Here is a 144,179-nt window from a genome sequence, read left to right as displayed (position 1 = left end):
ACGATTTACCACGAGTGAGAATTTTAATTGACAGTAATTTTCCTGAAGCACTTTGAAAATAGTATTCCATTATTTCTGGTGTCTACTGTGTGTTTTTCCTTTGTAGAAATTGTCTTTTCTTCCCCAGACATTTTTATAATTTGTTTCCCCTCTCATGTTCTGCAGTCTCATTAGCAGTGGATTTAGAAATGTGTTTCTTTTAAGTTATACTGCTTGAGACACTTTGGGGTTCTTTGGATATGCGGATTTATGTCTTTCATCAATTCAGGAACCCTCTCAACATACTCTCTTAAAATATTGTTATTACTCCATCTCTCCTTCCGCTTTCTGTACATATCTTGGACCTTTTCATTTTATCCATTGTATTTCTGAGCCTCTTCTTCACATTTCTTCTTTGTGTTTCTGGATTCATTCTGATCAATTTTCTTAACACTATCTTATGGCTCTCTAGTAGTCTCTTCATTGAAACTTTATGTAATCCATCTGTTGAACTTTTTTTTTTTTCTGATGTGAGATTTTATTTACCCTGTTTTTTTTTTTTTTTTGAGAGGGCATCTCTCATATTTATTGATCAAATGGTTGTTAACAACAATAAAATTCAGTATAGGGGGGTCAATGCTCAATGTACAATCATTAATCCATCTCAAGCCTAATTCTCGTCAGTCTCCAATCTTCTGAAGCATAATGAACAAGTTCTTACATGGTGAACTAATTCTTACATAGTGAATAAATCTTTACATGGTGAACAGTACAAGGGCATTCATCACAGAAACTTTCGGTTTTGATCACGCATTATGACCCATAAACAATCAGGTCAAATATGAATATTCGTTTGATTTTTGTACTTGATTTATATGTTGATCCCACATTTCTCCCTCTATTATTATTATTATTATTTTTATTTTTAATAAAATGCTGAAGTGGTAGGTAGATGCAAGATAAAGGTAGAAAACATAGTTTAGTGCTGTAAGAGGGCAAATGTAGATGATCAGATGATCAGGTGTGTGCCTATGGACTAAGTATTAATCCAGGCTAGACAAGGGCAGCAAGACATCCACGGATGCAGAAGATTTCTCTCAAAGCAGGGGGGGTGAGGTTCTGAGCCTCACCTCTGTTGATCCCCAAATTCTCACCTGATGGCCCCCATGCGACTGTGCCTGTCTTAGGTTGTTCCTCCCTTGAGGAATCTTACCCGTCTCTGGCTAACCAGTCATCTTCCGGGGCCATACAGGGAAATGTAAAGTTGGTATGTGAGAGAGAAGCCATATTGCTTGAAAAGGTTAGCTTTTTACTTCTTTGCAGATTTATGCCCTGTGGCTTCTATGCCCAGCACTTGTCTCGAGGTATCTTTACCACCTGGAGGAATTATGATACTCAGTAAATTCGATATGAGGCACGAATTCTATTTAAGGGTTGTAATTAGGAAGGAAGAAGAAAAGCTATAGAGGTAGCATATGGAAGGAGACATGGGAGGATTGATTATTTCTTTGACATATCTTCTTGTAGAGTACCTTAAGTATGTATAGGTTTTAAACTACTAATTTGCACACACATATTAACATAATAGGAATACAGTGACATAAACAAAGCAAATCTATAATTACCATACATCTCCAGTGAAGCCAAGAAAACCATTTAGGCACCCTAGGCATTTGCAAAAATTTATCTATGATATGATGGATATTGTCCAACTGTACTTGAACAATCAGACAAATTTAAACAGCCCATTTCTGGGATCTGTTCACATCCCATATGTTCTTTTAACCGTAGATAGTCTATAGTCATGAGATTTTGGAGTGCTACAACTTGCACCCCTCCCAACTCCTGGTTGAGTTCCAACAGTAGAGATCCGGTCAAATTCGTTGTCTCACTGTATGCACATGCCAGCCTAGACATCTCCCTCCTCATTCCAATGGCAAGTCCAGGAGATGGTGGGCTGGATGCAGCCACAACTGCAGCATCGTCCGGATCCCTGTGGAGGCTTTTTGATTATCATCCCCCTGGCACAAGTCCTCCAGAGAGTACTGATGCTGGAAGCTCCTCCTCATATCGTATCTTAGTTCATTTTCTGGGTATCCAAGATCTTCTGTATAGAAACAAACAGACCCTTTGCCCACACTTTGACATGCCCTCTATACCACTGTGCAGAACTCATTGGAGGTCAGCACACAGTAACTGCTTTTTTTTTTTTATTAAGAGAAAGGAATATTATCAGAAAAGAGTACCTCCATAGCTGATCATCTGACACCCTTTAAGTGATCAACATTATGGATATTTAAAGCATGCGTTGATCTTTGATTTACCAATAGTTTTATCCTATCAAGGAGTAATACCCCTTTCTTTCTTCCTTTCTTTCTTTCTTTCTTTCTTTCTTTCTTTCTTTCTTTCTTTCTTTCTTTCTTTCTTTCTTTCTTTCTTTCTTTCTTTTTTTCTTTCTTTCTTTTTTTCTTTCTTTCTTTCTTTCTTTCCTTTCTTTCCTTTCTTTCTTTCTTTCTTTCTTTCTTTCTTTCTTTCTTTCTTTTTTTTTAATTTTTAATCTACACTTACATGAAGAATACTATGTTTACTATGCTCTCCCCTATATCAGGTCCCCCTAACAACCACATTACAGTTACTGTCCATCAGCTTAGCAAAATGTTGTAGAATCCTTACTTGTCCTCTCTGTGTTGTGCAACCCACCCTCCCCTTTCTCCCTCCCCCCCATGCATGCTAATCTTAATACAACCCTTCTTCTTCCCCCCCTTATCCCTCCCTGCCCACCCATACTCCCCGGTTCCTTTCCCTTTGGTACCTGTTAGCCCATTTTTGGGTTCTGTAATTCCACTGCTGTTTTGTTCCTTCAGCTCTTCCTTTGTTCCTATACTCCTCAGATGAGTGAATCATTTGGTATTTCTCTTTCTCCGCTTGGCTTATTTCACTGAGCATAATACTCTCAAGCTCCATCCATGTTGCTGCAAATGGTTGGATTTTTCCACTTCTTACGGCTGAGTAGTATTCCATTGTGTATATGTACCACATCTTCTTTATCCATTCATCTACCGATGGACATTTAGGTTGCTTCCAATTCTTGGCTATTGTAAATAGTGCTGCGATAAACATAGGGGTGCATCTGTCTTTCTCAAACTTGATTGCTGTGTTCTTAGGGTAAATTCCTAGGAGTGGAATTCCTGGGTCAAATGGTAGGTCTGTTTTGAGCATTTTGACGAACCTCCATACTGCTTTCCACAATGGTTGAACTAATTTACATTCCCACCAGCAGTGTAGGAGGGTTCCCCTTTCTCCACAGCCTCGCCAACATTTGTTGCTGTTTGTCTTTTGGATGGCAGCCATCCTTACTGGTGTGAGGTGATACCTCATTGTAGTTTTAATTTGCATTTCTCTGATAATTAGCGATGTGGAGCATCTTTTCATGTGTCTCTTGGCCATCTGTATTTCTTTTTTGGAGAACTGTCTGTTCAGTTCCTCTGCCCATTTTTTAATTGGGTTATTTGTTTTTTGTTTGTTGAGGCCTGTGAGCTCTTTATATATTCTGGACGTCAAGCCTTTATCAGATCTGTCATTTTCAAATATATTCTCCCATACTGTAGGGTTCCTTTTTGTTCTATTGATGGTGTCTTTCGCTGTACAGAAGCTTTTCAGCTCAATGTAGTCCCACTTGCTCATATTTGCTGTTGTTTTCCTTGTCCCGGGAGATATGTTCAAGAAGAGTTCACTCATGTTTATGTCTAAGAGGTTTTTGCCTCTCTTTTTTCCCATGAGTTTAATGGTTTCATGACGTACATTCAGGTCTTTGGTCCATTTTGAGTTTACCTTTGTATATGGGGTTAGACAATGGTCCAGTTTCATTCTCCTACATATAGCTGTACAGTTTTGCCAGCACCATCTGTTGAAGACACTGTCATTTTGCCATTGTATGTCCATGGCTCCTTTATCAAATATTAATTGACCATATATGTTTGGGTTAATTTCTGGAGTCTCTAATCTGTTCCACTGGTCTGTGGCTCTGTTCTTGTGCCAGTACCAAATTGTCTTAATTACTATGGCTTTGTAGTAGAGTTTGAAGTTGGGGAGTGAGATCCCCGCCACTTTATTCTTCTTTCTCAGGATTGCTTTGGCTATTCGGAGTCTTTGGTGTTTCCATATGAATTTTTGAATTATTTGTTCCAATTCATTGAGGAATGTTGCTGGTAATTTGATAGGGATTGCATCAAATCTGTATATTGCTTTGGGCAGGATGGCCATTTTGACAATATTAATTCTTCCTAGCCAAGAATATGGGATGAGTTTCCATTTGTAAGTGTCCCCTTTAGTTTCTCTTAAGAGTGACTTGAAATTTTCCGGGTATAGGTCTTTCACTTCTTTGGTTAGGTCTATTCCTAGGTATTTTAATCTTTTTGATTCAATGGTGAATGGAATTGTTTTCCTGATTTCTCTTTCTATTGGTTCATTGTTACTGTATAGGAAAGGTACAGATTTCTGTCTGTTAATTTTGTATCCTGCAACTTTGCTGTATTCTGATATCAGTTCTAGTAGTTTTGGAGTGGAGTCTTTAGGATTTTTTTATGTACAGTATCATATCATCTGCAAATAGTGACAGTTTAACTTCTTCTTTACCAATCTAGATTCCTTGTATTTCTTTGATTTGTCTGATTGCCGTGGCTAGGACCTCCAGTACTATGTTAAATAACAGTGGGGAGAGTGGGCATCCCTGTCTGGTTCCCGATGTCAGAGGAAATGCTTTCAGCTTCTCGCTGTTCAGTATAATGCTGGCTGTAGGTTTATCATATATGGCCTTTATTATGTTGAGGTACTTGCCCTCTATTCCCATTTTGCTGAGAGTTTTTATCATGAATGGATGTTGAATTTTGTCAAATGCTTTTTCAGCATCTATGGAGATGATCATGTGGTTTTTGTCTTTCTTTTTGTTGATGTGGTGGATGATGTTGATGGATTTTCGAATGTTGTACCATCCTTGCATCCCTGGGATGAACCCCAGTTGGTCATGGTGTATGATCCTTTTGATATACTGTTGAATTCTGTTTGCTAATATTTTATTGAATATTTTTGCATCTACATTTATCAGGGATATTGGTCTGTAATTTTCTTTTTTGGTGACGTCTTTGCCTGGTTTTGGTATTAGGGTGATGTTGGCTTCATAGAATGAGTTTGGGAGTATTCCCTCTTCTTCTATTTTGTGGAACACTTTAAGGAGAATGGGTATTATGTCTTCTCTGTGTGTCTGATAAAATTCCGAGGTAAATCCGTCCGGCCCCGTGGTTTTGTTCTTGGGTAGTTTTTTGATTACCGTTTCAATTTCTTTGCTCGTAATTGGTTTGTTTAACTTTTGTGTTTCTTCCTTGGTCAGTCTTGGGAGGTTGTATTTTTCTAGGAAGTTGTCCATTTCTTCTAGGTTTTCCAGCTTGTTGGCATATAGGTTTTCATAGTAGTCTTTAATAATTCTTTGTATTTCTGTGGAGTCTGTCGTGATTTTTCCATTCTCATTTCTGATTATGTTGATTTGTGTTGATTCTCTTTTTCTCTTAATAAGTTGGGGTAGAGGCTTATCTATTTTGTTTATTTTCTCGAAGAACTAGCTCTTGGTTTCGTTGATTTTTTCTATTGTTTTATTCTTCTCAATTTTGTTTATTTCTTCTCTGATCTTTATTATATCCCTCCTTCTGCTGACTTTAGACATCATTTGTTCTTCTTTTTCCAGTTTTGATAATTGTGAATCTAGACCATTCATTTGGGATTGTTCTTCCTTCTTCAAGTGTGCCTAGATTGCTATATACTTTCCTTTTAAGTCTGCTTTCGCTGCGTCCCACAGAAGTTTGGGCTTAGTGTTGTTGTTGTCATTTGTTTCTATATATTCCTTGATCTCTATTTTGATTTGTTCATTGATCCATTGATTATTTAGTAGCATGTTGTTAAGCCTCCATGTGTTTGTGAGCCTTTTTGTTTTCTTTGTAGAATTTATTTCTAGTTTTATACCTTTGTGGTCTGAAAAATTGGTTGGTAGAATTTCAATATTTTGGAATTTACTGAGGCTCTTTTTGTGAGCTAGTATGTGGTCTATTCTGGAGAATGTTCCATGTGCACTCGAGAAGAATGTATATCCTGTTGCTTTTGGATGTAGAGTTCTATAGATGTCTATTAGGTCCATCTGTTCTAGTGTGTTGTTCAGTGCCTGTGTGTCCTTACTTATTTTCTGCCCGGTGGATCTATCCTTTGGGGTGAGTGGTGTGTTGAAGTCTCCTAAAATGAATGCACTGCAGTCTATTTCCCTCTTTAGTTCTGTTTGTATTTGCTTCACATATGCTGGTGCTCCTGTATTGGGTGCATATATATTTAGAATGGTTATATCCTCTTGTTGGACTGAGCCCTTTATCATTATGTAGTATCCTTCTTTATCTCTTGTTACTTTCTGTGTTTTGAAGTCTATTTTGTCTGATATTAGTACTGCAACCCCTGCTTTCTTCTCACTGTTGTTTGCCTGAAATATGTTTTTCCATCCCTTGACTTTTAGTCTATGCTTATCTTTGGGTTTAAGGTGAGTTTCTTGTAAGCGGCATATAGATGGGTCTTGCTTTTTTATCCATTCTATTACTCTATGTCTTTTGATTGGTGCATTAAGTCCATTTACATTTAGGGTGACTATTGAGAGATATGTACTTATTGCCATTGCAGGCTTTAGATTCGTGGTTACCAAACGTTCAAGGTTAGCTTCTTTAGTATCTTACTGCCTAACTTAGCTCGCTTATTGAGCTGTTATATATGCTGTCTGGAGATTCTTTTCTTCTCTCCCTTCTTATTCCTCCTCCTCCCTTCTTCATATGTTGGGTGTTTTGTTCTGTGCTCTTTTTAGGGTTGCTCCCATCTAGAGCAGTCCCTGTAGGATGCCCTGTAGAGGTGGTTTGTGGGAAGCAAATTCCCTCAGCTTTTGCTTGTCTGGGAATTGTTTAATCCTGCCATCATATTTAAATGATAGTCGTGCTGGATACAGTATCCTTGGTTCAAGGCCCTTCTGTTTCATTGCATTAAGTATATCATGCCATTCTCTTCTGGCCTGTAGGTTTTCTGTTGAGAAGTCTGATGTTAGCCTGATGGGTTTTCCTTTATAGGTGACCTTTTTCTCTCTAGCTGCCTTTAAAACTCTTTCCTTGTCCTTGATCCTTGCCATTTTAATTACTATGTGTCTTGGTGTTGTCCTCCTTGGATCCTTTCTGTTTGGGGTTCTGTGTATTTCCGTGGTCTGTTCGATTATTTCCTCCCCCAGTTTGGGGAAGTTTTCAGCAATTATTTCTTCAAAGAGACTTTCTATCCCTTTTCCTCTTTCTTCTTCTTCTGGCATCCCTATAATACGAATATTATTCCTTTTGGCTTGGTCACATAGTTCTCTTAGTGTTGTTTCATTCCTGGAGATCCTTTTATCTCTCTCTATGTCAGCTTTTATACGTTCCTGTTCTCTGGCTTCTATTCCTTCAATGGCCTCTTGCATCTTATCCATTCTGCTTATAAATCCTTCCAGGGATTGTTTCACTTCTGTGATCTCCTTCCGGACTTCATCCCACTGCTCTTGCATTTTTCTCTGCATCTCATCCCATTGCTCTTGCATTTTTCTCTGCATCTCTGTCAGCATGTTCATGATTTTTATTTTGAATTCTTTTTCAGGAGGACTGGTTAGGTCTGTCTCCTTCTCAGGTGTTGTCTCTGTGATCTTTGTCGGCCTGTAGTTTTGCCTTTTCATGGTGATAGAGATAGTTTGCAGAGCTGGTACAAGTGACAGCTGGGAGAGCTTTCCTTCTTGTTGGTTTGTGGCCTTCCTGTCCTGGGAGAATACCGACCTCTAGTGGCTTGTGCTGCGCAGGTGTGTGCAGACAGGGCTTCTGCTTCCTGCCCAGTTGCTATGGGGTTATCTCTGCTGTTTGCTGTGGGCGTCGCCTGGCTGGGGCTGGTCCTCCAAAATGGTGGAGCCCCGTTGGTGGGGGAGTGGCCGGGAGGCTATTTATCTCTGTAAGGGCCTGTGTGCTTCCTGCTGCCCAGGGGGTTTGAGTGCCCAGAGATCCCCAGATTCCCTGCCTGTGGTCTAATTGACCTGTCCTGCCCCTTTAAGACTTCCAAAAAGCACTCTCCAAACCAAAACAACAACAGCAACAATGAGAGAGTGAAGAGAAAAAAAAAAAAAAAAAAAAGGAAAAAACACACGATTTTTTTTTTGTCCTCAGATGCCAGTCCCAGGCATCCACTCACTGGTCCTGCTGCCCTGTCTCCCTAGCACCAGGGTCCCTGTCCCTTCAAGGCTTCCAAAAAGCACCCACCCACCGGTCCCGCAGGGAAAAACGCTTGATATTCTTTGTCCTCAGGCGCCAGTCCCAGGCACCCGCTCACCAGTCCCGCCACCCTGCCTCCCTAGCAACGGGGGCCCTGTCCCTTTAAGGTTTCCAAAAAGTGCTTGCCAAAAAGAGAAAAAAAAAGGGGAAAAACGCACGATTTCCTCCGTCCTCAGGCACCGGTCTCAGGCACCCGCCCACCGGTCCCGCAGGGAAAAATGCGGGATATTCTTTGTCCTCAGGCACTGGTCCCAGGCACCCGCTCACCGGTCCCACCACCCTGCCTCCCTAGCAACGGGGGCCCTGTCCCTTTAAGGCTTCCAAAAAGCACTCGCCAAAAAAAAAACCGCTGCGGTTTCTTTTCACCCGCTGGGAGCCGGGGGGAGGGGTGCTCGGGTCTCGCCGGGCCGGGGCTTGTATCTTACCCCCTTTGCAAGGCGCTGGGTTCTTGCAGTTGTGCATGTGGTCTGGATGTTGTCCTGTGTCCTGTGGTCTCTATTTTAGGAAGATTTTTCTTTGTTATATTTTCATAGCTCTATGTGTTTTTGGGAGGAGATTTCCACTGCTCTACTCATGCTGCCATCCTGGCTCCGCCTCCCATCTGTTAAACTTTTAACTGTATTTTTCAAATCCTGCTCTTATTTTTTCAAATGTCTTATTCTTTCCTCATCAGTTTTATTCTTTTCTTTGAAAAATCCCTTTGATGGTTTAAACATACTTATTTCATGATCTCTTTCAGACTGTTCTGTTACCAATATTCTGGAAGGCTAATCCTGCTGCATGAATGGGGTTCATTTGTTCAGGGATTTATTTTTATTTTGTATTTACCATCTATCCTAAAGTTTCATTCCTTTCCTTGTGTGACATTAAAACCCAAGCTCCTGGTGTTTAGTGCCTGTTGCTTGGTCTCATCTCTACTGTGCCCTTAACCATGAGTATCATTAACTCATGTGCACCTGAGTCTGGACTTCAGATCCCCCATGTTTCTGAGGGATTTGCTCTATTTTCTATTTTCTTTTTATGTGTATTTCTCTGGGTTTTTGTTGCATTCTACTTTAAATCAGCCTTCTATGTTGTCAGATCAGGTTGTTGAATATTTAAAAGAAAAAAGTTCTTTGCTATATGTACATTGTAGAAAAATCTAGAGACACAAATCTTATATTATACTTAAAGAGGTAATTACTGTTAGCATTATGCTAACTCCTTATCTTTATAATCATGTTTCTTTGTGCTTGCATATGTGTATGTGCAGGTATATATACACATATATAAATCTAAAGAGGAATTATGCTTTTTTTTTTTTGGTTAAAAATTTTTTTTTTGGTATCATTAATCTGCAATTACATGAGTGACATTATGGTTACTAGACTCCCCACATCATCAAGCCCCTCCACATACCCCATTACAGTCACTGTCAATCAGCATAGTAAGATGCTGTAAAATCACTACTTGTCTTCTCTGTGTTGTGCAGCTCACCCCGTGCCCCCCACCCCCTACATTATATCTGCTAATTGTAATGCCCCTTTGCCCCCCTTGTCCCTCCCTTCCCACCCATCCTCCCCAGTCCCTTTCCCTTTGGTAACTGTTAGTCCTTTCTTGGGTTCTGTGAGTCTGCTGCTATTTTGTTCCTTCAGTTTTTTTATTTGTTCTTATACTCCACAGATGAGTGAAATCATTTAGTACTTGTCTTTCTCTGCCTGGCTTATTTCACAGAGCATAATACCCTCTAGCTCCAGCCATGTTGCAAATGGTAGGATTTGTTTTCTTCTGATGGCTGAAAAATATTCCATTGTGTATATGTACCATATCTTCTTTATCCATTCATTTACTGATGGACACTAGATTGCTTCCATTTCTTGGCTATTGCAGATAGGCTGTGATAAACATAGGGGTGCATCTGTATTTTTCAAACTGGGCTGCTGCATTCTTAGGGTAAATTCCTAGGAGTGGAATTCCTGGGTCAAATGATATTTCTATTTTGAGTTTTTTGAGGAACCTCCATACTGCTTTCCATGATGGTTGAACTAATTTACATTCCCACCGGCAGTGTAGGAGGGTTATCCTTTCTCCACGTCCTCGCCAACATTTGTTGTTGTTTGTCTTTTGGATGGTGGCCATCCTGACTGGTGTGAGGTGATATCTTATTGTGGTTTTAATTTGCATTTCTCTGATGATTAGTGATGTGGAGCATCTTTTCATGTGCCTGTTGGCCATCTGAATTGCTTCTTTGGAGAAGTGTCTGTTCAGATCCTCTGCCCATTTTTTAATCAGCTTATTTGCTTTTTGTTTGTTGAGGTGTGTGAGCTCTTTATCTATTTTGGATGTCAACCCTTTATCGGATATGTCATTTGTGAATATATTCTCTTATACTGTAGGATGTCTTTTTATTTTTTTGATGGTGTCCTTTGCTGTACAGAAGCTTTTCAGCTTGATATACTCCCACTTCTTCATCTTTGCTTTTGTTTCCCTTTCCTGGGGGGATATGTTCATGAAGAAGTTGCTCATGATTATGCCCAAGAGATTTTTGCCTATGTTTTTTTCTAAGAGTTTTATGGTTTCATGACTTACTTTCAGTACTTTGATGCATTTCGAGTTACTTTTGTATACAGGATTAAACAATGATCCAGTTTCATTCCCTTACATTTAGCTATCCAGTTTTGCCAACATCAGCTGTTGAAGAGGCTGCCATTTCCCCATTGTATGTCCATGGCTCCTTTATCGTATATTAATTGACCATATATGTTTGGGTTAATATCTGGACTCTCTATTCTGTTCCACTGGTCTGTGGGGAATTATGCTCTTAGTATTATTGTATAACACTTTTTTTCCACTAAATATAGTATCAAAACATTTACACATTAATCAATGTATTCCTATGAGGAACTTTTTGATGGCTGCCAAGTGTCTCATCATGACACGATAATGCATTTTATTCAACAAAATCTGTTATTGAATATTTAAGGGTTAATTAAAAATGTTTGTGATTACAAACAATACTGACACAAATCACCTTTGAACTGCATGTTGGCCTGCATCTATGTTTGTTTCTTTAGGAAAAATCACTGAAAGTAGAATAGCTAGGTAGTATGACATTTTTGTTATTTACTGACTAATTGGTTTGTTTTCTTCAAGAACAATTGTCACCCATACTCCTTTTTCTAACTTCTTATTCCCCAGATATATAAGACCTAAATGATATAGACATAATTTATATGTGTCTCCTCCCAGAGCTGTGTGTAGGCCTCACACTATAATTTTCTCCCAAGGTAGTCTCTGGCTTGACTTTCCTAGCTGACTCCACCCTATTATTGTTAACAGGAACTCCATGTGTGACAAGTGCTCTGCAGTATCACTACGTGCACTGAAGGAGAAAGGGTTTTCTATGATTGCTTTTCAACATGGAAAAAAAGTGTATATATCGCACATTTATCTGCTCCACTTACCAGTACCCAGCCCCATCCTGCCTCAATGAATGTAATGAGAATAACAGATGCTGTTACTTTAATCTTCATTAGAGTACTGTCAGGTAATCACATTGTTCCAGGGTTACTAGAACTGAAGCATGGACCAGTGATGAGGTGGACTAAGATATAGGGGAAAATAATCCTCAGGTCCTCCACCTTAAAATTACAGTCTATGTATACTTTTCTAATGCCATTTATATAACAGGATGCTATATCAGAAACCTCTGAAATGTAAATGATTTATTATTCAAGCATCATTTTTGTTAAATTGTAAATCATGTAAAATATTGCTATTATTTTTGCTTAAAAATGTTGAATATAAAAAATACATATATTTTAGATGTACATAAAAAGTATGTAAGGGTGAAATGACATGAAGTCTGGGATTTGCTCTAAAATGCAGTGGAAGGGGAGGGAGGGAAAGAAAGAAGGATGGGTGGGTGGTTGAAAGTATGGCAAAACTTGTTGAATTTGTGGGTGGGCTTATGGGGGCCCATTGTATTATCCTCATTTTATGAACATATGACATTTTTCATAATTTAATGAAAAGGTGGTTCATTTAAAGGATGGACGGAGAGAGAAAGAGAGAGAGAGGCAAAGAGGGAGGGCGAGAGAAAGGGAGGGAAAGACTTAGAATCCTGTTGAATCTCTGGGTTAAAGAGAAAAGACCAGAGGAAACCTGTCTGACAAAGGGAGAAACTTGGCTGAAGCACCTTTGTTATGAATTACCTCTTGCTGGCATCTAAATGGCACAAATATGGATATGGGTATGTATGTGTATGTACACTGCTACGAGCTGTGTCTGGGTTTTGGTTACTTTTTAATTTTGGTGGTCAGGACACTAACACTGGGAGGGATATTAGAGATCAGGTAGTCTACCCTCTCACCCTACTGTGAAGAAACTGAGTACAAGACATGTATTTCCCTGCATGGGAATCTTTATCTCATTTACCCTCACCACATTTTTGAGAGCTACAGAAATGGAGATGTTGCTCTATTTTTATATAGGAAACCAAGGCATGGGAGGGGTGGGAGGCAGCAGTTTTGCTACCTTGAAAAATCTGCATTGAAATACCTCTTTCCTTGAATCGGCCCTCTGACATCCATCCCAGAACTGCTTCTGTTGTATTTCCTGGCTTTAGCCTTTAAAACAGAAATAAAAGTTATACTTATCACATTGCTATGTGAGTAGGGAAACCATACTGAAACCATCTTTTTAAAAAATTTAAGGCCTAAATTTTAATTCTGGTACCACAAATTCCCTTTCATAGCTATAAAATCATGAATGTTCAAGTTTGAAATTCAGTAGTAAAATGTTTAAGACTGGGTTTAATTTATTGGCACAAATGTGGTCTTTCATAGTCAAGGTTCAAATAGTAGAAACCATCTGACATATTCTAATCATAAAAGGGAATTGTTAGAATAATGCTGGGGACAGAAAGTGGGACTCCTGGGGGCTGAGAACAGGGAGCAAAAGGCCTCCTGGGACTTACCTTGCTTCATTCTTCCCTTCTGAGATTATATCACCTTAGCTTGGTCACAGACTGAGAGCCACAATTCCATATGTCTGGAGAAAGAACAGGTCAGGGAAGTAGGACCCTTAATACAGGCAAGGCTGCCAGCTCAGCCAGTGGGTGGGTGGGGGTGCACTCTGGAGAAGGTCATTGTGTGCCGGATTGACTCCAAGGGACTGTCTGCTGCATAGCTGCTTGGAAATGAGGCTCCAGATAAAGCATGTCTGCTTATCCAGCAAAATCCCACCAACCCTTACACATGATCTTTGTGAATATACTTCAATAGCAGCAAAAGCAGTCCAGAAAGAAAGGTATTACAATTTCCTTATCTTTCCTGAATTTAGAACAATAGGCTGGAAATTTAGTATGCGGGTGAGTTATGATCTAAACACTTGCATATGTTCAAGAATGTATTGCCTGTGAATGCTCTGTGATGGTTAGAGAAACTACAGAAAGGAGTTATTAAATCTTTTCCCCTGAAGACTGAGGACACTAGTGGAGCAGACCGTATTTAATTTTGGCAGACCTTGTAAATTTTGGAACTCTAGATAGATTCTTATGAGAAGACAGAGAAGTGGACAAAGAAAAATAAAAAAACTCTTTATTCTAGATGACTGACTGCATGGTATACAAGCAAAATTCTATGAGGTACCATATTATCCTCAGAAACAGAAGAAAGCCTAATAAGTTTTTAGAGGGAACAATTATTTGTATAAAAACTTGTAGGTATAGACAATTTAACAGACTTGTCCCATAGTGCCTTTAGTTGCACCTCATTTAAAATTTTGAGTAAGGAAAGTTCTAGAACCTGTAATGAATATATTTATTCAGGCATAACTTCATTTATTCAAGTATATTTCACTGACATTTCTACTCTTCCCTTCTATTCCACAACTCCTTAAGGACCTCTAGTATTTTGGGATCTTGAATCAACTATGGGCCAGGGCTCTTGGTTGGATAGAGATTTTGTGTTCTAATGCATTTTTTTGTTGTCATGTAGTATAACCTTTTTGAGTGGCCAAAGAGAAACATGGGTTCAGGATCCTGGAGAAATTAGAGAGAGGTCCTTAAAAAAATTAGGTCCATCCATGCTTGTCTTTCTGTCTCTCCTTTTGCTGGCTTTCCCTGACATCTCATGGGGAAACTATCACTGTATTTACCTCTTCTTGTATTCTCATGACCAAGCATTGAGTAACCAAAATTCATGATCTGACAGGAAAGAGATGGCATGAGAATATGTATAGGCCCAATGCCAATGTAGAAGACTGATAAAATTTCTATGATCCTTGTGATCTTTGAAAATCTTTACAGAGTGCCCAAAGGCAACTGCAGTGAGAATGTCTAACATAGTAGTGGAACGTATTTCAGCCCAGGAAGAAATCCAGATCTGCTAGACTGTGGTGTCTCACACACTGAGTATCAAATGACAACTGGAGTACGATCCACAAAGTCTATTGCACCTAACACATTTGGACCTTGGCCAAACCACAGCTTTAACAGTGACATATAAATATATTATGTACATGAACAAATAACCAGTAAACTTCAACATCTGTTTTATATCTTAAATGCATTTCTTTGTCTTGTCACTGTGGAAAAAAATCCCGGAAAAGTCTTGAAAGCTAATTAGCTCTAAATTTACTTTAGGAAAGAAGGGCCAAAGAGTTTGATGACAACCTTTTCTTTGTTTCAGCTGCCGAACTGGTCTTTGACCTCTTAATTTAACGTGGGTGATTATTTATTTGCACATAGGTCCTTTGTTTTTTTACAGAAATCGCTTTCCTGGAATGGGCACCTGGCTTCTGATTCCCATTTGTAAATAATTTGCCATCTCAAATATGCTTTAAGGTACAGTACTAAATATTTATTTCAATACACTCTCTCTACATAACATAATATATATTTCAATGCACTATACACATATATATTTCTTCTGTTAGATTTATAGGCATTGTAAGAAGGAAATGTATTGTTTTTCAAGTTTATATTTTCTTCCGAATTAATGCATTTTCTTTAAAAACTCTAATTTCCTGCTCAGTTTACATATTCTTATTACACATACACATACTTTTCTATACTCTTGTCTTTTTTATTGTATTTAAAAATGAGTTATTTTGAAAGTACAGCATAGGGAATATAGTCAACAGTATTGTAATAACTTTGTATGGTGATAGAGGGTAACTACACTTATGGCGAGTATTTCATCATGTGTAGAATTGTCAAATCACTATGTTGCATACCAGAAACCAATATAATATTGTATATCAATTATACTTCAATTTAAAAAATAAAAATGTTATTCTGATACAGATAGAGATGAAAAATTAATAATTTAAAATGAGCTTTTGAGATTGCCAGTGATGGTCCATTATCTTGGAAGACCAAAATTTGACTCAATTCCAGCTCATTTTATTAGCACATCACTTTTTTTTTTTGGTATCATTAATCTACAATTACATGAGGAACATTATGTTTACTAGACTCCCCCCTTCACCAAGTCCCCCTCACATACCCCATTAGTCACTGTCCATCAGCATAGTGAAATGCTGTAAAATCACTACTTGTCTTCTCTGTGTTGCACAGCCCTCCCCATGCCCTCCCCAACATTATACATGCTATTCATAAGGCTCCCTTTCTACTCCCCCACCCCCTTCTCCCTCCCTTCCCACCCATCCTCCCCAGTCCCTTTCCCTTTGGTAACTATTAGTCCTTTCTTGGGTTCTGTGATTCTGATGCTGTTTTGTTCCTTCAGTTTTTCCTTTGTTTTTATACTCCACAGATGAGTGAAATCATTTGGTACTTGTCTTTCTCCGCCTGGCTTATTTCACTGAGCATAATGCCCTCTAGCTCTATTCATGTTGTTGCAAATGGTAGGATTTGTTTTCTTCTTATGACTAAATAATATTCCATTGTGTATATGTACCACATCTTCTTTATCCATTCATCTACTGTTAGACACTTAGATTGCTTCCATTTCTTGGATATTGTAAATAATGCTGCTATAAACATAGGGGTGCTAGCATAATGCTTTTGATGGGCAATCTCATTTCTTTTTTTTTATTTTAATTTTTTACTAAGGTATGGCAATCTCATTTCTTAAATAGTTTTGTATAAACACATTCACACATACACACATGTATCTGAGAACCATATATATATATATATATGTAATTTATATGGTATATATATGAACAAATCCTTGAGCCACACACATTATATACCTTTTTATTTTAGAGCAAAAGGTTTTTAGAGGGGAGCAGACTTAGGTGAAAGTTTGGGGATCTCAGTGGCCCTTTCAAGTTACTGATCTAAGGAAGATCCATGTCAGCCCTCGGCCCTAATGGGAAAGGTACTGAGGACCCTTTAGGACTGTTGGCTGATTTCTTTTGAACAGTGAAACTTGCCTCCTCCTCCTCCTCTCTGCACGTTGTGGGATTTCATAGGGTCAGAACATTCTGTCTGTGAGCCAGCCAGGAAATAGATCTCTTTGCTGGGCTTAGTCAACCTCTGCTGCTCTTGGTGGTTGTGGAGGTCCTGGGATTGCAGGTTCTGGACCCTGTCCAGGGAAGCTCAGTTTCCTTGCCAAAATCCATGGGAATAACTAGAAGACGGTAACTTTCCCTTTTTTTCTTAAAGTATGAATTTGAGTGTTAGTCTTCCACGTGAATATTGACATAAATTGCTCTTTCCTCCTTGGGGGAGCACCCTGTGATTTCCAGAAAGCCCTGGGTCCTTCCCTGGGTTCCTTATTTTGCTCGGGAAGGTCACAGACTGAAAATTTGAAGCAAAATGGGAACATTATGGTAGCATAACTGGGAGTAATTTTATCTTGCTATGGTTTCAAAACAAATCACATACACTTTAATTATTAAGGAAAATTTAATAATTCTACTAAAATAAGTTTTACTGTTATGGTAACTGTAAAACATAAAGACAATAAACCAAAGCAAATCATAGTGCAACCCTGTATCACATTTATAGGTAGTGTGAGACTGGGGCTGAGTGATTGAATTCTTGGTAATTGTTGGGAAACACAGTGTTCTGGTCAACTTTTGGGTCTTACTCTGGGCATGTTTCTATGGAGAAGCATTATCTTACTTAGTCTGCTTTGCCTTTCTGTGAACCTAATTCTATTCATGTCTAGAAAATCTGTAAACTTACAATGCATGACTTTAACACTTTTCATAATCTTCAGAATGATTTTCACTATAATCAGTAAGTTAGTATGTTATAATTAACTATGACTCAATCATTAGATATTTAAGTTTGCATTTCCACTTTTTTCTTCTCCTTTTGTAGTTTTTGTTTTTTTGCCTCTATTGAAGTATTTTCTTAGGATAAATTCCTGGGAGTAAAATTCTTGGATTAAAGGGTTGTTTATATTTATTTGCTTTTCTTACTTGGACATTTCCCCCTTTCCCCCTTTTAACTGCTTGACTCTTTGTTCTCAGTTTTTTAGAATTTGGCCATAGAAGTGTAGAGAATGTTCTCGTTCCATTTTTTATTTTCATCTATGGTTATTTGGGCACTTGTGTTAGCTTATGGAACATTCTGATGAGTGAGAAGTTATTCTTTCAGTGATTTAGGAATGTGCTTTGAGATCACGTCAAAACAATAGGTCTTTATTGAGCATTTACTGTGTGCAATGAACACAGACCAAAGTGCAAAAGAGATTCTGGAAACTTTGGCTTGAACGAACTCACTCTTTCCCCTAGGCAAGAGGCTGTTGTACAGAAGTTTCCTCCTACCTGGGCCAGAGGTGTGCCTACATCATGAGCTAGTCTCTCACCTTGGAAGAGTGGGAGGGTGGAATGCAGTATCTGAAGCAGAGCGCAAGGCCATCACTTACACAGAGGCACTCGTGGAGTGTGACAGAGCACCTGTTTTATCCTTTCCTTTAGGAAGATCTGTCTTCAGAGCCCAGTCCTGCTCTCAGGGAAGGTGAGATGCTCTTACCACTCTCACCTCTGCCTGTGTGCACTCTGAAATGGCCACAGGGCGGCCTGAGCAAGTGGTCTGGATGTGGGGCCATGTTGAATGTATCAAGAGAGGACCCTGGAAAAACCCTATCATTCGCACATAACTTCTCCCTCAGGAAAAAATTACATGAAGCAACTGGATGGTGTGGCCTCATAGCATTTTTTAGTTGACTTCTACCACCTAGTGGCCATTTCTAAGAAGCTCGTTTCCCTTTTATTTTAAACCATATTTTGATAGGCAAAGACATTTGTGTTTATCAATCCATGCTTTCTTTCAAAATGTTCAGACCAAAATAACAGAGTATCACAAAGGGAAGTGTGCCAGAGTCCAGCTCCAACCGAGGTGTGGGTCACGAAGGAAAGGATAGCGTTGGCAAGTGAGGAGATGAGGAGACGAAACACCCGATCAAGGTTGAAACCTTTCTTCATTCATCTCCTCACTCGCCGACGCTGTCCTTTCCTTCGTGACCCACACCTCGGCTGGAGCTGGACTCGGGCAAGTGGTGCCCAACATGGGGCATGAAGGTAAAGCTCTTTATACTGTGGCATTTGCAGGGACAGATAAGATTCTGCTCAGGGTGCTTGAAGGGAGATAAGGTGAGAAAGGGCAGATAGAACAGAACTTTGAAGAAGCCATGGACCATACTGAGTCTAAAGAAAGAAGACTCTTTATTGAAGTTTTAATGTATATGCTTGTAGGTAGAAGTATAAAAGTCACCAATGGACAATTAGCAAAATTCTTACATTTTGTCCAGGAATGTTGTCCTTGGTTTCCTGACCGAGGCACAGTGAGTCTCGCAACCCGGGAGAAAGTTGGAGAAGATATAAGGGAACATTATGCCAGCCACGGACCTGAGAAGGTCCTTACAGATGCCTTTGCATTGTGGAATTTAATCAAAGAGGTTTTAGAACCTAAACAGCAGGTAAAGACCCTCCCACAAAAACCATCCAACTGTGGGTCTCAAGAGGAAGGCAATAGGCAGAAAACAAAAGGTAACAGGAAAGGATATGGCCCTAATGAAGTAAGAGACGAAAAGGAGGATCTCCTTGGGAAAGTTGATGAAGATACTCCTTTAGTTACCAAAAAGGAGAAACAAACAACACCTGAAGTCATGCTGGCATCAGCTCCTCCAGATGATAACATTCTTGACCCCACAGATCAGGCAGATTTAGAGGAGGAAGCTGCTAAATGTAATAATAAGAATTATCCGCCTAAATTAGTTGTCCCTGCTTTAAAGAAAAATCCTTCCTCCAAGAATTCCTTTGTAGGATCTTCTGCGTTTAGTCCTATTAGTAAAACTCAGAGACCTCCTCCAACTGATCCGTGTCCTGTCACTACATATGCCGACTCCGTCCTGCGCCTTCGGGCATCCCACCCCTTGGCTGGAGCTGGACAATGACAGAAGTGCCCACTGCAAGCACTGCAACTCAGAGGAGCTCAAAGCGGGTTTTGGGGCAAGTGCAAACATTTTAGTTTGTTCCCTTCTATACTATTTATCTTTTTATTGTCATGTGTGTATGATACTTTTATAATAAGGATTTTAAGTTTTTAGGTTGAAAAAGTTTCGATAAAATATAAACAGGAAAAATCATTGACAAGAAAGTGAACAACACAATTAAAAAAATGGACCAAAGACCTTCACAGACACTTCACCAAGGAAGATATGTGGTAAATGAGCATATAAAAGATTCTCCTTGTAATATGTCATCAGTGAAATGCAGATTAAAACAACAGTAAGATACCATATGTCTGGCCAATGGGTTTCAGCCCCAGGCAAGTTCACCAGGGATCCAATGTGACCAAAGAAATGACAGTAAAATGTTCTTGGGGTGAAAGGGTTATACCCAACTTTATTTCCATGGTGACAGGTCAATCACTAGAATCCCATCCACACAGACCGAGTCTGAATGCAGCAAGCTGGTCTCTGCCTCTGGGCCTCTCTGCGCACCAAGCCATCTCAATCTCTGTCCTTGGCGCTGCCACCACTCCAGCCTCTGCTTTGCTCTCCTGCAGCCTTGCAGCAATACCACCATGTCACCCAGAGCACTGGGCAGAGCTCTTTATATAGAGTCAATAGCAATGTATTGCCCACATGTGTGTAGTGAGCAAGCCGATCAGGGCCAGGTGAGAATCCTGGACATAGGACCCGTCACTTTCTCCACACATGTGAAAATAGTTTTCAGCTACTTTTAGTAAATTGCAAGGAACCCGATTGCTGGCTCAAATGGTAAGAGTGTGTTATTTAGTTTTCTAAGAAAGTACCAAACTGTCTTCCAAAAAGGCTGTACCATTTTGCATTTCCCACCAGCAATGATGAGAATTCCTGTTGCTCACTATCCTCAATAGCGTTTGTTTAAACTGTTCTGAATTTTTACCCCTCTAATATGTATACACAGGTCTCCCCTCCTTTTTGCACTATGCCCCTTTGCTTTTACTAAAGACCCACATTAGTACCTATTTTTAGTAACCAAAAGAAATCTGAAGAGAATTTTCACTTTTGTGATAAAAAGACAAATATCAAAAGGAGCTTTCAGCTTGTGTTTGGCAGTGAACCCCTATAGAGGCAGTGTGTCTGGAAGAGGCAGTGAGTGGAGCCAGCAGACTCCTTCCCCGGGAACCTACACTTGACGCAGTTCAGCCTCAAGCCACCAGAGCCAAGATTGTGTCAGGGATCATCTGTACCTTACTTTGATGTATTATGTACTTCTGTTAGCAAGATGTGTCCTAAGATAGCAGAATAGCCTAAGAGAGGTTATTCTTCAAATCTGGGAATACTAAAAAATGTTCCCATATAAATTAAACAGCAATTACTTCTCTTCATGACATTTGGGCTCATGACAGTTTTCATAGGAACACTCCACTTTTGGATAGTGGGGGAAACCTGTTATGGTATGGATACAATGAAAGTTCCTGTGGCCAGGATTCTCACCTGCTTGGCTAACTCACTGCACATGTGTGGGCAATACATTGCTATTGACTCTATATAAAGAGCTCTGCCCAGTGCTCTGGGCAACGTGGTGGCAGGGCGGCAAGGCTGCAGGAGAGCAGAGCAGAGACTGGAGTGGTGGCAGTGCCGAGGACAGAGGCCCAGAGGATGGCTGTGCAGGTAGAGGGGCCCAGAGGCAGAGACTGTCTTGCTGCATGCAGACTTGCTCTGAGTGAATGGGATGTTAGTAATTGACCTGCCACTGTGGGAATAAAGTTGGTATTTATACCCAATAAAGGGCCTGCCCCCAAACCTGCTTTGAGCACCTCTGAGTTGCAATGCTTGCAGTGGGCACTTCTGTCATAGTCCAGCTCCAGCCGGTTTTTGTGGTACTGTGTTATTTTGATCTGAACATTTTGAAAGCATGCATTGATAAACACAAATGTCTTTGCCTATCAAAATACGTTTTAAAATAAAGGGAAAATGACCTCCTTAGAAAATAAAGTTATTTTTTCGGTCTCACTGATCCATCCTGAACTTGTCCAGGGCTGAAACCCACTGGCAAGACAACATGAAATCCTGTACATAGGTGTTTATAGCAGCCTTTTAACTATTTTTAATTACACAAACGTGGAAGCAACTAAGATGCCCTTCAGTAGGTGGATGGATTAGCAAACTGTGGCTGGTACATCCAGACAAATGGAATATTATTCAGTGCTAAAAAGAAATATGAGCTATCAAGCCATGAGAAAGACATGGAGGAGACTTTAATGCATGTTTCTAAATGAAGAAAGCTAATCTGAAAATGCTACATACTGTACAATACCAGCTATATCGTATTTTGGAAAAGGCAAAACTATGGACACAGTAAGAGATCAGTGGTTGCCAGGGATTGGTGATGGGGCAAGGTAAATAGGCAGAGCACATAGGATTTTTAAGGCAGTGAAACTATTCTGTGTGATACCTATAGAATGTATAATACTAAGAGTGAATCCTAATGTAAATAATGGATCCTGCGTGATTATGATGTGTCAGTATAAATTCATTAGTTGCAACAAATGTAATAGTATGGTGAGGGATGTTAATAATGGGGGAGGCTGTTTGCATGTGTGGGGTCAGGGGGAATTGGGAACTCTATATCTTTCTCTTAATTTTTCTGTGATCCTAAGAGTGCTCTTTAAAAAGTAAAGTTAAAGAATATATGAGTAGGGAACATTTTGAGGGGCAATAATTTTTGGCAATTAAGGCAAAAAGGATGTTAAATGTGATTGTGAAAAAAGGGTTAAGGAAAACATTATTATTTTTCAGATAACCTTATATAATATGGAAAGTAAATATTACTTAAAAATTCAGTTCCTTTCCCCCACCACAACAAATCAAATTGATTACATTTTTTAGCTGTTTTTCATTAGTTTTCATTAGTTTATGGTTTTTATCTAATTGATACAAGAATCAATCCATATTTTCTGATGTGGGGTCCTAATCACAGAACTCATCATTATGGAAACATCACCATCTACAAAGGGAACGTGAGTGAAATCAGTAGAATTTTCTTTGCTTGAATATCTGTTGCCAAAGGGTAAGTTGCTTTTGTAAAATGAATCGAATCTTCATCAGACAGCTGATCCTCTGAAGCCAGGAGCAGACCTGAAGCCAGGAGCTGCTGCAGAGGATGTTCTGTCAGCCGCGCTCTGCTGTCTCGTGGGATGAGTTCTTGTTTTGACTCTAACTCAATCTTTGTGATTTTGGACAAGAACCAGGCTCTCCAGGCTTGGCTCCTTGGTGTGGGTCTGCTGGGGCTGCCATAACAAGTACCATAGACTAAGTGACTTAAAACATAGCAATGTGTTTCTTCACAGTTGTGCAGGCTCCGAAGTCCATGATCAAGGGGTTGGCAGGGTTAGCTTTTCCTGGCTCGTAGGTGGCTGTTCCTCTGTGTTTGTCTGCATTCTGATCTACCCATAAGGACACCAGTCATAATGGGTTAGGGTCACCCTAATGACCTCATTTTACCTTAATTACCTCTTTGAAGGTCTGTTATCCAAATACAGCCACATTCTGTGGTACTGGGTATTCGGATTTCAGCATACAGATTGAGGGACACAATACAGCCCATGACACCTGGTTTGGGAACATAGCTAGTAATCTTTGCCCTGCATAACTGTGTGGTTTTGAGGACATGTTAGAAAGCACCTTGTCAATGCCAGGCACACAGTTGACACTCAGTGAGTAAGTTGCTATTTCTACTTCTTATGTTTGGATTCTGAATGTCAGATTTTCTTAAAGTGAAGGCACCTGTAACAGAATCTAAGGGGTTTCTACATTGGATCAAAATGCCATTTAGCTGGCTAGGATATTGCATGCTCACATTGCGTCTTCTCTGGCCTCAAGTCTATTGGACATTAACTTGCCTTTAATAAATACCCTCCCATAGCCTCTTCTCTGAAATCCATCCTTCTTCACGTTTTGCATCAAAACACTACTTGTACTAAATGCACTATCTTCAGGAATTCTTCCAGACAGACCTGTCTGGCCCCCATCCCTGGAGCCCCCACTCCCCTGGAGGCAGCAAGCCACCAGCTGTGCTGCAGTGAGGAGAACGGCTCTGTGGTCCTGTGCTGTCTACCTCCATTGCCTGCATCCTGTGTGTGGGCGTGGTATTCGGTCTCAGTTTCCACATTTGTAAAATATGTAACAGGTCTTGTGAAGACTGAATAAAAAGGCCCATGTAAGCCCTTGGCATAATGGCAAGAAACCACAGGTAAGTTCTTCAATTCTGCCAGGTTTTCTTGTTCTTCTTATTTACCACCCCAGTACTTGTTACACTCCAGGTATCTAGTTATAGGAGCAGTGTCCCTCAAGGTGCCCATCCAGACTACCTCAGTTAATTGGGCTGCCCCTGCTGTATTCCTGAGAAAGTTGGGTGGCAGTTGTCACCTCCCTGCTCCCCACCCCTGTTGTGTAAGGAGGAACCCAGTAGGGGCACACCTTTCCCTGCCTCCTCTGCTTGCTGGTCTTTCTTACCTCAGGCCCCCCTCTCCCTGGACCTCACGTCAGTCCTTTATCATCTTCCCTGTCCTTCTCTGACTGCTCTTGCCCTCTTTCCTCTCTGCCTAGTTACTACCATGTCTACCCTAGTCTGAAAGAACCTTCTGTTTATCTGCTTCCCATTGAAGATCCCATCCCTAAATGCTCCCTCCCTTCTCTGCAAACTTCTGGAAGAGGAGGCTGCTGCCATGCCATCCCTCTTGAGCTCCTGGCAGGTGCAAGCTGCCCAGGGCTGTTCACCAGATGCCCCCTTAAGCCATGCTTCCCTGCTGTCTGCAGTTGTTCCTACAGCCTGCTCTCCCCTTTCTGAGGCTCTGCTTTTCTGGTTTTTATGACCTTGCTGTGGGTACCCCTGGCCTGGTGCACTTGGGCCTCAGCTTCTGACCCTGCCCAGGTAGCGGGGTGGCAGCAGCTGTGGGCAGGGTGGGAAGCTTCCTGGGAGCATCTTGCTCTTTCCACCTCATCTATCTGTTTTTGCTCTGCTTCCTGATCTGCCTCCTCAGAATGGAGGACCCCGAGTTTTTATATTCTGGTCTCCTCGGTCTCCTCCTGGCTCCTGATGATTCAGCAGTCAGGTCTGTGCAGAGAGCTCTCCTTGACCTTCCTCCTGAGTGGCTGCCCTTCCTCTTGGAGCACTTGCTGGGGCTCCAGCCTGTCTGCCTGGGTCAGAACCTCAGCTCTTCAAGCCAGCTTGGCTTGGGCCCTTTACCCCCACTTCTCCCATCCTGCCATCTCCACGACTTTGGCCTCCCCCTGCCCGTGCTCCTTGCCCTGATGCCTCTCTTTTCCCTCAGGTTTATCCCTCTCCAGACATCTGCTTTGTACATGTCACTGTCTACCCCCAAATCTTTAAAAGTTCCTTCTTGGTGATGGGAATAAAAAAAAAAAAACCAAAAGCCCTTGGCCTAGCACCCAAGGCCCTTCACAATCCGCGTTGACCTCCAAAGCCTCATCAAGATGAGCTCCAGCTCCAGACAGGTGGCTCTATTCCACCAGCTTCCAGCTTACTGCCCACTCTTCCTGTGCTTGGAAGCTCCCCTGCTCTTCTCCCCTCTTTTAGGAAGACTTCCTTGGCTGCCTGGGCCCACAGTGTGCCTGGGCCACAGAAGCTCCCCTGAATTTCTACCTCACTTTTTTTTTTTTTTTTTTTTGAGAGGGCATCTCTCATATTTATTGATCAAATGGTTGTTAACAACAATAAAATTCAGTATAGGGGGGTCAACGCTCAATGTACAATCATTAATCCATCTCAAGCCTAATTCTCGTCAGTCTCCAATCTTCTGAAGCATAATGAACAAGTTCTTACATGGTGAACGAATTCTTACATAGTGAATAAATTCTTACATGGTGAACAGTACAAGGGCAGTCATCACAGAAACTTTCGGTTTTGATCATGCAATATGACCTATAAACAATCAGGTCAAATATGAATATTCGTTTGATTTTTGTACTTGATTTATATGTTGATCCCACATTTCTCCTATTATTATTATTATTTTTATTTTTAATAAAATGCTGAAGTGGTAAGTAGATGCAAGATAAAGGTAGAAAACATAGTTTAGTGCTGTAAGAAGGCAAATGTAAATGATCAGATGATCAGGTGTGTGCCTATGGACTAAGTATTAATCCAGGCTAGACAAGGGCAGCAAGACATCCACGGATGCAGAAGATTTCTCTCAAAGCGGGGGGGGGTGAGGTTCTGAGCCTCACCTCTGTTGATCCCCAAATTCTCACCTGATGGCCCCCCTGCGACTGTGCCTGTCTTAGGTTGTTCCTCCCTTGAGGAATCTTACCCGTCTCTGGCTAACCAGTCATCTTCCGGGGCCATGCAGGGAAATGTAAAGTTGGTAAGTGAGAGAGAAGCCATATTGTTTGCAAAGGTTAGCTTTTTACTTCTTTGCAGATTTATGCCCTGTGGCTTCTATGCCCAGCACTTGTCTCGATGTATCTTTACCACCTGGTACCTCACTTTTGAAAAATGTGTTTCTGTATATTCACCAAGACCCTAAGGCCCCTGCAGGCAGACACTCGGTCTGAGCTGCTGCAGAAAGTGTTCTGGGCAACACAAGGCCTGAATGCACTGCCATTTACTAACCACAGTGTTGGACACTTTCTGCACTAAGTTTCTTTCTTTCTTTTATTTTAAAAATACAATTGGGTGATCCTTTCCACTCTCATGTAGTGGTTGTAATCGCTGAAAGAGCTAAAGTGTGAGAAAATGCTTTGAACCCCCAGGGGTATACACATGTCAGCTCATTGGCAATCACTTCAAATCACTCCACAGCACCCTATTTGTCTGTCTAACCATGTTTCTGGCTATAAACAGTCTTAATCCAGTGGCTCAGCTTTAAGCTTTGCTTGGAAAGAACAGTTGCAAAGGGCTATCACTCCTTAAGTCCCAGAACATAAAAGGATTACCAGCTGGGCAGAGGGAGCCAGGCTCCATCTGCCACACTGCTCAGATGACTGGAAGCCCAGGAGGAGCAGGTTCTTGCCATCTGCCCAGGCATCTGTTTCACACTCAAGGACATAGCTCAGTTTCTCAGCTGACAGCACACAGACCCAGGGCATCAACCTGAGGATCTTGGGCATGTGCGGCACAGAGTGGTTTTCTTTGCTCTGTGGTCCTGTGACCCAGCCTGCACCTCACACATTGTCACTACCAGAGGCATCAGTGGAATGCCAGTATTCTGTGCATTTGCACCACAGCCAAAGGGTTGCTGTTGTTGAGGGCTTTTCTCAGACTGGCAGATGTTTCCTTGCTTCCCTCTATGGCTCTCATTTCCTCCTCTTCATTTTCCCCAAGTTAGGGTTGAAAATGACATAGTGATTTAACTTTATGCAGATATGTGCCATGTATGACAGCTCTCCAGCCAATTGTATAGGCTCATTCTTAGTTGGTCCTCACTGCTGTGAAGCTCATGGTCCTAGAGGTTAGAATGCACAGAACTGCAAAGAGTGGAAGAAATAATTGCATTTGGTGCTGGAACCGTGGCACTCTGCACCTAATTACCAACTTTCTTATCACATGTCCTGTTTTGCATGGGCTAATCTTGTCTATTGAAGCAATTTATTTATTTATTTTTATTTTATTTATTTTTTCAGAGTGAGGATTTTTTAAAATTTTGGTATCATTAATCTACAATTACATGAAGAACATTATGTTTAATAGGCTCCCCCCTTCACCAAGTCCCCCCCACATACCCCTTCACAGTCACTGTCCATCTGCGTAGTAAAATGCTGTAAAATCACACTTGTCTTCTCTGTGTTGCACAGCCCTCCCTGTGCCCCCCATGCACTATACCTGCTAATCATAATGCCCTCTTTCTTTTTCCCCACCCTTATCCCTCCCTTCCCACCCATCCTCCCCAGTCCCTTTCCCTTTGGTAACTGTTAGTCCATTCTTGGGTTCTGTGATTCTGCTGCTGTTTTGTTCCTTCAGTTTTCTTTTGTTCTTATACTCCACATATGAGTGAAATAATTTGGTACTTGTCTTTCTCTGCCTGGCTTATTTCACTGAGCATAATACTCTCTAGCTAGCTCCATCCATGTTTTTGAGAATGGTAGGATCTGTTTTTTTCTTATGGCTGAGTAATATTCCATTGTGTATATGTACCACCCACATCTTCTTTATCCATTCATCTACTGATGGACATTTAGGTTGCTTCCATATCTTGGCTAATGTAAATAGTGCAGCGATAAACATAGGGGTGCATCTGTCTTTTTCAAGCTGGAGTGCTGCATTTTTAGGGTAAATTCCTAGAAGTGGAATTCCTGGGTCAAATGGTATTTCTATTTTGAGCATTCTGAGTAACCTCCATACTGCTTTCCACAATGGTTGAACTAATTTACATTCCCACCAGCAGTGTAGGAGGGTTCCCCTTTCTCCACAACCTTGCCAACATTTGTTGTTGTTTGTCTTTTCGATGATGGCGATTCTTACTGGTGTGAGGTGATATCTCATTGTGGTTTTAATTTGCGTTTCTCTGATTATTAGCAATGTGGAGCATCTTTTCATGTGTCTGCTGGCCATCTGGATTTCTTCTTTAGAGAACTGTCTATTCAGCTCCTCTGCCCATTTTTTAATTGGATTATTTGCTTTTTGTTCTATAACAATTTTTAAAATTAATGAATGTTTTTTTTGAGAAGTTTAGGTTTGCAGAAAAATTGAAAAGAAACTATGGAGTTCCTGTATTTTGCCCCCAAAATAACATACTTCCCTAGTATTTACATCTTGCATTGGTGTGGCACAGATGTTATAATTGGTGAGCCATTATTAACACATTATTATTAACTAAAGCCCACAGATTACTTTAGGGTTCAGTCTTCATTCTGTACATTTTATGGGTTTTGGCACATGCACAATGACATGTATTCATCATTACTATATTGTACAGAGAAGCTCCCCTGTGTTCCATCTATCTATCCTAGTTTCCTTCTCCTATCCCTTGGCAGCTTGTTAATTTTTCTGTCCTACACAGTGCCTAGCACTGGGCTGTGTATCCAGGAGATGCTAATTACATGCATGTTGGCTGGCTGATGACAACAGTAACTAAAGAGATGGAACCATGGATTTAATGTCAATGTGGATATCAACACAGATTCCTGGTGCGCTCAGGCATTGCTTCTGGAAACACAATCTTTAGCAAATCCTGTGATATTCTCAGTCAGCTTTTTAAGAGCAGGAAGGCAGAACACCTGCCTCCTGGGTTACAATGACATCTTCTTGATGGGAAAGGGCTTTAGTCAGCATCTCCTGGAAGTGTCTGTGGCCTGGTTGTGGTGTCCTGCTTTGCTGTTTCAAGGGTTCAGTGGGGAAACCAGTCAGATGGCCTCTTGGCATTGCCTGTGGGCCAGAGGAGCAGATGGCACATCAATGAGCATGCACTTTGCTCAGAAAGGGGTTTTGCAGGTGCACAAGACCCTCAAGCTTCTCCTGGCAGATGCTGCAGGAGTGAAGCAAAGTATCTTCTTAAAGCAGCAGTAAAATCTAGTGACAGTCCCCCACTGGTGTCAGCTCACTCATTCAGTGTCATTTCCTGGTCAGTCAGTCCAAAAAAAAAAAATGATAGTTTTGATTTTTAGGGATGGCTTCCTTTGAACAATGAATGGATTGGAACATCTTGCTGATAAGATGGTAAAGTCACTTTGTAATACTTCATGTGCATTACATGTGTAATACTTCATGTCCTGGACCATCTGATTTCTTGATAGGGTAGTGAAATGAAAAACAGGAGAATTGGCAAAGGAAAGATAGAAACTAGCAATGACTGACAGTTACTACATGCCAAGCACTTCAGATAAATGTCATTAGAGTCAGTTCTTGCATATATGCATTTATGGAAGGAAAGTTTTATTCACATAAATGTTTACAATGTCTACTTGTCTGTAGAATTCATACTCAGTTGTTTTTGCAGAGAGTGGACAGCTGCAGATGTACCAATTCCATGTGAACTAGGCTGGTAATGAAGTTGACTGTCATTCTCTAAGCAAGCCCTAGCAGATGGGTGTACAAGGGGACCCTGGAGCAGGGAAAACCTTCAGTGAAATTGGAAGCTCTTCCCATGTGATCATTCCTAGTCTCCAGTCTTCCTCCTCCTCCTGGAGACCTTGTGTATACTGCATATTCCTAGGACTCTCACTCTGTAACACAACCCCTGAGCTCCTTCCTCTTTTCATCCTTTCCACTAGGGAAATCCTTGCTGGAGCCTCCTCACCTCAGCAGTCCTGGGAAGGTATAATTGACAATCAAATTGTATCTCTAAGGGTTTAGAGCCTAGAGGCTAAAACAGTGCTAAAACAGGAAGTTGCTTAATATTGCCTCAAGGTTTTATTAATTTAACATGGGATGTTTTCAGACCTTTGTTTTCTTATGTGCTTCATATAGATATACATACACATATACATAGACATGCCATACACAATTCAGTTAAAGCGGTGAATGTATAGAAGGCTGATTGTACTCTAATGACTAACTGGTCTTTGAGAAAGCACACAAAGCTAATTGGAGTTAGAGCAAGAGAAGCAGAGGTTGCTTCTTCTCTTACTGCCCTGGGGGAAGGGAATGGGAATCTAACTTCAGAAGTTTCCTCAGGCCAGAGACTTTGAGATGCCAACTCATTGAGCAGAGAGGATTGGGTCACAAAACTCCTCAAAACCCTACCAGGATGATCAAAGCAAATGTTTCTTAGTCACCCTCCCACAACTCTATGCACAAGAGAGCAGAGCCTCAGACATCTGAAGAACAGTCTCAAAGCTAGGGGGCTCCTTAGCTCTGTTTCCCACATCAGTGGGCTCCAAGCTCTGATTGTGTACTCATTAATAAAAAGAATATGTATCCTTAATTAATTTGCATTTCTTTGAAAATAAATTACGTACACTTCTAAATTATAAAATCCTAAAAATAGAAATTTATAAAGAATAGGATGCATAATATTTTTCAAATAATTAAAAAACTTATGGTATATAATAGATTTAGATTTGAGTTCATATAAAAGCAAACTAATAGTAGCATAAACAAGATCACAGTTTTTCCTCTATCACATAAGGGAAATCTGAAGGAAGACAATCTAGGGGTGATGTGGCGACTCCATAATTCCACTTCCCTGCTTTGCCACTTCTAGGCTGTTGCTCTTGTCTTCATGGCCCCAAATGGCTTCTAGAGCTCCAGCCATCATATCTGTAATCCAGAATGCAGGATGGATGAGAGAAACATTTGAAGTCTCACAAAACCCTGTGATTCCAGACTAGAAATTCTTTTCAATTCATCCCAAACTAGAACAAGGAGGCCCTCCATGAGAGGCTCTATGCTGTGAAACCTCTAATCCCAGTGTTATCATGAGACTGTTCTTGTGTGTTCTTCCTTTGGCAAGACTTAGCTTTCATTTCTGGAGGAATGCCTTTCTAACTATTAGAATGAGTTTAGTTAGAACTGGGGGAATTCACACAATTGAAGAATATGACTGTTTTGCAAATGGGTTTCAGCCCCGGGCAAGTTTGCTATGGATTCAATGTGGCCAAAGAAATTGACAGCAAAACCTTCTTTGGGGGTGAAAGGGTTTATTACCTGGCTTGTTCTCCCGGTGGTAGGTCAAGCACTAGCATCTCTGCCTCTGCCCAGAGCACTGGGCGGAGCTCTCTATATAGCTGCAATAATAGTATTGCCTGAAGGTGTGGAAGCAGTAGCCTAGCAACTGGTCAGTTACATCATGAGGTGGTTTAAGTTTAGTGAGGATCCTGGCCATAGGTACCACAAATTCCCCACACTCCACCTCTCCAGGACTCTTGCCTTACAATCTATACGCTTTCAATCTTCTGTAATGGTCCCTGTGCGAGAAAGCTGGAGCACTGTAACCAGATACCACAATAGCAAAAGAGGATAACAACAACTTAGAGATAATAAAAATTAAGATACAGCAAGATTTTGATATAGGTAACAAAAATTACAATAATCCTCAAGCCAGAATAACAACAACAAAAAATTTATAATAATTCTCAAGCTAGTGGAAGTTCCCAATCCTCAAAGACTTTTGGGGCAATAAGACACATGTTTTAATGCCACCAACATAGGCAAATCTTGTCCATCAGGTAGGATGCATGCAAAAGAGTGGTCCTGTGATAGGAATGTAGCAGGAAGGGGGTCCCTTCCAGGTCTAGTATACCATACTTTTAGCCTTTCCCCATGGGGGTTACTGAAGGGTCCATATATAGTGCTACTGGAGGTACATGCACTGGCCATAATGATAAAACAAAACTACCTGGTAAGGTGCTCCTACCTTTTGGCTGTCCAGGATATACTACTGTGACCTTTGGTGGCCACCCTGCTGTTATTCCAGGCACCCCAAGGTGCCAGGAGAGCCAGTCATCATTGGTCCATGTGTTGAAAGGTCCAAGGCCACATCCACTCAATGGAGTCTCCAGGGTTCAGTGCAGTTGGTGCTGGCAGCAAGATGTTATTCTGGTGGCTGAAACTTGGCTTCAGTGACTCTTCTTTGGTTTGTACTTGCAGTCGTATAGGGGAGGCAGCCATATGTGTTAACATGTCTACTGGGCTCAGAGCTTCCTTTCAGGGTCTCTCATCCAAATGCCTAGCATGGTCCATAAGCGGACTAACCATCCCCGCAGACTATTGGTATCTGACTTCAGTCCAGATTTTAACAAGCCATTGTGCCTCTCTATCATGCCTGCTGTGGTAGGATTGTATGGCACATGAAACTTCCATTTTATTCCCAGCTCTCGCACCCATTCTTGCAGTGTATGTCCAGTAAATTGGACATTTTCAATTTACTGATCACTATCAATTACCTGTGGTCGGCCATAGGCAGCAAAGAGATGCTCCAGGCCTCTTTTGGTCATCTGCTGGTCTACACAATGGGTAGGAAGGAAAAGCAACTAGAAGTCCAGTAGCTGTGTCTACACAAGTCATCTCATACCGATATCCTTCTGACACAGGTAGAGGCCGAATATAGTCTATCTGCCACCTGACGAGGGGTATAGGCCCCTTAGCTATTGTCCCATGTTGCTGTGGAACTTGGTGTAAGTCCCTTTTAAAGCACATGACACACTCCTGCTGGGCTCTACTAACTTCCTCGAAGGTCAAAGGAAAGTCCCACTGATGGGATACAGCCCACATTGTCTTTTGCCCCACATGCAACAAATGCTGATGTAACCATTGGGCTACATCAGAGGCAGGCTTTCCTTCTAACCAACATATTGGGCCAATTTATCTGCTTCATTATTTCATGGGGATGCCAGTGGCAAATGAGCTGTTACATGGTATGCTGTACTTATTTTAGTCTGACCACAGGCCCATAAGTCTTGCCACAATTCTTGCCCCCAAAGGGGTCAGAGACCAACCAACCAGTTGGCATGGTACCAGGTTGGAAGACACAGGGTCAAGCCCTGATAGACAGCCCAGCTGTCAGTGCAGACAACTATAGGGGAGGGCTCCTGGCTGATCACAAGCCACATAGCTCGCAACTCTTCCCATTGACTGCTCTTCCCCTCACCATCTTCCATCCACATTGTCTCAGTCTTAGGATGGAAAGCTATAGCCCTCCATTTTGGGGGCTGCCCATGGCTGGAGCCATCTGTGTACCATGCATCTTCGGGTATACAGGCTCTTCCCTCCTGATAGGGACTCTCTGTTACTAATGGTTCAAAAGCACATTCTTCCTGCTTTTCACTAGTATATGCCACCGACCCCAACAAGCATTGGAGTTCTTCATTCAAGGGGCTACTAGAGAATGCACTACACTGCTGTAGGTAAGCACCCCACTTGGCAAGTGTGGGTGTTTGTGCCACACCACTCCTTGGCTTTTGGGTCCAGTCTCGTACTGACCCCAAGATGGGACAGGTGGTTATCACCTTTATCGAGGCCATTCCATCGACGGGTTCTGTAGACAGCAAGGCATGATACTCGGCAGCCAGTTGTTTTTCTATCAAAGTGTATCATACCTCTGCCCCTTTCCAGAGTTGTGACCAGAATGCAACAGGTTGGCGAGTTCATTCAACCTGATGCCAGAGACCCCAGCCATAACCGTCTTAAGTCACATGAACATCCAGCTCACAGGGCCTTGATGGGTCTATCACACTGAAGGCCTGCATGGCCTTGACTGCCCCTTTCGCTGCAGTAAAGGCAGATGCACAGGTCTCATCCCAGTCCCACCTGACACCCTTTTGTACCAACTGGTTTAAGGGCTTCAGGATTTGCGCCAAGTGCAGGATAAACACTCTCCAGAAGCCTAGTAGACCCAGAAACTCCTGTAGCGATGCGACAGTTGTAGGGGTAGGAAAGGCCTGGACTTTATAACTGCTTCTGGTATAACTTTGGTCTTCCCTGATGAGATGACACCCAAACTGTTTGCCTATTTGTCAGATACACTCTGTTCATAAAGTTTTGAGCTTTGGATTTGGACTTTGAGAGGACAAAAATGGCACATAGTTTAGAAGAGAGCCAAACCACTGGTAAGTATAGAGGCATTCACCAAATACTCAGTCACTGCCTTCCAGGCACACAGTGTTGAAGGCCCTCCCAACTTCTGTGAAGGTGGGCATGCCTGCAGGACTTGCTTTGGTCAACAAACTGTGAGCAGAGGTGATATGTGTTGCATCTGAGTGAAACCTTTTAGAAGCCCATATCTGATTTGTGGCTCAAGTCTATGCCATTTCTCTGGGACAGGGGAAGTTTGCCTTAAGATGGGGCTTCTGTCAGCCCAAATGACCATGACACAGAGTCCACCCTGTGAACTTACAGAACATATAACATGAGCAAAAAAAACAACATTGAATTAAGCTATTGAGATCTGGATGTCATTTGTTGCACAGGATAACTTATCTAACTGTGATTGGTACACCAAAGAGCTCCCACTTCTGAAATCCTGTTACCTGATTGGCAACATGATGTCCCAGCTCATGAGTTTTACAACTGGGAGGCACCTTCAGACTATCACCAACAATACTCATTGTGGAGAAGTTAGAGTTCCTAAGGCCAGGATCCTCAATGAATTTAAACCACCTGATGATGTAACTGGCCTGTTGCTAGGCTACTGCTTCCACACCTTTAGGCAATAAGTTATTATTGTGCTATATAGAGAGCTCGGCCCAGTGCTCTGGGCAGAGGTAGAGGTGCTAGTGCTTGACCTACCACTGGGAGAAGAAGTCAGGTAATAAACCCTTTCACCCCCCCACCAAGAACGTTTTGCTGTGAATTTATTTGGTCACACTGAATCCATAGTGAACTTGCAGAGGGCTGAAACCCATTGGCAAGACAATTGGCAAAAGTCGGTAGGGTTCAGTGTTGACGAAGGAAAAAGGCAGGTTGCCCTTATGGGAGGGGTGCTTCAGCAGGCTGCCCCTGTGAATGGGAAAACAGTGGATCGACCCCAATGGGTATGTGGTCTGAGGTTGCTTGCCCCTAGAGGACTGGGCCCCACCCCAGGACTGTAGGCAAGTGGAGGTGACACCTGAGGCACTAGGTGTGGCCCTTGGTATAGTAAGCAGATCCTTTGAGAAACAGAGTACCCGTGAGGCAGTGGAGACTGTGGGTTGGATGCTTCTCACAGTATTAAAAATGTCTACAGAGGAGACCCAAGAAGTGGCAGCACAAGAAGGTGAGCTGCAAACTTCTGTGGATTCCCTGAAGAAGGAAATGGCATTGATGCAAGAGGAGGTGTCACGATAATGCAGGCAGCAATGTGCCATTTGAGGGGTAAACAATTCCTTACCAGATGAGATGGCAGCACTGACAGGTGCTCTGAAGGAGGAAGAAACCATCAAGGAAAAACACAAACTCCTGAGGGAAGCACAAGCAGAGTTGGCATGAGAACGCAAGCTGCGAAGCATTGAGGTGAAGGTAAGAGACCTTCTGAAGACGGAGGCACCATTGCTGGGAGGCACAGTAGAAAAGGTAAAGGTTGTAGCAGAGGAGGCACTCAGGGGAGGGGAAAGAAAGGTGCCATCAGCCCCAGAAATGGAGGAGCTGGAGAAGGATGAAGGAGTGATGCTGGAGGCACTGGCACCTCCTGTATTGAAAGCATGCCCAATGGTTGTAAAAAAAATAAAGACCCAGCAGCTGAAAGTTCCCCAAGAAGAGGAGCAGTCCCCTCCCCAGGTTGTGGAGCACTCTATGGTCCGCCCCTATACTCAGGCTGAGCTGGTGGATTTGGGCTCCCAGTTGAGACAGAAGCTCAAAACTTTATGAACAGATTGTATCTGACAAATAGGCAAACAGTTTCATGACATAAAGCCTGGTTATATTCATGGGTTTCTTACTGTAAAATTTTGCATCATACATAACAGAAAGGCTTGCTGACTCTCTGGCTAGTTAGTCCATAGAACCCACTCCAGATTGGTCCATGGAAGTTTCACTAGGTTGAGGCAAAATGATAAGAAAAACCCAGAAAAACAGAGTAAAGTAATGAATTTTTCAAAAAGCAAACATGCATTCCATTTTAGGGAGTGCCCTTTATTCTGATATCACATCTTTCTTTCTCTGTTTCTTTCTGTTTTTTGAGGCTAAAAGGGCTTTTCGTTATGAAGTGGTGGTGAAAAATTGGTGGAAATTAAAAAAAATTACTTGGATAAAAAATTTGGTAATATTACATATCTGACCATCTTAGTTTTTCTTTAATTTTTAGTGACCACCTGTAAAATCTGACAGTCTGAAAGCCACTCCTCTGGTTTCCCTTGTTTCCAAACAAGAAAGATAGGAAATAAAACAATTGACGCCCCTGTGGGGAAAATGGAAGTGCCCATGCCAGGATCCTCACCTTCCCTTAATCCACTTGATGATGTAGTTGGCCTGCTGTTAGGTTACTGCTTCCACATCCATACGCAATAAGCCATTATTGCCTGTGTTGCTAAATAAAGAGGTTGGCCCAGTACTTGGAGCAGAGCAGAGGCTAGATAGGCAAAACAATTGGTGAAAGTCATCAGGGTTCACTGATGACCAAGGAAAAAGGCTGCTGCCCTTATGGGAGGGGTGCTTCAGTGGGCTGCCCCTGTGAGTGGGGAAACAATGGATTGTCCCTGTCTTGCCAATGAGTTTCAGCCCCAGGCAAGTTCGCTGTGTGTGGGGGTCCGGTCTACAGCCGAGGCTGAGCCCCACTCCAGCTGGACAATGCCCTAAAGATGGCGCCTGCTTCCCTGTTGGGGATTGGCCCAGCAGACTTCCGTACCCATGCACAGCTCGTGCTGCCCGCTTAGAGTGGCGCGTGACACCTATCCACTTAAAGGTCATGCATGATACTGTCCCGGATTGGTTGGGTGACTGAATATAAGGGAGCCCGCCGGGAGGGAGGGGAGCTTCCCGACAACTGCTGTAACCGCCATGAGAGATTAGACAATAAAGCCTAGAGAAGAATCAAGACCTTGGGCGTGTTGCTTCGGTCCCTGAAGGGTCGCAACAGCTATGGATTCAGTGTGACCAAAGAAAATGACAGCAAAACGTTCTTGGGGTGAAAAGGTTATACCCAACTTCATTTCCAGGTGGCAGGTCAGTCACTAAAATCCCATTCACTCAGAGTGAGTTTGCATGCAGCAAGCCAGTCTCTGCCTCTGGGCCCATCTGTCCATACAGCCATCCTGCACAGCCATCCTCCAGGCCTGTCTGCACAGTCATCCCACCAGCCGTCCTCCGGGCCTCTCTGCACAGATGTCCTGCACAGCCATCTTCTGGGTCTCTGTCCTAGCTGCTGCCAGCACTCCAGCCTCTGCTCTCCTGTGGCCTTGCAGCACTGCCACCCTGTTGCACCCAGAGCACTGGGCGTAGCTCTTTATATAGAGTCAACAGCCATGTATTGCCCACAGGTGTACAGTGAGCTAGTCAACCACAGCCAGGTGAGAATCCTGGCCACAGGAACTCTTATTTTATCCACAGTCCCCCAATGGGAATGTAGTCTGAGGTGGCTTGCCTCCTAGAGGACTGGGCCCCACCCCAGGACTGGAGGCAAGTGGAGGTGACACCTGAGGCAGCAGGGATGGCTCTTGGTAGAGTGAGCAGATCCTCTGAGAAGCAGAGTGCCCATGAGGCAGTGGGGACTGTGGGTTGGCTGCTTCTCACAGACTTAAAAAGGTCTACGGAGGAGACCCAAGAAATAGCAGCATGAGAACGCAAGCTGCAAACTTCAGTAGATTCCCAGAGGAGGGAAGTGGCATTGTTGCAAGAGGCGGCATGAGAACACGAGCTGCAGACTTCTGTGGATGCCCTGAGGAGGGAAATGGTACTGATGTGGGAGGAGGTGGCATGAGAACAAAAGCTGCAAACCTCTGTGGATTCCCTGAGGAAGGAGATGGCCTTGATGTGGGAGGAGACAGTAGGAGAGTGTCAGCAGCAAGGTGTCATTGGAGACGAGACTGCAGCACTGCCAGGTGCTCTGAAGGAGGAAGAGGCCATCATGGAAAAAAACAAACTCCTGAGGGAAGCACAGGTGGAGGTGGCATGAGAATGTCAGCTGCAAAGCATTGAGGTGAAGTTAAAAGACCTTCTGAAGACTGAGGTAGCATTGCTGTGAGGCACAGTAGAAAAGGTAAAGGTTGTAGCAGAGGAGGCACTTGGGGGAGGGGAGAGAAAGGTGCCAGCAGACCCAGAAATGGAGGAGCTGGAGAAGGATGAAGGGGTGGTGCCAGAGGCACTGGTGCCTCCTATATTGAAAGCATGCCCAGTCATTGTAAAGAAAATAAAGACCCAGCAGCTGAAAGTTCCCCAAGGAGAGGAGCAGACTCCTCCCCAGGTCATGGAGCACTCTATGGTCTGCTCCTATATACTCAGGATGAGCTGCTGGATATGGGCTCCTGGTTTAGGCAGAAGCCCTTGGAGTCAGTATCAGCTTGGCTCCTGCATCTGTGGGACTTAGTGGTGGATGAAATTGTTCTGCCGGGATCAGAGATGGGAAAGCTGTCTTCCCTGACAGTGCAGCCTGCCTTGAGCAGCGATTACAAAATGCACATCAGACCCCAGGGAGTCACTCCCTCCTTGATTGGCTTATGGCTGCACTTCATGCTCTGTGGCCCAATCCAGGTGACCTACCATCCTCTCCTGTCAGATGGCAGACATATACTGAACTCCAACAGGCACTACGAGAGCTAGGCATAAGAAATGCCACCCATAGTCCAGAGAATTATAACCCAGATGAAGAGATTTTCACTACTGGGATGAGAAATATTGTACTTCAAATGGCTCCTACATCCCTCTTTGGGTCTCTAGTGGCCATTCTTTCTCCTCACTTAGGGAATCCCATAAGTGAGGTGACACATACAGTAGTCGACTTAGTAGAGTCTGAAGCAATGAGAATCTGGAAAGAAATAAGACCTGTTACTCACAAGAATAATTTACAGGGCTCCATGAAGGTTACGAGGACCCAGATGTGGATTGATATAATACTGGCAGGAGCAGATGGAAGGAAATTAGATGGGAAGTCCAATAGGATCTTAGTAGAGCTATGGCAACAGCTGAAACCAGAGCAGCAGTCCCAGCCATTAAGACCAAAGAGGCAGAGGTCAGAGACAGAGCCACAAGTCCAGCCTGTGTGTTTGCAAGACTTCCTGCTGGAGAGTGAGCCAACCTCACTTGAGCCCACACAGGAAGGTAATTGGGGAACAGGGTTTGACTGAGGGAAAGGTCAAGGTATCTGCCCTGAGGGACCAGGGGGAGACTGGAGGCCACATGTTGAACTAGCTATCCATTGATCCCCAGTGAACATACAATGTGTCCTGGCTTTGGTGGACACAGGGGCTGAATGTTCCCTGATTCATGGTAAACCTGAGCAGTTCCCTGGGAACCCCACTATCATAGATGGATATGGGGGGGGAAGGTTATCAGAGCGAAGAAAGTCCAAATCCCTTTGGGAATAGGGCATCCACCCCCAAAAGAGTATACCATGTATATATCTCCCATCGCTGAGTATATTTTGGGGATTGATATCCTGCAGGGTCTATGGCTGCAGACCACAGCAGGTGAGTTCAGACTGAGGCTACGTGTGGTGAAGGCAGTTCTGAGGGGATATGCTAGGCACCCACCCAAAGCTTTGCCTGTGCCTCGTCAGGTGACTAATACCAAACAATACATACTGCCTGGAGGGCACAAAGAGATTGGAGAAGCTCTCCAGGAGATGGAAAAGGTGGGTATTATAAAGTCCACCCACAGTCTTTTCAATTCCCCAGTGTGACCTGTAAAAATGCAGATGGCTCCTGGCATATGACTGTAGATTACAGAGAACTGAATAAAGTCATACCCCTTACGCATGCTGCCGTCCCCTCTCTTTCAGGCTTGATGGATACCCTCAGCCATGAACTAGGACCGTACCATTATGTGGTAGATCTTACTAATGCCTTCTTTTACACTGACATTGAGGAGGAAATACAGCAACAGTTTGTCTTCACGTGGGAAGGATGGCAATGGACTTTCACCATCCTCCCACAGGGATACCTCCACAGCCCCACCATCTTCATGGACTTATAGCCCAGGACTTGTTTACATGGGAGAAACCACCAACGGTGTGGCTGTACCATTATATTGATGATGTTGTGCTCATGTAATATTCTGTTTCCTATCTAGAGGTTGCAGAACCTTGACTGCTGCAACATTTACAGGAGAAAGGACGGGCTGTGAACAGTACCAAGGTACAGGGACCTGATTTGTCTATCAAATTCTTGGGGGTCTTCTGTTCGGGTAAGACCAAAGTTATACCAGAAGCAGTTATAGACAAAGTCCAGGAATTTCCTACCCCCACAACTGTAGCATTGCTACAGGAGTTTCTGGGTCTACTAGGCTCCTGGAGAGTGTTTATACCACACTTGATGCAAATTTTGAAGCCCTTGTACTGGTTGGTACGAAAGGGTGTCAGGTGGCACTGGGATGAGACCTGTGCATCTGCCTTTACTGCAGCAAAACGGGCAGTCAAGGCCGTGCAGGCCTTCAGTGTGATAGACCCATCAAGGCCCTGTGAGTGGGATGTTCATGTCACTGAAGATGGTTATGGCTGGGGTCTCTGGCTGTGGGTTGAACAAACTTTCCAACCTGTTGGATACTGGTCACAACTCTTTAAAGGGGCAGAGGTACAATACACTTTGATAGAAAAACAACTGGCTGTCCTGTAAGATGCCTTGCTGGCTATAGAACCCATCACTGGAATGGCCCCAATAAAGGTAATAACCACCTGTCCCATCTTGGGGTCAGTACGAGACTGGACCCAAAAGCCAAGGAGTGGTGTGGCACAAACACCCACACTTGCCAAGTGGGGTGCTTACCTACAGCAGCATAGTGCCTTCTCTAGTAGCCCCTTGAGTGAAGAACTCCAATGCTTGTTGGGGTGGGTAATATATACTAATGAAAAGCAGGAAGAACATGCTTTTGAACCATTACTAGCAGAGTGTCCCTATCAGGAAGAGCCCCTATACCCAAAGATGCATGGTACACAGATGGCTCCAGCCATGGGAAGCCCCCAAAATGGAGGGCCATAGCTTTCCATCCTAAGACTGAGACAATGTGGATGGAAGATGGTGAAGGGAAGAGCAGCCAATGGGCAGAGTTGCAGGCTGTGTGTCTTGTGATCAGCCAGGAGCCCTCCCCTATAGTTGTCCGCACTGACAGTTAGGCTGTCTATCGGGGCTTGACCCTGTGTCTTCCAACCTGGTACCATGCCAACTGGCTGGTTGGTCTCCGACCCCTTTGGGAGCAAGAATTTTGGCAAGACTTATGGGTCTGTGGTCAGACTAAAATAATTACAGTATACTATGTAACAGGTCATTTGCCACTGGCATCCCCAGGAAAAGATGAGGCAGATAAACTGGCCCAGATACGTTGGTTAGAAGGAAAGTCTACCTCTGATGTAGCTCAATGGCTACATCAATGTTTGTTGCATGTGGGGCAAAAGATAGTGTGGGCTGTAGCCCGTTGGTGGGGCTTTCCTTTGACCTTCAAGGAAGTTAGTAGAGCCTGGCAGGAGTGTTTCGAGTGCTTCAAAAGGGACTTACACTGAGTTTCACCACAACATGGGACAGTAGCTAAGGGGCTTATACACCTCATCAGGTGGCAGATAGACTATATTGGGCCTCTACCTGTGACAGAAGGATATCGATAAGCAATGACTTGTGTGGACACAGCTACTGGACTTCTGGTTGCTTTTCCTACCTGTTGTGCAGACCAGCAGATGACCAAAAGTGGCCTGGAGTGTCTTTTGCTGCCTATGGCCGACCACAGGTGATTGAGAGTGATCAGGGCACCCATTTTACTGGACATACACTGCCAGAATGGGTATGACAGCTGGGAATCAAGTGGAAGTTTCATGTGCTGTACAGTCCTACCACAGCAGGCATGAGAGGCACAATGGCTTGTTAAAATCCGGACTCAAGTCAGATACCAATAGTCTGAGGGGATGGTTAGTCTGCTTATGGACCATGCTAGGGAATTTGAATGACAGACCCTGAAAGGGAGCCCTGAGCCCAGTAGAAATGTTAACACATATGGTTGCCTCCCCTATACAACTGCAAGTACAAACCAAGGAAGAGTCACTGAAGTCGAGGTTTGGCACCAGAATAACATCTTGCTGCCAGCACCAACTGCACTGAACCCCAGAGACTCCATTGAGTGGACATGGCCTTGGACCTTTTGACACAAGGACCAAAGATGGCTGGCTCTCCTGGCACCTTGGGGACAAGGCCTGGAAGCTGGCCTCCTGTGTATTCCTTTAATAACAGCAGAGTGGCACCCAAAGATCACAGTAGTAGATCATAAATGGCCAGAGGGGTAAGAGCATCTTACCAGGGAGTTTTGTTTTATCACTATGTCCAGTGCAGTATGTCCACTAGCACTGTATATAAACCCTTCAGTAACCCCCATGGGGAAAGGCTAAAAGTATGGTATACTGGACCTGGAAGGGTCCCCCTTCCTGCTACATTCCAATCACAGGACCACTCTCTTGCATGCATCCTACCTGATGGACAAGATTTGCCTACGTTGGTGGCATTAAAACATGTGTCTTATTGCCCCTAAAATCTTTGTGGATTGGGAACTTCCTCTGGCTTGAGGATTATTATAATTGTTGTAGCAAAATGTTGCTGTATCTTAATTTTTATTATCTCTAAGTTGTTGTTATCCTCCATTGCTATTGTGGAATCTGGTTACAGTGCTCCAGCTTTCTCGCACAGGGACCATTGCGGAAGATTGAAAGTGTAGATTATAAGGCGAGAATCCTGGAGGGGTGGAGTGTGGGGAATTTGTGGTACCTATGTCCAGGATCCTCACTGAATTAAACCACCTGATGATGTAACTGGCCGGTTGCTGGGCTGCTGTTTCCACACCTTTAGGCGATACGCTATTATCGCAGTATATAGAGTGCTGGGCCCAGTACTCTGGGTGGAGGCAGAGATGCTAGTGCTCCACCTACAGCCGGAGAACAAGCTGGATAATAAACCCTTTCACTCCAAAGACCTTTTTGTTGCCAATTTCTTTGGTCACACTGAATCCATAGTGAACTTGCCTGGGGCTGAAACCCATTGGCAAGACACTGACCATTAACAATGTTTGTCAGAGAAGCTTAAAGAACATGTTTGCACTATGAAACAAATGGAGAGAAAGGGACTAGTGGGAAAACAATTTGTGAGAAACCTCAATTTGGCCACTTTATTAATGAGACTGCCTCATTACTTTGGACAGTTGTCCACTTGAGTTGTTCACTTAGAAACTGCCTGTGTCGCTTCCTAAAATTTGCCAGGTGCTGTCCTCTGCAGATGTGACTTTGGTGAGCAGGGCATTTACAAGCTCCTGATAGCTGCAGCATGCCTCAGTTGGGGGCTTGTCTTTCTCCCATTAGGAAATAGTGAGCCAGGAATGTATGTTGATCAGACAGTGTGGAAATCAGCTGTGAGAGAATTGGGGCAGCAGTGCTGTGAAGAGGGTTGGTCAAAGTCATCACTGAGGGGGAAGATTGAAAATCAGCAAAGACTGAGGTTGCTGAGCTTTTTCATGACAGCACGCTGCCTCGTATTACTTGGTGATTAATGTTGTCCCTTGTGTGTGAGAACACTAAGAGAAAGTGCCACCTGTCAGGGGTCACACAAGCTGGTCAATGTGAGAGAACAACAAGGGGTTGCTACTTGTGGAAGTGATTGGTGATATGGCCGAGGGGTTAAACTAATAACTAAGGAGAGTCACCAAGAGAGGGACAAGTGTCTCTGTGGTGGCAGCTGGAATAAGTGTGGATACTGCATTTCTAACAGAGAATGAAGTTTAGTTATTCAAAGCAGAGAGTGGCAAAGGGAGGAGCATGCTTTGGCTGTCCCATAATGAATAACTAACTGTGAATGAACCTCCAACTGGAGAGATTCTTGTAAGTGGAATTAGGTATCCCCATAGTGCATGTGGTAAACTGAGGCAAGAACAGGTAAAACCCCATGAGTGGTGGATCTTAATGCAAAATAAAAATAAGGCACTCTTCTGTGGATAAAGTGAAGGTGCCTATGGCCAGTATTCTCACTTGTCCCTGGTCGGCTAGCTCACTACACATGTGGGCAATACGTTGTTATTGACTCTATATAAAGATCTCTGCTCAGTGCTCTCGGAGGCATGGTGGCATGGCTGCAAGGCTGTAGGAGAGCAGAGCAGAGGCTGGAGTGGTGGCAGTGCCGAGGACAGAGACTGAGATGGCTGCGTGGGCAGAGAGGCCCAGAGGCAGAGACCGGCTTGCTGCATGTAGACTCACTCTGAGTGGATGTGATTCTAGTGATTGACCTGCCACTGTGGGAATAAAGTTGGGTATAAACTCTTTCACCCCAAGAACACTCCACTGTATTTCTTTGCTCTCATTGAATTCATAGTTAACTTGTCTGAGGCTGAAACCCATGGCTTTGGCCATTTCATCATATAAACCCATTTTGAATGCCACATCTCTAGTGGAGACTAACCCCTGGGAGATAAAGATGTGCCACAGTTTAGGGGTGTCTCAGGATCACATGTCTAGAATGAGAACCCACACTTTCCCATGTATTATCTTACTATTACAGCTTTTATACAATATTTGCTGCAAAAGGAAGGTTATTTATATTTGCATATTTAGCCTAAAATTATGATAACATCCTTTGGCGTGACCCTTATCTGATGGTATTTGAAACTGAACTGACTTTCTTTTTCCAGGCATTAACAAATCAGTCTTTATGTTGTCTAATGCTATTTCCTGAGTTTAAGACAGATTTCTCTTCTCCAATTCATTCAAGTTTTTTTTTAAAGAAAAGATCTCCTTTAGACAATTAAATTTCCCAGAATTGTTCAAGCATTGTTATTATTCTCAATGAGAATATTTTCTATTTTACTCCACCTATGTAACATGATGGGAATGCTTGTGAATATCTATCATTGCCATATTCACAGAATTTGTGGGAGATGTGAGAGGTTGATCAACTAGCCTGTCAAGTAACAGAATCCCAATTTAGAACATTCATTCAAGTAAGTTTTTGGGCTGGGGCTACAAGGATGAATAAGCCATGACATTTGACCTCAAAGAGCTTACAGTTGAGAAGGGGAGATGAAAAGGTACATTAATTATACAGAGGGCATGATGGTCATATGCTACCTTCACTTGCTTCTGGGAATGAAACTAAGGGAAGATAGTGGAGGATATTATGGATGAAAATGCAATGATATGAATGACTTATTACCTAAGTATGCCTCACCATACATACGGAAGGAGAGTGGTAGCTTGTTCTCAGGCATCAGAAAATGCCTTTTGTCTAGTGAGAGAGAGTATATCATTGTGGTAGGAATGTGGACTCCCCAGCAAGACAGACAAGTTCAATCCCTCCTCTGCCACCTACTATTTGTGGTTTTGGGCAAATTCCAACCTCTCTGTGTCTTCATTATCTAGTCTGAAATTGGGTCTAATAATTGGGTTGCAAAGGTGAAATAAGTTTAGCAAGTTAAAATTGCATAGAACAGTGTCTGGCATGTAGTAAGCACCCAGTAAATATTAGCTGTAATTAGTAAACTTCTAAAAGATCTCCATATTCTTAAACATAATTTTTGAACTTCACTGTCCTGGCAAGAGTCATACATTTTTTCCCTCTGAGCTTCTAGTGTCCTGCTGCAAAATACATCTATGGTATTTAATGTTCATGGGCTATGTGAGTTTATCTGCAGACATTCATAATTTCAATAGAGCAGAATTTCTGCTGATTCTGCTACTGATGCAAGGATTTTGTGCTACCACCTCAAATTGTATTGGCATCTACGACATTCCTCCATTCTTGCTCTCCTGAATCTTTTGGTAGTATTCATGAGGAAAAGCTTTCCAAAAATTTAAATTGAAAGGATATTGATTGAACAATGATCTCTTCATCATTTGTTCTCAGTGATCCTTCCTGTAGACACTCTTTTCACATCTCAGTATCCAGAGCTTAAATTCATGAAGACACTGCTAGGTAATAGGCATGATGAAAACTGTATTAAAAGCAGTTGTTTGCTCATAAACAGAATTCTTGGAGCCTGACACTCACCAAATGGCAGGATGCCTTCCAAACAGTGTGGCAGCGCTGGTTAGATGGATTATAGGGCCCAGAAGGGTGAGGTGGGGAACACAGTTGGAAGTACAGTGTTAAGGGAAAATTGAAGAGAATGGCTTTGGATGTTGTTGGTTTGAATGACAGTTCTGAGAATGGAAAGGGCTCAGTGCCTGAACGTAAAGGACAAGGTGAAGGAGTATGTAGCACTGTCCCCCGGCTTTCCAGCTTAGGGGAGGGGAACAAGGGGAGAATGAACCTAACTTGGGAAAAGCTAATGCAGGGAAAGCAGCAGTTCTGGGAGTGCATGGAGAAGACAGTGAGAATTGTTTTGGTGATACTAAATTTGAGAGATCAGCAGAGCCTTTAGGTTGGAATTATGAATCTGGAGTTTGGGAGAGAAGTTGCAGTTAGAGATGCCTATTAAGGTTGCATCAGAGTAGTTGAAACCTGCAAAGTGGATGAGATAATCAGGTTAAGTATGGGGGGTACTCAGGAAGAGAAGAGGCCAAGGATGCAATTCTGGAAAAGGCTGACATAAGCGATGGATAGAGTAGGGGAAGCCGATGAAGGAGACCCAAAGGAAGGAGTGGACATGGAAGGAGGACACAGATAGACAGACAGACAGATAGATAGGTAGGTAGGTAGGTAGGTAGATAGATAGATAGATAGATAGATAGATAGATAGATAGTAGAAAGATATTTACTTTAAGATATTAGCTGATGCAACTGTCAGGGCTGGTGAGTCTGAAATAAGTAGGCAGGTTGGTAGGCTGGAAGCTCAGGCAGGATTTGAGGCTTCAATTTTGAGGCAGAATTTTTTTCTTCAGGAAACCTCAGTCTTTACTTCTAAGGACTTCAACTGATAGGATGAGTCCCACCAACATTATTGAGGGTAATTATTACTTAAAGTCAACTGACTGTAGATGTTAACTACACCTGCAAACATACCTTCAGAGAAACACTGAGCTTAGTGTTTGATTAAGTGGATGGGCACAATAGCTTAGCCAAGTTAACACACAGTCCATCTTTTATTGCCTTAGCACCTACACACATCTCCTTAAACCATTATTTTATTATTTTATTATTTTTCCTTTTTTTATTGAAGTAACATTGATACACAATCTTATGATGGTTTCACATAAACATGTGGTTTCAACATGCATACTTATTATCCAGTCCTCTCTGCCTTTATTGTGGTCATTGTCTATCAGTGTAAGTAAGATGCTATAGAGTCATTACTGTGTTCTCTATGCTGTCCTGCCTTCCCTGTGACCTACCTATATTGTGATTGAGAACTATAGTGCCCCTTAGTCACCTTCTCCCTCCCTTCCCTTCCTTTATCCCCAACCCCTCCCCTATGGTAAATGCTAGTCCCTTCTCGGTGTTTGTGAGTCTGCTGCTACTTTGTTCCTTTAGTTTTGCTTCTTTGTTATACTCTACAATGAATGAAATCATTTGGTACTTGTCTTTCTGCACCTGCCTTATTTCACTGAGCATAATACCCTCTAGCTCCATCCATATTGTTGCAAATGGTAGGATTTGTTTACTTTAATGGCTGAATAATATTCACATAATAATAGCCATGATAGTGCATATTTTATGTACCACATCTTCTTTATCCATTCATCTGCTGATAGGCACTTAGGTTGCATCCATATCTTGGCTAATGTAAATAGTGCAGTGATAAGCATAGGGGTGCATATGTCTTTTTGAATCAGAGATCTTGTTTTCTTTGAGTAAATTCCTAGGAATGGAACTACTTCCTTAAACCATTCTTAATCTCCAAATAAAGACACTAGCAAAACACTTCTACTTCACATGAAATGAGTATCCTGAGTACAAATGAAAATGCACTACCCTTCCCAATGGAAGCATGCATAGTCCTTGGTTCTCTTTCTCATATCCCATAATTTAAATACTGTGTTGAAAGTTTAATTTTATGCTATAAATATGCTATGGGAGATGCTCTAAGGGATCTCCTATATTCCAGACATACTCTTCTTTACCTCTGTTGTGGAGTAGAGTCCAGTCTCCCCTGGGTAGTCAGAATCAGTCATCCCAGCCAACACCAAAACTCCCTTCTTCTGTTGATTCAGAGACATGAGGAGCCTAGTGGATAAGAAGGGAAGAAAACAAAGATAAAATATAAAATCATATGTCAAGTATCTTTATTTTCTTCCCTTCCTTATCCATATGTAAACAGTCATAACAAAATAAGGAAGAAATTCTCATGACAATTACAGTTCTCAGTTCTGTAACTGGTCATATGGTCATAGCTAGTATTTGTAACTAACTTCTTAAACTACCAGTTCTCTTTGCCCTCAGCAAGCATCTGAGCAGGTCATGGCTGTTTGGCTGGTGGTATGACCCAAGCCTTCATTATTAGAGAGTCTAGGCCTTGCCTGAACTGGGCTGTTGTAGTTTTCCATTGACCTTAATTCTGAGGCATGATAACACTAAGAGATGCTCTAAGGGATCTCCTATATTACAGACATACTCTTCTTTACCTCTGTTGTGGAGTAGAGTCCAGTTTCCCCTGGGTAGTCAGGATCAATCATCCCAGCCAACACCACACTCCCTTCTTCTGTTGATTCAGAGACATGAGGAGACTAGTATTGCCAAATGGCAATCTTCATTTCCAGTTAAATGAAATCACTGTTTTGTCTCTTGGTGGAACCATTCTTTCCCTTTGGAACTAATACCTCTAGTCCTGCAGAGCATTAAGTTGTGGGAACAGGAAGGAAAACTTTGCTAATGGATCACTGGAGCTCATAGTGAGTGGTCACTGCCATCTCCATTCCTTGATTCCTGGACCCATGAATCCTGACAATGGGAGAAACAGTATCATATATTGGGGTGCTGATTCAGAGCATATACAGAGAGCCTCCTGGCAAACCAGCCCTGCAAGGTATTGCTACTCAGCAGGCACCATAACTGAGTCCTCAACAACCCGTTCCATTGTTCTAGCAAACCAACTGCTTCAGGATGATAGGGAACATCACAAAGTTCAGATGAGACTAGGGAACTTTGTGAGCATTGCCACACTTCCTTCACAGTGAATTGAGTTCCTGAATCAGCTGTGTGGACAAGTCATTCTAAAAATCCATGGATGGTAGTTTTGGAAGAAGCACTGTGTACAGGGAAGGTATTAGTATAGGTGTCAATTCCAATAAGAACAAAATGTTGCCCTTCCCATGACGGAAGTGGTCCAATATAATCAACCTGCCACCAAGGCACAAACTGGCTGATTACCCTGGTATAGTGCTGTGTTGTTGGTCTCTGGTGCAAACTGGACATTCAGCAGTGGTCACAGTCAGGGTGGCCTTGGTGAGTGGAAGTCTGTGTTGCTGAGCCCATGAATAACTTCCATCCCTGCCACCATGGCCACTTTGCTCATTAGCCCACTGGGTTGTGTCAGCAGTGCCTGGGGAAAGAGGCTGACTGGTAGATACATAATAGTTCATCCTATCTACCTGGTGATTGAAATCCTCCTCTGCTGAGATCACCTTTTGGTGAATATTCACATGGGATACAAATATCTTCAAGTTTTTTCTTCATTTAGAAAGATCTATTCACATACCTCTTCCTTGGATCCCCTTGTCACCAAGTTTCCAATCATGTTCCCTTCAGACCCCATCCAGTCAAGCCATTGGTGACAGTTCATGAACTGGCATACTCTCTCTTATACCTCTGGCCATTTCTCATTTCTAAACTTTCATTGCTCAAAGTGTCATTGCTCAAAGTTCTGCCTACTGGGAGGATTTTCCTCCACCCTGCCTTTCAGAAAAGTCCCAGAAAGGGGTTGTAGTGCTGCAGCTGTCTACTTTTGGATGGTGCCTGAATATTTGCAGGACTATCTGTAAACCAGGCCTGAATTTTCTTTTCCACAGTTAACTGATCATAGGAAGATGGCCATGAGGCCACTGGTGCAGGCTGGGAGAGAGAAGGCGATGTAGCAGGAGTGGAAACTACAGGCACTTGGGCCACTTTCTCATGTAACGTTCTTGTGCCTTCAGGGTCTGCTTGAGCTGGTCTCCTATATACCAGTTCCATTTGATGACAGAGCATTGCTCTACACACCTAATATCATGGTTTGTAGGACAGACAACACCCAATTCACGATGTATGGTAACACGGTAGCCCATGGCCAAGCAGTCTGTCTCTACTAGGGCAGTAATGAGTCAAAAGCTATTTCTTAAAATGAAAGAAGTTATCCACAGAGAATGGCAGGGCATTACTCCTAAATCAAAGGTTTGTGGTATGAGTCACCTGTAGGGGCCTGACAAAGCCTCCAGCAGTATCTCTGTCACCACTCATGCTCCCAGCCCCACTGCATCTGCTGGGTCACACGGCCCAAGTAGCAGAGCTGCTGGCACAGCAACCCTGGATCTGTTGCAGAGTTCTCTTGTTGGGGCCCTGCTCAAAATCAGCAGCTTTTCAGGTCACTTGGTACTGGGCTTGGGTAGCACACCCAGATAAGGAGCATGTTGCCTCTAAAACCTGAAGAGGACCTTGTGTGTTGTGCCTTTTCTTTTTCTTTTTTGGATTGTAGTGGGGGGCTAAATACAGCAACTTATCCTTCACCATCAAAGGGATCCCCCATGCCCCAGGACCTCCAGAAAATCCACTGAGATGGAAGTCTCCTGAATTTTTGTCAGGTTTATTTTCTACCCCATGACTGCAATGTCTCATCAATAAGCCTAGAGTTACTACTTCCCAGCTCACTAGGTCCAATCAGCATGGTGCCATCAATGTAATGGGCCACTGTGAAGTCTTGTGAATGGGAAAAGGGATGAGGTCCCTGCTTGACTAACTTGTGATGTAGGTCTGGAGAGTTCATATACCCTGGGGTAGGACAACAAAGGTGTATTGTTGGTCTTGCCAGCTGTAAGAAGCTGCTGCTGGTGGGCTTTATAACAGGTATGGAAGAAAACATTTGCCAGATCAATAGCTGCATACCAGTTATAGGGATGTGTTAATTGCTCAAACAATGAAACTAAATCTGGTATAGCAGCCGCAACTGGAATCACCCTCTGGTTAAATTTATGATAATGCACTATCATTCTCCGTGCTCCATCAGTCTTCTGTACCAGCCACATGGGTAAGTTGAATGGGGTAATGGTGGGATTCATCACCCCTGCATCCTTCATGTTCTTGACTGATGGCACCAAATTCTTCAATCCCTCTTGGAATGCACTGTTGCTTTTGGATAACTCTTTTCCCAGGTAGAGGCAGTTCTTGTGGCTTCCACTTGGCCTTTCCTACCATAATAGTCCTTACTCCACAGGTAAGGGAACCAGTGTGGGAACCAACTCTGCCACTTGCTGATATGTCTATTCCAATTATGCATCTTGGAAATGGAGAAATAACCGCAGGGTGGGTGCAAACACCCACCTGAGATAAAATTCTGTGATCACCTGACCTCTAAAAGTCTGTGCTCTGCCTGGTGAGTCACAATGTTTTGGGTCTCACAGATTTAGTGTCAGTTCAGAGTTACTGTCCAGTAATTCCTGAAAAGTCTGATTTTTTCCTTTTCCCAATGCACAGTCACCCTGATAAAAGGCCATATGTCCCTTTGGGGGTAGGCTGGAAGAAAAACTGTATAAAACTTTGGCACTGTTTCGGGGTCTTTCCTCCTTCATTCAAGGAGTACAGGGTCTTCAGGCTGGTGATTGAAGGGTTGAGTCTCTCTGTTTTGGAAAAGCAAGTTAAGCATTTGTTTACTTGATCTAGGAGTTTTCAAGTAAGAGTGTAGTAGAATTTCTGTCTATTTGACTTGTAGAAACATCATGATCAGCCTACCAATCCGAATGAGTTCGGGAGTCACTGTTCTGGTTTCTGCTTTGACTGCTGTTCATTACCGAAACCATACTCACCTTGCCTTTGGTGATCACTGGCACCTTAGGATCCAATCATCCCCACTGTGTTTGGGGATCTCAGTTGAGTGGTCACAGTTCCCACTATGATTTCTGACCTACAGAGAAGAGTGATCTCTGGGCCACAAAGCTGTATGATGAGATGATACATGACCAGAGTCGTGGTGAAAGGTGTGTCCTCCAGGAGGCGAGCAGGTCTTACAAGGTAAACCCACTCTAACATTCCAATCTCCCTAAGCCTCTGGATATTTCCTTTACAGGATAACAAGGCATTTCTGGAATTTCCACTTCATTTACTGTGATCACTTCTCAGTACATGTTTCAGTCAACTAACCAAACAAACTGTGAGAGACCTTTCTAATCTCTCCAACTGCAGCACTGAATTTAGGTCTCTGCTTAGTGGGCTCTGTCATTCCCTTCAGCCCCATCCAATCTTACATCCCTTCCACCATTTCCCACATCTTTACCGTCCACTCTCATACTGGTTCTGTCGCATGACACACTGACTTTAAGCACATCTCTGTGTTTCCACTCACAAAGTTCTTATCTTTTAAAGGACTGTGGCCCTCATCCAGGTCTAGTGACATCCATCTCATTCCCCCAGAAAGTCTTCCTGATCCTTCTGCTTCACAGCACTCCCCATTACCCCCAAATATCTGCAACACTTCCTGTGGCAAGCCTTTGGCTCTTGGCACGTGTAAGTTGCATTTCGTTTTACCTGCATATATTATCTTCCAGACAGGAGGTGAGCTCCTTGAAGCAAAGAATCACTTCTGACAGTGCTACCCAGAGGCTGCTCTGGATCCTTCCTGAATGAGCCAAAGAGAAGGGGCGAAGGAGGTGGGTGGGCTGGCCTAGGAGCGTAGTCTGGGGGTCGGCCCAACCTGGGGTGGGGGCTCCGGGAGCAGCCCCGTGCTGCCAGAAGCTTCAGAAAGTTGGATTCACATTTCACTTTTAAACAATTACTGCACTGCTTCCCTACCTGACCCCCGCCGGCAACTCTTTCCCGGTGGGGTCCGCCACCTCCCTACCTTCTCCCACCTCTCACCCACTCAATCACTTTCATCAACCCTTCGGTCACTTCCCTAATGACGCGTCTAGGAGGTGCCCTCGGAAACCACCCCACAAAAGGTCTCCCATCTATCCCCTGTACACCCGACCCCGCGCGCTTCCCCTCTCTCTTCGCCCAGAAGTGAGCGAAAGTGAAAAGCAGACTCTTAGAGAGGCCAAGGGGACAGGCTGCGGGCGCGGGCGTGTGCGCGTGTGAGCGAGTGTGTGCAGGGGCGCCGCTGGAGAGGAAGCCCCGCCTCCCCGAGGAGAGGAAGCTGCCTCCCCTTCTTCGCCTGGCGCCTCCCCACTTCCCGTCCAGCCGGCGGCTCCTTCCCCGCCCGCTGCTGGGCTCACGCAGCCGGCCCTCGGCGGGAGCTGCAGGCGGCGGAGGCGCAGCGGGACCAGCTGGCGGGGCGCATGCCGGGCGCGGGTCCCCAGGGCGCATGCTGGTGGCGGCGTGGGTCTCCGCGCAGGTAGGGTACTGTCACCGCAGCCCCGCGAGGCCGTGGGACCCGGGCGAGGAGGGCGCGCTCTGTCCCTGGAAATCGTGCAGGTTCAGGGAGAGCCTCTACTAACAACTTGGGTCCCACGCACTCCTTTCGAGGTGTAGGAAATGAGGCAGGGGCGTGGCGTGCGGGTTGGGAGAGGAGCTGGTGCGCGGCTGCCAGCCCACGCGAGCCCGGCCGGGTCCCTGACCCAGGACTGCGCTGCAAGCCCGGAGAGCGGGTTTCCCTGTTCGGAGCCGCCCCGGTAGCGAATCCGGGTGGCCGAGGAAGGGGCGGCGGCGTGGAGGGGATCCGAGCAGCCGGGGCGAACTATCATTTGCGCCCCCACCCTGGACAGGGGACGCCCTGTGGCCAGTCGGGGACCTGGGGGGTGGGATCTGGAACGCGAAGCTGGCACCTCCCCAGGGGCCGCTCTGCAAACAATTTCACCTCCCACTTCCAACTTGGTGACAGTAACGCCCACAGCCGGGCTCAGGGGAGCTCTTTCCATTTCTACCGCCCGGAGCACGAGTCACGGGGTCAACTCGCAGTGTTGACACAGAGGCCATTAAGCGGATGGGTGTTTTCCAAGAATGACGGGGCTTCGACCATCTCACTCTTACAGTATATGCAAAGGAATTTGCGACTCTTCGGAAGAGAGTGCGATTTGGAGTCCGTGAGTGAGGCGTTGTGTCCTTGCTGAGCCAGAAGGGGGCCGGATAACTTTAGACATACCCCTTCACGTCTCGTAGCGTCGGGTTTCCCCAAATGTAAAAGAGAACCCTACTAACCTGCCTTCTCTGTCTCGTAGATTTGTTGTGTGTGAAAGCAGTTTGCAAAGTGTTTGTATGGTCGGTTGGACAAATGTGATTTGAATAATACCAGAGGACTAAGAGCTGGGGTTTGGAGACAGTCTGCTTGCATCTCAATCCTGGGTAAGTCGGACCTCAGTCTCCTCAACTGTAAAATGGGGACAGTACAATGCCTACCTCATAGGATTGTTATGGGGTTTCAATGGGGCAGTGGAATGAAGCTCCTAGACCACTGCTTGAGACATCAATAAGCTCTAAATAACCCAAGTTGCTATTTTTACAAAACAAAACCTAAATAAGTTAGAGTGATGCGGGAACACCAGTTTGATTTGATTAAAGCATTGAAAGTGGAGTTTTTGAAAAGAACGTAATTTTGCTATGATGGTGTCGCGTGCCCTGTCTTCGCCGGCAAGAACAGCATGCAACAACAGCAGGATTCTTCTGCAGAAAGCTTTATTCTTCAGCTCTTTGTGAAACAAATGAGTTGGGCAGGACCCAGAGGGGAAGGAGAGGCTTGCTTATATAGTTCTCATGCTCTGACCTGGTTGGTGCGGCTCCATATGCCTTATTAGCATAACCATTTGGTGGGTCTCATTGGTCCTTATGCCAAGGCACAATTAGCATGTAGTTTAGTGGTGTGGGATGATTTGTCATTAGGAAGTTCGGGGCCTTCCGGCTGCCCTGCATGGGGCGCTATTTTCTGAGCGCGGCTGCCAACATCTCCCCCTTTTTTGTCTAACAGAAGCTCAAGGCGGAACTTGCCAGCAGAGGCGGAGACAGAGGCCTGACCTCCATCATACTTCCTGATGCCCCCTTTTTGGAGAGGGGTTCTGGGCATCTACCCCTATGCAGTCAGGCATGCCTCTCAGAGGGGTCCAAGACCTCTTGCAGTGCTTTGCCTCGCATCCTCTGGCTGGCGTTGGGACCGCTTGGTACAAAGGGTTTGGACCCTTTTTCTCAACCCTCTTGCACCATGAGCTTCTTAAAGAAAGCTGTGATTAAGCATTGAGGTACTCGGGCCTGGTGCAGTGCCACATGGGCTCAGGGTGCAAAAGCTACCTCAAGCTAAAGCCGAGCTTCCTTCTTAAGCATGTTGAGCCACACTTGGGGAGAGGCGCCAACGTCTATCGCCATTAGGGCTTGAGCAAGGATCACCTTGTCCTGCTTATGTTGGTTGCGGAGTCTGCATAACAACCAGAGTAAGAGCATGAGACCTCCAAGCAGGAACACGCCCATCCCAGCTATGCCCGCCCACTCCTTGACGTGGGAGAGAGCTCTGAGGAACTAGGAAGAGAGTCCTTCCGCTACGGAGATATCTAGACGGGTGGAGTTGATGTGGATAATTTCTCGCCGCAGCTCTTCTAGTGTCCCATCGAAGTCTTGGGACTAGTTTCCTGAAAGATACTGGGACAGGTCTCGTGACAGATTAGCTGCCCGTGTAAAATTTTTATATTGAATGCTAGTGATGCAGAGGGCACGATATTTCCGCTCACATCCCAATTGGGCCATTTGCCAGAGCACTTCCATTTGTTCCTCCACGAGATCTATGCGTTGATTGAGGATCATTATTCCTCCTTTCAGTTTGCCATCAAGTGTGGACTGTTGGTCCAGGGCAGAAGCTACTGAGGCTGCAAGGTTATTGAGCTCTGTAGCCGATTTGATGGAGGTGTCTAAAGCTATACCAGCGGCGGTGGCTGCGACCGCGGTCGCGGAGATCAGGAGCACTATGGCGGCTGTAACGCCGAAATCGCGCCTTTCTCGAAACAGAGTCATGGTGTTAGGGGCGTCTACGGGAACAGGGACCCAACGGGGGATGCGGACTACCAAAGCATTGGTAAAGTTACGCGCATCCCAACACTGAGACAGAAAGCAGGTTTCATTGGAGCAGGAGTCAAAGCTACTATTGGATAAGATAAACAGAAATGGGGGGTATACGCATACTGGAGAAGGTGGAAAAAGGGAATTAGGTGACTCTGGACCTGATTTTGCTGAACACGTGTAGTTCTCGTTGTTATGGGTCATGATCATGTTCCAGTGTGCGCGCATGTGGTTATTCTCGCACTAAAAGGTGATATTTTTTACACCGATTCCCCCACCTTGGAGGGCGGAAAAGGGGGAGAGGTCGGTACACGAGCCATTGACTCCACACAGCATCCATTTATGGAAGGGGTTCATGCTCAGCTGCTGACGAAACTCGCCTTCGAGCACTTTTACTGGCCACTAAGCCTCATTGGCTGGCCGTCCCTCCATATCTGGGGAGATGGTAAACTCCTGCCTCTCAGTTGCCCACGTTACTACAGTTGACTGACAGTCAGTCCAGGGCCACAGCTCTCCCTCATAGTCGCCCACACAATGGGAGGCATATTTGGGTTGACGAGGCCTGTCGGTGGAATTGTTCCTGGGAGAGTGTACAAATGTGCCATTGATCCAGAGAACCATCTGGTGGATAGTCATGTTCTTATAGGACGGGCTCCCTTCCTTATTAGGCCCTTCAAATTTAGCTGACATAACGGGGAGGCTACTGGCCTCTAGAATTATGTCACTGAACCATCCGTATTTCCTCCGTTTCAGGGAGATACAGCCAGCTAGATTCTGAGTGGTGAAGCATAATGACCCATTAGTTACGAAGGATCGGTTTTCTCCTAGGGGAGCTACTAGGGTGTCTTTAACTAAGTAGGGCAAGTTCATACTAGTATTGGTAGTGAAAAAGCGCGGAAAAACGGCTGCATTGAAACGGACAGGCATAGGCTTAGGAAAGGCAGACAGGATTCTCCATCTCAATACTCCCTGAGTCGGGGTCTCCAGTGTCAGGAGCAGGGTCAGGAGGTACAGCGAAGTCATCTCCTTTGTTTAGGACTTTCCTCGTTAGGCGCTCCGGGATCCAGAAGGGATTTTCTTCACCCTGGGGGAAAACACACACAGCTCCCCTGGATCTGATTATGATTGGATCCGGGCCCTTCCATTGGTTAGATAACACGTCCTTCCATTTTACTAGTTCTTGTGGGTCTTTTGGCCACTGATTATGGCGATCCGCTGCTGTATGGCTTTGAGCATCCAGATTCAAAAAATTTATAGTGAAAAGTGCTAGGGCTATGGCAGTTTTTGGTGTGGGGGGTATATCTTCAATTCCCCCTTTTTGTTTAAGTAAATAGGATTTGAGCGTGCGGTTCGCGCGTTCCACAATCCCCTGACCCTGTGGGTTGTAGGGAAGGCCAGTGATATGTTTTATCCCCATGTGATGACAAAATTGAGCAAATTTTGTAGAGGTATAGGCTGGGCCATTGTCTGTTTTCAGAATCTGCGGTAACCCCCATGCGCTCCAAGCTTCAAGGCAGTGCTGGATGACATGGGAAGCTTTCTCTCCTGACAATGGGGAGGCAAAGATGACTCCTGAACAAGTATCCACGGATACATGTACATATTTCAGTTTCCCAAAAGACGAAATATGCGTCACATCCATTTGCCAAACTTGTAAAGGCTTAATACCTCTGGGGTTGATCTCCACATGAGGTGCGGGAAGGAAGCTGCAGCAGTGTTGGCAGCTAAGGACAATGTTCTTAGCTTCGGCCCTGGTTATGCTAAACCGCTTGCGCAGTGTTTCGGCAGTGACATGAAATTGTGTATGGAATTTTGAAGCTGTGGTGATAGGGTCTAGCAGGGGAAAAGCTATATTTCTGGTTGCGAGGTCTGCCAGGTGGTTGCCTTGGGTCATAGGCCCGGGAAGGCCTGAATGTGCTCTGATATGAGTTATATACAAAGGAGATTGCCTATGAAGTAGTGCTGATTGTATCTGTTTGAACAAAGTGGCTACTGGGCTGGATGCTTTAATTAGCCCGGCCACTTCTAGAGATTTGACTGCATTAACTACATAACAGGAGTCAGACACAATATTTAAAGGTTCAGGAAAGATTTGTAGGACCTCTAAGACTATGCGACATTCCACTATTTGTGGAGTGTCAGGCGTGTAGCCTTTTGTCACAACTTTGCCATCATGGACATAGGCACCTATGCCTGTCTTAGACCCGTCCGTGTAAACTGTTTTTCCATGAGGCAGCGGGGTTAGGCTAGTGACCCGAGGGAATACTAGGAGATGATTTTTGGCGAAGTTGATGAGGGGATGTTTAGGGAAATGATTATCAAAGGTTCTTGAGAAACTGTAAGCAAGTATGGCCCAATCATCGTTCATAGCACATAATACTTGTATCTGTTCTACGCTGTAAGGGGTTATAATTTTAGTTGGAGCCTCTCCGAAATGTGTCATGGAGGTTTTTACTCCTCTCAAAGCAAGTTTGGCCACGGCTGCTGGATAGTACTCTATTGTCCTAGCCTGAGAGGCTTGGGGATGGATCCAGATCAGTGGGCCGTGCTGCCATAAGACTGCTGTTGGCAGCTCCGGGGTGGGAAGCACACACAACTCAAAGGGTTCATTCGATTGCACTCTATTTAATTGTGCTGTCATCAAAGCCTGTTCTACTTTGCGAATGGCTTGTAATGCCTCAGGTGTGAGGGAGCGCGGTGACGTTAGTTGTGGGTCTCCTTCTAGGGTTTTAAATAGTGGAGTTAATTCAGTGGTGGGTATCTTTAAGTATGGGCGCAACCAATTAATATCCCCTAGGAGTTTTTGGAAGTCATTCAAATTTCGCAATTGATTATGTCTTATCTCAAGCTTTTGGGGGCAAATTACATCTGTGTAAATGGTTGCTCCTAGGAATTTGCTAACATTAGATTTTTGGACCTTCTCGCTTGCTATATTCAGTCTCCAATTTTCTAGGGATCTAGTGAGATCTATATATGCTTCTTCTATTTCCGCTGGTTGTGGGGAGCAAAGAAGGATGTCATCCATGTAATGGATGATCTTTAGCGTGGGATAGGTCTTACGAATTGGGTCTAGCGCTCGCTGAACGTACAGTTGACATATGGTGGGGCTATTTGCTATTCCTTGAGGGAGGACCTTCCACTGAAATCTGGCATCGGGTTGTTCATGGTTAATAGCTGGCAAAGTAAAAGCAAATCTTTCCCTGTCCTTGGAGCTTAGAGGTATAGAAAAGAAACAATCTTTAATATCTATTATGAGCACTTTCCATTCTTTGGGTAAGGCAGAGAGGAGTGGCAGTCCCCGTTGTACGGGTCCAAGCATTCTCATTTGAGCATTTACTGCTCTCAGATCATGAAGCAACTTCTATGATCTTGACTTTTTCCTGATTACAAATATGGGTGTGTTCCATGGGGACACAGAGGGTTCTAGGTGTCCCACTTGGAGCTGCTCTTGCACTAAGCAATGAGCTGCTTCTAATTTTTCAGAGGATAGGGGCCACTGAGGAACCCATACGGCCTCCTCTGTGAGCTAAGGTATGGGCATGGCATCTTCAATGGCCCCTATGAAAAACCCAGGCCGTGACGGTCATTCTTTACTTTGGGCAGGATGGGCTCTATGTGTCCCTGTTGGTGTTTCCCCAGCCCCTTGCCAGGGATGTATCCCATGTCCATCATCATGCCTTGGGCGGGGGTGGAGTATTCATTAATGAGTTTGAGGCCTAAGTCTCTCATGACATCCCTCCCCCATAAATTGACCGGTAGAGGGAGTACATAAGGGGTGACTGTACCCTCTTGTCCTTCAGGGGCTCGCCATTTCAATGGTTTGGCACTAATTGAAGGGCTTGACTCATATCCTAAACCTTGTAATGAATGTGAGGATTGGGTCACAGGCCACTTGGAGGGCCACCAGGTTGCAGAGATAATACTTTTATCTGCTCCAGTGTCTAGGATTCCCTCAAAGCTCTTTCCCTCTATTTGAAGAGTTAATTTTGGTCTGTCTGCTAAATCTAATACTATGAAGGCTGAATCCCAGTCAGAGGAGCCGAAGCCCCTTTCTCCCCTCTCCGTGTTGGTAGCAGGATAATTGGCGTGGAGACTAGGTAAAACTAAGAGCTGGGCTATGCAGTCTCCCGGGGATATAGGATAGATTCCTCTGGGAGCCGAACACATGATTTTTACCTGTCTTTCATAATCTTGATCTATGACTCTGGGATGAACTACCAGGCCTTTCAATGCAGCAGAAGAGCGCCCTAGGAGTAACCCAATGGTATTTGGTGGTAGGGGGCCTTTAAAGTCTGAAGGGATAGGCTGAACTCCCATCTGTGGAGTCAACACTATTCTGGTGGTGGCACGGATGTCCAATCCCGCGGAACCTGAAGTGGCTCTCTTTGGGGGGCCTGGTTGTTCCCGAATGACACTTGCGTGCTGGTTGCCCCATATATTTGCGGGCCCTGGTGACGGGGGCCCCTCTGGGCGTTTTTTGGCAACTCTAAGGGTTTCCCTTCTATATCTTTAATAGACCGGCACTCATTAGCCCAATGCCTGCCTTTCTTACACTTAGGGCACAACTCAGGGGTCTTTTGGGTTGTTTGTTCTGAAGCTGGGCTCCTACACTCTCTCTTTATATGTCCTAATTTCCCGCATTGAAAGCATTTGATACTTCTGTTAGTGATCCTGGCTTGTTTGTGGCTCTGTAATATGGCCGCGGCTAGGCCCGCATTGGTGAGTGGCCCTCCTATTTCTCTACAGGCTTTCAACCAGGCATGTATCCCTTTTTGTTTCCAGGGTGTTATCGCCTGTCTGCATTCCTTGGTACATTGTTCAAACACTAATTGCTCTACTAGGGGCATTGCTTGTTCCTGATCTCCAAATATTCTGCCTGCGGCCTCTATCATACGAGCGACAAAGTCAGAAAATGGCTCGCTCAGCCCCTGAATAATTTTTGTCAAATTGCCTGATACTTCTCCTTTGTTGGTGAGGGCTTTCCATGCCTTGGCGGCGCACGTGTTTATTTGTGCATATACCTGTAAGGGGAAGGCGGTCTGGTCGGCTACCCACTGTCCTTGTCCCGTCAGCATATCATATGACCATGCAGGCTGTCCTTCGGCCGCGTTTGCGCGTGCCTGGGTCATGCTGATATCATGCCACAATGCCTTCCATTCTATGTATTGCCCCATACTAGAAAGGCATGCCTTAGTTACATATTGCCAGTCTGCGGGTGTCATGGCTGTCTCTGTTAATCTCTCAACTTGTGTTATGGTATAGTTAGCACTGACTCCATAAGCCCGAACGGATTCTGCTAACTCCTTAACTTGTTTATGGCTCAGGGGCTGGTGAGAGCGTACGCCATTATCCTCAAATACAGGAAACATTTGTCTAATTGCCTGAAGAGTATCTGGGTGGCAAAAGGAGAGTGCGCCACTCACGTAAGGTGGCGGGGCAACGGGCGTCGGGGGACACCCTGCTTTCATTTTTTCCTTGGTCCGCTTTTCAACTTTGCTGGTTCCCTTACTTCTACACTCTGCGGTTTTATTTTCTTCCCCTTCCTCTGCGGACGTTAATTCTTCCTCAGATTCCCTATTGGAGAGTTGGAGGTCCCTCAACTCTTTCCAGGGGTATTTACTATTTTCTCCGAGGCGATTGTCACTCGCTTCTCGGGGCTCTTTCGCTTTTGCCTTAGGTGGGCTTTCTCCCTCACTCTGAGGTTTCTTTACCTTCGTTTTTGTGGCCTTTTTTCGGCCGCGCGCGCTCTCTGTTTCCCGTTCCGTTTCTGACATGCTCTCTTGGATATCTGTCAATGCTCTCTGACCTTCTTTTATTACCTTTTCACATCTCTCATCTTGCAGACAAGCTCTAATCAGTTTCCAGAGGGGCCTGGTGCCTCCCCTCAGGCTACCCTCCTCCTCCTCTCTATCAAGATCTTTCCCCAGTTTGTCCCAGCTCGGGATTGAGAGGGACCCTGAACAAATGAACCAGGGGGCCACACGGTCTATCTCCTTCACAAAAGATCCTAAGACTTTGCTGGAGACCTTCAAGTTTCGCTCTTTGAGAGCTGTCTGCAGCGCCGTGACTAATGACGGTGCATTCCCCATGGTGCCTCCTTATTTACAGAGAACCATCAACCATTATCCTAAAAAGCAGGGGCCTCTCGGAACTTACCCCTCCGGGCTTTCTTCTGACCTGCAGTTCTGAATCCTCTCCAGATGTCTGAAGGGTCCTCCCTGTGCCGGTGATGTTCTGGTTCCCGGGTTTCGGCACCACTTGTCGCGTGCCCTGTCTTCGCCGGCAAGAACAGCATGCAACAACAGCAGGATTCTTCTGCAGAAAGCTTTATTCTTCAGCTCTTTGTGAAACAAATGAGTTGGGCAGGACCCAGAGGGGAAGGAGAGGCTTGCTTATATAGTTCTCATGCTCTGACCTGGTTGGTGCGGCTCCATATGCCTTATTAGCATAACCATTTGGTGGGTCTCATTGGTCCTTATGCCAAGGCGCAATTAGCATGTAGTTTAGTGGTGTGGGATGATTTGTCATTAGGAAGTTCGGGGCCTTCCGGCTGCCCTGCATGGGGCGCTATTTTCTGAGCGCGGCTGCCAACATGATGGGGCTTGGTGCACGGAGCCTTTTGAAGTTCAGATGAGTATCTGTCACTGAGCAGAGAGGCCTGGATCTGCTCTCTGAGTCCTAAAGCCTTAGTTTCCTCACCTGTTTACAACAAAAGAAAAAAGAAAAATGGGGACAGTAATTACTGCTTTTGTACTGAAAGGGCTGCCTGAATATCAAATGAGGTAAAAGATCTGAAAGCATCTTGAAGAGCTTGAATCAGTAGGCACATATAAGACATTGCTGCTATCAGGAGGGAGTAATAACATCTGTGATGTTTTAGAGCTTACAGTGTGTCAGGCAGTCCTTTGATGAAATCCATTCCAAACCTTCGGGAGATAGATGTTGAGAATTCTTATTTTCCCTGCACAAAGCTGAGATTCAGGGTTATCTGCTGCTTTTCCAAGGTCATTGCTGGTAAGAGTAAAGCCAGGATTAGAATTTAGTGAGAGTGCCTTTCACAGGTGTGTTCTCAACCACTGGCCAACCTGAAGTTATGGAGATGAACCGTGGTTCAGAGTAGGCCCATTTTAGATTATTAGTAATAATGTTATCTTACATATTTTTAGACTCTAAAAATATGAGTGAATTGTTAGCCTTGGCAGAAGAGACTTTGAAATAATCTTAATTATTTTCATCCCTATTTTAAAGCCACATTTTAAATGATTTTCTTGCAAAAATAAATACTGAAAATTTGCACAGGAAAAGGGTACTACAGTCTTGAAAGAACATATCTCAAGAACTCATTGCAAATCTCAGACTGAATGGAATCTGAAATCTGAATTAATGTTTTATTTTATCACTAAAGTTCTCTAGAACCCTTCAGATGGTCTCAGAGGTGTAAACTGGAATTGAGCCTTTGGTGTCATGGTTACCTTGCAGGGCTGGGACCCAGAACATTTCTTCAGGGACCTCACTGCTCACCTGACGTGCCTTCAGAAGGAAATGGACCTTCAGGCAAAGTCTGAGCACCTGAGGGGAGTGAATGCCAGGCGTCTAGGCTGCAGAAACAATTCCTAATTCATTTGTTTCCTAGATGAGGTTTCTTTTATTCTTTTTTCCCCCCCAAAAGCAACGAGTGCTCATTACAGGAAGTACAGAAAACTACAAATTAGAAAAAGAACGTTGAAAACCACCGTAATTCCACCAATGCAGGCAAATAGTGTCTCTGTTCTTGTAACCAATTTCTGTACTATATTCCTAATTTATACCTATTTAAAAAATGGGATGCAACTCTAATTGTTTTGTTAAATGACAAAAATAATACTCATTGCTCAAATATCAAGACATTAATTTTGAACAAGACATTAATTTTGAACAAGACAAGGTAAAATTTATTATATTCATTAAAACTTTCCCTTTAAATATATTTTAAAATCTTGATTGGAGAGGGATTAGAGTTTAAATTGTGGATGTTTGAATTTTATTGTAGTTTTGGTCAAAGTTTGATGAAAGATCATCAAAGCAAAGAGAGGGTGCACAGTGATCTTTAAATAATAAGATCTAAAGACCAGTGCTGAACAAAATTTCTGGGTATAAAAATAGGTAATGTTTTAGATTAGGGTCATTAAAACAGAACTTGAATGATTTTTTTGATTAATGATAATAAATCAGAGTTAAGTGCTGGGTTCTCAGGCAAAGCAAGCAGAGAGCACTGCTTCTAGAGTTGCCTTGGGCAGCCACCCCTGGCACAGTCTCGGTCACCCAAGGCCAGCCATTTTTTAGCCACACCACTTACTAAGCAAAGCTTTTAGCCTTTGGCAAATCTCCTGTGTTTGTTCTTGACTTTAATAACTCTGTGATAAAAAGTTCCTAGCAAATGTCTTTTGTGCAATAATCATGTGATTTTGAAAATACTTGCCACAGAAGCTTTGACCATTCTGAATCCATTTTTCCTTTGGAAATCAGTTTGCCAGCTACTTATTTGAGCACAGATTTTGCAATCAGCTGACCAATGAATATTATTTATATTTGGCTTTGGAAGGTAGTCAGGAGCCCACATGATGAGCTCATCTGCTGACTTGACCGTGAGTTTTGTGTCTCCTTCCTCTATTCCACCCTCCTTCCTTTTGGCTCCTTGTGTCTCAGAAATGCATGGTGGGGCTTCTTCTAATCACAGGGTCGCTCGCTGGCCATCCAGTGCTATAAACAGAATCACAGAACTTATTGTTGGATGAAGCTTCAACAGATCCATTGGTTAAACCTCTTGAGTTCTGGCAAGTGAGGCTTGGACAAGCACATTTATCAAGTGCAGCTGCTGAGAAGAACTATGTATTTGGTCAGTATAATGGTAGCCATAGCTGCAGAAGACTTCATCCCAAATGAAGTAATTGGAATAAATGGCCCTAGATTATGGTTCCCATGTCAACTTCAGGTTAATATCCTAGCCACATATACTCATCCATTTGAAATATGTGGAGAAAATTCCACTTGTTCAATCCCAACATTTGACAGTCACGGTAGGACTTTTACCCTTTATTTACAGATTTTTTTTTTTTGTAGATAATTATTTTTTATTGAAGGGTAGTTGACACACAGTATTACATTAATTTAAGGTGTACAACACAGTGATTCAACATTTATATACATGATAATTCTAGGTACCAGCTATCACCATACCAAGTTGTCACAATATTTTGACTACATTTCTTATGCTATACATTATATCCTGGTTACTTATTTATTTTACAATTGGAAGTGTGTACTTTTTTTTTTTGTTTTTTTGTTTTTTTTTTGTGAGAGCATCTCTCCTATTTCTTGATCAAATGGTTGTTAACAACAATAAAATTCTGTATAGGGGAGTCAATGCTCAATGCACAATCATTAATCCACCCCAAGCCTAATTTTCATCAGTCTCCATCTTCTGAAGCATAACGAACAAGTTCTTACATGGAGAACAAATTCTTACATAGTGAATAAGTTACATGGTGAACAGTACAAGGGCAGTCACCACAGAAACTTTCGGTTTTGATCATGCATTATGAACTATAAACAATCAGTCCAAATATGAATATTCGTTTGATTTTTATGCTTGATTTATATGTGGATACCACATTTCTCTCTTTATTATTATTATTTTTAATGAAATGCTGAAGTGGTAGGTAGATGCAAGATAAAGGTAGAAAACATAGTTTAGTGTTGTAAGAGAGCAAATGTAGATGATCAGGTGTGTGCCTGTAGACTATGTGTTAATCCAAGCTAGACAAGGGCAATAAACATCCACGGATGCAGCAGATTTCTCTCAGAACAGGGGGAAAGAGGTTCTAAGCCTCACCTCTGTTGATCCCCAGTTTCTCACCTGATGGCCCCCCTGCAACTGTGCCTGTCTTAGGTTGTTCCTCCCTTGAGGAATCTTACCCGTCTCTGGCTAACCAGTCATCTTCCGGGGCCATACAGGGAAATGTAAAGTTGGTAAGTGAGAGAGAAGCCTTATTGTTTGAAAAGGTTAGTTTTTTACTTCTTTGCATATTTATGCCCTGTGGCTTCTATGCCCAGCATTTGTCTTGAGGTATCTTTACCACTTGGAAGAATTGTGATACACGGTAAATTCGATATGAGGCATGAATTCTGTTTATGGGTTGTAATTAGGAAGGAAGAAGAAAAGCTATAGAAGTAGCAGGTGGAAGAAAACATGGGAAGATTGATTATTTCTTTGACATATCTTCTTGTATAGTAACTTCAGCATGTATAGGTTTTAAACTACTAATTAAATTGCGCACACACATTAACATAATAGGAATAACAGTTACATAACCAAAGCATACTTATAATTACCAGCCATCTCCAGTGAAACCAAGAAAACCCGTTAGGCACTTTAGGCATTTGTGAAAACTTATCTATGATACGGTGGATATTGTCCAACTGAACTTGAACAGTCTGAGAGAAATCAGACAAATTACAACAACCCATTTCTGTGGACTGTTCACATCCCATATGTTCTTTTAACAGTAAATAGTCTGTAGTTGTAAGATTTTGGAGCGCTATACAATTTGCACTTCTCCTAATTCTTGGTTGAGTTCCAACAGTGTAGATCCAGTCAAATTTGTTGTTTTACTGTATGCACAGGCCAACTTAGATATCTCCTTCTTCATTCCCATGGCAAGTCCAGGAACTGGTGGGATGAGTGCATCTACACCTGTAGCAGCACGTGGATCTTTGTTGGGGTTTTTTGATGATCATCTTCTGGCATGAGTCTTTCAGAGAGTGCTGATGTTGGAAGTTCTTTTTCATATCGTGTCTTAGTTCATTTTCGGGGTAGCCAAATTAGGCTTTGATCCTCTGTATAACCAGGTCCCCCCTATAAACCCCTTTACAGTCACTGTCCATCAGCATAGCAAAATGTTGTAGAATCACTACTTGTCTTCTCTGTGTTGTACAGCCCTCCCCTTTCTCCCACCCCCCCCATGCATACTAATCTTAATACCCCCTTCTTCTTCCCCACCCCTTATCCCTCCCTACCCACCCATCCTCCCCAGTCCCTTTCCCTTTGGTACCTGTTAGTCCATTCTTGAGTTCTGTGATTCTGCTGCTGTTTTGTTCCTTCAGTTTTTCCTTTGTTCTTATACTCCACAGATGTGTGAAATCATTTGGTATTTCTCTTTCTCCACTTGGCTTATTTCGCTGAGCATAATACCCTCCAGCTCCATGTTGCTGCAAATGGTAGGATTTGCCCTTTCCTTATGGCTGAGTAGTATTCCATTATGTATATGTACCACATCTTCTTTATCCATTCATCTATCGATGGACATTTAGGTTGCTTCCAATTCTTGGCTATTGTAAATAGTGCTGCAATAAACATAGGGGTGCATCTGTCTTTCTCAAACTTGTGCTGCATTCTTAGGGTAAATTCCTAGGAGTGGAATTTCTGGGTCAAATGGTAAGTCTGTTTTGAGCATTTTGATGTACCTCCATACTGCTTTCCACAATGGTTGAACTAATTTACATTCCCGTACAGATTTTTTTGAACTCTCAGAGAAGTGCAATTAAGACAGTAAACTCCTTAAAGTGCAAGATAGCAATCTCTGAGGATAAATTATATATCACAGAGTACTGACAGTTGTGACAGTAGAGATCATGGAATTTGGCTGCTTTCTTTACAGGTACAAGATGTAAAGGATGGTAGTAGAGTAAGTATTAGAAGTAGGTTCTTTCCCTTAGAGTTGTTTCCATTAAGACTTGTTTCATTCCAAGAAGCCCATGGGGGACCAAGGTGGAACTCAATCTTAAAGTGTAAGGCAAGATGTTTTCCAGCTGTACAGAGATCTGTTGCACAGAGAAGACACTCAGGGCCAAATCACACACACTATGTTACCCTTACAAGAAAATGCAAAGAAATCTGCATTGATGGGATTTATGAAGGGTTTACTGCATTTGCTATCTGAAATTACCCTGTTTGTTTGTTTGTTTATGGGCTGTTTCCTCCTCTAAAATGTAAAAAAAAAAAAAAAAAAAATCATCCCTGCTTAAGAAATAGTGAGTGAATCAAACAAAATCCTTATTTTTTTGTTTTGAGCCATCATGGCTCTTAAAAACTTAAATTTTTGGGGAGTTACTTCTGTCATACTGTCAACCAATTTTTATGAACCCATTTGTTCATTTATTTATTATTCATTCATTCAACAGTTACAGAGTGCCTATTTGGCCCAGAATTAGAATTAGAGCCACACATTAATAAGGTATCAATTTTGACTTACTTTAGAGAAAAACTTGCTAAAAATAAAAGCTATCCATCAATGAAATAGGCTGCCTTGAAACAGGTGTTTTTTTGTGTGTGCTATTGGAGGCATTTAAGTTAGTGTTGAATGATACTGTGGTGAACTAGTTAGTGGGGGAGCCTGAATGTGGTGAGAGAGGCTGCCATGGGTGATGCGTGGGAACCCCTCCAGCTCCAGGATTCTGTGATTTTGTCCTAGAGGTTTGGGATTGCCTGGGATTTGAGCTACTGTGTAAATTTCCTATTCCCTGCTCACTGGGGTTTCCACTGTGCCTCCTTCCCCTACCAGGTGGTCCCATTACAAGAGGTGTAGCCAGTTCTCTGCAGTCAGCTGCCTGAATACAGTATGTACTTAAATTCCCCAGCATTACACATATCTAGGATTGATATTAATCATTGCATGATCATGTTCACCCAGGCAAACGAATTGTCTAGAAATAGAAACGTGCATTTGACAGGTGGTCCTGCATGGAGACTAATTGCTTTCACAAATTGAAAGGTGAACTATCTCAAGTTTAATGAGTGAATTGTATCCTGAATGTGGTATCTGAGTTTAAATTTAGTTTTGTGACATGCACACAAACCCAACTTTCCTTTTTCATACCTTTTGTCTCTTAATTTGTGAGAGGATTGAGATGATTTGGCATAATTATTAGGCTTTAGTTTTGACGCTGAAGAAGGTATGTGTTTAGTATTTACATATGAGAGCAGGCCTCATTTTACTCAAGTGCTGATAGGAAAAGGATTCTTGTACTGTGGCCAACTGATGAAAAAGTAAATATAGAGATAAGTTGGCATTCTGTTTTTATACATTGGAAAGTTAGAGTTGTGAAAGCTGTTCTGTGATTACAAATCCTCTGATGAGAAAAAGTGTTTCAGTATGATTCTTAATATTTCCCTAATGCTTTTCATTATAGCCATAGGCCTGGCATAGTGAAATGTGGGACAGCTGCTCATGGATGCGACACTCTGCATTTAATCTGAACAGTAGATTTGAGGGCGTTAAATTACCTTGACTCTTTTTTTTAATTGAGGCATAGTTGACATGTTATATTAGTTTCAGATGTGCAATACAATGATTTGATATTTATATACTTTGTGAAATGATCACCTCAATAACTCTAGTTAACATCCACCACCACACATAAACATTTTTTTTTTCTTGTGAGAGGAGAACTTTTAAGACGGTTCAGATCTCCCTTGACTCTTTCTTTATCAATCCTTTTGTCTCCCTTTGTCTGGTTATAGAATTCTTTTAGAGACACTAACTTACCCATTTATTCATTCCATTGTATTTATTCATCCATTCAAGTATATTTACTTAGCATGTGCTCTATACGTTGGCACTGTGGTGCACACACCAGGGTGTTTAAAGATGTATTAGACCTTGACAGCCATTCCTGAAACACTTCTTCAGATGGTACCTCAGGTCTTCGCAATGTCTTCCAAGTCCCGACATTTGATTGTATTAGTATTTCTCTGCTCAGTAACTCCTTCCAGCCAGGCCTGCACACTGCTGCCATGATAGCCTTCCCAAGTTCTTCTCTGGCTAGGGTGGTGTTCCTCTGTGTGAAGACTCATTATTGGCCCAAAGCAAAGTCTGAGCATTGCTTACCAAACCTCCCATAAACAAGCTCCTAAATCCCTAAATTTGATACTCTGGCTATAAAAGTATTGCATATATTATTCTGCCCACCAAGAACCTTATGGTGTCTGTCCTTTTTGCCCCCAATATCTACACATCAAAATGTTATACCTCATTTAAGACCAAGCTAGTGGTACTTCCCAGCCTTCTTTGGTCCTTGGGAACCATTTACCCCTGTGCTCTAATTCTGTTGCAGTTTGTTATGTATTGAACCTGCTTTCCCAACTCCAGCATGAACTCCTTCAGCTCAAGGAAACCATTTGGTTTGTCTCCTACCTCATCACCTGTGTAGTATGTTCATGGCTTCCTCCACTCTCACTAAACTGAATTAAACTCTTTAATATCTTATAGATTGAATAATCCAGTGTGTACATAAATCACATTTATTTTTAAAATATTTTTTGAAGCCAATCGAGTTTTAGAAGATCACTTCATTTCAGATGTTTATTGAGATACACAAACCACATGGCCAGGTACTGTGGTAGCTTATTAAGATAAAAAAAGTAAAAAGTAGGATGTGTTCATACTCTTGAGAAACCTATAGTTCAGTTGAGTAAAGAGAACAAATTCCTGCAAAGTTTTTGGATGTAGTTTCATATCAGAATGATTGGGAACAGGGGAACACATCAAAATCTTTTAAGAAGTAACAATACCTGGTTGACACCCAGAGTATTTTATGGGATGGATGGATAGGTGGGAGAAGGAAGAAGGACGCCTTTAATTTACATTTATCTATTGTAATGTTTACTCCTAGGTATAATAATTTTGAAGATAATTGACTCAGGTATTGATTTCCACATTTTATGTAAAAATATTCCCCTGCCCCTTTTTTATCTAGGAAGAGGTAGACTGATTCTCTGGTTATAGAAACTCTGCATTAATTTCCTGGCTATGGTGTTGCATTTGCTTAATTTCATGGACATTCTATTCTCAGGCATTTCTGTAGTGCAGGACGTGCATTTCCCAGGCTGCGGGAGGCCTACAGCTATCTGGGGGCTGTGACAGAGGGGAGTGTCTCACTTAGATCCAACACTCATGATCTCATCCTCTACCAGCCAGCTAATCAGCCATGGGGATTGTAGGATGAGTTCTGAACCATTTCCCAACCATGTATTGTTTGTGTATCTTTCTTGACTTAAGTAATAATTTGAATGGGAAAATGAACAAATTCCATCATTTTTGTCCAACTGTCCTATTTTCTTGACTGTTTGATTTGAGATTATCTAAGGACGTTCATTCAAGTACTCATTGTATGTAAATGTTTTTGAAACATTTGAAAAGTGTAAGATGACATAAAAAAAGTTATTGATAATGCTCCTGTTTTTCCCATTTTCCTGAGGTAGAATAGGGCTCAGTGGAAATAAAATGAAATGTCCTCTGCGGGGTTACTTTACCTTAAGCTAATCTTGGGGTGAATTTATATTGACATCACTTTAAAAACTTTATTCTGCTTTTTAATGAGAAAAATATCATTAAAAAAACAATATCCTATTCAAATTAGGAGTCTGCTTTTCCCATTAAAATGAATAATTATCAGTCATCACAGATTGGGTGAGTCAACCAGGAATTTAGTGGAGAGAAACACACTCTTTTGGATATACCTTTGCATTAATCTGGGCTGAATTTCTTGAGGGAAGCGCTTGTCTTATTTATATTCTTATCATTTGTGGACTTGGAGAAGGGATAAAGACTTATTGAACTGCACTGGTTTAAAATAACACATGTAGGGCAGCTGCCATCACATGCAGGAGAATTGCTTCCCAACCAGTGGTGGCTTCTGACATGCCATCTGAAGAGGTGTAGGCAGCAGTGGGGTTAGGAAGGCTGGGGGGGTCAGGATGGGGGGTGGACATTTGTCTTAGAGGTACTTTGTGGGCAAGCACATTCTGTATGGACTGCAAGTTCAAGATCAGTCACGTGGCTAAAATTTGTGATGGAGCTTCCATTCACACATTTCACAAGAAAAAGCATATCAGCTGCCCATATCAAAGCACATTATCATGATTTTACCTTGAAGGCTTTGGAGGCCTGTGAAACATGTGGAGGGCTGCAGCACCCCCAAGCCCACCCTCCTACATTCTGTCTCCCAGGACGTTCATCTCTGTCTTATGACATGTGAATCCCTGAAGCATCAGACAAATACATTTTCTAATGGGAGTGCAGAGATGCAATTCAAGAGCAAATTTTATTTAAATTGTGACCAGATTCATCAACTTGTTATTGTTGTGGATAGTTCACCATGACTGGCTAAGTGGCCCAATGGCAAGGACACAACTGGGGTCAGGACCCTGGGCAAGCCCTTTAACATCTCTAGAACTTGTGTCTTCCCTTGTGGAAACAGGGATAGTCATATCAGCTCTCAATGTAGAATCACAGTAAAGGTCTAATACGATGATTTATTTAAGAGCTCACCATAATCTGTAATATTTATGCTCAAAGAACTGCTTTTACTATATACTTGCTATTATTATCCTAGCATCAATCCTGCCTGTAATCTAAGTTTGACTTATAGTTTGTCCCCACACCCTAATCCTGTCCCTGATTCCTTATCTGAATTACATTAGTGTTCTGCAGCAAAACAGATGCTTGTTTCTAACTCAGTGGGAGAAATAAGGACTCCTGATCACTTTGCATCTGTGCCCATGAGGTTTTGCCACTGTATGAATTCAGTCAGGTCAGACGGCTGTGGGATGGAGAGAAAGCTTGTGGTTCTCAGATGGACACTTTTGGAGTTTGGAATTCTAGATGATGGATCACAAACTTGTACTTAAATTGTTGTGGTTACTTTGCCTCTTTGTCCCCCACTTCCCCTCTTTTCTTCCTTTTATTTCCAGTTCTTGGCCTCAGTAACCGTTGTATTGTCTTTACTGTTTCTGAGACAGGCACTGATAAGCTGTCACCAAGCCCAGCCCAGCATAAGGGACATGGGCAGTGTCTCAGGGGAGATGGGCACAAGACCTCATGAAGGACATGTAGTTGAACCTGGCTTCAGCACGTTTCCAGAGCAGGAATGCAGACGTGCCACGTTGTCAGTCTGCTCTGGGGGCCAGGGGCTCACGAACTCAGCTTCCAACATCGTGTTCTCACCAGACTCTGTGGTAATTGATCCTTGGTCTGATGCTTGGACTCTCCTGCTTTGACCTTTGTGGGGGCCAAGTTGCATAGATGGCCTTGCGCTGGGTTTGATTCTTGTCTTGATGCTGCCTCTTGGATTAATCCTTTGATGCCACATTTTGCAGCCCCACGTTGTACTCTTTCTGGGCTCCAGAGACTCTGCTGTGGAGGGAGCAGTGGACAGCTCCTGCCACTGAGCTGATGAGGTGCTCCTGAGTGCCCCCCACCACTGGCAAAGAAGGGGAGCATTGCTATGGCACATGTGCTGTTGTGTTGGGCTGTGAGCTGTCTGGTTGGGACCAGAAGGCTCACTGTGGGTGAGCGATACAAATGCATCATGGAGGCGAGGGTTGCATGACAGAGCATATCTGGGTTGGCTCTCTGAAAGGAGTTCTGGTTCTATACCCAGTCAATCTTTGCTTTTTCATGGTGTCATTTAATTTTGGTTTTGCCTTTACAAAAATTTCTCCTACATGAAGTGTCAGCTCTGTAAGATTCTTCAGTAGGACACTGTTTGGATTTTAGTTTCTCTGAATCCCCTCTGAGTTTGCCTCATCTGTTGCAGAAAATTCACTGCTCTTCCTGGTATTATATTATACCCCAAGAGGGCATTCTAACCTTAAAAGAAGCCAAGCTCAGTAGCCTGCCTGCCCGTTGCCTTTCTCCCCTAGCACAGTTTGTCCTCTCCCCTGCTTTCTCAGTTGTGCTGGCTCCAGGAAGGACATAGTCGCAGTTCATGTTTATTTAATAAAATCGCTATGAAAATGAACCCCACCTGCGTGCCCACTGAGACATAGGGGGACCCGGCTGCTTACTTTCCCACTGAACCTCGCCAGCTCGCTGTAAGTTTTTGGAGCTGTCACTTGCCAGCTGTTTTTGCTGAAGGAGAACTTCTGTGAGGTTGGGGACTTGACAGGCCTGTTGGCTAATCCTTCGGATGTCCTTTCAGCCTTGTCTGCAGTGAGCATGAGAGTCAAAGACCCTTCAGTGCAAAGATAATGCCAGCTTGTTCCCTGGAATCCCAAAGGAGCCAAAGTCAAAGGGGCTTTTTGTTTCATGGTAGAAAAACCACAGGAAATCCTAGCTTTAGATATTCCTATGTGGCTTCATTGACCATCTGATTTGACTGTGCTTAGGCCACTTTTGAGTGAAGCAGTCGCCCATACAGTAAATCCATGAAAGGATGCTGCTCACGGAGGCTGGGGGTCGAGCACCATGGCTGAGCACAAGCCTCCACACTGCCGTGACAGTCACCTGTGGTCGTAAGAGCAGGTGTGAGCACAGCATCTGCTTCACCTAGGGCCACTTAGTGTCATTATTGAGTGGCTAGTAGTAGATTTCAAACCTCTACCAGCAATTCTGTTCCTTACTAGGTGTATGCCTGGGAACAAGTCATTTAATTTCTCTTTGTCTGTTAGCTGGGCAATAATAAGGCTTATATCTTAGGACCGTTGTGAGGTTTACATGAGATAATATATGCAAAGGGATTAGAAAACAGGAGCCTTTAAGATAGCTTTTCTTCTTTGGATAACTGTCTGTTCAGTTCCTCTGACCATTTTTTGATTGGATTATTTGCCTTTTGTTTGTTGAGGTGAATGAGCTCTTTATAAATTTTGGATGTCAACCCTTTATCAGATATGTCATTTATGAATATATTCTCCCATACTGTAGGATGCCTTTTTGTTCTATTAGTGGTGTCCTTTGCTGTACAGAAGCTTTTGTTTAATGTAGTCCTAGTTGTTCATTTTTCCTTTTGTTTCCCTTGCCCAGGAAGATATGTTCATGAAGAGGGGACATTTTTTTTATAGTTCTTCACCCCAGAGGGGGAAACCCTTTAAAAAATTTGCCCAATATACCATATGTGCTAGCAGTGGTCCTGTCACCAAGAGCAAGATGCTGTTATTAGTATAGCAGACAGAGACTTCTGGAGGGAGTGCATGGCTGCTGTACCTGGTTCCAGCTTGGCCACCTCTAGTTCATGTCAATGATATGATCACCATAGTCAGAGAAGCAATTTTGCTATTTCCTCAAATCTGAATTTTCTCTAGGATTTTCTTTGAGGCCACAGACTCTAACCCCTGCCTTCCAAAGCAACTCCCTCACCACTGCCTGTACCTTTGTTAACACAGGCTGAAAAAGGAAGGGTGAGAGTGTCACTGGGAGCTGGTTATTGACTCTTGGTCCCTCACCCACGCTGCTGTGCTCTGCAGGGGCTGCAAGTCTGAAAAGGGCACTTCCCTGGCTCCCTTGCCTGCTAGCTCCCTTGCTGTTGAATTCAGCCAGTAGGAGGCAATGGTGGGAGACCAGGGGCAGGAGGAAGAGATAAGCTTCCCTCTTCCAGGTTTTGCAGTGGGGTGCCTCAGACAGGTGCTGTAGCAGTGGCAAGGACAGCTGACTTAGGCCTCCAGGTAGCCCCGCAGGTAGCCCTTCCCCAGGATGCCATGGATGCCATCCCTTTAGCTGTGCAGTGCAGACAGAGAAGTCTCAGACCCGTTAGGATCTGACCTCTAGCTACTATGTCTTCTTCCCAGGCTCCTGCCCTTTTCTCTCCTTTGTTCTCTTTGTGACAACGGTACCTTTGTGACAAGTTTCTGTATTAAGTACCCTCCTTTAGGCATACATGGGGTGGTCTCAGTTTTCCCACTTTGTGTGTGGATCCTGTGGGCTTGTAAATGTGGGTACATTCCCCAGGAGCTCATGGTGCATGGACCTTCCTTTGTGCGTCCATCTTCACCGCATATGTCCGGATGAATGCGATGGCCTTTAAGATAGCTTTTCAGATCAGGATTAAAGATGGTGGTTTGACCACTCACTCCAAAGGATAGATCCACCAGACAGAAAATAAGTAAGGACACAGAGGCACTGAACAACACACTAGAACAAATGGACCTAATAGACATCTATAGAACTCTACATCCAAAAGCAACAGGGTACACATTCTTCTCAAGTGCACATGGAACGTTCTCCAGAATAGACCACATACTAGGCCACAAAAAGAGGTCCAGTAAATTAAAAAAGATTGAAATACTACCAACCAACTTTTCAGACCACAAAGGTATAAAACTAGAAATAAATTGTACAAAGAAAGCAAAAAGGCTCACAAACACATGGAGGCTTAACAATATGCTCTTAAATAACCAATGGATCAATGACCAAATTAAAATGGAGATCCAGCAATATATGGAAACAAATGACAACAACAACACAAAGCCCCAACTTCTGTGGGACGCAGTGAAAGCAGTCTTAAAAGTAAAGTATATAGCAATCCAGGCCTATTTAAAGAAGGAAGAACAATCCCAAATGAATAGTCTAACATCACAACTATCTAAATTGGAAAAAGAAGAACAAATGAGGCCTAGAATCAGCAGAAGGAGGGCCTCTTGCCAGACTTATTAAGAGAAAAAGAGAGTCAACACACATCAACAGAATAGAAACGAGAAAGGAAACATCATGACGGACCCCATAGAAATACAAAGAATTATTAGAGAATATTATGAAAACCTATATACTAACAAGCTGGAAAACCTAGAAGAAATGGACAACTTCTTAGAAAAATACAACCTGCCAAGACTGACCAAGGAAGAAACACAAAATCTAAACAAACCAATTACCAGCAACGAAATTGAAGCGGTAATCAAAAAACTACCCAGGAACAAAACCTCCGGGCCAGATGGATTTACCATGGAATTTTATCAGACATACAGAGAGGACTTAATACCCATTCTCTATAAAGTTTTCAAAAAAATAGAAGAGGAGGGAGTACTCCCAAACTCATTCTACAAGGCCAATATTACCCTAATACCAAAACCTGGCAAAGACCTCACCAAAAAAGAAAATTACAGACCAATATCCCTGATGAATGTAAATGCAAAAAAATACTCAACAAAATATTAGCAAACTGAATTCAAAAATACATCAAAAGGATCATACGTTATAACCAACTGGGATTCATCCCAGGGATGCAAGGATGGTACAACATTCGAAAATCCATCAACATCATCCACCACATCAACAAAAAGAAAGATAAAAACCACACGATCATCTCCATAGATGTGGAAAAAGCATTTGACAAAATTCAACATTCATTCATGATAAAAACTCTCAGCAAATTGGGTATAGAGGGCAAGTAACTCAACATAATAAAGGCCATATATGACAAGCCCACAGCCAACATCATACTGAACAGCGAGAAGCTGAAAGCTTTTCTTCTGAGATGGGGAACAAGACAGGGATGCCCACACTCTCCACTGATATTCAACATAGTACTGGAGGTCCTAGCCATGGCAATCAGATAAAACAAAGAAATACAGGGAATCCAGATTGGTAAAGAAGAAGTCAAACTGTCACTATTTGCAGATGACATTATACTGTACATAAAAAACCCTAAAGACTCCACTGCAAAACTAGTAGAACTAATATCGGAATTCAGCAATATTGCAGGATACAAAACTAACACACAGAAATCTGTGGCTTTCCCATACACTAACAATGAACTAATAGAAATAGAAATCAGGAAAACAATTCCATTCACAATAGCATCAAAAAGAATAAAATACCTAGGAATAAACCTAACCAAGGAAGTGAAAGACTTATACCCTGAAAACTGCAAGACACTCTTAAGAGAAATTAAAGAGGTCACTAACAAATGGAAACTCATCCCATGCTCCTGGCTAGGCAGAATTAATTTCTTCAAAATGGCCATCCTGCCCAAAGCAATATACAGATTCGATGTAATCCCTATCAAATTACCAACAGCATTCTTCAATGAACTGGAACAAATAGTTCAAAAATTCATATGGAACCACCAAAGACCCTGAATAGCCAAAGCAATCCTGAGAATGAAGAATAAATGGGGGGATCTCATTCCCCAACTTCAAGCTCTACTACAAACCCACAGTAATCAAGATAATTTGGTACTGGCACAAGAACAGAGCCACAGACCAGTGGAACAGAATAGAGACTCCAGACATTAACCCAAACATATATGGCCAATTAATATACGATGAAGGAGCCATGGCCATACAATGGGGAAATGACAGTCTCTTCAACAGATGGTGCTGGCAAAACTGGACAGCTACATGTAGGAGAATGAAACTGGACCATTGTCTCACGCCATATACAAAGGTAAACTCAAAATGGATCAAAGACCTGAATATAAGTCATGAAACCATAAAACTCTTAGAAAAAATCATAGGCAAAAAACTCATGGAAATAAACATGAGTGACTTCTTCATGAACATATTTCCCCAGGCAAGGGAAACAAAAGCAAAAATGAACAAGTGGGACTATATCAAGCTAAAAAGCTTCTGTACAGCAAGGACTCCATCAATAGAACAAAAAGGTATCCTACAGTATGGAAGAATATATTCATAAATGACAGATCCAATAAAGAATTGACATTCAAAATATATGAAGAGGTCACACACCTCAACAAACAAAAAGCAAATAATCCAATTAAAAATGTGCAGAGGCACTGAATAGACAGTTCTCTAAAGAAGAAATCCAGATGGCCAACAGATACATGAAAAGATGCTCCACATAGCTAATCATCAGAGAAATGCAAGTTAAAACCACAATGAGATATCACCTCACACGATTAAGGATCACCATCATTGAAAAGACAAACAACAACAAATGTTGGTGAGGTTGTGGAGAAAGGGGAACCCTCCTACACTGCTGGTGGGAATGTAAATTAGTTCAACCATTGTGGAAAGCAGTATGGAGGTTCCTCAGAATACTCAAAATAGAAATACCATTTGACCCAGGAATTCCACTTCTAGGAATTTACCCTAAAAATGCAGCACTCCAGCTTGAAAAAGACAGATGCACCCCTATGTTTATCACAGCACTATTTACAATAGCCAAGATATGGAAGCAACCTAAATGTCCATCAGTAGATTAATGGATAAAGAAGATGTGGGTGGTACATATACACAATGGGATATTACTCAGCCATAAGAAAAAAACAGATCCTACCATTCGCAAAAACACGGATGGAGCTAGAGAGTATTATGCTCAGTGAAATAAGCCAGGCAGAGAAAGACAAGTACCAAATGATTTCACTCATATATGGAGCATAAGAACAAAGGAAAACCGAAGGAACAATACGGCAGCAGAATCACAGAACCCAAGAATGGACTAACAGTTACCAAAGGGAAAGGGACTGGGGAGGATGGGTGGGAAGGGAGGGATAAGGGCATGGAAAAGAAAGAGGGCATTATGATTAGCATGTGTAGTGTGTGGGGTGCACGAGGAGGGCTGTGCTACACAGAGAAGACAAGTAGTGATTTTACAGCATCTTACTACGTAGATGGACAGTGACTGTGAAGGGGTATGTGGGGGGTACTTGGTGAAGGGGGGAGCCTAGTAAACATAATGTTTTTTATGTAATTGTGGATTAATTATACAACCCCCCCCCCCAAAAAACAGAATTTTCCTCTTACACACAGTTTTTATATTTTTATCTCATACCAGGGTTTTAAAACCAGATATAAGATTAAGGAAACGTAATGGAAAAAAATAAACAAAGAAACTCTCATATCAGTTTTGACTACTCAGCATCATTCCTACCATTTGCAATGTTGTGTACCTTTAATAGAATGATGTATTCATGAATAAAGCAAAAGAGTAGGAACTTAAAAAAAATGATTCCCTTCATTGTTAATACAACCATAAATGGTTCAATTTGAAGGAAGTTGTATCATATTTGATCTCATTTTTCAATTTCTTACAATTAAGTAAATGCATTTACTTAAAGTTCTTCATATGAGGGAAAAAATTACATGAAGGAATTTTTTATTTAGATATTAGTAACATAACTAGGGAAAAGGAATAAAGTGGAAGAAATGATAGTTTTTTACTTGTTATTTGATATCTGTTGCCACAAGGTAAAATTTGATTACTAGGGTCTTGGTTAAAGGGACTCATTAAAGATTTAAGGATGACTGATAGGTGAGGAATTCCATTCTTGGCACACCCATTTTCAAAATTAAAGGAAATAATATTATTTTTTATTGAAAGACAAGAAATGTTGTTTCTTGAAAAATAATCAAGAAGAATTTAGCAGTTGTTAAAAGAACAGAGAACTAAGATATGTTTAATGTCATAATTAGGTTTACCTTGAAAAAAGTAGCTTTTTTAAATAAAAATTTTTATTATAAAATATTATTCTAGTTAGCATCATTTATACTTTCATTTCTTCCAAATGTTTCCAAATGACCAAGCTTTTGTCATACAAGTTCAATAGTTATACATGTTACAGTTCTCATGTATGTTATAATAGTATTTTCCATCATGTAAAAAGCATGTCACTAAAGATAAAATGCATTTCAATCAATTTTGTAATAAATTGTATGAAAATATTTAATTAAAATTTGAAATTTTCTTAACCAGTAAAAAAAAAAAAAAAAAGATGGTGCTGGCAAAACTGGACAGCTACATGTAAGAGAATGAAACTGGATCACTGTCTAACCCCATACACAAAAGTAAATTTGAAATGGATCAAAGACCTGAATGTAAGTCATGAAACCATAAAACTCCTAGAAAAAAACATAGGCAAAAATCTCTTTGACATAAACATGAGCAACTTCTTCATGAACATATCTCCCTAGGCAAGGGAAATAAAAGCAAAAATGAACAAGTGGGACTATATCAAGCTGAACAGTTTCTGTACAGCAAAGGAGACCATCAATAGAACAAAAAGGTCCCGTACAGTATGGGAGAATATATTCATAAATGACCGATCTGATAAAGGGTTGACATCCACAATATATAAAGAGCTCATGCACCTCAACAAACAAAAAGCAAATAATCCAATTGAAAAATGGGCAAAGGAGCTGAACAAACAGTTCTCCAAGGAGGAAATTCAGATGGCCAATGGACACATGAAAAGATGCTCCACATCGCTAGTCATCAGAGAAATGCAAATTAAAACCACAATGAGATATCACCTCACACCAGTAAGGATTGCCACCATCCAAAAGACAAACAACAACACATGTTGGCGAGGTTGTGGAGAAAGGGGAACCCTCCTACACTGCTGGTGGGAATGTAAATTCGTTCAACCATTGTGGAAAGCAGTATGGAGGTTCCTCAAAAAGCTCAAAATAGGCGTATCATTTGACCCAGGAATTCCACTTCTAGGAATTTACCCTAAGAATGCAGCAGCCCAGTTTGAAAAAGACAGATGCACCCCTATGTTTGTCAGAGCACTATTTACAATAGCCAAGAAATGGAAGCAACCTAAGTGTCCATCAGCAGATGAATGGATAAAGAAGAGGTGGTACATATACACAATGGAATATTATTCAGCCATAAGAAGAAAGCAAATCCTACCATTTGCAACAACATGGATGGAGCTAGAAGGTATTGTGCTCAGTGAAATAAGCCAAGTGGAGAAAGACAAATACAAAATGATTTCACTCATCTGTGGCATATAAGAACAAAGGAAAAACTGAGGAACAAAACAGCAGGAGAATCACAGAACCCAAGAATGGACTAACAGTTACCAATGGGAAATGGACTAGGGAGGATGGGTGGGAAGGGAGGGATAAGGGTGGGGAAAAAGAAAGGGGTATTACATTTAGCATGTATAATTAGAATGTAGGGGGTCATGGGGAGGGCTGTGCAACACAGTGAAGACAAGTAGTGATTCTACAGCATCTTACTATGCTGATAGACAGTGACTGTAATGGGGTGTGTGTGTGGGAGTTGGTGAAAGGGAGAGAAAAAAAGATGGTGCTGTGAGAGGTGAGTCAGTGGCTTCCTTTTAAAACCACATATAATATAAAAATATAATTAATACAACTAATCCTAAAAGAGCAACAGGAATGAGGACTGCACCAGACCACATACACCTGGAGAAAAGATCAGACATAATGGAACAGGGTAACGTACCAAGGCAGTGGCCTGGGGTGACCCAAGCCATTCCCCCACCCTAGCTCACCTGTGGGAGAAAGAGGAATGGAGCAGTGAGGGAGTAGAGGCCTGGGACTGCTGAATACCTAACTCCGGAGGTCTGCTCTTGGAGCACAAACTTTCATTTCATGGTGCTTGCAAGGTACTCTCATGATTAGGGGGTTGGAAAGCTAAGACAGGCAGAATTCCTGGGGAGACTGAGATTTGAGCTGCCTCTGTAAAGCAGGGATCCATATCTGGCTGCTCTGGGACAAAAGAAAGGCAGGCTGTTGGAGAGACTTCCTAACGGGGAAGTCCTTAGCAAGAGGGCTGCTGAAGGGGCAAAGATTTCACAGAGCTTACTGCTCAGGAGAAAGGACAGGTAGACAAAATTGTCTGGGTGCATTTTGCTCAGCAGGTTGGGACATTTCACGATCTTCAGGTGCTCCAGCTCCCTGTCTGGCTACACAGCTCCAGTGACCCCCTCCGTGATACACAGCCTACTGCACCTTTCTCCTGGTCAGCCCCACCTGGCTTGCAAACCGGGAAACCCTGCACTGGCATTAGGCCAGCCAGAGGGAAGATCTGTCTACAGCAACTACAAATGCAAAGCATAGAGGCTTATACCTGTGTGCCTGGCTCACTGTTCAGCAGTTGGGACAGGCATACCAACTGGGAAGCAGCAAACAGCTCTTTCCTCCCCCCGGACATCAATACCACTCCACTGTGACTCCCAACATTGCTTCAGGGGCTGAGCAGCTCCAGAGAGTAGAGCTTCTGGGACAATAGAGGGTGCCATATACAAATATGAAATGACAAAGGTACCTGCTTCAAAGTAAAATTATTAATACAACTCCTGAGAAAGATTTAAATGACATTGACCTCATGAAACTTCCTGAAAGGGAGTTCAAAATAAAAATCACCAACATGCTAATGGAGGTACAGAAAGATATTCAAGAATTTAGGAATGAATTCCGGTTGGAGATCCAATCATTAAAGAGCACAATGGAGGGTATTAAAACCAGGTTGGATACAGTGGAGGAGATGATAAATGAAATAGAAACTAGAGAAGAGGAATACAAAGAAGCTGAGGCACAGAGAGAAAAAAAAGGATCTCTAAGAATGAAAGAATATTGAGAGAACTGTGTGACCAATCCAAATGGAACAATGTTCGCATTGTGGGGGTACCAGAAGAAGAAGAGAGAGAAAAAGGGATAGAAAGTGTCTTTGAGCCAGTAATTGCTGAAAACTTCCCCAATCTGGGGAAGGAGATAGTCTCTCGGGCCATAGATTTTCACAGATCTCCCAACACAAGGGACCCAAGGAAGACAACACCAAGATATATTCTAATTAAGGTGGCAAGATCAAGGATAAGGACAGACTATTAAAAGCAGCCTGAGAGAGAAATAAGATCATATACAAAGGAAAGCCCATCAGGCTATCATCAGACTTCTCAGCAGAAACCTTACAGGCCAGAAATAAGTGGCAGGGTGTATTTAATGCAATGAAGTAGAAGGGCCTCAAACCCAAATTACTTTATCTGGCAAGATTATCATTTAAATTTGAAGGAGGGATGAAACAATTTCCAGATAAGCAAAAGTTGACAGAATTTACATCCCACAATCCATCTCTACAGTGTCTTTTGGAGGGACTGCTATAGATAAAAGTGTTCCTAAGGTTTAATAGCTGTCACCAGAGGTAATAAAACCACAGTAAAGAAAATAGAACAACTAATTACTAAGCAAATGCAAAATTAAATTAACTACCCTCAAAGTCAATTAAGGGATAGACAAAGAGTATAGAATATGATACCTAATATATAAAGGAGGAGGAAGAAAAAGGAGGAGAAAAAAAAAGAACCTTTAGATTGTGTTTGTAATAGCATATTCAATGAGTTAAGTTAGAGTCTTAGATAGTAAGGAAGTTACCCTTGAACCTTTGGTAACCGCAAATCTAAAGCATGCAATGGCAATAAGTACATACCTATTGATAATCACCTATCGATAATGCACCAATCAAAAAACATAGAGTCACTGAATGGATAAAAAAAAGGGACCCATCTGTATGCTGCCTACAAGAGACTCACTTTAAACCCAAAGACATACACAGACTAAAAGTGAAGGGATGGAAAAAGATATTTCATGCAGCTAATAGGGAGAAAAAGCAGAAGTTGCAGTACTTGTAGCAGACAAAATAGACTTCAAAGCAAAGAAAGTAACAAGAGACAAAGAAGGATATTACATAATGATAAAAGGGTCAATTCAACAAGAAGATATAACCATTATAAATATCTATGCACACAACACAGGAGCACCTACATATGTGAAACAAATACTAAAAGAATTAAGAAGGGAAATAGAATGCAATGCATTCATTCTAGGAGACTTCAACACTCCACTAACTCTGAAGGACAGATCAACCAGACAGAAAATAAGTAAGGACACAGAGGCACTGAATAACACATTAGAACAGATGGACCTAACAGACATCTACAGAACTCTACACCCAAAAGCAGCAGATTACACATTCTTCTCAAGTGCAGATGGAACATTTTCAAGAATAGATTCTATACTAGGCCACAAAAAGAGCCTCAGTAAATTAAAAAAGATTGAAATCATACCAACCAGTTTCTCAGACCACAGAGGTATGAAACTAGAAATAAATTATGGAAAGAAATGAAAAATCCCACAAACACACGAAAGCTTTATTACATGCTCCCAAATAACCAATGGATCAATAAGCAAATAAAAGCAGAGATCAGGAAATATATGGAGGCAAATGACAACAATAATTCAACACCACAAAATCTGTGGAATGCATTGAAGGCTGTGCTGAGAGGAAAGTATATTGCAATACAGGTCTACCTCATGAAAGAAAAACAATCCCATATGAGCAGTCTAAAGGCACAATTAGCAAAACTAGGAAAAGAAGGACAACTGAGGCCCAAAGTCAGTAGAAGGAGGAACATAATAAAGATCAGAGCATAAATAAATAAAATCAAGAAGAATGAAACAATAGAAAGAATCAATGAAAGCAATAGCTGGTTCTTTGAGAAAATAAACAAAATAGATAACCCCCTAGCCAGACTTATCAAGAAAAAAAGACAGTCTACACACATAAACAGAATCAGAAATGAGAATGGGAAGATCACTATGGACACCACAGAAATACAAAGAATTATGAGAGAATACCATCAATAATTATATGCCAACAAACTGGATAATGTAGAAGAAATGGACAACTTTCTAGAAAAATATGACCTTCCAAGGCTGACCCAGAAAGAAACAGAAAATCTGAGTAGACCAATTACCAGCAATGAAATTGAACTGGTAGTCAAAAACCTACCTAGGAACAAAATGCCTGGACCACATGGCTTCACCACTGAATTTTATCAAACATTTAGTGATGACCTAATACCCATCCTCCTTAAAATTTTCCAAAGAGCAGAAGAAGAGGGAATACTTCCAAACTCATTCTATGAGGCCAGCATGACTCTAATACAAAAACCAGGCAAAGACACTGCAAAAAAAGAAAATTACTGACTAATATCCCTGATGAACATAGATGCAAAAATACTCACCAAAATATTAGGAAAGGAAATTCAAAAATACATCAAAAAGATCATCCATAATGACCAAGTAGGATTTACTCCAGGGATGCAAGGATGGTACAACATTCGAAAATCCATCAACATCATCCACCACATCAACAAAAAGAAGGACAAGAACCACATGATGATCTCCATAGATGCTGAAAAAGCATTTAACAAAATTCAACATTCATTCATGATAAAAACTCAACAAAATGGGTATAGAGGGCAATTATCTCAACATAATAAAGGCCATATATGACAAACCCACAGCCAATGTTATTTTTAACAATGTGAAGCTGAAAGCTTTTCCTTTAAGATTGGGAACAAGACAAGGGTGCCTACTCTCCCCACTTCTATTCAACATAGTACTGGAGGTCCTAGCCACCCCAAATAGACAACACAAAGAAATAAAAGGCATCCAGATTGGCAAGGAGGAAGTCAAACTGTCCCTGTTTGCAGATGACATGATATTGTACCTAAAAAACCCTAAAGAATCCACACCAAAACTACTAGATCTAATATCTGAATTCAGCAAAGTTGCAGGATACAAAATTAATACACAGAAGTCAGTGGCATTCCTATATACTAACAATGAACTAATAGAAATAGAAATCAGGAAAACAATTCCATTCACAGTTGCAGCAAAAAGAATAAAATACCTAGGAATAAACCTAACCAAGGAAGTGAAAAACCTATACTCTGAAAACTACAAATTAAGGAAGATACCAATAAATAGAAACACATCCCATGCTCATGGATAGAAAGAATTAATTTTGCCAAAATGGCCATCCTGCCTAAAGCAATCTACAGATTCAATGCAATACCTATCAAAATTCCAACAGCATTCTTCAAAGAACTAGAGAAAATCATTCAAAAGTTCATATGGAACCACAAATGACCCCGAATAGCCAAAGCAATCCTGATTAGGAACAGTAAATCAGGGGGGTTTATGTTCCCCAACTTCAAGCTCTACTACAAAGCCCCAGTAATCAAGACAATTTGGTACTGGCACAAGAACAGACCCATAGACCAACCATATATGGTCAATTAATATATGATAAAGGAGCCATGGACATACAATGGAGAAATGACAGCCTCTTCAACAGCTGGTGTTGGCAACACTGGACAGCTATATGCAAGAGAATGAAACTGGATTATTCTTTAACTCCATACACAAAAGTAAACTTGAAATGGTTCAAAGACCTGAATGTAAGTCATGAAAGCATAAAACTCTTACAAGACAACATAGGCAAAAATCTCCTGAATATAAGCATGAACAACTTCTTCCTGAATGCATCTCCTCAAACAAGGGAAAGAAAAGCAAAAATGAAGTCATGGGACTACATCAAACTAAAAAGTTTCTATATGGCAAAGGACACCATCAACAGAGCAAAGAGCCATCCTACAGTATGGGAGAATATATTTGTAAATGACATATCTGACAAGTGGTTAACATCCAAAATATATAAAGAACTTTAATGCCTCAACACCCAAAAAGCAAATAACCTGATTAATAAATGGGCAGAGGATATGAAGAGACAGTTTTCCAAAAAAGAAATTCAGATGGCCAACAGACACATGAAAAGATGTTCCACATCAGTAAACATCAAGGAAATGCGATTTAAAACTGCAATACGATATCACCTCACACCAGTAAGGATGGCCAGCATAGAAAAGACTAAGAACAACAAATGCTGAGGATCCAGAGAAAGGGGAACCCTCCTACACTGCTGGTGGGAATGTAAGCTAGTCCAGCTATTGTGGAAAGCAATAGGGAGGTTCCTCAAAAAACTGAAAATAGAAACCATTTGACCTGGGAATCCCACTCCTTTGAATTTACCCAAAGAATACAACTTCTCAGATTCAAAAAGTCATATGCATCCATATGTTTATCGCAGCACTTTTTACAATAGCCAAACTATGGAAGCAACCTGAGTGTCCATCAGTAGATGAGTGGATAAAGAAGATGTAGTACATATACACAATGGAATACTATTCAGCCATAAGAAAGAAACAAATCCTACCATTTGCAACAACATGGATGGAACTGGAGAACATTATGCTCAGTGATATAAGCCAGGTGGAGAAAGACAAGTGCCAAATGATTTCCCTCATTTGTGAAATATAACAATGAAACAAAACTGTAAGAACAAAACAGCAGCAGACTCACAGACTCCAAGAAGAGACTAGTGGTTACCAAAGGGGAGAGGTGTAGGTGGGTGGGTGGTGAGGGAGGGAGAAGGGGATGGAGGGGTGTTATGTCTAGTTCACATGGTGTGGGGGATCACGGGGAAAACAGTGTAGCACAAAGAAGACAAATAGTGAATCTGGCATCTTACTATACTGATAGACAGTGACTGCATTGGGGTATGGGTTGGGACTTGATAATATGAGTAAATGTAGTAACCACATTGTTTTTTTATGTGAAACCTTCATTATCAATATCAAGAATAATCAATACCTTAATTAAGAAAAGATAGCTTTTCAGTCTCTAACCTCTTCCTAATCACAATAGACATTGTATTCAGATTAATTTTCCTAAAACTCTACTTCACCTTGTTCAGACCTCTGCTCGAAACTGTGCAGTTTTTATGGCAGCCATTCAGCACAGGTAGTCACCTCTGACCTAAACCCCAATGGTGAGAATCAAAACCATGGACATCTCTTCTGCAGCCCTGCCAGTGGAGAGTTCTGTGCAGTCATAAGGCTCTTCCTTCACCTTGGCCGAGAGGAAGGCAGTTAGCTCAGTGAGAGACACACGGTACCATGTGGGCATGAGGAAGATCCCGGACCTGGGCTGTGGCTCACTGGCACATCCCCTTCTCACTTCTCACTGGTTCCTTGTTCAGGGCAACTGCTCGGCATTGGCTGCTCCTCCTCTCCTAGAGGACAACAGTCAGTTTACATGGGCGGGCCAATATCCTAAGATTGGGGAGGGCAGAGAGACTGGGCACTTTAATTCATGTCACTTCTTATAAACTGATAGAAACATTTGTACTGTGAAAAGTGTAGGTGAGCTGTAATCCTAGGTAAGGTTGTCATTGTCTTGGGAGGGGGTTTTCTTACCCATAGGTTTCCTGATTTCCTAGACGTAATATTTTTAGGAAATTCCATATTGAAGGGGGTGGGGAGAATCTCTTAAGGGAAATGAAAGGGACATTATATGACTAACTGGAGGAAAAATAATACAGTAAATGTTTAAACATAGCTTTATTGTTTTTATATAAAAAAGAAAACATGGACATTGCAAAAAAATCAGTCAAGACTGAAAAATACATGGTGAAAGGACACATGATCACTGAAGTCCCACCTTCCTCACTGTTAATTCTTTGGTGAACATCCTTCTAGAGGGTTCTTCTCATGCATGTGTTATATACACATACAACTTTACAGAAGTGGGATTATGTTGCATCTTGTTTTCTAATCTAATTTTTCCCATTTGTTAGTATAGGGCAAAAACTTTTTCTTGTCACCGAATGCTGTTTTGCGTCACTGTTTCAAATGGCTACACAGTATTCCACATTTGCAGCATAATGTACCTATCCAGTTACTTTAAATTAGAATGTTGACAGTTGTCACCCTTTAGGGTATGCTAATTTTCATTAAGTTCTTTTATTTCAGGTGTTGCAAGTGCTGTAACAGATATTCTGAGTTATCAGTGGCTTAAAGCATCAAAGTTTATTTCTCTTCTAGGTAAAGTTCAGGTTCTCCCTCCACTTACAGGTAGTTACCTTGAGGCAACAGACTTGGGTTGAGGGGCTTCCTGCCTTACACAGCCATTCAGGAACTCAGGCTGACAAAAGCCTTCTCACCTGCAGAATGTGCTCTGGCCTTTGCCAGCCAGCCAGCAGATGGTGGAAAAGAGCCAGCAGGAGACGTCGTAGGGGGTCTTTATGGACTGGAATAGGAAGTGGGAGATTACCGCTTCTGCCCACATTCCATTGACCAGGTTGAGTCACATGACCACACAAAGCTGCAAGGGAGGCTGGGAAATGTCACTTAGCTGTATCTGCAGGGGGAAGAGGAAGCAGGCTAGTCTCTGCCAGAGCTCCCCATCCTGGTTGCTGAGTCCCTAGAGCCTGTGCACCCCTCCCAGCGGGAGGTGCCCTAAGCACCATATAGTCATTGTGGCTGGCAGTTGGCTCACTTTACAGGATCTCTGGCTGATGTGCAGTGTTCATCATGTCTAAGTGAGGATCCTCATGATTCTGAGACTTAGGAATTAAAAAAGTTAACACTATTTGCATCCTCCCCTGCCTCTCCCAGTTTTCAGTGGTGGGGCACTAAGATTCCCATAGAATAAGGTAAAATAGAACATGCACAGTAGTCACATGGTGACAGCAATCCCTGGAGTCAGTGGGTAGGCCAGGTGGAGGCCCCCAGGCAGGCTGTGTGAGACCTTTCTCCACTAGTCCTTGGTTCTGCTTGTGAGAGGAAATCTCTTGGTGATCCGTCTCCATGGTCCCTGCTTCTAGCCTGCCAGGCTCCACCTTATCCTTTACTTGAAGTGGTTGCTGAGGAATCTGCCATCTTTACAAGGCCATGCACAGCTTCTGCTGCCCTTTGTTTGGTGGCCTGAGTGTTTTTTAAGCTCAAATAGACTTTTTTTTTTTAAGTCCAGGCTCTAGTTTCTCAGGCCATACATTTCTGTTAAAAACTGAAAACTAGTAGGGCTCTCTTATTTTTTCTTATGCTAAATTCATTATACCAAAATCTAATCCCGAAGTTTTTTCCTAGGTATTATTATCAAGCTTGATTTATTGTATTACTTTATCACCCCATGCCCTTTTTTGTCTACTAAGTGGTGATTACCTGGCCCCTTTGTAGTCAGATGGGAAGGTCACACTATCAGTTCTCTGCCACTGGGCTGAGTCTTTGGGTCTTTGTCACCCAGATGCCTTTTCAATCTTATTTTTTGCTGTGTGAGGTGCACACACATTTCTAGATTCTGTCCCCTTCCATTTATGCTTAAAACCAACAAATTCTTGACTAAGCATATCTCTTTCTTCAATATTAGTTCACTATTATCCTCACTATTTCTTTTCTTTATTACTAATTTTTTACTTTCCAACTTCTTTCCCTAGAGCCACAAGCTCCATTATTGCTGGATGATTTCACCAAATATCTTGCCACTGCTTAACTTGGGCTTCCATTTTTCCAACTTCCAGTATCAGTTTCCTTGCTGTCCACTTCCTGATTGCTAAGCAGTGCCACTGATTTCAGGTGGCACCAACTTCTGTATTAGTTACCATCTGCTGTTGTAGTATAAAAACCTAAATTCTCAGTGGCATATCACTTTCAAAATCTGTTTCTTGTTCTTATAAATTACTCTATGAAGCGGGCGGTCGTCGTCCTGCCTCCACCGGCCCCACACGATGCAGTGGGAGGCACAGGCGACGGCGACGGCCTCAGCCCTACCCGGAGGTCGGGCTGGGACCCGACGGGCACGCCGCAGCCCTCGGGAGAGACAGCTACCACTGCCGGCCGGGCCCAGACAAGGCCGAGGGCAGCAGCACCGCCGGCCTCCCGCGCACCTCGGACGCCGACCGCGCGGGCGGTCGTCGTCCTGCCTCCCCCGGGTTTGTTTGTTTGTTTGCTTGATGGAAGGACTGTTAGCTGTCGTCTGTCCAGCGGGGTGCTTTGTTGGATTCTTCTAGGGACAGAAGAGTCATGACTTTAAATGGATTACATGCAGTGATGTAAATGAAGGTGCTTTGTAAACTGTAGAACATTCAACAAATACTAACTAGTACTAGTATTTGTAAAGATATTGTTTCATTGTTGCCAGCTTGACTTATTATAACATGCACTTTCATAGTGAACTCCTGTCTTTTCTGTGGCTATAAGTTAGAACAACATTGTGAATCATTTAGTAACACTTTCCACCTCATACACTCATTCTTGCATAGGTGACAGATATGTCCCCCAGTGGCACAAGAGATGATTGTTTCAGAGTTACAGGACATGACATAGAATACCATTGACTCACATCCTTACATTCTCCTTCTACCAAGAAGAAAGTCTCAACTTGCTGCTTGTGTGTCTTTAATCTTCTCTAAAATTAGCTTCCTTTTGCAGTAGAGATGGAGCCAAGAGTGTTTCTGGCCCCAGAATATTTGGGCAAAAACACAAAATGCTGTTTTTTTTTCATCGTCTATATTTGTATGGCCATCTTCTAATTATGGCAGGTATTGCATCCCATTTATGGTAATAATACCATAAAAATCTTCTTTAAAGTATATTCATTAAGCAAAGAGTGAGCCAATTTAAGAAAAGTATAAAGAAAATACCATTACAGGTGGTGTTCTGCTTTAACAATTTCCGTGAGGGGCTCCTGGACTGGCTGATGCTTGGGACATGTGGCTCTCCTTGGACCCTTTATGACAAACAACACAATTTACTCTGTCCTGTGTGGCAGTCTTAAATATCTGAAGCCAGGCTCATGTTCCCCTCGAGTCTTCCTGTCATTAGGCCTCACCTCTCCAGCTTTTCCCATACTCTGTGTATGTTGGCCCCACCCTAGGTGTTCATGTCTCCCAGCTTCCCCTTGGGGATGTACTCTATTAATTTTATGTATAGAACAAATTCTTGTTCTGATATCAGGGGAACAGTTCCTCAAATCCAACTAGAAAGGGAGACCAGGGGCTCAAGGAGTGCAGTAGGGATGGTATGAAAAGCAGAGTCACAGTCAGGGAGATACCTGGGAATCATCAGGAGGGACAGCTGGGTAGGGGCTCAGGAATGTGACTTATGTTCTCCAATGTCTTTATATTGGTGCACAAAATAGGAGTTGTAGGCAGAATGAATTGAAATATGCATGTAAGACAGTGAACATGGAAAGACTTTGAAGATTTGAGCTGGAAAATCTTTAAGAGTGTCTTTGGGGCTTGCTTCTCTGAGCTTAGAAGTTTCTCTTTTCTAAGACTGGTTGATTGAATAGAATGGAGATTGCATGAAAAATGTGTTGATAAATTAGAAAGCATCAAGTTAGAAAGGACTTTGATAAGTCCAAGTATCAAAAATGATTGTCTTTTCATTAGTTATATTATTTCTTTATATTGTCACCATCAGACCATTTATGTTCTATGTTGTATCAATACTTTTCATAGTTGTTCAGCCTTAGTGCTTTAATTAAAAGGACCTGGTGCTCCCCAGCAGCCTTTTCACAAAAAGGCCTTTGAGTCCATGCATATTGAACAATGACTTTTTGTTGTCTTTATGTTTGACAACTGGGTGGGCATAAAATTCTTGAGTGTCCCCACTGCTACCACCAAATTGTATCAACAGTGTCAGTCAGCACTGAATGCTACTTTGAAAGCCAGATTGAAGTTTACCTTTCCTATACATAACTTGAATTTTCTCTGAGATGCACACAGGATTCCTTCTTTTTCTTTGGAGATCAGCGATTTTACCAGGATGTCTTGGTGTTGGTCATAATATTTCAATTATTTTCCTGGATGCTTTTTATCTTTATATTTAGTGTGTATACTTTTTAATCTGTAGATTTAGATTTTTAAAATTCATTCCATAGATGTTTTCTTCTATTGTATCTTTGGTTCCTTATTTCTTTTATCTTCTTGAGGGACACTTATTTTCCATATGTTTGTTGCCCTGTATGCTTTAATTATTTTTTGTTTTCCCTTTTCCCTTGCATTTTGTCATTTTCCCAGGATTATATCCCAAGTTACTGACACTATTTTCAGCTGGTACTGTGCTTCTTGCTGCTTCTGAAATGGCTTTATCTGATAAATGAGCTGAACAGAGCATCCAGGCAGGCATCATCTGGCCTATGTTAAATCATACTGGTTACTGTTTTCTAAATTTTTAGTGTTCCACAAATTAATTGTTGGTCAGCAGCTGCCTTCTTCCCAATTCATGCCTGACTTCTTCATTCTTCTGAGTACAGTACCTTGGAAAAACATTTCTTTCTTTCTCAAGAACTGAGGAATATATTGATTGTGGTGTCTGCTATTAATGTCATCCAAATTTGGCAGATATTCCTTATAGTTTTGAGACACAACATGTTATTAAAATCAGGGCTCTGGTGCACACCACCTGGGTTTTGTTTCTTGCTTTGCCCATTACCATCCTTGTGAGGTTGGGCAAGTCACTTAACCTCCAATTGTCTAGTTTTGCTCTTCTGCAGATAGAGGCTCATGATAGGGCTGTTAAAAGAATGAAATGCATTATATTTGTAAAATGTTGATCACATTTCCTGACCCAAACAACAAGCAGGCACTTTTATGGCCCATTGGATAAATATGGCATGTGATCATGCATTGTCCGTAAAGTTTCTCACGCTTTGTCCATTTCAGTGGGCTTCACAGAAGTGTGATTGATTTGCCTTTATTTTCTCTTGCCCCAACAGTTGCCTACTTTGTTTTGCTCACAGCATGTTTCTTTAAGCATTCACTTAGAATTGTGTCCAGGATATATCTTAGATTCTACTTTTTCCCCTGAAGCCAGAACATATGCCAATCTTTGGTCTTTGGTAGGTTCATGATTTCCCAAAGCCCATGGTGTGTATTTCTGTGATCATTTCTGTAATTCAGCACTGCATCATGATTTACCTGACCTCATCTGGGGACATGGACTCATTTGAAGAGGCTAGGTGTTCTCTTTCTGTCTTTTTGCCTCTCTTGCTCTTCAGTTCCTCCTAAATTATGTTATCACTATCCTTTCCAATTTGAAGATCATTTTCTTTAACAGAGATGAAGGCTGAAAATTTGAGCTATGTAATTCTGCCCTGTCTTCTCTCTTGTATATTACACTGTGCCCTAACTTGTGGGCCTGTCTCTGACTACTTGACTTTCTTACCCGGGTTTGTTTGTTTGTTTGCTTACTATTGTTAGGGAGGAAAACATTTTCCTTTACCCTTCTTGATTCTTTGACTGATTTAATAAACTAACAGGACAGATTAACATGAGAAAAACAAATTTAATTATATATGTACAGGAGCCCCATAAAAATATAAGACCCTCAGGCAGTCAGGCTATTGAGGCTTCTAAGCCATCCTGAGCTATGGAGAGGGGAAGGGGTCTGGGACTATAGTGGGAAGGAGAACAATTCACAGATGACTGGAAGAGCAAATGTTTGGTAAACAAATGTTTGCCCTGCCAAGCAGAGACCATGTAACATACAGAGGACTTTGAGCTCTGCTAGCTTATCACCGTCCGCCCACAGTCCTTGTAGTTACCTCTGGTGACGGTTTTCTTCCTAGACCAGGCCCTCGATCTAAATTGTTTTAGGCAGCTAAGGGAGAGGTAAAAGTTTTTCTTAAATCTGCTGGATCTAGATTGCCTTCAGCTCAAATTAGTCTACCTCTCAAAGTGGCACATTTTGGGGACACTTGTTCTGAACCCCTTCATTGTCCTTAGCATTTTCACAGAAGGTGTTAACTCATTTTGGTCTTCTGTCCTTTTGACATCTTTCTTATTGCTTTGTGACCCTTTTGTATTTATTCCTTGCTGTTTCCCTTCTGTTTATCTCTGCATGTGCTCTTTGAAAATTTCTTCCTTTCAGACAGCTTCCCTTGTAATCTCAGAAATACTTGTAGATGCCTTTCCCGTTTTGCTTGTCTTGGTGTTATTTTCTTATTAAGTGCCTTGGGCACTTGAGGAAACTGGTTCCTTGACTTCTTGCCCTAGGAATTCTGGTTTGGAGGGGACAGGGGAAGGGCTTTCACAGGCCTCCCCTATGGTTTTGATGCAGTGATCCCCAGGCCACACTGAAGCCCTGCTAATTTGGAGCAGGAGCTCCCAACCTCTTTCCTGCCTCAAGTCAGAAGGAAGGGTAACTGGTGAGCACTTGGTTCTTCTTGGGGCTTACCCGAGGGTCAGTCACATGTTCTAAGCTTGCCAACTTTGCAGTGTCCCTTCCCTTCCCATTCAAGAAAGATAACTGAATATGGGTGACAGTAACATGGCTTCTGATTGTGACAAATTAAATAACTCACAGCATTAGTGCCCTATTACTACTCCTAACCCATCTCTGGTATGTGGTCACATGATGGTGAGAACCTGAGTCCCCCTGGGTAAATTTGGGCAGTTTCTAACTCCTGCTTGACCAGGTCACTTATTCAGAGGTTTCCTTCCCATTCATGTGTGGCTGTCAGAGGAAATGTGTTACCATTCACAGGGCAGGCACTTTCATTAGGAGCCTGTGCTTGAAACCAAATTGACCTCAGCACATTTCCAGTTTGGAAACCTTCCCTATCAAGAACTTTGTAAGTCATACAGAATAGTTATGTTTGGACGTAATTTCTGTGTCATGTTTCTCTTAGTATTCTTGGGACTATCTTTATTCTGTAATATTCTCTAGAATCAGTAAATAGCATCAAGCAGTTATATTTTTTGGGGGGTCACATCTAAGTGTTAGTAAATGTGAAAAAAAGGCCATAGAGATGCCTTAGGAGTTTTGTCTCAAGCTCTAGGAGACCTGCATTCATGCCAGACTCTCATACCCAGTCCATGCCACACCTGCAGGGTAGGACTGAGGCTGAGTGGGAGGCCAACATCCTGGGTTCTAGTCCTTCCTCCAACACTAACCAGCTATGTGGCTTTGGACAAACTGCTTATCTTCCATAAGCCTTGGTGATCTTATTTTACACACAGGGTGATAGTAATCCTTACCTTATTAGGTATTGGTGAGGATAAAATAACATATAAAATATGTTAAGAGCTTAGAATGTGCCTGGCACTTAGTAGGTGTTTAGTGAAGTTTGGATAAGTAAATGCACATAAGATTATGTCAAATTAGTCAAATTAATTTTTGATGTTTCTTTTCAAATCCCTTGCATTATGATTTGTTTTCTAGGTCATGTCTCTTATGTGCAACAAAAGCCTTATAATTTTGGGGGAAAGGTGGTAGTGGGGACTGCATATTGTGGGCAGTAATCAGGCTGTTACAATAACAGTATTTGATCCATAAGCTATTTGGGAAAGACTGGGCTATTGATCTTAGAAAATAGCATTAGTGAAACTTTTCATTTCTGTATTACTTTACAGGTTATGATATGTTTTCTAGTGTTTTATATTATTTAAACATAAAGCAAAACTGAAGTTCAGAGAACCAACTGAGTTTCCGTTCCACTGATAGGCAGGGCCTGACTGTGGTTTGCAGTCTCAGATCTGTGGACTGCACCATCAGAGCAGCTCTTAGGGGCATAGGGAAGCATGCGTGGGTATGTAGAGTACCCAGCACTATGCTAAGCACTGAAGGATGTTATAAGAAAAATAGCTTTGTACCTTTGTGGCCATGTGTATGTAGTTCTACAAATCAACATAGTTAAATGAACTTATAGCCAATATAGTGACAAAGCCTGATGACAAAAAACATCCCCCAAATAACCTTGAAACTCACCTTCTAGATGAAATGAGGATTTGTGTGGTGCCTGATATCCTTTTGTTTCTACCCGACCCCTGCCCCCATCCAAACTCACCCCCTGCTTTTAATCCTGTCTGGCCCTCTCCCAAGATTAGTTGTATTATTGAAAATATGCCAACAGACATAATCTCAGGATTGGTGGATTTAAGACAAAGCTGATCAAAGATTTCCAATTATGAGTATGTGAAAAGGATATCTCTCTTTAAAGAAGTGCAATCACAAGCTGAGACCCTCGCTGCTGTATGGGCTTCTGGAGACTCATATGCATCTCTATGCATCCTATTTATCGGTCAGTAGGCTGCTCCTGACTGTGAAGTGTGAGGCTGTCCTGATGCCCCTCTTTTCCCTCAGGGTGATTGCTGGGCTCAGGTCCTGCCCCTGCCCCTCCCCCCTGCCCCTGCTCTATCACACTTCTTACCAGGGCTTTGCTCTGGTGCCTCTGTGGTTGCTAATCCTCATTCTCAGAGGTGGGGATCTGGGCAAGATTTTATGTGAAAACAGTTGTACATTGATTTTTGACCCCAAGAGAAGAGTTTCATTTTATAATCATATATATATTTATGCTCTTTATAAAAGTTTCCCTCATACACACATTTTCTCTTAAGATTTCCTCAGCTAGTAGGACTCTCTATGTGGCTGAGACTTCCCAGAAGGCACCCATCTGCCTTTGCCTGTGTCCTTAGAGGTGCTGCTGTAAGGGGGCTGGCAGAGAGGTCTTGTGCCGCTGCCCACGCCCTTCAGGGGCTCACTGCCAAAGGCTTACTCCCGCTTTGTCTTGTAGGGCCCTTCCTGCTCAGCTGCCCAGTGTACATGTCTTTCTCCATGAGCCAGGTTTCCCTGGTCCTGGTGGTGGGGCGAGCTCTGCAGATATGTTTCTGGCCTCTCCCTTTCCCTTCCATTGCTTAGTTGAATTATTTATCCTTTGTGGTGACAATAGCAGTTGTATATGAGTTTCATCCCTTTTGGAACATTTTCAGGTCTTGATGCTGCTGTCCTCCATCCTGTGGAAGAGGGTAGGGCAAAGAGGGCAGAAGAGAGCCTGTGTCAGGTGTTGGTACCCTCCCTCTAGGCAGCACCCATTCAAGATTCAAGGCCCTTTGGCCTGGAGCTGCCATTCATCAGCTCTGAATCCACCTGCCTGCCCTTGTCTTGCTCCAGCCTCTGCTTGCACACAGGGAATTGGGGGGGCCTTCTCATATCCTACGGTAAAGTCTAGTATTTATGTCTACCAACTTTCCCCTGATTTACTATGCCTCACATATAGTAGGGTTCTCAGTAAATGCTATTGTCTTCTCCCCTTTCTTATTTTCTGTTTACATAAAATAAAGTGAGTTTGACATAACTTATTTTCAATAAACCCATGTAGGTTCTTTGCATTTATAAGTGCTCACAATACCCTGTTGTTAATCCCCAGACCTTAAATCTGGATCTGCTTCCCACTTACTGGTTTGCAATCACTGGACTTGAGTTTTGGGGGATGAACTGTCTCCCTTTTGGAAATGTGGGAGGGGATTTGTGTGCTTCTACTTTGTTGACGTGTCTGTTATTCTCCCAGATTCCTCAAAGACCAGCACAGCAATTCACCAACAGTAAGTGAATTAAAGCCAATTTATTACCCAGGATTGCCTCATTTATTTCAAAATAGGCTGTGTACAAAGGAAGCTCTATTCCCTTAGTGAGAACTAACTACATTTTAAAGCCCATTCTAGAGAAAAACAGACTTATTGAGTTTGTTTTAGTTATTAAATATCTTTTTCTTAAAAAGAAATAGGCCTTTGGATATTGTTGGAGGGTGAGCACAACAGCCCAAAGCCTTAAGAGGTTAATGAAGAGAGACAGGGAAAAAGCCTGTTTTTGAGTGTTTAGAATATGTGTAATGTCACTTTTCCTAAAGGAAAATGTCACCTCTCCTTTAAGGAAAATGAGGAAGGAGAGATTTTTCAAGTATGCCTGGTCATGGCATTACACATAGAGGATTTCTGTACCCTAAGGGAAAATATATATCTACTAAAATTTTCATGAGTTTCTTATATTTGTCAGAAATTGCTTACAAGTTGTCTGATTTTTTCTGATTGTTTGGAAATTTCCATGGACTCCTATGCCTTTATGTTCACCCATTTATTTTCTCTTACTGCCTTCAGCCCACTTAGCAAGATAAGAAATTTAAGGAAAAACCCACCAACTCTAAAAAAAATCCGAAACTAACTCTAAAACAGACTGTTCTATAACATTGCTATAACTGATTAATAGACTACCCCCTGCCCGCCTCCCAGCACACACGCAAAGGAGGAAAAAGGGAGAAAATTCGGCTTCTCCCTCTTTTTAAATACAGTCAGAAAATTCCAAGATTTTATCAGAATAGGGTAATGACTCCAAGCACCTGGAGGAGCTTGGAGAGAGAAATTAAAATTCATTGAGCAATGTATGACCATGCCACAGGCTCCAGTGGGCTTTTGAAAATACATGTTAGTGATTTTATTGTATCCTCAGAGCAGTCCTTCAAGGTGTGGGGATTTTGTCCATTTTATACATGAGCAAAGGGAGGCCTGGATGGGCTACCTAGCTCAGGATCACCTGGTTGGGAACTCACACAGTCAGACAGGATCCAGCTTTCCTCTGTGCCACAGGACCCTCTTTCTGAAAATTAAACTGTAACAGAGGAGATTCTTTATCCACAGAGGCACCTCAGGGTTTGTCTGTAAACATCGTAGCCCCAAGGTGACTTTGGTGTCATCTCAGGAAGGCAGGATCAGAATGAGATGGTGGATAAGAGAACTGACATCTAATAGGTTGTGTGGGTCTTACCTGGAGATGGTGTTAGCATGGGCTGATCGCCATGGAACTGAAAACGGGAGGGCAAAGGGGAAGAATGCGCTCTTCGCACTTCTCTTGGCCCTGGGGAGGATGGCAGGAACCAGGAGGAACTCCTCCGTGTGCTTGGCAGGCAGGCAGCTCCCCAGTGTGGAGCCTGCTCTGCTCGGGTGGGGATGCCGACAGTGGTGAGATCATGGATATGCTGAGAGAAGACGGTGTGGACAAGTGGCTCAGAGCACAGGCTCTCTGGGGACCACTTTGCAAGGATGAGATCATAAACATCCCCCAGATGAGGAAACAGAGGCTCAGAGAAGGTGTCCTTTGACAAGTCAGAGTTCTAAAGGCAGAGGTAGATTTAAGCCTAGCGTAACTTCAGGACGGTCTTGAGAATGTCATTCTGCCTCCTTCAGGTTTTGTCACTCTGGAGAGGCTGACTGTTAGTTTCTTTTCTAATGGATAGTTGACTGCGGAGACTGGTTCACTCTGGTGGCTTGAATCCCACGGAGCGAGGCAATGTCACAGCTTACTGGTCAGCGTGTCCCCTTTGGGGGATTCTATCTCTCACTGGCACAGTGTGGACTGCACGAGTGATTTCCCCCCGAAAGCTTCTGATGGACCGAGTGAACTAGCTCAGTGCCCATCTGTGCCTGGCTGTGCCCATGTGGCGTCTGAGCACATCATCACCATATTCTGAATTCTAGCTCTCAGGAGCAGCCTGCACCTCCAGCACTTTGCCTCCTGAGGCAGATGGCCCTGATCTGAGAGTTTATGTGACGTCTATCTGATAGTAGTGACTGGTGGAGATGCTAGCATCTCATTTTAATAATTAAAAAATCATAAAATATGCCACTTTGGGAAGAAAAGCCTTTTTCAAAAGGAGCTTAGTGAGGCTATTTCATTGCTTTCCACAGTGTGGAAACATATCAATAAAACCAAAGCACACTTCAGATATCAAAGCATCAAAGTATCAGCATAGACTGATTCTTAACAGAAAATGTGTTTCTCTGTTCAAGACGATTCCTAGTGAAGAGGTACTATAAAGGCACAGAGAGGCAAGACTTCTTTGTAATTAGTTTGCGCTGTTTGTATGTAAATGGGTACTCGAAAACAGTTTGCTTTCTTAAACAGCCTGATAATCACCCCTGTAAAGTATTAATGTTTAAACAAACCCTCTATTGGTAGGTAGCACAAAAGTTAACTCCAGTCCAGCACCTGCCTAGTTATGATCAGCAACAAAGGCTAATGGTGTTTGAATCAATCAGGAATATTTGAGTTTTCTGGATGCGCTGATGGCCTCTTAAAACTTGGGAGTCAAGTATAGTATCTCATTATGAAGTGAGACTAGAGAAGGTTTATTGTAGAAGAATCTTCCAGTTTGACAGAAGACAGTCATATTCTACTATAAAGTGGTTCCTTACAGCTCAGCACCCACCCCACATGCACAAAGCATTACACATCATGCAAGTTTTTCTAATGTGAGAACTGTATAATACAGATTTCTTATTCCCTCATAGGAGTGCACCAATTTCCAATACTGGAATGTGAAAAAATACTGAATTGCCTCTTGTTTTCTAGTAAGGCAGTAAAGCAGGACATTTGCAATGCTGTAATTGTATCATTTTTAAGGTCAGGCATTTAAAGTGGCACAAACCTTTGATGTGGGCTTAAATTCTAAGTATTATAAAAATTCAGTGCAAAGTAGGGACTTCCTTGAAAGACACTTCAGTCTCTGGGGTACTACTTATGTGCAAAGTGCTGACAATTTGGGATCTTTTTTTAAATAAACACATCTCAAATTTGGCATGCAAAGTGGGGCATTTAGGAAGCCATGAAAATAAGCCCATGCATAAAATATGGCATTAAAAAGGTAATTGTGAACTTTACAGATGGAGTAGTATGAAGAAAACTATCTTTTGTTAGGGTGGGTATGAGAGCTTGCAGCTCTTTGCTTCAAGAATAAGAAGAGAAACTTAACTTGTTTAGTTTTTTCAATATAAGAGCTACAGGAAGGGCTCCTTCTGGTACATCCATATTTTATTAGGGCAGCAGTTAAAAAATTCATTAGAGACACCCATCTGTAGCTAGTAGCACTCTTGAGAGGGGTTCAGATGGCAATTAGATTTTAAAGTAGCACTTTACATGAAAAGAAAAAGACAATCATTTATGAGAATTAGTAGCACCATGGAGAGAGGCTGCTCAGTGATTTTGGAGCAAACGTTTTCACGTGGTTTATGAATCTCTTGCCGCAGAAGTCCTCAACTACTGTCTTCAACTGGAGGAAGGAGATCCAGGCACAACAAGGAAAGAAAACAGAATGCAGCAAATTGGATCAGAGACCTGGGAAGCTGTTGATCAACAAGATAGCATAGGTTGAGTGCCCATATAACACAGTGCTGGAGGCTGTGTGTGTGTGTGTGTGTGTGTTTATGTATCCCTGTTGGCCCCCAGAAGCCTTGTCAGTACAGAGAAAGGCTTAGAGTTAGACCTGAGGCTTCAGCTTTGCTTTATCTTTGCCTCAAACTCTGCCTTGAGGTGGCAATGTCCAGATGCCTTGGCTTCAGGATGATACTCTTGTCCTTCAATCTATTCCTGAATTGAAAGTAAAAATAGTTTTGAATGGTTACTCTGTGCCAAGTGTGGTATAGAGCAGTGAAATTCATAATCATATCTGTCCTTCCAGTAAATCCATGAGGTAGAGTACCATTTATGGGCAAGACAATACAAGCAGCAGAGAGGCAGGGATGCCAATAGCATTCACTCAGAATGCACAGGGCTGAGTAATAATGCACTGTATGGATATATACCACATCTTCTTTATCCATTCATCTATTGATGGACACTGTGGTTGGGGTGGGTGGATGAAATAGGTGAAGGGGATAAAGAGGCACATAATAAATTAGTCACAGGGGTGAAAATGCAGTATGGAGAACATAGTCAATAGTTCTGTAAGTAACAACTTTCTATGTTGACAGTAGCTACACTAGTTGGGGTCATATAATAATGTAGACAACTATTGAATCACTATGTTGTGTACTTGAAACCACTATAATATTGTATATCAACTAAACTTCAACTAGAAAAAATAAAATTTTCATACACACAGGCATACATGGAAGCAGAGCTAAATTTTAGACTCAGGCAATCTGTCTCCAGAGCCCATACCCTTTCTTACTGCAAAGTATAGGTCCATCAATTGTGTGTGCACATGTGTGTACATGTTTTTGAGATAAGCTTTGAATTTTGGAATACTTATTGATTTATAGAAAGGTTGCAAAGGTAGTACAGAATTCCCTTCACCTGGCTTCCCCAAGGCTAACAGCTCATATAATCATGGTACAGTTATTAAAACTCAAAAATAAACATTGGTACCAATAAACTGAACTACAGATATTATTCATATTTCATCAGTTTTTCTACCAATATCTTTTCTTTGTTCTAAGACCCAATCCAGGATCCCAGGCTGCATGTTATACACTTGGGTTTTGACCCTTTAACTCCAAAGCTAGCTGAATGTGGAGCCGCTGTTGGGCCCTGTTCTCACCACAGATTAGGAAAGTGAGACAGGGCACAGCAGGCCCCTTCCTGTAGGGTTGTGTTGTAGGCTTAGGACTGCCATTGTCTGAGCAAAAGCAGACACTCTGTGTGGGATAGAAGATTGAGAACAGACATGGGGACAGATTTTAACTACAGACCACACTTGTTCTGCATTTGGTGGTTAGCAGCTAAAGCCACATTTCAAGAAACAGCAAGGTTTATGGGAGAGAGAAGATTCTGCAAAGAAGGAGCCTCTGCAGAATGTTAAGTTTATGATGCATTTGACTACCAAGAGCATTAAGATGTTAAATGGGACTTTTCCCTAAACCAGAGGTTCCCAGCCCCGGTGCCCACTGGGATCACGTGGGGGAGCTTCAAGAGGCATCAGGCCTGTGTCCCACTCCCCAACATTGCCATTTCATCAGGGTGGGGTGCGGCCTTCACTTTGGAATTTTTAAAAATTTTAAAAGCTGAGGTGACTCTCAAGTGCAGCCATGTTTGGGAACCACTGCTCCAAAGTCTTAGGGTTCCAGCTGAAGCACGAAAGCTGAGGACAGTGGCTGAAAGTGTCCATACACTTCAAAGCATGCTGCTGGGCACCTTGGACTGCTTGTGGCCAGAACCACGTCTCACACCCCACACCTCCTGGACACACTCCACACCTCCTGGAATCACATACGGCCTCTTTGGGCACTTCTGCTCACTTCTTTCCCAAGCCCTCTTCCTCTTCCAGAATTCTCCCTTAGGTGGCATCATTGACTCTTCTGGCTTGTCTCCTCACACACCATGAGCTTCCAACTCTTCTCTGAGCTCAGGGCCCTGCCCTAGCCTGCCCTGGCCTCCCCAGCCCCACCTGTAGGCCCTGGGCCACACTCAGCCTGTTGCCTGCCGCCCCTCCATAGTGGCCCTGCCCTGCCTGTGGCCCAGTCATTTGGAACTTCCTGGAGCTGTCACACCTCCATTCCCGTGTACTTGCTGTTTCCTCCAACTGAAGTGATCTCACCCTCCTTTACATCCTCTGTAGCCTCCTCCTTTCAGTTCAACTTCAAGGCCAGCCCTTCCAGGAGGCCCTTTCCTGCCCCCTGCCTCACAGACTTCTCCACAGAGTATCTTCTTGTCATCTCCATATTGACATATCTGTCTTCTCCACAGAGCTGTGAGATCCCTGAGGGCAGGGATTGTGGCTTTGAATCGTCACAGAACATCTTATGTTGATAAATATTATATTTATATATATAATTTGGTGTTTACTATATAATTGTACATAGTTCTGCATGGACTGTTTGAGGATGATAACACAATCAGCCCTTGCATGACCACCACCCAGCTTATGATACGAACGTTACTTCGGCATCCCTTGGCCAAGCCCTGCCTTGCAACCAACTGGTGCTGTGTTTATCATTCTTTTGCTTTTCTTCATGCTTTTAGCACCTTACCTGACTCCTGTGTTGCAGCAGAACAATTTTTCCAGTTTCACTGTTGCAGGGCTGGTACTCCAGCCAGTTGAATCACAATTCAGAATGGGATTTGTCCCTTCCAACTGGGAGGCTGCTGGGAGAGGTGATGTGTGCAGCCAGAGCTGCTCTGTTTGGATGAGTGGGAGGCTGGCCAGAGGAGGGGCAGACAGGACTGTGCTGTTGTGGAACTCGGGTAGCTGCCAGGCCATGCTAGGCAGACCTGTTGGTGACTACACTTGTGGTGCACACTGCTTTGAAGATGATGGAAATACCAGACCAGGGTAAAGTTGCCATGCTGGCCAAGAGCAGCTGGTGAATAATCATGTCTTGGAAAACAATCTCTCTTTCAGAGGGATGGGAAGTGTTAGTTTGTACATGTGGAATGTCAGCAAGCCCAGTGCAATTAAGTTGTTTGGAGGGCAGAGTTGAAGGAGTATGGGAGGGGCTGCTTCCCTTGGAGACAACTCTCTGTCTATAGACGTTTGTGTACATACATGACACTTACACTTGTACTTTTATTACACTTGGTCATGTGCGTGTGTACACACACATACGTGCACACACACACACACCATGCTTCTTTATGCACATAGATGGTGCTGTTGAAAATAAATTTGTTGGAGTTCCAATTTTAGGCCAGACTGAGGCTTAGCTTGTTAAGGTTGATGCTGGCTTGTGTGTGCATGGGGGGATTTTATGTGGAGGTTGACAAGTAAAAAGAAACATTGCAGCCTAAGTAATAAAGTTTTTAAAAATGTGGGTATCTGGGCAACTAGTTGGGATGACATTGGAAGGAGTTCTTTGTAGAAGATCAATTGAGAGAGTTTGGCCCCAAACTGTGTCTAAGTATTGCTTGGGGGAGGTGGTGGAGGGTGGGAGACATGTTCAGAATGCTAAAGAAAAACTGCTCCTTGCACTTTATTACAAGGGAGACCTAGAATCAATGTGATGTGTGGAGCAGAGGATAGATATAGATGTTAAAAGAGCAGATTTTCTCCTGGCTTGGTGAAGACCTCACTTCTGTGAAGGACCAGGACAGTTGTGCTGCCAGCTTATTTTCCCCATTTTTGCCCCCTGCTGCCCACTGACTGGTCTCCTTGTGTCCTCTCTTGTTTCTGTCTGGGCTGTTTTCCACAGGGTGATCTCTTAAAACATGCAAATTTGATCATGCCTCTCCCCTGTGCAATGTCCTTAGAAGGCCTCTCATCCCTCTCAGGACAAGATCCAGTCTTGATGTGGCCAATTTGCATTGCAGCACCTGGCTCCATCCTGCCCTCAGCCAGCATCCAGCGTCCTCTATGCCCCTCGTCCAGCTGGCCCCTTCCTTCTTCTGTCAGGCTCTTCAGCAACCTCCCCTGAAACCTGTCTAATTCCTATTCATCTGCTGGATCTCAGCTAAATGTCAGTTCAAGATTTCACTGAACAAAGCCAAGTGCCTTGTGACATGTGGCTGGGCGCTGTGAATCTGTCCTTTATCACCCCATCTGTAGTTCTCCATGTGGTTGCTTGACTACTCTCTCTGCTCCTCCAGAGATGGCAAAGCCTGAGAGAGCAGAGACACCTGTGCCTGCTCGCTGTGCTTTTGCTAGGGCAGGGTTTGGGTCCTTTGAGAGTCAGACACCAAGATGGAATGAGCTGTGCACAAGGCTGATTGAAGGAGGCATTTGCAGGATACAGGAGGGGAACAGAAGGAGGAGGTGTGCCTGCAGGGGAGTGACAAGCAAGGAACACAGAAGGAAGACAGTTTGGGCCAAGCCATAGAGGGCTCTTAAGACAAAGTTGCCTGCTAGAGTCATCTTGTGTCCCACCCAATGGGCCTGCCTTAGCCCTGTTCTTTTCTTCAATCCCATGACACGGTGGGGTGAGAGGGTGTTAGATGACACATAAATTAGGGAGTATTCTGGAGTTTAAGGAGTCTTTGCTTTGTGAAGGGCAGAAGATTGTCAGGTTAACCCACTGAGCCAACTGGGTTACCCTATTCATTTAATTTCAAATTGGATACTCTTCCTTTGTGACTGAAGTACCATATTCCATTCCATGACATTTTTTCTATGCATGACTTATGTCCCCTGCTAGATCATGGACAACGTGCAGGCAGGTATGGTGTCTTGCTCACGTCTGCATCCCCGCACAGCATCTAGTGTTCAATAAAGAACTGTCTTATTGAAATTGCACAATTAAAATGGAAACACAATAAAGGTTGGTTTATTCTGCACTTGGACTTTCTTTGCTCACTAGGTGCTTATTACAATACCCTGCAGGTGCTTCCAAATCCTCAAGTGTTCTCTGAACCATTGAAGAAAGATAAACTTGTGGTCAGTGGAGTGTTTGTGCTTAGAGTATATAATTGGATTCTGATTCTTTGAAAACAAGTTAATCCACAGCAATGTGTGATTTCTTTATGATTCAGAATCTTTGGTTAACCTGAATGTTTTGTAAAAGACTTAATGCCCCAACCGTGAAAAACAGGATTAAAATTCCTTCCATGAAAAGAATATATTCGTTTATGCTGCCCATATACATTTATACCCAAGTCAGGTTTTTTAAAGTTTGTGTGTGCTTTCTCTTCTCTAACTATTCTGTGTCCTTGGCGGTGAGCTCTGGGTCCATGTGTCTCCCCTTCAGTAGGCAGACATGCTTTCCCCACAAGGACTTACAACCACTGAGGTACAGGGCGGCCAAGTGACTTGCCCCAGCCCACATGGGCATTCTGTGTAGATTTAACTTTGAGTCTTGGCTTTAAGGTCTTCCAAGTAAATTCATTAGATCCTTAAACTGAATGTTTAGATTTCCTACTTAAAGATGAGCATTATCTGGCCAATGTGCATTGGAATGCCTTCTCTGTATACTGGATTTTGGGGGAGTTATAAGGGCCTCAGTAAGTTTATAAGTAGCATAAATTAGGAACAACTTATATACACCAAGATAAATAGCTGACAGTGCACCAAAAAGTAGGGGCAGGAGATTTGGACAGGTGGAGTAGCCCTGTGAACTGGCGTGATCAGGACAAGATTGCAGATGGGGAAGGGAATTGGAATCTGAAGGGTGGGAAGGGTTTGGATGGATGAAGGGAGAGCATCCGAGGCAGGGCAGACAGGAGTCTTGCTGGTTAACATTGGCTTCCCCCAGTTTTTCTGTAAGTCAAGTAAGTGATGTTTCCGGGCACTTTGTCTGGACTGCATATAGAGGACTTTGACATCTGGCTTCCATTTCCCATCAGTCTCAGAGTTTGAGGGACAGTTGGGATGGAGACGAAGATCCTGAGTAGACAAGGCCCAGCAGCATGGGTGACAAAGGGGAAAGCGGACTCTGACACTCCCCTCCCTAGACTCTACTGGGGGACAGGGGGTCTCCGCTCCCTCCCCAGCCTTCTGGGGCCTGGTGGGCAGAATGAAGCCACCTCTGGGTTCTACACAGAACAGAGGCACAGCTGGTTTCCCTGCCAACTCTCAAAGCTGGTCTACACTTCAGGCTGTCCCCACCTTGCCACATTCTACCTCCTGCCTGCTCAAACCTGCAGAGGGGAGTCAGGAAGGAGCCTCTCCCCCAAGCTCTGACTGCATCCTAACTCTTCCTTAACTTCAGGGCTCCATGGCAGAACTTGAATTTCGAACAGACCTAAAAGCTGGGGTTTCAGGCAGGATATATAAGTCATGATTGATTTCTGCTCAGAGGGGGTATCATAAGCTTCCACAAAACATAAAAATTTAAAAAAAAAAGAAAGAAAGTGGTCTTTGGTTATGGAGTCTGGGGTCTCCTTGAGGTTCAGAGCAGCCATCTCTGTGTTCCAATCCTTCCAGCTCATTCCAGAAGGGCTCATTCCAGATGTGGCTCACTCCACAACTCTGTCCTTTCCTGAGGGTGAGGATTTGAGTCTGCTTGTAGGGACCCTCTGGGAAGGCCCTTGCCAGGGAAGAGGTATATGAGCACTTAGGTGGGTGCAGGAGCTGGGCCATCCACATACCCAACCCCTCTCTGCCCCATGTTTGGTGAACACTTTTCTCATGTCTGGTCTTGGCTATTGCTCATGCAGCCCTGTGACCCAATGGCATCTAATTGGAACTCCAACAGGAACACAGGCTCCCACTGGGGAAATGCTTTGTGCAAAATTTGGAACCTGACTTTGTGCATTTCAGAATCCTTGGTTGAGTGGCTTTGGAAAAGGCTACTCAGGATGTAAAAGAAATTAAATTTCAAACAAATTATTTTCCATTTAGCATTGCTCTTTAAACTTTAGAAAGGTTATTTGGGTGGCTGGTACTTGCATAAAAAATAGAAGTCTTTTTAAGCCAAGAGAATATACATTTCACAGGACTGCTTTCTCCGGAGATGAAATTGCTGAATTGTTTTCTTTTGTTAATTGAAGCCAGAATCCTTTTAGATTCATTTTCTTTAAGAATATGTTACCAGTTTTCCAGGCATACGTGAGTTAGTCCTTGGCCTCCCTCTGCTTGCTCTGGAGTGCCTGCAGGCCTGTGCCCGCTGCTGTCCTTGTGGTCACAGCCTAATGGCAGGGAGCATCCTCAGGTGGTGAAACTCCTGAGTGGAAGGACAGGCTCTCCTTCAGCCCAGAGAGCACAGTGATCCAGTTTGAGCTATTTAAAAATTTAAAAAAACTAAATTGTGATAAAATACATATAATGTGAAGTTTACCATCTTAACCATTTCCAAGTGTACAGCTCAGTGGCAGTCAGTACATGCACGTTGTTGGGCAGCCATCATCACTGTCCCTCCCCCAAACTTCCTGATCTTCCCAAACTGAAACTCTGTCCCCATTAAACATTAGGCTCCCCACTCGTCATTCTGACCCCAGCCCCTGGCAGCCAGCATTCTACTTTCAGTAGCCATGAATCTGACTCCTCTAGTACCTCATATAAGTGGAATCACGCAGTATTTGTCCTTTGGTGTCTGGCTTATGTCACGCACTGTGATGTTCTCCAGGTTTACCTGTGTTGTAGCAGGTGTCAGTGCCTCCCTCCTTTTTCAGGCTAAGTCCTATATTGTCTGGGCGTAGCACATGTTGTTTATCCATTCTTGTATGGATGGACACTTGGGTTGCTTCCACCTTTTGGCTATTGTAGACAATGTTGCTATGAATGTAGGTGTACAAATATCTCTTTGAGACCCTGTTTTCAATTCTTTTGGGTAAATACTGAGAAGAGGAACTGCCAGACCATGTGATAATTCTATTTTTAATTTTTTGAGGAGGGACCATCCATACTGTTTTCAGTTGCACTGAAAACATTTTACATTGTGTGTGTTGCAACTTTTCTACATCCTAACGAACACTTGTTGTTTTCACTATTTATTTATTTATTTATTTATTTGTCATTAATCTACAATTACATGGAGAATATTGTGTTTACTAGGGTCCCCCCTTCACCAAATCCCCCCCCAAACCCCATTACAGTCACTGTCCATTAGTGTAGTAAGATGCTGTAGAATCACTACTTGTCTTCTCTGTGTTGTACAGCCCTCCCCATGCCCCTCCCCACATTATGCATGCTAATCGTAATGCCCCCTTTCTTTTTCCCCACCCTTATCCCTCCCTTCCCTCCCTTTCTCCCCAGTCCCTTTCCCTTTGGTAACTGTTAGTCCATTCTTAGGTTCTATGATTCTGCTGCTGTTTTGTTCCTACAGTCTTTCTTTGTTCCTGTAGTCTTTGGATTTGAGGTGAGTCTCTTGTAAGCAGCATAGAAATGGGTCTTGCTTTTTTTTTATCCATTCTATTATTCTGTGTCTTTTGATTGGTGCATTCAGTCCATTTACATTTAGGGTGATTATTGAAAGATATGTACTTATTGCCATTGCAGGCTTTAGATTCGTAGTTGCCAAAGGTTCAAGGTTAGCTTCCTTAGTATCTTACTGTCTAACTTAACTCACTTACTGAGCTATTTTAAACACTATCTGGTCATTCTTTATTTTTCTCCCTTCTTATTCCTCCTCCTCCATTCTTTATATGTTGGTTGTTTTATTCTGTGCTCTTTTGTACTTCCTTTAACTACTTTTGTGGGTAGTTGATTTTATTTTCTGCCTTTAGTTAGTATTTGGTTGGTCTGTTTCTTTGCTGTGATTTTCTTTTCTCTGGTGACATCTATTTAGTCTTAGGAGTGCTCCCATCTAGAGCAGTCCCTCTAAAATACCCTGTAGAGGTGGTTTGTGGGAGGCAAATTCCCTCAACTTTTGCTTGTCTGGGAATTGTTTAATCCCTCCTTCATATTTAAATGATAATCGTGCTGGATACAGTATTCTTGGTTCAAGGCCCTTCTGTTTTATTGCATTAAATATTTCATGCCATTCTCTTCTGGCCTGTATTGTTTCTGTTGAGAAGTCTGATGATAGCCTGATGGGTTTTCCTTTGTAGGTGACCTTTTTCCTCTCTCTAGCTGCCTTTAAAACTCTGTCCTTGTCCTTGATCTTTGCCATTTTAATTATTATGTGTCTTAGTGTTGTCCTCCTTGGGTCCTTTCTGTTGGGAGTTCTGTACACTTCCATGGTCTGATTATTTCCTCCCCCAGTTTGGGGAAGTTTTCAGCAATTATTTCTTCAAATACACTTTCTATCCCTTTTTCTCTCTTTTCTTCTTCTGGTACCCCTATAATGTGGATATTGCTCCTTTTGGATTGGTCACACAGTTCTCTTAATATTGTTTCATTCCTGGAGATCCTTTTAGCTCTCTCTGTGTCAGCTTCTATGCGTTCCTGTTCTCTGGTTTCTATTCCATCAATGGCCTCTTGCATCTTATCCGTTCTGTTTATAAATCCTTCCAGAGATTGTTTCACTTCTGGACATCATCCCTTATCTCTTGCATATTTCTCTGCATCTCCATCATCATGGTTATGAGCTTTATTTTTAATTCTTTTTCAGGAAGACTGGTTAGGTCTATCTCCTTCTCAGGGTTTGCCTCTGTGATCTTGGTCTGTATCAATTTCTTCTGCCTTTTCATGGTGATAGATATATTTGTGGGGAGCTGGCGTATGTGTTGGGTAAGAGAAAGTCCCTTCTTGCCAGTTTGTGGCCTTCCTCTCCTGGGAGAACAGCGGCCTCTAGCGGCTTGTGCTGGGCAGCTGTGTGCAGACAGAACTTCTGATCTTGCCCGGCTGCTATGGAGTTTAGCGCTGCAGTTGCTGTGGGCGTGGCCTGCCTCAGGCTGCTTGTCCAATGTGGTGGAGCCGCGTCACAGGGGGAACAGGTGGGAGGCTGTTTACCATGGTGAGACCTCCATGCTGTGTTGCGGGGGTTTGGGTGCCCAGAGTTCCCCGTGATTCCCAGCTGCTGGGCTAAGGGTCCTGGGGTGCTTCTGTCTAGCTGTGGGGTCCCTGTCCCTTTAAGACTTTCAAAAAGCACTCGCTTTTCTTTGTTTCAGGGGTACCGGCTGTGGGGACCGGCTCACAGGTCTTACTGTCCTGTTTCCCTAGTTTCCAGCACCCCACGCATGCACTGTGTCTGCGCTCTGGTCCGGATGGCTAGGGCTGAGTGATTAGCAGTCCTGGGCTCCCTCTCCCTCCCTGCTCTGACTCCTCTCCTCCCGCTGGGAGCTGAGGTGAGGGGCGTTCGGGTCCTGCTGGGCTGGGGCTTATATCTTACCCACTTCATGAGGCGCTGGGTTCTCCCGGTTTTGGATGTAGTCTGGCTGTTGTCCTGTGTCTTCTGGTCCCTCCTTTAGGATTAGTTGTATTTGTTGTATTTTCAAAAAAATATATATGGTTTTGGGAGGAGATGTCTGCTGCTTTACTCATGCCGCCATCTTGGTTCTCTCCCTGTTTTGTTTTTATTTTAAGTTTTGATAGTAGCCATTCTAATGCAAAGTCCAAGTTGACCCATGAGTGATTCCTCCTGTACATTTTCTGTATATTTTCATCAAGTTTTCTACTGATTCCAACTTTGCATAGCCTTGGTCATGAAGAAAAAAGAAAAATTAATCTTGTGACTTCTTGTCATTTCAAGTTATCATTGTAAGTGATATACTTGGAGACAAATATATTATTTTGAAAGACTTGGATTTAGAAAGAACATGTGTTTTAGAATCAAAGAGACCTCAGTCCATCCCTCTGTCCCTCCATCCATCTATCCATTCACCATTTATCATGCAATTTAAAAGACAGGGCATTATGCTGGTTTATTGTTTAGTAATTGTCAAAACAGGCTTTGGTAAAGTATGACCTGGGATTTCTGGGGCAAATTAAAACCTTCTGAGCATCAGTTTTATTATTTACAAATGAAAATGGTACTCAGCTCCTCAGGTCTAGGGTTACATACCTGCTTCCGCTCCTTCATTTACTCTGACTTCCTCTCTCACTGCTTTGTAGCCCTTGCTGCTGTTCCTCTGTTCACTGGAAGCTTCCAGAATTCTGTGAACACTGGATGGCATTAGCCCTTCCCTGGGACCCAGCAGTTGGTTTGCCCAGCTGGCAAGAGCAGGCCACTGGGTAAACATGTCTTGGGCTCTCTTGTGTTCAGATGCTCAAATTCAGGGAACAGGTGTCCCAGTGGTCATTGTGCTCATTTTACCAAGGATTATCAATGACACCATTTCAAAGATGGGCATGCCATGAGTATAACTCAATGGGGTCCTAAATTCCTAGTGCTTTTTCTTTACCATAACAAACATCCTGGGACTATCTGGAGGCAGATGTTCTGGGAGGCAGAACAAGATGAGTGGGCCTGCAGTAAAGCTTTGTTTTATTTGTCACCATAGCCTGTAGGATACTTACCACTGCATTTAGCGCTGCCCTGTATGACTGCTAATTCTTGGTGCAGCAGGGCCCTAAGGTGAGAGCACTGGACAGACCGGTAGAGTCAGGAGACTTTGGGGCTGGTCACTCTGCCACTTGCAGGGGTTTCTGGAATGTCAGCTTCTTTGAACCTCAGTTTCCTTGGTTATGAAGGGAAAGTTATATGGTTTTGGGAGCAAGTGAATGAAATTAATGTAGGTGAAAATTCATTATGAGTAAGAAGGTACAAGGCAACATAAAAATAGTAACTAGCACTGCTACCACACTTGTTATGTGTGACAGGAACTCTTCCAAGCTGTCTATATATGGTAACTCATCTAACATAATGCTCACAGCCACCTGTGAGAAAGATGCTGGTAATATCACCATTTAACTGATAGCAAACTGAGGCACAGAGAGGTTAAGTAACTTGTGGGAAGTCACACAGCCAGCAATGGCACCAGGGTTTGAACCAGGCAGTGAGGTGCCAGAATCTGGGCTCTCAACTGTCATATTTTGCTGCTTCTGTAAGGCATCAGCACTTTTTTTTCTGTTTGTTTCTTTCCTCTTACATAGCTGGGAGGGGAAGGAACACAACCCCTGGTTTGGAGAACATCAAGCAGAGCCTCTTGCATTCCCCTGTTTGACATGAACTGATGCCTAAGTTGTATCACAGCCAGCTCTCCAGGTCCACTCGCAGGCAGAGCTCAGATAGTGAAAGTATGTATTGTTCAATGAGTACAGCTGGATTATGCAATCAGGTCTCACATTGTTTGGGGAGTGTGCTAGCATTTGGTTTCAGATCGTTTGCTTTCCAGGCCGGGATGAAAATGCTGATGTGCTTAATAGACCAACAGGCAAGATGCTGGAGGGTCAAAGGAGTGCTGAGCTTGTGTCCCCAACTGCATGCTGATGTGTTGGCATAGCTCAGGGCAATGCCAGCTGCTCTGCTATACAGAAGAGCTGGGATGCTGTGTTGTTTTGCCCACATTCAAGTCAAACTTTCCACGGAATATCAGGATTTCATCCCAGGTTGGCCCAAAGATCATGGAGACAGATCTCTGACAGATGCAGGGAGAGATGACCTCTCAACCTAGGATTCTCTCCACATGCAGTTCCAGCTGAACCAGTGGGATTGGTGTGTTTATGCTGCTTTCTCTTTTCTTCCCAGGCATCCAGGATTGCTTGTCCCTCCAGCATTTTCACTGAGGAAGCGGCTGGCTCGGTGGCCAGGCTACATGAGAAGTACAGCTGGACCCCGAATCAGGTTCCCCTCCCCAGCAGGCAGCACACCATTCCAGGCCCAGGGATGGGGGTGCAGTGAGGTGAGGAGTCCCACCACTCTGAGTCCAGGGCCAGACAGTGTGGCCTTGGCCCTGGAGGCCTGTGGCAAAGCCCCTCTGTTGGGAGCCCTGTTCCCAAGAGCACAACAGCCTTGGCTCCAACCTCTGTGAGCCACCTCTTCTGGGCTCCAACCCATGTGAGAAGAACTTCAGGGCTCTTCAGGATTCAGCTCAGAGGTGGCAGCAAGCTTCTGGACAGGCTAAGCAGGTTTGGTGGCCCTGGGGATGTGGGGTCTCAGGGGGACCCTTCAGCCATGGATAGTCTGGAGGCCCCGGGTGCTAGCTGGGAGGCACCCTGTGGCACAGGAGCACCTGGCACCTGGAGAAAAGGCTGTCTGTCCTCAGAGGAGGTGAGTGGCGGTAGCTGTAGCTTTGGAAGTGGCCCCAAGGCTCCCTCAAGTCCAGCTGGCTCTGAGAATGCCTTCACCTCAAGCTTTAGTTTCATACAGCTCTCACTTAGCTCTGCTGGGGAACATGGAAAAGCAGAAGGCTGCCTGCCATCCAGAGAGGCTGAGGCCCCTCGTCAGAGTCCAGAGGAGACAGAACGCAAGGCTGCCAGCTTGGACCAGCCCCATGAACACCCTGGGCTTCTCTCTCCCCACTTCACTCTCAAGGTGGACTCAGCCCAGGCTGCAGGTGGCAGCCCCAGGCTAGAGTGTGGGATGCCTTCTTTGCTGGACATGGACACTGCCTCCTGCTCCCCAGATCCCTCATCATTCAAGGGCAGCAGCCCAGAGGACACTCATGGTTGGGAAACATTGCTCAGGAGGTGCGAGCCTGTCCTCCTGGGCTGCCTGCTGAGCAACCAGAGGCGGCTGGAGGTTGGTGTCCCCCAGCCTCAGGGGCCCCGCGGTTGTCACAGGCTCGGATTAATTCTGGGCAGAGGGAAGGAACCAGGGGCTCTGGGGCTGACCAACTTCCTCCCAGAAGCTGCAGCAGCTGCTTCTGTTACTGGCTGTTAGATGATGCCGTAGTTCTGTTTCTTCTCTTTCAGTTCGAACACAAACCTGCTCTTGTTCTCATCTTCCCTGTTGCTCACTTGCTCAAATTTGCTGTCTATGCAGCTCCAGGTTCCTCTGCAGTCCCTGGCCTCAGATGTGCAGTTAGCTCAGACTAGCTCTGCTTTGAAATAAGCCAGGGGCCAGGCAGCTGGGGAGATGGGCTGGCTGGTGGGTGGACAGGGCTGAGCATCGTAAAGCTGGCCATGCCCATTGTGGCGGCATCCTGAGCTTCACTTGCATTTCCTCCTCTCATCTCGTGTCCTGCATCCCCCTTGGGAACTGCGTGACACAGAGGCAGGTGACTTCATTTCTGGGCATTAACTCTTGGGCCCTTGGTTTCCTTAAAGATGGTTAAAACTGTAAAACTGCACAGGAAGGTTCTGGATCTCCAGGAGAATATAAGTGCTTTGGAAATCAGGATAGACAGAGCATTATGACGGTGGTTATCAGAGAGGTGGGTACAACTGTGAGTACATGGGGTTGTACTACTCCGAAAAGTTCCCAGAGAAATCCAGCTTGGTAGTTGCCCCACTGGGCCTGGGACTATCCCACTGAGAGACTGTTTTCCCCCTGGAGTATGTGTGTGTGTGTGTGTGTGTGTGTGTGTGTGTGTGTGTGTGTGTGTGTGTGTGCATGTGTGCATACATTTGTGCATATGAGCAAGGGGGTAGAGTACCTGCATTTCAGGCTTTGGCAGAAGTACCTGAAAATGTGCAGTTCATTTTCACTCCCAGCAATTGTACTTCATTTACTTCCTTTATGTGAAGCCTGACAAGACTGACCCTATCCTTCTTTGCCCTGCTTGGGCCTTCAGGGACCCTGGCCCATCTATCTGATTTATAACTTGGGGAGACAGTTGGAGCCAGGCTGGATAATGCCAGGTGAAGCCAGAGTTGTGGAGTTAGGTGTGCTCAAAGCCAATGCTGTCATCTTTCCCACCAAACCTGTTCTAAAGGGCCTCACTTTTGTGAGTATTTGTTGATTTGAATTAATACAATTCTCCTTGATCCTTAGAGAAACTGCAACCAGCTTCAACACCTCTCTCATACAATCTGCTCAGTGCCCAGCCTTCTCAGTCCTTCAGCTAACCTGCCTCTCGTGGCAACAGCCACTGCCCCAGTTCACTTCCTTGTTATCCTACACCTGGGTTCTGCAAGAGATTCTTGACATATTTACCTTCTTTCAGTATCTTCTCCAATTCATCCTCCACATGGCCAGCAGAGCTATCTTCCAGAAGACCAGTGGGAGAGTGTTATTCCTTGCCTTGAAACCCTTGGTGGCTTACTGCTCCTCTTGGGATGGTATCCAAGTTCCTTATCTTGGTAACTGAGGCCTTTCCCAGCCTGCTCCAGCCTGCTGCCACACCTTTCCTCCTGCTGGCTCAGCCATCTGGTACTGCTTCCTGTTCTGGAGGACACCAGGAGAGCCATGTTAGGCCTTAGCTTTCCATTTTTCCTCTGCCTGGAATGACCTTGCTTCACTTTTTCACTTGCCAAGCTCCTACTTACCCTTTGGTGTGGCTCCAGAGCCACTTCCTTGTGAGATATTTCCTACCCCTTTGAGATCAAATGAATTCCTCCTTCCATTTTGTTCCCATAGCACTTTGGACATGCCTCATTGTAGCATTCACCACATTTAATGATCATTTATTTATGGGTCCAGGTTTTGTATGTGACTATGAGCTCCATGCTTACATGTCACTTCTTTTAGTCTAGTGACATTTTTGGATGCCTGCTGCTTCACATACTTCCTGGCACTCCACAGATGCTCGATTCATTTTTGTTTTAGTGAAAAGATTAACCTTGTTAAGATGGACCACAGTATCTAGGACGACGGTTTCTTGGGCTGACTTGTCTAAGGCATAAGAAGAGAATCTGAGAGGCAGACATACAAAGCACAAAGGCATTAAGTGGTCTAGCCATTTATTCTGACGTGGAGGGGTGTTTCTCTATTTCCAAAAGTCTGTCACATCAGCTGGGTGTCCTATTAGTCAGTCAGTTCTGACACGATCCACCCGGAGATTGCATCAGATCCTGCAGGTTAAGGGCTCAAACTCCACAAGATGCCTGCCTTCAGATGCCAATCACAAGTCCAAGTCATGACCTGTGCTTCTGACTGGCCCGTTATAGATCCGAGGTTCCAACAACCCTTTTGTTGGGTCCAGCTAATTTGCTATGGGAGCTCACAGGACTCAGATAAGCATTTTACTTACTAGATTACCTGTATATTATAAAAAGCTATAACTCAGGAACAGACAGATGCACAGGGCAAAGTATGGGGAAGGGGTGCAAGGCTCCCATGTGAAAGGAGGTTCCTGGCAGCTGGAGCTGCATGCCACACCAGCGCTGCCTGGGGAGGCTGTTTGCCCATTGTGCTTGTGTGGAGGCCCTGGACTGTTCCTACCACCAGGAAGCCTCTGGGACTGGGGAAAGGGCTGGTCTAAGGACCTTTGGAAACATCTTTTGAAAGATTTGGAGTACAGTGTCCTGGGCCTTTGAGAGTATATTCTAATTCCTTAACCCCTCTCTCTCTAAGTACAGTTGATCCATGGTATCATGGATTTTGTATGTGCAAATTTGCTTATTGATACATTATTGGTAACTCCAAAGCTGATGTTTGCAGTGTTTTCCTGGTCACCTGTGAATAAGTGCAGTGTGGTTAAAAATTTGAGTCGCCCAGTGTGTACTTTCCCAGCTGAGGTGGAGCTCGGTGAACCTCTGCCTTCTGTTTCAGTGCTGATCCTGTGAAAAGTGTCCTTTTCTGGTCTCGTTAGTGTCATGTTTTCCCTTTTTTTGGGCTTTTTGTTGGTGATTGCACAGTTTAGGATGGCCCCCAAGCATAGGGCTGAGGGCTGTGTAGTGCTGCTAAGTGTAAGAAGGCTGCTACATGTGGGGTAAACTTCATTCAGGCAGGAGCTACAGTGCTGGGGGCTGAGAGTTCAGTGTTAGTGAAATCAACAATATATATTACATAAGGTATCTTTAAACTGAAACATATATAAAGTGAGGTTACGTATCAATCAGTTGACAAAAATATTGTGACCAGAGGCTCTCAGGGGCCTAACCCCGTGTCTCCTCTGGAAGCAGTGGTTTAGTATTTGCTGACTGAATACCCCTGGCCACTTTATAGAATCTAACGACCATGAATGGGAATTGACAGTATGTGTATTTTATGCAGTTAAGAAATAGGTGCCTGGGGACAGCGCCAGGGATTGGGTAGGGCTGAGAGAATTTTGATAAAAGGAAATGTTAGTTAGGTGTGCAGAGGGGGAAATAAGGAGGGAAATGGGCCTGCAAGTCAGGCCCCCTCAGGGTGTGGAAGCTGGAGGGAAAGGAGGACACTGCCGTCTCTCATGGCTGTGTCACTGGGTAAGACATGCCCATTAGTGGCTCTGCTTCCATTCAAACATATCCTGGAGCATCAGTTCATGGTCCCACAGGGATAACTGGATGAGGGAGGTAAGGTGAGGTGGGTGATGGCTCTAAATGAAGTTTTCTTTGACCTTCTTTCCTATAGTTTTTCTGCTTCAGCTGTAGGAAATATTTACTAATACCACCGTTTGGGTGTGGTGATGATAATGCTGTGCTTTATGTAGAAACTGAACCACCCACACAGACTTTCTTCTATTCCTAATATGTAAGACTAAATTGCTGATAAAATTTGCATTTGTAATATGGAACAATTCAAGGATAAAAGGGTTAAAGTGACCATTCACTCATTCATTCATTTAGAAAACTTTTGCCTCCTACGCCTAGCACAACACCTTGTGCCTGGCTTTGGAGATGGTGTGAGTTAGGATAGGTTAGAACCAGTCAGCACGATATCAGAGGGTTAACATAACAAAATTGTGTTTCTTGCTTATGCTGCATGTTCCACAGTGGTGGCTGGGGCTCTGCTCCATAGAGTCACTCAGGAACTCATCCTGTGCCTCTGAACATACGGCCCCCTTGGTCACTGAGAAAGCAGGAGAACACTAAGGGATCCTGCAACATCCATTCAATGCTTCAGTGCAGAAGTGATTGCTCTCCCTGCCATTTACACCCCATTCACAAAGCACGGTGGGAGGGTAGGGTGACCTGTTTGGTGCCCAGAACAATGAAGGACCAGATAAGGGTGGGTGCTGCCCCTTTCCACACAGACACAGAATAGTCCTGTCCGCCACATGGAGTGCACAGACAAAACAAAGCAAAACAAGAGCCATAACATGGTGTGATAAGTACTAAGATCATTTCTGGCAAGCCCGTTCTCCAGTGGCTCAGATTAATCACCCAGCATCATCCTGACTCTTTTTCACCCCCAACATGCAATCTCTTAGCAAATCCTGCTGGGTCTATCTTCAACCAATCATCCTCTGAAATATCCAGAATCTGATCGCTTCCCACCATCCTCACTGCTCCCATGACCATCAGAGCTACCATCACCTCCTTCCTTGGTGGTTTCTGTGGCCTCCTGCCTGGCCACTCTACTTCTGCCCTCCACAGCAGTCAAAATGAACCTGTTAAAACATCAGTCAGATCATGTACTCTTTTTTTTTTTTTGAGAAGGCATCTCATATTTATTGATCAAATGGTTGTTAACAACAATAAAATTCTGTATAGGGGACTCAATGCACAATCATTAATCAACCCCAAGCCTAATTCTCAACAGTCTCCAATCTTCTGAAGCATAACGAGCAAGTTCTTACTTGTGAACAAGTTCTTACATAGTGAATAAGTTATTTTCTTACATGGTGAACAGTGCAAGGGCTGTCATATCACAGAAACTTTCGGTTTTGATCACGCATCATAAACTATAAACAATCAAGTCAGATATGATTATTCATTTGATTTTTATACTTGATTTATATGTGAATCCCACATTTCTCCCTTATTTTTTTTTTAATAAAATGCTGAAGTGGTAGGTAGATGCAAGATAAAGGTAGAAAACATAATTTAGTGCTGTAAGAGGGCAAATGTAGATGATCAGGTCTGGGCCTACAGACTAAGTATTAATCCAAGATAGACAAGGGCAACAAAATATCCACGGATGCAGAAGATTTCTCGCAAAACAGGGGGGCTGATGTTCTAAGCCTCACCTCTGTTGATCCCCAATTTCTCACCTGATGGCCCCCTGGGACTGTGCCTGTCTGCCTGTCTTAGGTTGTTCCTCCCTTGACGAGTCTTACCCGTCTCTGGCTAACCAGCCATCTTCTGGGGCCATACAGGGAAATGTAAAGTTGGTAAGTGAGAGAGAAGCAATATTCTTTGAAAAGGTTAGCTTTTTACTTTGCAGGTGTATGCCCTGTGGCTTCTATGCCCAGCATTTGTCTTGAGCTATCTTTACCACTTGGAAGAATTATGATACTCAGTAATTTTCGATATGAGGCATGAATTCTACTAAAGGGTTGTAATTAGGAAGGAAGAAGAAAAACTATAGAAGTAGCAGATGGAAGAAAACATGGGAAGATTATTTCTTTGACATAACTTCTTGTAGAGTAACATAAGCATGTATAGGTTTTAACAAACTACTAATTATTATTATTATTATTTTTAGATAATTATTTTTTATTGAACGGTAGTTGACATACAGTATTACATTAGTTTCAGGTGTACAACACAGTGATTGAACATTTATATACATGATAATTCTAGGTACCAGCTATCACCATACCAAGTTGTCACAATATTTTGACTATATTCCTAATGCTATACATTACATCCTGGTTACTTACTTATTTTACAATTGGAAGTGTGTACTTTATTTTATTTATTTCTTATTTTATTTTATTTTATTTTAATTAATTATTTTATTTATTTATTTATTTATTTGTGAGGGCATCTCTCCTATTTTTTTTTGATCAAATGGTTGTTAACAACAATAAAATTCTGTATAGGGGAGTCAATGCTCAATGCACAATCATTAATCCACCCCAAGCCTAATTTTCATCAGTCTCCATCTTCTGAAGCATAACGAACAAGTTCTTACATGGAGAACAAATTCTTACATAGTGAATAAGTTACATGGTGAACAGTACAAGGGCAGTCACCACAGAAACTTTCGGTTTTGATCATGCATTATGAACTATAAACAATCAGTCCAAATATGAATATTCGTTTGATTTTTATGCTTGATTTATATGTGGATACCACATTTCTCTCTTTATTATTATTATTGTTTTTAATGAAATGCTGAAGTGGTAGGTAGATGCAAGATAAAGGTAGAAAACATAGTTTAGTGTTGTAAGAGAGCAAATGTAAATGATCAGGTATGTGCCTGCAGACTATGTGTTAATCCAAGCTAGACAAGGGCAATAAACATCCACGGATGCAGCAGATTTCTCTCAGAACAGGGGGGAAGAGGTTCTAAGCCTCACCTCTGTTGATCCCCAGTTTCTCACCTGATGGCCCCCCTGCAACTGTGCCTGTCTTAGGTTGTTCCTCCCTTGAGGAATCTTACCCGTCTCTGGCTAACCAGTCATCTTCCGGGGCCATACAGGGAAATGTAAAGTTGGTAAGTGAGAGAGAAGCCTTATTGTTTGAAAAGGTTAGTTTTTTACTTCTTTGCATATTTATGCCCTGTGGCTTCTATGCCCAGCATTTGTCTTGAGGTATCTTTACCACTTGGAAGAATTGTGGTACATGGTAAATTCGATATGAGGCATGAATTCTGTTTATGGGTTGTAATTAGGAAGGAAGAAGAAAAGCTATAGAAGTAGCAGGTGGAAGAAAACATGGGAAGATTGATTATTTCTTTGACATATCTTCTTGTATAGTAACTTCAGCATGTATAGGTTTTAAACTACTAAGTAAATTGTGCACAAACATTAACATAATAGGAATAACAGTTACATAACCAAAGCATACTTATAATTACCAGCCATCTCCAGTGAAACCAAGAAAACCAGTTAGGCACCTTAGGCATTTGTGAAAACTTATCTATGATACGGTGGATATTGTCCAACTGAACTTGAACAGTCTGAGAGAAATCAGACAAATTACAACAACCCATTCCTGTGGACTGTTCACATCCCATATGTTCTTTTAACAGTAAATAGTCTGTAGTTGTAAGATTTTGGAGCGCTATACAATTTGCACTTCTCCTAATTCTTGGTTGAGTTCCAACAGTGTAGATCCAGTCAAATTTGTTGTTTTACTGTATGCACAGGCCAGCTTAGATATCTCCTTCTTCATTCCCATGGCAAGTCCAGGAACCGGTGGAATGAGTGCATCTACACCTGTAGCAGTGTGTGGATCTTTGTTGGGGTTTTTTGATGATCATCTTCTGGTATGAGTCTTCCAGAGGGTGCTGATGTTGGAAGTTGTTTTTCATATCGTATCTTAGTTCATTTTCGGGGTAGCCAAATTAGGCTTTGATCCTCTGTATAAGCACAAACAAACCCTTTGCCTACACTTTTATATGTCCTTTATACCATTGTGTAGAACTCATTGGAGGTCACCACACAGGAACTGCTTTTTTTTTTGTTATCATTAATCTATACTTACATGATGAATATTATGTTTACTAGGCTCTCCCCTATACCAGGTCCCCCCTATATACCCCTTTACAGTCACTGTCCATCAGCATAGCAAAGTGTTTTAGAGTCACTACTTGTCTTCTCTGTGTTGTATAGCCCTCCCCTTTCTCCCACCACCCATGCATGCTAATATTAATACCCCCCTTCTTCTCCCCCTCCTTATCCCTCCCTACCCACCCATCCTCCCCAGTCCCTTTCCCTTTGGTACCTGTTAGTCCATTCTTGAGTTCTGTGATTCTGCTGCTGTTGTGTTCCTTCAGTTTTTCCTTTGTTCTTATACTCCTCAGATGACTGAAATCATTTGGTATTTCTCTTTCTCCGCTTGGCTTATTTTGCTGAACATAATACCCTCCAGCTCCATCCATGTTGCTGCAAATGGTAGGATTTGCCCTCTTCTTATGGCTGAGTAGTATTCCATTGTGTATATGTACCACATCTTCTTTATCCATTCATCTATCGATGGACATTTAGGTTGCTTCCAATTCTTGGCTATTGTAAATAGTGCTGCAATAAACATAGGGGTGCATCTGTCTTTCTCAAACTTGATTGCTACATTCTTAGGGTAAATTCCTAGGAGTGGAATTCCTGGGTCAAATGGTAAGTCTGTTTTGAACATTTTGATGTACCTCCATACTGCTTTCCACAATGGGTGAACTAATTTACATTCCCACCAGCAGTGTAGGAGGGTTCCCCTTTCTCCACAGCCTCGCCAACATTTGTTATTGTTTGTCTTTTGGATGGCAGCCATCCTTACTGGTGTGAGGTGATACCTCATTATAGTTTTAATTTGCATTTCTCTGATAATTAGCGATGTGGAGCATCTTTTCATGTGTCTGTTGGCCATCTGTATTTCTTTTTTAGAGAACTGTCTATTCAGTTCCTCTGCCCATTTTTTAATTGGGTTATTTGTTTTTTGAACAAACTACTAATTAAATTGCTTACACACATGAACAGAATAGGAATACAGATACATAACAAAGGCAGACCTACAATTACCAGCCATGTCCAGTGAAACCAAGAACACCAGATAGGTACCCTAGGCATTTGTGAAAACTTATCAATAATATGATGGATATTGTCTAACTGAATTTGAATATTTTGAGAAAAATCAGACAAATTAAAACAGCACATTCCTGGGAACTGTTCACATCCCATATGTTCTTTTAACAGTAGATAGTCTATAGTTGCATGATTTTGGAGCACTGGAACTTGCAGTTCTCCTAATTCTTGGTTGAGTTCTGACAATATAGATCCAGTCAAATTTGTTGTTTTACTGTATGCATAGGCCAGCTTAGATAGCTCCTTCTTCATTCCAATGGCAAGTCCAGGATCCAGCAGGATGAATGCAGCTACAACTGCAACAGTGCCAGGATCTTTGTTTAAGTTTTTTGATGATCATCTTCTGTAATGACTCTTCCAGAGGATGTTGATGTTTGAAGTTCTTCTTCATATCGTATCTTAATTCATTTTCTGGGTAGCCAAGTTAGGCTTTGATCCTCTGTATAAACAAAAACAAAGCCTTTGCCCACACTTTGGTATGACTTTTATACCATTCTTAAGAACCTATTGGAGACCACCATCCAGGAACTGCTTTTTTTTAAGAGAAAGAAATATTATCAGAAAAATGTACTTCCATAGCTGATCATCTGACACCCTTTAAAAGATCAAAATTAAGGATATGTAAAGCATGCATTAATCATTGATTTGCAGTTATTTTTATCCTATCAGGCAGTAATACCCCTTTTTTTGTTATCATTAATGTACAATTACATGAAGAATATTGTTTACTAGGCTCTCCCCTACACAAAGACCCCCTCACAAACCCCATTACAGTCACTGTCCATCAGCATAGCAAAATGGTGTGGAATCACTACTTGTCTCCTTTGTGTTGCACAGCTCTCCCCTTTCCCCCACCCCCCACATTATAAATGCTAATCATAATACCCCCTTTCTTCTTCCCTACCCTTATCCCTCCCTACCCTCCCATTCTCCCCAGTCTCTTTCCCTTTGGTAACTGTTAGTCCATTCGTGGGTTCTGTGATTCTGCTGCTGTTTCGTTCCTTCAGTTTTGCCTTTGTTCTTATACTCCAAAGATGAGTGAAATCATTTGGTATTTGCCTTTCTCCACTTGGCTTATTTCACTGAGCATAATACCCTCTAGGTCCATCCATGTTGTTGCAAATGGTAAGATTTGTTTTCTTCTTATGGATGAAAATATTCCATTGTGTATATGTACCACATCTTCTTTATCCATTCATCTACTGATGGACACTTAGGTTGCTTCCATATCTTGGCTATTGTAAATAGTGCTGCTATAAACATGGGGTGCATCTGTCTTTTTCAAACTGGAGTGCTGCATTCTTGGGGTAAATTCCTAGAAGTGGAATTCTGGGTCAAATGGTAAGTTTATTTTGAGCATTTTGAGGAACCTCCATACTGTTTTCCACAATGGTTGAACTAATTTACATTCCCACCAGCAGTGTAGGAGGGTTCCCCTTTGTCCACACCCTCGCCAACATTTGTTGTTGTTTGTCTTTTGGATGGTAACCATCCTTACTAGTGTGAGGTGATATCTCATTGTGGTTTTAATTTGCATTTCTCTGATAACTAGCGATGTGGAGCATCTTTCCATGTGTATGTTGGCCATCTGATTTTCTTTCTCAGAGAACTGTGTGTTCAGTTCCTTTGCCCATTTTTTAATTGGATTATTTGCTTTTTGTTTGTTGAGGTGCATGAGCTCTTTATATATTTTGGATGTCAAGCCTTTATCAGATCTGTCATTTACAAATATATTCTCCCATACTATAGGGTACCTTTTTGTTCTATTGATGGTGTCTTTTGCTGCATAGAAGCTTTTCAGCTTGATATAGTCCCACTTGTTCATTTTTGCTTTTGTTTTTCTTGCCCGGGGAGATATGTTCATGAAGAAATCGCTAATGTTTATGTCCAAGAGATTTTTGCCTATGTTTTTTTCTAAGAGTTTTATGGTTTCATGACTTACATTCAGGTCTTTGGTCCATTTTGAATTTACTTTTGTGTATGGGGTTAGACAATGATCCAGTTTAATTCTCTTACATGTAGCTGTCCAGTTTTGCCAGCACCATCTGTTGAAGAGACTGTCATTTCCCCATTGTATGTCCATGGCTCCTTTATCGAATATTAATTGACCATATATGTTTGGGTTAATGTCTGGAGTCTCTAATCTGTTCCACTGGTCTGTGGCTCTGTTCTTGTGCCAGTATCAAATCATCTTGATTACTATGGCTTTGTAGTAGAGCTTGAAGTTAGGGAGTGAGATTCCCCCCACTTTATTCTTCTTTCTCAGGATTAATTTGGCTTCTCAGGGTCTTTGGTATTTCCATATGAATTTTTGAGCTATTTGTTCCAGTTTGTTGAAGAATGTTGCCGGTAATTTGATAGGGATTGCATCAAATCTGAATATTGCTTTGGGCAGGATGGCCATTTTGATGAAATTAATTCTTCCTAGCCAAGAGCATGGGATGAGTTTCCATTTGTTAGTGTCTTCTTTAATTTCTCTTAAGAGTGTCTTGTAGTTTTCAGGGTATAAGTCTGTCACTTCTTTGGTTAGGTTTATTGCTTGGTATTTTATTCTTTTTGATGTAATTGTGAATGAAATTGTTTTTATGATTTCTCTTTCTATTGGTCCATTGTTAGTGTATAGGAAAGTCACAGATTTCTGTGTGTTAATTTTGTATCCTGCAACTTTGCTGTATTCCAATATCAGTTCCAGTAGTTTTGAAGTGGAGTCTTTAGGGTTTTTCATGTACAGTATCATGTCATCTGCAAATAGTGACAGTTTAACTTATTCTTTACCAATCTGGATTCCTTGTATTTCTTTGTTTTGTCTGATTGCTGTGGCTAGGACATCCAGTACCACCTTGAATAACAGTGGGGAGAGTGGGCATCCCTGTCTTGTTCCCGATCTTAGAGGAAAAGCTTTCAGCTTCTCACTGTTCAGTATGATGTTGGCTGTGGGTTTATCATATATGGTCTTCATTATGTTGAGGTACCTGCCATCTATACCCATTTTGCTGAGAGGTTTTTTCATGAATGGATGTTGAATTTTGTCGAATGCTTTTTCAGAATCTATGGAGATGATCATGTGGTTTTTGTCCTTCTCTTTGTTTATGTGGTGAATGATGTTGATGGATTTTCAAATGTTGTACCATCCTTGCATCCCTGGGATGAATCCTACTTGGTGATGGTGTATCCTTTTGATATATTTTTGAATTCAGTTTGCTAATATTTTATTGAGTATTTTTGCATGTACATTCATCAGGGATATTGGTCTGTAATTTTCTTTCTTGGTGAGGTCTTTGCCTGGTTTTGGTATTAGGGTGATATTGGCTTCATAGAATGAGTTTGGGAGTATTCCCTCCTCTTCTGTTTTTTGGAAGACTTTAAGGGGAATGGGTATTATATCTTCTCTGTATGTCTGTTAAAATCCGAGGTAAATCCATGTTGCCCAGGGGTTTTCTTGGGTAGTTTTTTGATTAGTGCTCCAATTTCTTTGCTGGTAATTGGTTTGTTCAGATTTTGTGTTTCTTCCTTGGTCAGTCTTGGAAGGTTGTATTTTTCTAGGAAGTTGTCCATTTCTTCTAGTTTTTCTAGCTTGTTAGCATATAGGTTTTCATAGTATTCTCTAATATGTATTTCTGTCTCTTTGTATTTCTGTAGTCTCTTTCTATTTCTGTTGGGTCTGTTGTGATGTTTCCTTGCTCATTTCTGATTCTGTTGATGTGTGTTGATTCTCTTTTTCTTTTAGTAAGTCTGGCTAGAGGCTTATCTTTTTTGTTTATTTTCTCAAAGAACCAGCTCTTGGTTTCGTTGATTTTTTCTATTGTTTTATTCTTCTCAATTTTGTTTATTTCTTCTCTGATCCCTACTTCTGACTTCAGGCCTCATTTGTTCTTCTTTTTCCAATTTTGATAACTGTGACGTTAGACTATTCATTTGGGATTGTTCTTCCTTCTTTAAATATGCCTGGATTGCTATATACTTTCCTCTTAAGACTGCTTTCACTGTGTCCCACAGAAGTTGGGGCTTTGTGTTGTTGTTGTCATTTTTTTCCATATATTGCTGGATCTCCATTTTACTTTTGTCATTGATCCATTGACTATTTAGAAGCATGTTGTTAAGCCTCCATGTGTTTGTGAGCCTTTTTGGTTTCTTGGTAGAATTTATTTCTAATTTTATACCTTTGTGGTCTGAAAAGTTGGTTGGTAGAATTTCAATCTTTTGGAATTTACTGAGGCTCTTTTTGTGACCTAGTATGTGGTGTATTCTGGAGAATGTTCCATGTGCACTTGAGAAGAATTTGTATCCTGTTGCTTTTGGATGCAGAGTTCTATAGATGTCTGTTAGGTTCATCTGTTCTAGTGTGTTGTTCAGTGCCTCTGTGTCCTTACTTATTTTCTGTCCAGTGGATTTATCCCTTGGGGTAAGTGGTGTGTTGAAGTCTCCTAAAATGAATGCATTGCATTCTATTTCACCCTTTAGTTCTGTTAGTATTTTTTTTCACTTTTGCTGGTGCTCCTGTGTTGGGTACATATATATATATTTATAATGGTTATATCCTCTTGTTGGACTGAGCCCTTTATCATTATGTAATGTCCTTCTTTATCTCTTGTTACTTTCTTTGTTTTGAACTCTATTTTGTGTGATACTAGTACTGCAACCCCTGCTTTCTTCTCTCCTGTTTTTTGCATGAAATATGTTTTTCCATCCCTTGGCTTGTAGTCTGTGCATGTCTTTGGGTCTGAGGTGAGTTTCTTGTAAGTAGCACATAGATGGGTCTTGCTTTTGTATCCATTCTATTAGTCTGTGTATTTTAATTGGTACATTCAGTCCATTTACATTTAGGGTGACTATTGAAAAATATATACTTATTGCCATTGTAGGCTTTAGATTTGTGTTTACCAAAGGTTCAAGGTTAGCTTCTTTAGTATCTTACTGCCTAACTTAGCTCACTTAGTGGGCTGTTATATACACCGTCTGGAGATTCTTTTCCTCTCTCCCTTCTTATTCTTCCTCCTCCATGCTTTATATGTTGTTTGTTTTATTCTGTGCTCTTTCATGTTTCCTTTAACTGCTTTTAGTGGGTAGTTGATTTTATTTTCTGCCTTTAGTTAGTATTTGGTTGGTCTGCTTTCTTTGCTGTGATTTTCTTTTCTCTGGTGTCATCTGTTTAGTCTTAGGAGTGCTCCCGTCTAGAATCGTCCCTCTAAAATACCCTGTAGAGGTGGTTTGTGGGAGGCAAATTCCCTCAACTTTTGCTTGTCTGGGAATTGTTTATTCCCTCCTTCATATTTAAATGATAATCGTGCTGGATACAGTATTCTTGGTTCAAGGCCCTTCTGTTTTATTGCATTAAATATTTCATGCCATTCTCTTCTGGCCTGTATTGTTTCTGTTGAGAAGTCTGATGATAGCCTGCTGGGTTTTCCTTTGTAGGTGACCTTTGTCCTCTCTCTAGCTGCCTTTAAAACTCTGTCCTTGTCCTTGATCTTTGCCATTTTAATTATTATGTGTCTTAGTGTTGTCCTCCTTGGGTCCTTTCTGTTGGGAGTTCTGTACACTTCCATGGTCTGATTATTTCCTCCCCCAGTTTGGGGAAGTTTTCAGCAATTATTTCTTCAAATACACTTTCTATCCCTTTTTCTCTCTCTTCTTCCTCTGGTACCCCTATAATGCAGATATTGATCCTTTTGGAATGGTCACACATTTCTCTTAATATTGTTTCATTCCTGGAGATCCTTTCATCTCTCTCTGTGTCAGCTTCTATGCGTTTCTGTTCTCTGGTTTCTATTCCATCAATGGCCTCTTGAATCTTATCCATTCTGCTTATAAATCCTTCCCGAGTTTGTTCCACTTCTGTAATCTCCCTCTGGACGTCTGTAATCTCTCTCCAGACTTAATCCCTTAGCTCTTGTATATTTCTCTGCATCTCCATCAGCATGTTTATGATTTTTATTTTGAATTCTTTTTCAGGAAGACTGGTTAGGTCTGTCTCCTTCTCAGGTATTGTCTCTGTGATCTTTGTCTGCCTCAAATTCTGCCTTTTTAAGGTGATATAGTTTGCCCACCTGGCACGAGTGATGGCTGGGAGAACGTCCCTTCTTATTGGTTTGTTGCCTTCCTCTCCTGGGAGAACAGCGACCTCTAGTGGCTTGTGCTAGGCAGCTGCATGCAGACGGGGCTTCTGATTCTTTCCTGGCTGCTATGGAGTTTATCTCTGCTGTTGTTGTGGGTTTGACCTGCCTCGGGCTGCTGCTCCGATATGGTGGAGATGCATTGGAGGGGAAATGGCTGGGAGGCTGTTTATCTCTGTGAGGGGCCTCTGAGCTGCCCTGCTATCCAGGGGTTTAGGGTGCCCAGAGTTCCCCAGGATTCCCAGCTGCTGGACTAAGTGTCCCAGGATGCTTTCATCCAGCTGTGAGGTCCCTGTCCCTTTAAGACTTCCAAAAAGCACTCGCTTTTCTTTGTCCCTATGGCATCGGCTGCAGGGACCCACTCACAGGTCTTGCCATCCTATTTCCCTAGTTTTCAGCACCCCACGCATGCACTGTGTCTGCGCTCCAGTGCGGATGGCTAGGGCTGGATTTTTAGCAGTTCTGGGCTCCCTCTCCCTCCCCACTCCAACTCCTCTCCTCTCGCCCGGAGCTGGGGTGAGGGGCGCTCGGGTCCTGCAGGGCCATGGCTTGTATCTTACCCCCTTCACGAGGCGCTGGGTTCTCGCAGGTGTGGATGTAGTCTGGCTGTTTTCCTATGTCTTCTGGTCTCTCTTTTAGGAAGAATTGTCTTTGTTGTATTTTAAAAAATATATGTGGTTTTGAGAGGAGATTTCCGCTGCTCTACTTACGCCACCATCTTGGCTGTGCCTCCCAGATCATGTACTCTTTTGCTCAAAACCCTCCATTAGCTCCCCATGACCCTCAGAGTAAAATCAGACCTTTTAAATGGTCTTCATGTCTCTTCACAATTCATCCCTCATTGATCTGACCTCATCTGCAATCTGCCCCTTAATCAATCCACTGCAGCCCTGGACTTCTTGCTTTTCCCTGGCAATGCCAGATATGCTTCTGTTCAGAGCCTTTGCATTGGCTCTTCTCTCTGAGGGAATGTCCTTCTTCCAGAGAGCCTCATACTTCACTCCGTTACCACTCTGGAATCTTTGCTCCAATGTCACCACCTCAGTGAGCCTTATTTAAAATCACAGCTCCACCATCTACCTGCATTCCTGAACCCCCTTACTTGGTTTTACTTTTTTCTTCTCTTATAGCACTGATCACTTCTAAGGCTCCATAAAACTTACTCATTATGTTTGTATTTTGTCTTCCTACACAAGAATGTAAGTCCAAAGGGCTATTTTTGTGCTGGATCCTTAACACCTCAAACAGTGCATGACATCTGAGAGGCACTCACGGAATATCTGTTCAATGGATGATGTGAATGGTACAAGTACAGGTCACAATGACAACATAGAGGAAGGACATTTACACAGACTGAAGGGGGTGACTCCTGGGGTGGGTGTTGGAGGAAAAGCAGGCATAAAGCCATGCAAAGGATGGCGGAAGGCATTTTCCAGGGAGCAAGCCTAACTCTATCCATTAAAAGGCCAAGATTCTATCTTCAGAAAATACTGGGGACTCTAATTGACAAGAAAAATAATGACAAATGAGCATGTAGACAAAGGATGGGATCATTGAGTCTCTATGTGGTTAAATATGACAATGCCCTTTCCTACAGTGGAAAGTATGAGCTTAGGACTTCATAGAGTTCTTCTTGTCATTCTCATCCAGTCATCAGGACTGCCTGCTGAGTTTAAGTTCATGTTTTTCTCTTGGTTTCTCTTCCAACTCTGGTGTGTTTACCTTCAAAATTTTAATGTGATTTTCAGAACATGTACTAAAAATCATTTGGTCAGGTTAGGAAATTTGTATTTCTTTTTATTATGCACTTTTCATGCAGATAAGGGTACAGTGTGATATTTTTGTTTAAAATAACTTTCTGTGGATTTTATGCTCAAGTTGCACTCATTCTTGATATAATTTTTTTAAAAGACACAAATGCATCTGGCATTGAAAGAATATAAATTTGTGGTTCTTTTTTTAAAAGGAGAATAAAGAAGTTCAGTTTTCAAAATAGTTTCTAAATGTTCTTAGCTTTAACAAAATGAGCTTGCTTGAGTGCTATTGTAATTTGGTTTTCCTTTTCTTCCCCTTCAAACCAACACAGGTAAAATCCTTAAGATTAAAGCTTCAGAAACTTCAAGAAAAATCAGTTGAAGATGATGATTATGATAAGGGTGACTTTTGCTTTGTTTATTGATTATTTCTTCTTTTCCCCATAATGTCCCATTTCTCTTCCTCCTTGCTCACTTCTGCCTGCTACACCCAGAATGAATTGTGCAATCTGTTCCTTTTTTCAGGAACAATTGACTGTTTTACAGCACTGTTATTTTGTGGATTTCAAAGTCCTTTGTGAGCATTGAATCTTTGGGTTATAAGAAAGACTTGATTTTCTAGAAATACTTGTACAATAAAAGTTGTATTAACTCATTGTCTGTCTGCCTAAGGTGTGATATATCTGCAAGGTATTCATTCATCAAATGATACTCTTTAAACACTTGTTATATACCAGGCAGTGTGGCAGGAATAGAAAACGTAGGTAGACACAGTATCTGACCTTGTAATGCCTGTAAAAGCAAGTTCTCGTGGAGGTTTTTGACTTGATACCATCTACGACCAGAGTTAGGCAGTGGGATGAGTTTGAGAGATGCCAGGCTGTGCCAAAGGGGCCAAGGCATCAAAAGACCATGTGGACAGGCCAAACTAGAAAGGAGAGGCAGCAACATGAGACCAGTAGACAGGAGCTGGTCAGAGGCAGGAAATACAGGGAAAATGAGGCACCCAAATAGGAGTCGCACCAGAAGCAGACGAGGGCTGACACTGACTGAGTGGACACAGGGTAGACTGTGTGAAGGGAAGGACTTCAGGAATTTGGATGCTGGTTGCAAAATTTCACACCCATTTTGGTTGGATGTTGGAGGGAGGGCTTAATATTACTCCTAGCTGCCCCCAGACACTTAGGAACTTGATGGATATTCCTCTGGTGATAACCAAGTTTAGCATACTAAGGAATGGTCTGGAAATAGAGGATAGAATTCTTCTGGAAGCTGGCTAGTCTTGGGGCTTGGCATTCCCAATTGAGCCATATTCTGGCATTCCCAATGAACATGTCACAGACCACTGGGACTGGGGCACCACAGGAATTGGGTGAGTGATGTCCAAAAGGAAGTTGCAGTTGGAGTCCAAGAAATACTAGAGCCTGTGCTGGCTAGTGTTCTCATTATATTTGCCACTGAGGTTGGGTTTAGAAGGTGATAGGTGAGTGGATGGGAGGGAGGAATTTGGGAATGGAGGTGGAACTTTCCAGACACTCCCACTCCTCTTTCTATAGGCTGTCTTAGTGTCATGATGAGGCTAGGTGGAAGGTGAGGTACATGAGAGAAGGCAAGTCTGGGGCCAGGAAAAGTGTCCGCCTTCACCCAAGCACAGCTGCAGATAGAGAACAAAAGAGCTCTGGGCTAGGATGCACCTGCAGAGTTTTCATCTGCAAAAGACAAGCTCTCCACTTAAGCTAACCATACAGCTCTCCACTGTAGCACAGTTCATGCTTTCTGCCATGGGCTGAGTCTTGGTCCCTTTACCTTTACTGACATAGCTTTTGCTGTAATACACAAAACTTATGACACGGGTGGAAAACCAGGTCCTTTTTTTCTGATCAGGAACTGGTAAACTTTCTGGATTTGGTTTTCTCAATGGGCTTCATTAAATGAAGGCCTCACTTCTTAAATTTTTTCTCCAAATATCTCTGAAACACCCATGGGATCAAGCTTATATAGGATAAATCTTATCAGAGAGTCAGAAAGAATAAAGGTGGCTTTATCTAGAGTTCCTGCCTGTACATTTGTTCCCTGTTTGTATGTCAGTGTCTACTGAATCGGAAGCTTTGGAGCCAATGTTCTGTGTCTCACAAGCTTTCCTGATGACTGGGGTGCATGCTGAGGTTGGGACTTCAGCATGGTGCAGGACTTCGTTCCACTGGAGAGTCAGGTCCTGGAGAACTGGATCCTGGGACAGGCAATGGGTTGTGTCCCTCCCGACCCACCAAGAGTTCGTGGAGGGGACAAGCACCAGGATCCCCTTACACTGAATAATATACCACGCTCATTCCAGTTAAATTCCCCAAACCTGCAAACCTGGTTCAGTGCATTGAGATGTGTGAAATGTGTGCAGAGTGACCAGCCCTTCAGTTTCTAACTGAAGGGGTAACTAAGCACCCCTTCAGTTTCAGGAGTGAATGAATAAAGGACTTGCTGCCTAAATGCATGGAGGTCATGAAGGCAAGCTAGAGTGGGAGCAAGGAGATGAGATCACTCCCCAGATCATCTGCCACCTACAGAATGGGATAGATGAGGGATAGATTTTTGTGTAGTAGTTAGCCTATGTTATTAAAAAATACCTATTGCGCATCCATTATTTATAGCAGTGTTTCTCGCACTTTAATGCGCATCTGAGTCACTTGCGTAGTGTGTTCAGCGCATGTTCTGACGAGTCTGTCTCGGGTGGGGATGGAGACTCTCCATTCCTGAGTTCCCAAATGGTTCTCAAGCTGCTGTCGGGACAAGTGTGCCTTGAGTGGCCATGGGCTACAGGAAGTACACCATGCCATTTTTAAAGACACACTGGGCGCCTCCTCAAGATTTTTATCTCACAGGTGATGGTCCAGAAGGGGAGACAGCACAGTACGTAATAATCATAATAAAGTTATACAAAACACATCCCATAAAATAGAGACAAAGGGCATTCCAAAGAGGGGAAAGTTACTTCTGCTGTAGGTTAGGTGAAGGATACAGCCCTAGGGGGCAGGTGGGAATTTAGTTGGGCCTTGCTGGGTTCATAGGAAGCATCTGGAAGGGTATTTTTGAGAAGGCAAAGAGGTGGAAAAGCTGCTGCTCTTTCAAGCCACCAGTCAAAAGCTTGGTTGTCTTGAAATAAGGTTTGAGATTGGCTCTCGCCTGAAATAGATCACTGTAGGGTGTGGTGCGTGGGCTGGCATATGGCATGCCATTAGTAAAGTGTTGTAGAGCCCTTGTTAAGTCATTTGGGAAGTTTGGATGACATTGAGGGGGAGACTTTTTTGTGATGAGATTTGTTGAAATGGGATTTGAATAAAATGTCCTTTCTCATGTAGTTCATCCAGGATTGCTAGTAAACATTTGAAGAATTGTTTAGATTTTTATTTATTCTCCACTCCTGCAGTCTCTTCATGGACTCCTTTCTTAGGCTCCCTTAGGAGCTGGTGTGCGGCTGGCTCAGGGGACTGGGCTGCAGAGTCTGCAAGGCTTCCCAGGAGAATCTAGAGGGTGACCTGGTTTCCCTTGATTTTCATGGCTTTTCTCTGTTTCTTTCTAGGTACACTCATAAAGATGACTTTGTGTCCCAGAGAAAGGAGCAATTGGCATGGAATAGAAAGTTCCATGTTTTATCTTATCAAAATGCTGGCAGATTTCCCCGCTAGTGCCTTGTGGGGAAACCTCAGAGCTCTAATTACATCTCTTTCTTGCTAGGGAAGTAAAATCAATATTTCCTTAAATCTTCGTATAAAGCTGGGAGGGCTTGGGAGAAAAAGAATAATACTATTTGTTATTTGCTTAGGTTCTTTCTCCAAGAGGCTCCAAATGCTTCATCAGTTTCATGGCATTAATTCTTGTTGCATGTCTGTGGTCAGCTGAGGGGCAAGTATGAGAACTCAAGAGTCCTTCAGAGAGAGACACTACAGTCCAGAAACAGGAGATGAGGGCTCAGGACTGGTGAGGTGCCAGGGGGAGGCAAGGAGGGCCTAACAGTTGTCATAGGGTCACTGTTCTAGTTGTTCCCTCATTGATTTGGTGGCCCCTGCCTGTGTACGACCTCCAGTGACCATGACCACTTCTGAAATGAGTGAGTTGAGTTGGTGAGGAAGAGGAGCAGAATTTTTGGAATTCACCATTTCAGAGACTCACATCAAAGTGACATATAGCACACTGGATTTACTCTGCTGGTTTAGCATTTCCTTCTCAGAGTGAAAAGTGGCCAGCACTGAGTTGATTTCTCTGTCTTTTGCCTTAACCAGTATCCATGATGACAAAATTCTAGTACAGTAAAAATGTGAGACACTGAAGGAAAAATGATCCCAGCAAAAGTCAGGGATAAAACCACCTGAGAGAGTGAGCAGCTCTTCTAAATTGCCATAACCTTTGTTTTTCTGACTTCCTTCTTCAGCAAGATCCACCATTACTCTTTGGGAATAGTGTGTGAATTATCCAACCTGACGCCTTTCTTTCATGGGAATCCCCACTTTATACCTCCATTCAGGGCTTGGTGTCTGAGTGGCTTCTTGAAGTCTAAGGCTTATAACCAGAACCCCTGCCCTCTCGTCTCAGAACTATTGATGTGATCGAGCACAGCAAAATCCAACAGATTCCCTTTTACCACATTTCATTCAAGTATAGAAAGAAGACAAGATTTGATAGAATCCAGTCATTTTTGTATCCTCAGGACTGCCGGAGTAAAGGGGAGGTGGATGCCATTTTGGGATCCATGGAACAGAAATGCTACTCTTGGCAGCATGCATTGTTTTGTGTTGACTCAAAAAATGGGCTGCATTTGGTATCTGCTCAGAGTGACATGCCCAGCAAAACTGGCACTTTAAGATGTTTAGGGAGAAGAGCAGCACTGAGCACAGATGTGAATGGGGTGCAGCTTCTGTCTGCAGCTCCTGGGACTCCCCTCCTCGCCCTGCACCCCTGGGTTTGGAAACATGATCATTCTGGCTGCTGTCTGTGGGCTCTCCCTCCCATTGCTCTGAGGGGAGCTTGCAGTAAGTATCCCCTCATCCCAGGATAATGAGGCTTCCATTAAAAATAAAACTAACAACTTGAATCTCAACTCGTGTTACATGACTTACTGAATCCTTAGCACTCATGAAGAATGCCAACACAAACAGTAATGTTGAAAGTCACTATTGGCTGAGGTCTCTGCCCTTAACTTACAGAATCAAAAATTCTCCTGTAAACAGGAAAAGAAGCTTAGATAATACAGTCAAGACAATGACAATGAATGTAATAGAGGTAATGTAAACCAAGGCAATGAGGTAAATGGCATTTTGTACATATTCCTTTTCTATGATACTGTTTTAATGTCTAGGTATTGTGCATCTGCTTTTCCATACATCATCTGATTACCTCCCAGGATCACTGTGGGAACAATTATCCCTCTTTCTCTGGCAAGGCCATGGAAGCTATTAGAGGGGACCAACTGTGCTCTGTCCACTTTGCCTCCCATCTTCACTAGGTTTAGAACATTTTGTATCCTGATGTGGAAAACTGAGCTTTGTAAAAATTTTGGGGACAAAACCTAGCTAGGAAGTTTCTGGATCCTGGAAACTCTTATTTATATGACAACTAGGGAGGGCCCAGATGAGGGATGCATCAGGAAAATGTTCTGTGTTTTTTTCTAAAAACTCAGGCTATTAGGAAATAAGCGCTTGCAGTATTTCAATTTTAATCTTCAGCAATATTCTCACAAGAGCAAAAAATTGTGTCTGCTTCCTCTTATTTTAAGTAAAAAACTTAAAAATTGGGAGCTGTGCTAGGCATTAAAAAGTGTAGAAACAGAATGTGTACACAATGCCATTTACCTCACTTCGTTGCATTATCTTAGATTTGTTTCCTGTTTATGGGAGGATATGTGATTCTGTAGTTAAGGACAGAGATCTCAGCAAATGGTGACTTTTAGCATCACCATTTGTATTTTCAGGTTTGTGTGCTGGCATTTTTTCATGGGTGCTGAGAGTGCAGTAAGCCATGTAACACCATCTTTAGATTTGAGCTTTGTGCACAGACCCAATGGTTTATCTGCATATGATCTGATCCTTGAACAACATAGGGGTTAGGGACGCAGACTCTCATGCAGTCAAAACTCCGTGAATAACTTTTGACTATGCTAAAGCTACCCTACTGTTGACTGGAAGACTTACCAAGAACAAAAGTTGATTAACTCGTACTTTTGTATATGTATTATATACACTATCCTTATAATAAAGTAAGTTAGAGAAAAGAAAAAATTTTTTCAAGCTGTTACAAATCTCCAAAAATTTTCCAATTTATTTATTGAAAAAATGCATGTATAAGTGGACCCAGGCAGTTCAAACCCATGTTGTTCAAGGGTCAGGTCTACGTCCCTTACATTTATGGCATAGAACATGAGTTCAGTGTGACACTTGTCTCCTTGGAGTTCCAGCTGGGGGCACACTCAACTCCTTCTCATGTCCTGGTGTTGCAGTAAGGGATTCATTAGATGCCCTGGAGCAGAGGTCAGAGCACAGTGGGGTGGATGTTCCTTCATGATGGCCATGTCACAGTATGTTCCCCACATTGGTGGGCCTCTGCTTTGCCTCCCCTGGCTATGAGGACATCGGTCTGTCCTACAAAAGTCATGTGGAGTGCTGTCCCAGTGCATTATTCATGAGGAAACATGACAGCTCCAAGGTTAAACGTGCTGTTAAATACAAAACACCAAGGCAGACAAAGTCTTCTTTTCTCCCCTTTCTCTCCCTAATTAGCTACTTGGAACTTGGACCCAATTTTTTAATGGCTGAACTGCAGCATCTTTTTAATGAGTGTTAGCAGGTGGTTGTGCAAATAGTGAATACAACATCTATGCATCTGCCTAAAAGACTCTGCAGGTAACACAAATTTCTTGAGCTGTGGAGTCTGGTTGACAGAGCAGGATGGTGGGCAGGATATCCTTCTTGTACTTAGAAGACTGATTTTGAAGCTGCTTCTATGGGTTTACTGTGTTCCTGCTGCCTTCCTAGAGTGGTTGAGAGGCTGGATGGCATCCCAGGAGAGCAAGCTCACCTAAAGGAATGTTTCTTCTGGGCCCAGGGAACTCAGCTGCTCTGCAGGTGGCCAGACAGGACAAGGCAGTGACTTAGGTTATCTGGGGCCAGCTCATCAGGATAGAGTGGTCACCCTTCCTGTGACAGCACTCAGGACTTTAGAATTGTTAACAATTTCATTTTATTTCTCAAATGTTTTCAAGGAATGCTTCCCCTCTTTCTATATATTGATAAATGGAGGATAACAGAACAGTGAGGGAGTGTCAGTGATTCAGGGAAAAAGCCTAAACAGGACTGACTCTTCCCACTATGGTCATTTCAGGTCAAAGTATCTCTGTTTTTTGGTGCAAATGGGTGAGCTACCCTAAATAGGATGACTCTTAGTCACTTGGGCTGCCATAATAGAGTACCATAGACTGAACAGCTTAAATGACAGAAATGTATTTCCTTGTAGTGCTGGAGGCTGGAAGTCCAAGATCAAGGTATCAGTAGGGTTGGTTTCTCTTGAGGCTTCTCTCCTTGGCTTGCTGATGGCCATCTTCTCCCTGTATCTTCACATGGTATTCCTTCTGAATGTGTCTGTGTCCTGATATGCTTTTATTATAAGGACAACAGACCATTCATATTGGATTAAGGCCTTTTTAATGACCTCATTTTAACTAAATAACTCTTTAAAGACCCTGTCTCCCAATACAGTCACATTCTGTGGTACTGGGGGTTAGGACTTCACTATATGACTTCTGGGGGGTGCACATTTCAGTCCATAACAAGAGGCCTAATGGACTTAAGGGAGAGCTAAATATTAAACACATCCAGGTGTTTCCAAAAAAGTTTGAATAATTTGGTTTGATCATTTTATGGTCATATGTAAACATCTGGCAGTTAAAAAATAGACAGACATTTGTGGCTTGAGTAAGTGAGTCAATTACTCCTTTCCCTGCCTGCCCACAAATGAACCTGACTGTCATTGGCATCTTTCACTTAACTCCACAGCTAGTTAAGAGCAGAGCCTGGGTTTTAAGCCAGTATATCATGGTACCTTCACATGAACAACATTAATTGACTGTTTGCTAGGCTTACCATGCCATAGAAGATCAAAAAATATGTAACAGATGACATACCCTCAAGGAATGTTAGCTTAGTTGCAATGAAATATAAATAATATGTGTCAAATTTCAGTTAACACTAGAATTGATTTTCTGTTTTTTTGTATGAGGGCTCTCTGTTTTTAAGAGGGAGAGACCCAACTTAAACTAGAACCAGAAGAAAAGATTGTGAATTTACTATTTGGTGTGACTGGTGATAAGGTGACTAGAGTCAGGGGTCAGGTGCCAGGACCCCCACTTTCCTCTCTGTATGGAATAAGTTTGACTTATTCTGTGCTGTGATGACAGCTCACAATCCCATTTCACTTATCTATTGCTGCATGTTGTAGTCTAAAAATGGTCTCCCCCAAAATATCCATACCCTAATCCCTGGAATTTGTAGACATTACCTTATTTAGAAAAGAGTCTTTTCAGATATGATTAAAGATCTTTAGATGAGATTATCCTGGATGATCTGGGTGGGCCTTACATGCCATCAAATCTGTCCTTAGAGAGAGGCAAAGGGAGATGAGTCAAACAAAAGAGGAAGTGGTGATGTGACCATAAGCCAAAAAATGCTGGCAGCCATTGGAAGTTGGAAGAAGCAAAAAATGGATTCTCCCTGAGAACTGCTGGAGGGAGTACAGCCCTGCCAACAACTTGATTTCAGCCCAATAAAATTGGTTTCAGATTTCTGGCCTCCACAACTATAAGAGAATAAATTTCTGTTGTTTTAAGCCACAGAGTTTGTGGTCATTGGTTATGGCAGCCACAGGACACTACTATATTGCACAACAAACTACCACAAAGCTTAGTACTTAAAACAATGTTGGAGAGTGACATCAGGAAAGTGACAGAGTAAGCAACTCCAAGCACTTGTTTCCCCACAAAAACATCAAAAAACAAGCAGAAACTATCAACCAACATTTTCAGAACTCTGGAAAATAGCCCAAGGTTTGCAGAAACCAAGAAAACATTGAACTAAGAAAAATGCAACCTGAAAATGGTAGGAGAGATTTATGGCACTTTTACTTGCCCTTGTCACACACCTTCCCAGGACAACAGTGATCTTGAAGCTCACATTCCCAGTGTGGGATTCTGATCCCTGATTCCAGAAAGAGAAGAGCAGACCTTACTTGAAATTATTCTGACCTGTCTGGGTGCTACCTGAAAGACTGACATCAAGTGCTTGTCCATTTTGACTAACTCAGAACACAGGCTGGAAAAATGTCAGGCAATGCTTGGAAACACTGCAAGGTGAACTAACATACTGCACACACATGGAGCAAAAGATTACTGGTTGAAAGATATGACAGACTATCTAAAATCTAGAAGCAAAAGCCAGGGAGATTCTTTGGGAAATGAGGACATTAAAAAGCACTTGTGTATATAGAGAAATTTAGAAAACCACTTGAATGCTTATGGCAAGACACACACTCAGAAGACTGCAGATAAGACACTAAGCTTCCACCTCAGGCTGATCTTTGGGTTCAGTGCAAGCCTATCTAAGCGTTGGAGTGCCCCAGCACAGAGCCAGTCTGCAAACACTGGGAAATGAGTTTATTCATTTGGTTTTGGTGTCAGTGTGCTTGTTTCTTCTTGTTTGCTTTTTCTGGTGTTTTTTTCTTTTCTCTCTTTGCCTTTCCTCCTGGTGTTCAAGGAAATATATGTCTAAACAATGCAAAGAATACAGTCTTTGGAAAAACAGTTTGGAAAAGTACTTAAAAAATGGACTGTAGCTTTCAGCAATAAAAAAAACACAGCAATCCCTGGGGTTGGTGGAGGGGGGGAAATCTTATTTCTACAGTTACCATATTATAATATTTAAATGCCCAATTCAACAAAATATCATAAGACATATGCAATAAAACAGAAGCACAGAGCCCATTGAAAGAGGCAAAATAAATGGACAGAAACCATCTCTGAAGAAGTTCAGACATCAGATTTATTATATAAGGACTTTAAAACAGCTGTCTTGATGCTGTCCAAAGAACTGAAGGAAACATGGACAAAGAACTAAAGGAAATCACAAAATGATGTATGAAAAAAATGAGAGTATCAATAAAGTAGAATATAAAAAGGAGTCAAATAAATTATGGAGCTGGGAAATATAATAATTGAAGTGAAATATTCATTTGAAGGGTTCAACAGAAGATCTGAGCAAGCAGAAGAAAGAATCAATAAAGTTGAAGATATGACAATTGAAATTGTTGAGTCTGAGGAGCAGAAAGAAAAAAGAATGAAGAAAATTGAAGAAAGCCTATGAAAGCTCTGGGACAATCTTAAGCTGATCAACATATATGTACAGGAGACCCAGAAGGAGAAGAGAGAACAGAATAAAAATTGAAGAAATAATGGCTGAATACTTCCTAGAGTTCATGAAAAATATGAATCTACAAATTCAAGAGCTCAGTGAACTACAAGAAAGATAAACTCAAGGAGACTACATGGAAATATTATAATGAAACTGCCAAAAATCTAAAAGAGAATCTTGAGATCAGTAAGAGAGAAGCAACTCAAAACATAAAAGGGATTCTAATAAGACTGACAGCCATTTTTCTCATCAGAAACCAAGGAGACTAGAAGTCAGTGGAGAGATATAATGTGGAAAGAAAAAATTGTCAATCAAAACTCTATGTCTAGCAAAACAATCCTTTAAAATATGAGGGAGATAATAAAGCATTCCCTAATAACAAAAGTTGAAGGCATTCATTACCACTTGACTTGCCTGGCAAGAAATGCTGCTGAGATTTCTGCAAGTTAAAATTAAAGGATGTTAGATTGTAACTTGAAGCCACATGAAGAAATAAAGAATTCAATGATGGCAAATACATGGGAAAATATAGAAGCCAATATTATTGTATTTTTGGCTTATGACTCCACTTTTGTTTTCTACATGATTTAAAAGAAAAATGCATAAAAATTTATAAAATTATAAATCTGTGTTGCTGGGTGCATGTAAGTTGTGACAATAATAACATAAAGGGAAGCATTGAGCTATATGGGAGCAGAGTCTTTGTATGCTACTGAAATTAAGTTGCTATCAATTTAAATTAATTTTAGGATGGTAAATGTAATCCCATGACATCCACAAAGAAAATATACACAATTAAATATACACAAAAGAAAATGAGAAAGTAATAAAAAACAGTTTGGTTCAAAAAATCAACACAAAGGAAGGCAGTAATGGAAGCAATGAGGGACCAAAAAGTATAAGACATACAGAAAATAACAAATTGGCAGAAGTAAGTCTCTTTTTATCAGTAATTACTTTTACTGTATATGGATTGAACTTTCAAATCAAAAGATAGAGACTTGGTAGAATGGATACATAGAAATGATCTAACTATATGCTATATGTGAGACTAACTTTAGATCAAAGACACAAATAGACTGAAATGAAAGGATGCAAATAGTAACCAAGAAAGTGCTGGTTAACAAGAAAATTAAGAAGGCAATTCCACCAAAAAGATAAGATGGAAATAACTAAAATTAGAAATGAGAGGACATTACTA

At 42.6% G+C, this 144,179-nt stretch overlaps 1 pseudogene; it reads left to right on the top strand.

The window, feature by feature from the left end:
- Window positions 1-53,487: 53,487 nt before the first annotated feature.
- On the top strand, window positions 53,488-133,192 carry LOC108403195 (disrupted in schizophrenia 1 protein-like; annotated as a pseudogene).
- Window positions 133,193-144,179: the final 10,987 nt, after the last annotated feature.

This window comes from Manis javanica, chromosome 7 (genome assembly GCF_040802235.1).
Source record: "Manis javanica isolate MJ-LG chromosome 7, MJ_LKY, whole genome shotgun sequence".
Classification (NCBI taxonomy): Eukaryota; Metazoa; Chordata; class Mammalia; order Pholidota; family Manidae; genus Manis; species Manis javanica.
This window is presented reverse-complemented; position numbering and strand designations above follow the sequence as displayed.